The sequence below is a fragment of the Cottoperca gobio genome, chromosome 23 (assembly GCF_900634415.1).
Source record: "Cottoperca gobio chromosome 23, fCotGob3.1, whole genome shotgun sequence".
Lineage (NCBI taxonomy): Eukaryota > Metazoa > Chordata > Actinopteri > Perciformes > Bovichtidae > Cottoperca > Cottoperca gobio.
The window spans coordinates 13,483,031-13,627,209 of NC_041377.1; the positions used below are offsets into that span (position 1 = coordinate 13,483,031).

Sequence of the window (144,179 nt, forward strand, 5' to 3'; positions counted from 1 at the left end):
GCAAAAACTTTTACCTTTGGATAAATTGACCGATAAAAGCAAAATGCAACAAAGCACCACGGAAACAGATTCACGGTATAAATGATGACGTACATGAAGATCTGCTCCGAATTCCAAATTGAGCACCTTTAATCACGTCATCTTGTTGCGCCCTCTTCTTCTGCAACGGTATAATGGTTTTCCGAAGAGGAAAAATAAAGAGGAAGATTGTTCAGATGTTTCGGTATTTCTAAAATCCTAGCTTCACTATGTTTACATTTTTTTAATTATTTAAATCAAGTATCTTGGGATCAATAGCATTCTCTGTTATCATGTAACAGAGTAAGGTAAGGTTTCAGGTGTCCCTTGGGGATTCATTGCCAGGAGACATGACTGCACGCTGTAGTCCTTGTCTTTTGAAACACTTCCCTGCCTTGCAGTGTTTCAGTATTGACCTTTTATTTCACTTCTCCTTCTTTCTCCCTCTCTCCTTCCCAAGTCTCCCTAGACAGTGTGAATCTATCTTTGTGGTAGATAATCATGAGTTTCCTCAATTACATCCTTTACTCCGTGTTCCTTCGTTAGGAGACCTCGTTAGTCCTGTGTGATGCTATCAATGATTGATCACAACCATCAACCTCATATCCCGTCTCACATCCTCCTGCCGGAACATCCCGAGCGCTGAGCCTGATAAACATCACTGATAAACTCTGAATGCATTTGATTACAGCGACGTGGAGCCCTGCCAAGAAGCCTAACCATTAGTCACGCTGCATTTTACTCATTGACATAATTTAGGAGCCACAAAGCAGTCAGTGGAAGAACGTAAGTGACAGCAAATCATCTTCATGTGACACTGCTTTTACCTGTGTAAACAGATTGAGAAACAATGGAGCATTTACAGTCCTCCACTTAGTCGCGTCACTAAATCATGGCATTTATGTTTACATGTCTGTTTTGGTACATATGTAAACCCTAATGGCACACTCTAATTCGTCTATCACGTAACATAACGGTGAGGTAAAGGGCTTTAATTAACGGAGTTGATCCTTATCATCATGGGAACAGATGTGATAGGGTGTTACTGACGTATTTTGCCATCTTGAGAGGTTTGAGAATTATACGGTGTGAAACATTGCATGCACAGACACGCCATAAATATGTGGCAGACATTTAGCCTTGACTTAACACAACTTTAGAGCCTTACATGTGTGTCCAAGCTCATCAATAGGTGCTCAATATAAAATGGACCCAAGCTTAAATGAAGACACCAAGAAGCTGCCGGAACCAGGGTGTAATCTAGACCAATACACATCAGCTGCCTGATTAAACAAGTAGTTGGTAGTGCAATTTGTTGTACTATTTTCATATTTATGATGGAAAGCGAGCCTTTTTTTATGTGACGCGTAAACACCGCATAATATCATTTACTAGATTGGACTTCACAATTGAATACAGCTGCTGCAGCCTTTAAAAAAGCCAAAAACAAACTCAAAAACTTTCTTGGAACAGCTTTACATTACCTATCTGGAATACATAGATACGTTATTATAGGTTGTCAAAACAGTTAATACAAAGTATATTTTACTTGCACTCTATGCCATTGGCTAAGCGTAATAAAGATGATCTAATGTGTTATCATCCACATTTTACTTCCACTTGTTATAGCCTATAGGCTACTGCTTTAGAGGAAATTTTTTAAATCCATTCCTCGTATTCTTTTCTTGTTCACAGAAGCTGAAACTACATGGATCTAAAAGTGTGTTGAAAACAAAGGTAACACAGTGACACATTTCACACCAGATTTTTATTATCACCAACATAAAATCAGTAATTAATTGCTTGTTGTGAATGTTACTTGATAATTGGTAATGAGCCAATGAATAACAAAGTTAGTTAGCTTCAAAGCAAATCCAGGGAACATCAGCAAATAAATCATTTGCTATAGGACTAGACTGGATGATGTGTTACTGTTATATTATCATGATATATTATCATTATCGTGAAGCCTGTCAGTTAATTCATCTATATCAGCTATCTAGCTAGCTGAGATAGTGCAGGCCTCCTACCTGTGCTAGTTCAGGGAACAGCGCTAATAGCTGAGCTAACAGTGCTAAAGGCTACGGCCCACAGTAGCCTAGGGAACTAGAAATCACATTCTGACGTAAACTATTCATACTAATTATGATGTGAAATTAAGTATTCCTATGTGTGCGTTCCAATTGCATAGTATGTGCTAGCTCGGGCCAGTAACGTCCTGATCAATCAGTCATGTGATGCAGAGAAGACGTATTGCTTGAGTTTACTTCAGTGTTACCAGTCTGCTGGTAATGGCATTCTTAACCGTTAATTTAGTATGCAGCATTTTAAACAGCAAATCTGTCAGTGAAACCAGTAGCCTATCTGGTCCCACTGTCTTCTTTTTGGGGGACGATAGAAAATATTGTAAGTTAGCCTTTGGAGGTTTTCTTTTCACAAGTAGAACTGCAAGCAATGTTTTTTATGAAAGGTCGAGGTTGTAAGAGACATGACTCAAGTGTAATTACCAGCCTCGAACAATAACGCTGATATTGTTTTCAACTTGTGAGTTTGTGTGTGTGTTTTCAGATTTTGGTGAGCGGACCCAATGTAAACATAATAGGTGCGTGAGTGTATTGATCAGGCTGAATATATAATTATAAGCACATCCTCCCTATCTATGGAGCATATGCGTGTCTGAAATTTCACTGATCTGTCAGAAACATAGGTGCAGACAGTTATTGACAGTTAATATATTTAGCAGTCTCGGAAATTACACACACACGGAGTTAGTTTAGAGATCAGTCACATCCCACAATAATTATGATATTGCATACAATAATGTTGCAAGATAGAAATGTTAATGTTAAGATCCAATAACAACAATAATGCTAATAGCAAGGGCGTCAGTAGTAGGGGGGTAAAAATTACCCCCTTTTTGGCGTCGCAGTTGGTGTGATCCCATCGCAAAATGTTTGAATTGAGTTCATCTTTTTTTTTTTGATAGGGACAGTACATTTTTACATAGTTCCAATACAGAACTTGGAACTGATGTGAGAATTTATAGCTATTGCTAAATTTAGTTTAATTATGCGTGATGTTGATGTTTTTAATATTTCCATGACTTTTAACAATTTTGAGGGGCCCCCGCTCGGAGGATTCTGAAGTTACTCCTCAAATCTTTCTCTTTGCCACCCTACACTTACCTCTGCTCACGCTAAGATAAACCTCGCTTTGATTCGCTCCATAGTGGGGCTTAAAAAGTTAACAAAGTGTTTAACAACGAGGTAAAACACGGTGCTTGTAGACACCAGCGGAATCTGAGCTGCTCCACCCTCAAAGGAAATTCATGCTCTGCTCCCACTACACGTCGCTCGCATACCCTGAACGCAACACTGGCATTTAACATTTACAAAGTTAAGTTGATATTGTTTGGTGAACTAGAGCTCAAATAAAAGTAAACTTTCTAAATCTCCCTCGATCACTGTCATGGAATATGATTAATCCTGCGCACACATGCATTAGACCATGTAGCACCAAAATCAGTGTGCACACAAACACACCTGCTAAGGTGAATAAAGACCACAGTACACACACAGGCTGAGCAGACACATACAGACGCAGTCTGACACATGCACACTGTATATATGCACACAGGCAATAGCCTGAAACTCCCCTCCAGCCTGGCAGGTAATTGCTGTCTATGGGGGGACAGGTGCTTCTACAAAAGAGTGCCAGTGTCCAGGCAGCCTCTATTCACTGCCACTGTAATTACCTAATTGAAAAGCTCACAGGGGAAAAGAAGGGTGTGTGTGTGTGTGTGAGGGAAAGAGTCTGCGGAGGGGAACAAAAAACGAGAAAGGAAAGGAAATGATAAGCTCTGGGCTTTTTTGGAATACAATAAAGCTATAGACTTCACACCGCACACACACGACTCACATATTCACACACACAAAGATGCTTCCATATTTTAGCAGCCATGAACAAATATTCACACGACCACAAGTACGTGCTGAGGTATTTTCCGAATCAGTCCACTCTAGGGGTAAATATTGTTCAGCTGTGATTGAGGGATGTAGTGAAGCAGGGAGCAGTAATGGGAAAGCTATTGTTGTGCTATGAGGATGCGGCAAGGAGAAGAGGAGGAGGGTCAGGGTACGTTGGGATATAAAAGCGAAATGGTCACTCTCATTTCTGATGTCAGCCCCTCTATCTCAGCGCCCCCTCTGCTTCGGCTTTAGGTTTTATATGGAATCTATATAGAAGGGGGATTGTGTGTGAGTGTGATGTGTTTGTATGTATGTGTACTGTGCCCATGTGCATATAAATGTGAAGCTTCGTGTTCCCATACTGCCGACATTCTGTGTAAAAATAAATGTACTGGGAATATTTTGTATTAGAAATAAACCTCTTCCATTCTGCATTTCATGCAGCTTGTTACCTTGTTGTGAGCTTATATCACATCAGTGCAAAAGAGCCCAACCTTTAAGAAATAGTTTAACATGTTGGGAGATAAGCTTAGCGGTATTCACTTGCTTATGGAGAGTTAGATGAGAAGATCAATGCAACTCTCATGTTTCTCATGTATATAGTACTCAATGTTTTTTTGGTCATTTTGTTGTTGTTGTTGTTGAAATAAGGTGGTTCTGTGGTTAACACACGCTTAAGAGTTTTTCATTTATTTGTATGCGGAATAAAATATGAGGGTAAATACCCCACTTTTTTTTTAGAAGGCAGTTGCTAATTAGTGGCTACATCATCCGCCTCCCAGCCGCTCTGTCTCCGGCTCATTCACATGAACAGAGGAAGGTTACAAATGTCTATTTCCCAATGTAAGTCTATGGGGGAAAGTATTTTGGTACCCAATGGCATCACGTGACGGACCCAGAAGTTGTAATTCTGTGGTTTGGCCTCGAGGCTTGGAAGAAACCAGTGCAATGCTAATTTCTGGGTTGGCCGACAAAAATATGCCATCCCTGCAGCACTCTATATGCTGCTGGAGGCAGCAGCTGGTTAGCTTAGCCTAAAAAAACTGGAAGCAGGGGAAAACAGTTGGCTCTATCCGAAGGTAACAAACAATTCCAGGCAAACCTCTAAAGTTCACTAATTCACATGATAAAGCGTGTTTGCTTAAAACATAATAAAACTGCATAAAAGTAGAAAAGTTTAATAGACATATGTGAGAGCGGTATCTCAGCTAGCTAGAAACAGCTAGCCCGGTTTTGTCCAAAAGCTTTAAAGTCCTAAAGCTTCACTAATTAATTCATTTGTTTTATCTGTACAAAAACCAAAGTGTAAAAATGACAATAAGTGAAGTTAGCTGGCTGCTGGTAGTAGCTTTATACAACAAAAACCTACTAACTGTGAGCTGTGTGCTTTTGACACTGTTGCTAGTTTTTATGTGTAGCAAATCCAGATGTTAAAACCACTTCAAAACCCCTCCTGAACATCCCATTTTGTTGCAAGCAGTAACTCAACAACCTCACATGCTTGAAAAGACAATAATGTCTCGTTATTGTCCTTGGATGCATTTGTACTAGACCATAGGCACACATAAGAGCCAAAACAAGGCTGCTACAGTAAGACAAAGCGAAGGTGCTCATATCTCAAGGGCTAGCATTTCTAAGCAGGCACAGATTCACCGTGGTGTTCTTGAAATGTTTGCCGGTGAGAACGTCTGCAACACAATCTGTCTTTGAAAACATTCTGTTACCATTTCTTGAAAAGAAATATGAGCATGTTTGATGAGCACGTTGGGTATTTTTGTATTCGCAGTGTGGTTTGTCTTTGGAAGTTTGCGTGCCCTCTGATGGGTGCAGGAAAAAAAGAAATCAGGCATGAGAAACTAGGTCAGACACTGAGGTGGATTTCAAAAGTAGATTCTTGTAGAAACACTGTGAGAAAGATAGGAATTAAAGAATGCGAGAAGATAGGGAGGACGTGTACAGGGTAAAATAAAAAGGAGGAAAAGGGAAGAAGCAGTCAAAGTGATGATACAAATACAAGTATCACATTTGACAGAAAGCCTTAAAATAGTTAGACATTCATAAGTGCTGCCTCCCTTGAAAGCCCAGAGTTGGACAGAGACGTCCTTCGGCTTCGCCGCGTGGCATTTGCCGTGTCAAGTGCGACAAACACACACAGGAAGAAAAAAAAAGCTGTGAAGTAAACAAACTAATCTGCTGAAATCATCATCACTCACTCCCTCTCCGTGTGACGTACCTAGTGAATCACCGAAGCGGATTCAGTGTCGGTATGAGCCAAAATGTCATATTCCATCTCATTGGGCATCAAATGTACCCCGGAGCTGCACGCATGTAAATAAAAAGAAAGGCAGAACATGACATTCTGTTCGTGGGGAACGTTCAGGCTTGTGTGCCTCTCTCTCATCTTCCACCGCAGTGATATGTAGACCTTATTACAACATGTAAATGACCCCCTACTGTGCAACGTAGGACTACGATGTGACATACATGCTCAAATGTGCGTGTGTGTGATGCCTCTCAACCTCATACCTCTGGTCGCTGTGTTTGAACATGTGTGCATCATGAATCCATATACTGTATATGATTCCAGCTGTCAGAGTTAGACAGATGCTTTTTTTTTTGTCTTTCAAGTCACATGAATAAGAAGAATTTCTACTTTCGATTATAGCGATCATTATAAATGACACGTGTATATATACACACACAAGCATACAAAGCTCACAGAGCCCATATTGGAATAGTTTCTAATAGGGCATACTTATGAAGGGTTTTTTCCTTTTAGCTTGTGCTTTATTAATGGTTAATGAATAATGTATTAATGCTTTATAGACCAGAAATAAGAACCACAATTGGGCTCCAAATGTCACAGTGGTAATGTAGAAAGTATTGATGTATAAGCAGCAAAGGTTCCCCCTTAAAAGTATGATTAGGTAGATTTATCATGCTGTATCTACCTCTTAATGTTCATGAGGCGTTAATGGATTTCAGATTTTTTTTTTCTGTGGTTGTTTACCTTATTTGATCAATAAATACAGTTCATAACTAGAAAGGTGCTTTCAGTAGAGTCTAGGGCAGGGCTCCAAACTAACTCTTATCGTCCCAGAACACTCCCGATAACCGTCCTGAAGTAAATGTCAAATGTCAAAAAAATCCACTTTGTTATCATCTATAGTGTCTAGTTAAAGTGGCATGGCATATCATGTTAATAACACATATATTAATATTAATATTAATATCATGTAAATAATCCAGCGCCTCTTTATTGGTTCTCGCCACCTCCCTACACTTGTATTTTGAGTATAAATCATTTGCCAAAAAAGATAACGATAAACAAGGTGAAGATGAATTTGACTGATAGCATTAGTACAATTTTCTTCAAATTTCCTATAGATATTGCAATAATAAGGCTATCTTTTGCCCACAAAAATCGTGTAGTGTGAAAATCTGATATTGTGACAGCCCGCATACCTAGAATATGTTTGTTTCTCAAGAAATGTCTCTGTTTCTGTTTTCTTTCGATGACACCATTTATAGGTCCAGCTCTGTTTTCAGGAAAGCAATAACCAAAAGATGGAGCTCTGAAGCAACAAAGTGCCCTAATTGCTATATTGGGTATGACAGCCTAGTTCTTTTCTTTCATCACTAACGCACTCCATCAGCCTTTTTCTCTGTCCTCCCACTATGCACTCATCTCTGCTCTTCAACATGTTGTCCTGTGACAATAGAGAGAAATGGCCAACCATACCTGGATAAAAAAAAAAAAAATCAATGTTTCTTTTTTTTTTCTCCATCACAAACACACACACACACACACACGCACTTAATTACTCTGTGATGTGCCCATTTTCCCCTCATCTCCCGCTCTGACCCCGGCACTCTAAACGCTGGAGGTCACATATTTATTTTAAATAGTTTCGCTTCTAGCCATGATGGCACAAAAGAAATAAAATCTGTGTTATTTATTATGATATAAAACATGTATTTTCAGGAAAATGAAATCTTGGGAGGATGGACGATATTGAATTTTTCAACATGGTGCTCAATCCAAGCCATTGTCTCGCTCTCCCTAGGGACCTGGCCTGTTACATGTTGCATTTAAGCACACAGGTCAATAAATGTAATTGATAAGCTCTCATATGGATATATAGTGATGAATGAAGGATATTTGTGGTGTAATGAATCAAACTACTGCTGGAGCCATAAATAGGAGGTTGTATCCCCTATCTAATGGGAATAAGCATGAACTCATTCTCCATAGTCAATGACATACAGTGTCACAGACAGGCATCTATAGGGCTGCGTTATTGGTCCATCACTTACACTTTATGAGCACCTCAGAGCTGAAGCAGAGACGGTGCAGCACCATCGGTGGCCTGGTCATAGATTATTGGAAAGTCCAATGATCTGCCCAAGGTGGCGATAGAAACGTAGCATCAATCTTCTCCACGCTGCATCTTTATAGAATAAACTAACAAAGATGCCTTCTGTTGGTAAAAAGAGAATAACTTAATTTAATTTGCCTGATGTAACAGGGCATCCAAGTCTTGAACTTATATCAAGTGAAAAGGATAGCAACACTTTTACATTTCATTTCCAATTTTTTGCTTCTTATGTAACTTTCCCCTTGTAATTATTCATTTATAATAAATGAATAGTTCTCCTTCACAACACTACTGTTATCTTTTATCCTTCAGCACTAGTGGACATATACAAAAAATGCTACCCTCTGGTGGTTTAACAAGACACCCTGTCCAAATCCCACCAAATTCAAATAGTCTTTATTGTAAAAACAAAACAAAAATACAAAACAAAAACACATGACATACAAGTAAACATGTCACAAATGAACATGAATCAACATAAGCACTGATAATAACATTTTGATTTGAACCCTTAATGTTCAAAATACATTCAACGGTGCAAAACCCATAATCATAGTGATAAAAAGAAATGCTTTGGCATCAGGAGAAGAACTTGTAGCGTATTCACATGTTCAATAGCAACTGTATGCTGGCTGTACGGTGTATCATAATCTAATTTAACAGGATTTTTTGCATATCATCGTGTCTAGATTGACATAACATGTCATTTAAAAAAAGAAAAGATAGAAACATGCCTGTTCAAAGTAACATAAAATACACAACGCCGAGTCACATGACCTGTCGTCACGAAACATCAACATCATCAAAAGGACCTTTGACGATTTTGCTTGTTTTATTTGGGGTCAAGGTAACCCGTGTAACAGATAAAATAACATAGAATAGGACAAACACTCAGGAAGACAGTACTCTGATAGAGGTTCCGTGTGAAGAACTATTCCCGAAATTGATTACATAATCACATTACAAACTCAGAAATGATTCCATGTTGTCTGAAACGACTTCTCTTCCCTCTTGTTGGTACTGAAGTGGTTTCTGGGTGGTTGAAAAAGTGGTCCAGTGCATACATCTTTTAAAATGGGCCCTGCTGAAAGCCTTTTCCAGTTCTGACATTACTCTTTTGTCTCTTTTAATAAGAGGGTTTTACAAGGTTCAATAAATTCTCCAATATGGAAAGTCAAGAGCTACTCTTCCAAACTTTTATTTTGCACCGTGAGGATTCTTCACCTTTAGTCAGTAACCGAAGGCACTGAAAGGAGAACTTTATTACACGGAAGAGACGAGATGCTCGCTGGTTTTTAAAAAACAGATAGGAAAAACACCTGGAGGGGAAAAAAAAGTCCAGGTGTCCATTTGTAGTAAATATTTTTCTCTGATAAGTTAGATACTTTGCTACAAGGCCAACTGGTCTTCACAACACATACAGTAGATTTCAGGCATTTACATCACGCTCTTATCCAGAGCAACTTTTTGAATAACGAGCAGTTATTGGTCTCAGTTTGAGACAATCCCAACTGGTGTACGGAGCAGCTGTTTACCAAAATGATCTAAAAGCTCCGCTCATTCGTTGTCCACAAAGTAGTTTAAGCATCTTTGGACAACTCGGGTTCATTGTTGTTGAACAGTTTGCCAGGTAAAAACATGTTCGCGTCCAGTTTCTTGCTCAAGGACACGTAAGTACGTCCAAGTCACAATCAAGTCTTTCTGTCCAAGCTTGTGAAGGTTTGGGCAGTTTCCTCTTTTGGCCTCCGTCCCATCATTCAGCTTTGTCACCGTCCACGCGGGGCCTTCCTGTTGATGTTTGCCAGGCTGTGTGCCAGTCTCTGGGTGAGCAGCGCGTGGGATTTACCACAATAAGTGTGCGTCGTCTTCAACAGCTCCTCTTGTAGCGGATCCAACAAAGAAGTCGTTGGGTCTGCGCCGAAAGAGTACTGGAACGAAAAATTGATTCACTGGTTAGATTTGGTGTTATGTATTGTTCTTAGATTCACTCCAATGATCTAAAGATAATTGGGGGTGGGGGAGAAATGGATTCATGTAAGAATCGAGATTCTTATCTTCTAAGATCGGTTCACAAATTTCCCCTCAACAAGAGAACCTAGCTATTGCTACTGGTGGACAGATTTCCTACACACAAACTCAAAGTTGTGCGAAGAATTATTGAGCTATTAATTGTTGACAATTCACACAAAATACCAGTTTTACAATGTGATTTTGTGCACAATTTATTTATGTAATTGGAAAGTTTCTGAGTCTACCAATTGTATTTATGTAACAGGCAGCATTTTAATTTAATGAACTCGAACTTGTTATTCTTGAAGTCACTGAGAAATACTAAAATTGTATTTATGTGTTTATACGTGCACGTTTAGCATGAATACATCTTAGATTTTGCCTTTGTGTGTTCACATTATTGCAATCATTTGATATCATTTTTTGCAAAATATAAAAACTATTTAATCTTGACATAATTTGCAGTGTTATTAGAACACAGCGGACTGAGTATATCCTGAAATTAGCCCCTTGTGTACTGAATCGGGATCGTGAATCGGAATCGTTACCCCAGGAATCGAAGTCGAATCGTGAGCTATGGAAAGATTCACGCGCTTCATTTAAATCTATTGATCTTGAGAGATTCAGTAAACAAAAAGGCATCTTGATAAAAAGGAACTTTTAAAACAAGGAATTTTACTGAATATAAAAAGGCAGACTCATATGGTATGAAGGATCGTTGCCAATTAAGATGACTCATCCAAACTTCCCTAAGCACGGCTCTCAACTTCGTACTGTTCTAGAAGAATTGATCAGATGACTCAGTAAGTGAGCAAAGTGGTGCTTTGGGCAGGATTTGGGCTTTCCCTGGATAAATTAAAAACTAAATCCCAAGACATGTTGCACTCAGAAGAGACTCCAGCTCTCATCTGATCGGTCAGCAGGGCTGAACATAAAGCAGCCTACACACCGTCGGAGTCGGTTTTATGCTATAGGCTTACCGTCCAGTGATAACTGGGGATTACGGAAGAAATTTCATGTCTTCCCAATAATGAAGGAGCCTTTACAATGCTCCGAGGAAATCAAATGGGAATTACCATTTTTTATGCCAGCTCATTTGCTTGCAGTTGGGTCCCTGATATTGGGTCAAAAAAAGAATGGCGTTTTTATGAGCACATACTTTCAAACACACACCCCCACACACACACACACACACCCCCGCCGGTCATAAAGTTGTATTTACAGTTGGTGTATTGATTTTGTGTGGCTGATGGAACGCTGTTGGTGTGCAGACTCCAACTCTAAACGTACCATCAGCTGTAAACTTTAACTGCTGCTTCCTGGGCTCAGCTTTTTTTTTTGCAGTGGAGGGAGGGAGGAGATGCTTTATGATGAACAGCCCGCTGTGGACTGTTAGAGACACAGACAGGGAGGAGCATGGCGGTTTCTATTCCCATTTCTTTGTGTGAGGAAAAATAGAACGGACATTGATTTATGTACATTTGTCTTGAGGGTATTAAGAATAGAAGCTGCTATGAACAAAACAAACTACACTTTAAAAAAGGTAGAACTAATGACTTGTTGGGACATTAACAATAAATGGATATAGGGCTGAAACTGAACAACAAATAATTAAAATCTTTTATCAAGCTAAAATGTTAATCGTTCACTCATCCCAGCATCTCAAGAGTAAGCATGCTGCTTTTTCTGTAATCTAAAGATGTCTTGTAGGGCTTTGAGACATTTGAGGTATTTATTTTTTTTTTACGATTTTGGAAGAAAGGATTATTAAAAAATAAAATGATCATTTGTAGCCCGACATATATGACTTTTATCAGCTTTTGTCTTGCTGTGGGCATGAATATATCCTTACTTTGCTACTCAGCTAAGTTATGTCAACTTTAACAAACATAAAAAGGAGTGAAAACATCCGAAGAGATAAACTTGTGGGGTGAAAAAAAGCCCTCGTTAATGTTATTAGCAACACCTGTGCTCTCGCTGTGCTCATTGCAACCCCTCACCTGACGAGCCACCTGATTACACACCTGCTCCTCATTAGTAATCAGCACCAGTATATATATGTGCCCTCCAACCAGCCCTCGCCCTTTTGCCAGATTATCACAGCTGTCTCAACTGTCCAGAAGCTTCTCTCTTAAGCCTGCCTCCCTGTATGACCCCTTTAGATTGGCTTGCCTTTGTCAACCCCTTAGTTTTGTCTGCCTTCTGTGAAAGGTTGCCATGCTCACGCCAAATTCCACAAGCAGACAAGTCATAGTATATACAGGACTGTCTCAGAAAATTAGAATATTGTGATAAAGTTCTTTATTTTCTGTAATGCAATTAAAAAAACAAAATGTCATACATTCTGGATTCATTACAAATCAACTGAAATATTGCAAGCCTTTTATTATTTTAATATTGCTGATTATGGCATACAGCTTAAGAAAACTCAAATATCCTATCTCTAAATATTAGAATATCATGAAAAAGTATACTAGTAGGGTGTTCAACGAATCACTTGAATCGTCTAATTAACTCGAAACACCTGCAAGGGTTTCCTGAGCCTTGAAAAACACTCAGCTTGGTTCAGTAAACTAAATCACAAGTATGGGGAAGACTGCTGATCTGACTGCTGTCCAGAGGACCATCATTGACACCCTCCATCAGGAGGGTAAGACACAAAAAGAAATGTCTCAAAGAGCAAGCTGTTCACAGAGTGCAGTTTCAAAGCACATCCACAAAAAGTCTGTTGGAAGGGGGAAATGTGGCAGGAAACGCTGCACAACCAAGAGAGATGACCGCAGCCTTAACAGCATTGTGAAGAAGAGTCGCTTCCAGAATTTGGGGGAGCTTCAAAGACAGTGGACTGAAGCTGGAGTCCAGGTATCAAAAGCCACTGTTCACAGACGTGTCCGGGAAATGGGCTACAATAGCCGTATTCCCATGGTCAAGCCACTTCTGAACTCAAGACAACGGAAGAAGCGTCTGACTTGGGCTATGGAAAAGAAGCACTGGACAGTTGCAGAGTGGTCCAAAGTCCTCTTTTCAGACGAAAGCAAGTTTTGTATTTCATTTGGAAGTCAAGGCGCCAGAGTCTGGAGAAAGGCTGGAGAGGAGCAAAATCCAAGTTGCTTGAAATCCAGTGTGAAGTTCCCACAGTCAGCGATGGTTTGGGGAGCCATGTCAGCTGCTGGTGTTGGTCCACTGTGTTTCATCAAGCCCAGAGTAAATGCAGCTGTGTACCAAGAGATTTTAGAGCACTACATGCTTCCGTCTGCTGAAAAGCTCTATGGAGATGAGGAATTCATTTTCCAGCATGATCTGGCACCTGCCCACAGTGCCAAAACCACCAGTAACTGGTGTACTGACCATGGCATTACTGTCCTCGATTGGCCTGCCAATTCCCCTGACCTGAACCCCATAGAGAATATGTGGGGTATTGTGAAGAAGAAGCTGAAAGACACCAGACCCAACAATGCTAATGAGCTAAAGGCCGCTATTGAAGCATCCTGGGCATCCATAACACCTCAGCAATGCCACAGGCTGATTGCCTCCATGCCACGCCGCATTGATGCAGTAATCCGTGCAAAAGGATTCCCAACCAAGTACTGAGTGCATTAATGGACATTTTCAAATGTTTGATTTTGTTTTGCTGTTATAAATCTTTTTTTTTACTTGGTCTGAGGAACTATTCTAATTTTTTGAGATAGGATTTTTGAGTTTTCTTAAGCTGTAAGCCATAATCAGCAATATTAAAATAATAAAAGGCTTGCAATATTTCAGTTGATTTGTAATGAATCCAGAATGCATGACATTTTTGTTTTTTTAATTGCATTACAGAAAATAAAGAACTTTATCACAATATTCTAATTTTCTGAGACAGTCCTGTAAGCCAGGTTTGAATGGTAGATGGAAGGAGTGCACATTGGGCCATGTTTGATGTTTGATGTTACTGTGCCTTGTCCTCCTTCACAAATGAGGGAATTGTTTGAGAGCAAATAAATTCATCGATGACTTTAAACTTGGTGACGCTGTCATTTGACATTACTCCGTAACGATGCTATATTTCAAAGGTTTTCTCAACTCTCACACTTTTACTGAGCTGCCAGTGTAGTACCGTTTATCCACCCCATAATACTACACGGATAGCCTGGGGTTCTGCTGCAGATGAAGCAAGACATTGACGAAATGGTCTGTCCTGTGAGATTAAACATGCAGATGATTAATCAATAATCCTGGCAAAATGGATTTAATCGCATATCTATGAAAGTAGCAATGCCTACATGGGCTATGAGCCCTTGGGTGGGGGTTTATGCTCACTTGTAGCAGCACAGGTACATGTGTCTACTGCTGTAATTGATCCTGTCCTATAAAGCCACAGTTTTAACTCCAGGCTATGGATAAGGTATGGATCAGCCATCGCGCTGATCTACGTTCAATGCTTTGTTAATAGGAAAGCAATGAGACTTCCAACGTTAATGGCTTCATTAAGTAAATGCCACCGGTGTCGTCAATATCATTACACTGCTGGTAAACAACCCATAAACATCCCTATGAGGGAAATTAGATTTCACTCCAACCTTCTGAAAATGGTGGACATTTGTTTTCCAATGCAGACAATAAAAAGTCACCAACACTTACGGTCTTTAGGGTCAGCACCAATCCAAAACCTCATCTAGGAGGGTGAAGGAACAGGGCAGTGGAGCCGGTGTGTCACTGAGGTTATGAAAGGGCTGCTTTCATCAGATGTTGCACTAAATTACACCCATAACTCTGGAATGGCTCAACAGGACATGAACTTTAAAGTACCAAATAACTTTTGCTAAACTTTCCGCAATCAGTATGTGTGGATGGAAATAGAAATTGTACCTGTGATCGTAATGAGAGGGCAAGACTTCCGTCGTTGTTTTCTGTGACGTCAGGTGGAAGTGATGTAATAATGCCTCGGCCTTATGTAGAGTAAGCACTGCGCTGGACTCAGTTTAAAAATTTGCCTTGGGAGGCAATTTAGCCTGTGTGTGTGTGTGTGTGTGTGTTCTGATTAATTTTGCCATGCAGTTGCACAGCAGTCATAGTTTTAGTATGAGTGAAAACTCAACTCCTGGCATTTGCTTCTGGTGTTCTTCACCAATGTTTTCGGAAGGAGGAAATAAAAGGATGCATCTTCTTTTTCACTAAGTGCTGTGCGGTGGATATGATTTATGCTGATGTGAATAGTGGTTTATTTGGATTTGAAAAAGTAACTGAAAAAGCTTTTAAAGAAACTTTAAAGTGTGGTGGTAGGTGGTACAGCCCGCACTTGGCTCTTCTGCCGCCCTAAATATAGCAGTAAAGCCAATAAAACTTTAAAAGTTCAATGTTAATGCATCCCATTTTAATGTCTCTTTCTTGTTCATGCCCACCTTTCGTATTGCCTCGTAAACGGCCCTGAAGGCAGGTTGTTTGTGGTCGTGGTAAACTCCTCTGTTTCCGTGCAGTATGTAGATGCCATCTTCTTCAGCTGACGCACAGTTACTGCCATAGATGCAATGATCTGGACGATAATTCCACTGGCACGGAAACTCCAGCAAGCACTCTGAGGATGGAGGCGCACAAACGCAAAACAAACTTCAGTCAACAAATCAGTGCCAATCTCAGTTAAGTATAAAATAACATGTCTTTACAGCATTTTAAAACATCACTAAAAACCAAACTTTTCCATATGGACTGCCAATAAGCTGGGTCCAATTAATATTTATCTTTGTCATACTAGTCTAGATTCTTATTATGATTATTGTGCAGACACACAAACAAGTGCTACAAAGTACTTTGACGAGTATTAGAAGTGTATGTCTAACTTTTTTTAAATGTACATTTGGACTGTCATTAAGAAGCAATCCCTCTTCAATTTCTTAATGGGGCTAAAAAAGGATCATGTGTCAACATGTATGGTTGTGCATATGGAAATATACATGCTGTGTGTGCAGCCTTACCAGGGTTGTGGTGGAAAATGATATTGAGAAGGTCCTGGTCTCCCCAGGTTATGTTGAGTTTGTATTTCTGAAGTAGAGGCATCAGCAGCTCCTCCCAACGCAGACCCACAGACGTCATGTCATTCTGTCAACACAGACATGTATACGCACTCGTCAAAAAGATATCTTTACAGCGTCACAATATAGTCATGTGGTGTTGGGAGCTTCACATTGGATCCTTTCACTGACCATAGTGCGCAACAACTGCAGCTGCAGGGGGACATCTTGTGGCCAAGCTAAGTAGTACACTAATACAGTAAACAGAACAACTAAACAAATCTCTCCTGGAAAATGTGTCTTCAGCGTTCAGCCCTACCTTAAAGAACATGTTCCTCATCCTGGTCATGTTCATGAGCATAACCCCCGAGTTGATGCCCGTCCTGCCGTAGAAGGGATGGCGGGCGAAGCGGTTGTACCAGGCGATACGGGGCTCCTCATGCTCCGGGGCCATCGCAGCCAGCTGGGAGGAATTAAAGTGGGACAGGAACGCCCACAGGCGGTCTACAGGCTGCAGGAACAGGATGTCTGAGTCGACATACACGACCGAGTCAACGTCCTTCAGGATCAGCTGCAGAGATTGAAAAAGACACACAAAGATGGATGTCAATGAGGATATTCATACGGTGGATGCTCTCCGGTGTTTTTAGTGGAGCCTGTATGTTCTGAAGTGGCATTACAAAGGGGATTTTCCTCAGTGTAACAGACTACAATCACCCTCTATGTTGTATAAAGGTCATTTTAATGATTTGGAAACATTACATTTCACTACAGTGCTCCTGAATATACACAGGCTTAAGTTATTTAAATTTTGTGTAAATGTTATGGTATGAATTCAAACCAAAAATAAAATTGGTGACCTTTTTTAAAATTGGTATTTTATAGCTGCCAGTCCCAATTTTATTGGAGGATTCAAACATATTTTCTAATTCAGAGCTCCAAGTTTTCCAAACCTTGATTTGTATTTATTGTTTTGTTTAACATGGGTTATGTTTTAGCCTTAAAGGTAACTCTTAAAAACAAATGACTGAGAATGCCATAATAACGTCAGATATGCGTTTCCACTGTGAATCTCATGCTTAAGAGTCCCCTCTCTATGAGAAACTCACAGGTAAGAAGAGCCTCTGAGAAGCACAGGGTTTGAAGAGTTTCTTCCACTCGGCTGCGTTCTCACTGGGGAAGCTGATGGAGTAGACTGTGTAGTTGAAACTGAAGCGAATAAAACCAGGCCACGACTCCAACTGGAACACAGATGACACAATAAATGACTTCGGGGGGTCGGATAAACACAAACTCTTCACAGTCAACAACAAGCAATTTTGCAGTTTTCAGACTTAAAGTTTCCAAATATTTGCTACTCACAGCTTCTATGAAACTGGTGTGTAGCTGATCTTCAGCGAAGATGTGCAGGTGGAGGTGTTTGATGCTGAAAAGCACAGCTGACTTGATCATGGTGAGAGTCTCTTCCAGTCTCTCCCCACAGGCCACCACGGCCAGGTGCATGGGAGGTTCAGGCCTGCTCTTTACGCTGCCACCACCTGCCTCCACCTGACCCCGCTGACGCATGATGTACCTGAGTGACAGGATGGAGAGTCGGACAGATGTCATAAGTGAATTCCAGAGTCCTGGGTGTTTGTTTTTTTATAATAAAAAAAAAAGACATCAATGTCAAGCTACCAGAGAATGTTTTTAACAGCATCGTGCCATTTTAGAATATGCCAACCCCACATTAAACTGCACAAATCAAGTATGTGACAAATAATATATGAAGTCCATTTCTAAGCAAAAATACCAAACATCATCATCATCTGATACAAGCTTCTCAAATACACTTTGCTTTGTCTTATGTCATATTAAAATCTATGTTTATGTTTTGGACTTTAGGTTCAACAAGCAATTTAAAGATATAACTTATTGTATTGTATTTTCTGGCCTTTTCACAGACCAAACAATTGATGGAGAACCTAAATAACATGTTTATTAAGTAGTGGTTTATCCTACGGATTTCATCAGTCTTGTTTACTGTGACCTCTGTAAGGGATTAGGAAAGCATAAGACAAGTGTTGACACTTCCCTTTGAACTTTATTGGCTACTCCTCCCATGTATCCTAGCGTTACTCCTCCAACCTGAACATCTGGCTGACTGTCGTGTGTGAAAAAGCGTTTCCACAATCACTTTACATGTTGAAATGTGCATTTTTTCATAATGCTTTATTTTGTTTTTCCTTTCTTAAAATGAGGACAATTGCCTAAATGTAAGGCTAGTTTGGTCATACTGTAAACTATTCTGTGACAACGTTTTCTTCAACTTTCTTTAGTGACGTTTCAATTAATATCGGAACCATCAGGACTGCACGTGAGGTTGCACACCTGTGCAAGTGTCGCGTGACTGTCTTTAACCACAGAACGATGTAGCAAACTGAAGTTTAATTTTACTTTGTCTGCACTCAGTCAGTCACTGTCATATTCCTATACATCACAAGTGCGGTACAGAGTAGGTACATACATCTATACTCACGCGTATCGTATGGAATTAATCTTTTCCCCCAGTTTGGTCCCCGTAAAAGCATAAACTATTTAACATTCACTCTTACCTATTGTACCAGTGTGGGCTTTGGGGCCCAGTTTTGTCCACGGCCCCTCGCCTGCCTCCGGGGACTCTCGGTGGGATGAAAACCCTCGTCTTCGGTCCGTCTCCACCGAGCGACACGTCCGAGTAAAACAGTTTACTGTAAACATACAAGCCCGAAAACACGGCAAACACCGTGCACAACATTAGTGCACGAATGTAACGCCGCATTTTGGAGTTTGAAAACGCAACTCTGAGCTAAAGTCATGACACATAAACTAGCGTATAATAATAAGTGCGAAGCTCGTCGCAATGGGAACGCGCTTCCGGTCAACGTTTAAAAAATAAAACTTATCAGGCGTGGCAATTGTGCCCTCTGGTGGTCATGTTAAGGCTCTACAACTCTTCTACACATTTCTTACTTTTCAAGCTTTTGTTTAGACCCCGGATAAGCGGTACTGGTAATGTGCATTCTAATGCTTGAAAGCATAGGTGAGATCTTTAGCCCACCTCCTACAAATGCACTTTTGGCATTTGACAAGCGTACTCCTGAAAGCTGTGCAGCTTGGAAATACACCATAATACAAATCATATGCTTGTGATCTTAATCGTATGTTGTATAACTTCATTTAAACTTTCGTTACTTAAGAGTTGTCTTGATTTATTTCTGAGGTTCTGTACCTCTTTGCAGCCGCTGTCCTTTATCCCAATTTTTAGAAGTACAACGTTAGGTTAGGCCTTTATTTTGAAGGCCACATGATACTTCCGGGTTTCTCTTTTCTACCAGCTTCACTTTGATGCGCTTCATGCAACAGAAGCTGGAGGTCGGGACCCTAAATGGGGGAAGGGTGGGAGCGATAAGCAAAGTTGATTCCTCTCTCTCCTCCCCCCTCCCCCCCAGGCTGTGTCTACACTGCAGCAACTTTCAATTGATTTCACCTCTGAAAAGACCCATTCATGCCTTTAAGTGAAGGACTAGTAGTCTTTATTGATGTGGCTCTACTCGACAACAGACCTGAACATCAACTGCATTTTTATTTAGTGTGGGAAAATGAGGCTATTGACTGATAGTAGTTGATTTAATTAGAGTGTAAACCATACCTTATGCTCAAAACTACTGTAAGTCTATATAATTATGTCATGAAGATTTTTAACTCAAATATTACATGGATAAACAACATTTTCAATGTATGCAGAGTTGCATAATGGGCCTGATCTGTGTTGAGGATAAGTAGTAGTTATTAAATCCTTCACCAGATGGAGCTGAAAACACAACAAGCACTCCTCTGCTGAGAAAAAAGGCTGGATTAGCGAACCAGTGACAACACAAAAGTGTAAGCATGTATGCAACAGTATGAAAGTGACTAATGACAAAAGTAAAAATGATTTTTGTTTGAATTTTGTTATTTTCTTATTCAGACATGTAATAAACAAGTTCACACATTTTTTTTTTTTAAACAATAGAGCATGGCAAAGCAAAACAAAAAAAAACCAACAAGTGACAACCAACATTTTTTTTTAAGTGTCTTTCCATTTTTGCCACAACCAAATAACAAATGTCTGTGTGAACAGTTCTCAAGGGTACACACAGCTAGTCCCAGCTAGTGTGGTGAACCCATGAGATCTCAGACACATTAAACGATGCTAACAAACTAAGAGACATAGCCTGTCCCACAATATACCGAGACCATAATATTATCATGCCATGACAGTTCTCAGTATCTGTGCTAAAATGTTAAAGTAAAACTCTCGACAATAACACTGCTATGATGGATAATACAACCACATCAAAACATTGTAGTACAATATTTTTTAGAAATATCAATTTTTATCTGTGTAGTATTCTACAGGTTTCATAAGTTATTGTGTAGTTAGGTTGATCTATAGTTGTTCTGCTGGGGGGGGTTAGTATATTCTAAAGTTCCCCCACTTTGCTACATCAAAATGGAGGATTTTAAACGGTTTCTGAAGTCCATCCACACCGCAGGCCGTCACCTTTTTATTGTGCGTGTCCAGAAGTCAAAGCCCCTTTTTCTGTTGTAGAAGCACCCATGCTTTGTCCAAACTGGGTCCACAGAATGGGCCGAACAGCACGAGCACCCTCTGGTTTTCCACTGCGAAGCTGAGCAGGTGCAGCCCTGTTTGTGCAGCAGAGATTCAAAAGGAGAATACCGGGTGTTGTTTACAACTACACTCCCTTAACTACGTCTACATTTAGTTGACAATTCATTTAGCAATCAACTATTCTTTTTGACGTCTCTAAAAAAACTAACTTAACTGCGATAAACCTGGAAATGAGCTCTCGTCTGAGGAACATGATGACGTGTGAAGAACTGCTACCATAGTCGGTATATATATCATTCTGTAGGAGTCATGTGATTGACAGTAATCACAATTTTGTCTACATCAAGTACCAACAACGTGACGGATAAAGTGTGACCAAAGTTTAAAGCTGACTAATTAATTACAAATCTGCATTAAGTGATTTTTGTGATAGCGGGATGCTGCAAAATCAACTCAAAGAAACAAAGCCCTGAGAGACAGATCGTAGCTGTGATGGCCAATATGTTATGAATGTATTGACTACTTGCATATCTAGCAGACATATACCAACATAAACATCCCTTTAGACGAGTGTTTCAGGTCTTCTGATTAATATTAGCCCAAGAATCTGGCACTACGATTCGATGCAATCTAATTTTAGGCAAACTGTCATCGTATGAAGAACACACGGCTCTAAGCTCAAGTAAAAGAAAATATTAGAGCTACTTTCTTTTAATGCAATGACAAACAGTGGGATCTAGTTTTGTATTTATCCTCGTAGACCACCATCATGGGTAAATATATGGGAGCATACATTTACCCAGCTCTAGTTTGATCTGTACTTCGCTAGTTAGCTAGTAGCTGGTAAGACTTTCTTTTCCACAAACTTCCATCTTCTGGGATTTCATGTGGCTAAGTGTGACAGCTTGTCTGAGCTGGTTTGCTTGGACATGGATAGTCTATAGTTGGTCTATGTGAGGGTTGAGTTGCTTATTCTCTACATATATAAAAACATCACTTAATGCAGGTTTGTGGTCGTTGTTAATATACTGTACAAAATGAATGGCAGCAAAGATGGAGGAAGAAGAAGAAGAAAATCCTGATTGTATCTCCAACATGTCTGACTGTGTAGAGAGAAATGAGTGGTAGCGTAATTATTGGCACAAACTGGCAACAAACCGGTATTATCCTTTAAAATCATACTAGACCTTCACACACACCACTAAAAGAGGGCTTTTATCAAAACCTGCCCGATGCCCTTATACAGTCATAACAAGCATTACCTGAACTAAACAACCTGCTTCAAACATTACCCAAAAGCACCGTATGGTGCCAGGAGGAGTACAGCCGCTATGCTGTGTCAAAAAAGTCACTCCACAGCAGAGGCAGTCCACAAGTAAAAGCTTGGGGTAATGGCGAGCAGGAGCAAAGGATCGCTGTGAGGTTGAAGGTTCAGTGTCGGGACACTGAGTGCGTAATCGATGGTTGAGCTTTATAACGGATAAGGTTCCAGACAGAGGCTGAAGATTCCACACGGGGGAAGAATAGGTCACTCTGCCGGCCACTGAAGGTGATGTCAAGAGTGGGGATGCACATTTCGTTCAAGAAAAATATTTTTTCAAAAGAAGAAGCTCGACGGGCAGGTGCATCTTGAAGGAAAACCGCACAGGATCCTTTTTTAAAGCTTGTCCAAACATTTATTCAGACACGTCTCAGGTGAGTTCTGAGGAAGTTCCTTGTCAGAATAAAGCAGTCTTTGTAAATATTTCTCGTAATGACGTTTGGACGGCGTACGGGATCCTTTTGATTCCACCAAACGTCCAAGGGAAAAATGGAAACACTTTGACGGTGGAGCAAAAAGGTCTATCATATTGCTTTCTAAAATGCAGAATTCCAGTGCTGTGGAGAATCTTGATTTTTAAACTCGCCAAATCTGATGCTGTTTCGTCACACTTCCTATAGATCCAAAAGAAAGTAATGTGCAGCTCTTAAAGCAGAGGCAGGAAGCTCCACCAGTGTCCTGTGGGCTTGCAGATGAGTGGAGGCCGGGGGAAGGGAGTTGGGGGGGTGGTGAGGTGGGGGGTGACTCAGTGGGACTCTCCGTTGACCGAGCTCCCCTCTCCTCTGGGCGAGGAGGAGCGGGAAAGCCCCTTCTCTGTGTTCTCTGAGCTGGAGCCGTTCTGGCTGTGGTGGTCGGCGGTGGCCACGGTGCTGGACGGCGGGGCCGAGGTGGACGAGGGCTTGGCCTTCTCCTTAAAGTCCGTTATGATGACTGTCAGGTCCCCAACCGTCACCTCCAGGTGCTGGGCGCTGCTCCGGTCAATGTTTTTTAACCTCGGCCTGGTGAGGGAGAGGAAATGGTTTGGAGAGAGTGAGAACAGAAGCAAGCTGAGACAGTATTTTAAGTATAATTTCTTTCAATCCCTGCTTGAGGTTTCATATTAAATTGTAATAGACAACTAGCTGAATGGATTGTTTAGTTTTGAAGCTCAACGCCGCTTGTGACTTTTAATTACATTCTGAAAAACAGAAGCTGCAAGTGGAAACCCTCCTTTACCTCATAATAATAAGTTAATGCAAACAACTTGCCAATTTAAAATCAACGCTGGCAAAATACTGTCTTTGATTTACCCATGAGTGAAAGCACCTTGATCCTTTTGCTACAATGTCAGTGAAAACTCCAAAGAGCATCTCTCAGACACTTCTTTAAATTTGTTTCAGGTGTTTCTCACCCTCCTATCTTTTGACGCACTTTATGAAATATGACAACTCTTCAACCTCACTTCAGGTGGCAACGTAAACACCATCTATAGTTCCTCGTGTTTATTCATGCATCCCTGTGATATCGGATTCCCATTGATCCCCCCCCCCCCCTTCCCCCCACCAACCCTGTGTCAGATTGTTTACCTCATCTTCTTGTGACTGTTCTTCTTGAGTGCCGGCTCTCTGTCGCTCTTCTCCCGCTCTACTTTCTCCTTCTTTTCCTTCTTGGGCTGCGAGGGCAACACAAACTGCTGCGTTACCTGCTGCTGCGATACGAGCTGGGAGACGGGACGAGGCTTCCTGATCCGGGGAGAGGAACAAGGGGGGAGGGGGGGGAGGAAGAAGGAAGGAGGCATAAAGAGGGAGAGACAGAGTGTGGCAGATTAATGAGAGGGAAAATCACAGTGAGCACATGGCCTCAAGCAAGTGCACCGCCGTAACCAAGAGCCAATAATCACTGCCAGCGCTGGTTAGGAACGGTGTTGCTGAAGTGTTCTTAACACTGGCATCAAGTGGCACCACACACTGAGCGCATTCAGCCATCTGTGAGATATGGAGTATACCTGCACGGGCTTGTTTCATGGCTCAGAGGGATAAACATTGACAAGCTGAGAGCTGTTTTGGTGAACACAAAGATTCGATAGGAATTGTAAAGCCAAATACACTGGATTCATGCTTTTTTATAAAACTCAAAAAGACATTTCAGGAGACTAAGAGGGGTGTGGTGCTGCATGTGAAAGGAGAGAAGTGAGCTCAGCTTTGACTTCAACCACAGTACGTCACATTTTTATTAAAAAGGTCACACTTGAGATGTTTTCCCCCATTCTTCCTAAATGTGGAATGACCAATTCTCCTGCACTGCGTCTCTTATAACTACAGGCGAGGGCGTGAACGGCCATAAAGCGTGACACCTGCCTGTGCATACGGCTACAACCGGTAGTCGCTACATCAACATCACGGGCATGATCCCTCTCCGGCTTCCCACCTGTGATCATTGTCAGTTGTGTTGGTGTCTTCTGCCAAGAGTGTAATTAAATTTCCCATGATGAATTTCTAAGATTTTGATTATAGATTACGTAATAAACACGGCGTAATGTTTTCGCTGCCTTGCATCAAAAAGTCACGGCCCCTGGTTTGTCATTGACGTGAGAATCAGTGTGCTTGATAAGTGAGGATGATACATCTTCATACACAGAAGGCTGAAAGGCAAATCCAATAATAGAACTCAGTGGAACACCTAAATGTTCCTTCCTCACAGTCACATTTCCATCCTCCATGTGTGCCTGCTGTCTCAAAAAATGATACATTATGCAACTGATCTGGCAAGAGTTTGCATGCATGAAGGCTATGATCGTATTTCTGTGTGTGTGTGTGTGTGTTCTGGGGCTGGCAGGAGCCATAGGCGAGTGTGTTGAAAAGGCCATCTGTTGAGAGAGACTACACTATCTAGTGCCTGATTTTGCATGCGCGCACACAAACCCACTCACACATGGACACAGTTATATGTATGAATGTACCTATGTATATCACAGCATGCCCCAAAGAGCCATAGAAATGTATACAAATCAAAAAAGGGTGCACATGAAAACGTATGCATGCTTTATAAATGCAACACACGCATACGCTAAAGGCACATTAAAACACATTCACATGGCTGCACACACACAGCAGTGATCTGATGACGCATGATGAGCCCTGTTGAACAGTCGTTCTTTGAGCTATAATCAACACTGTGAAATGTAAAAAACACAAGGTATTTATGGAAGGATTGTATTGCAGCTGTTGTTGCTAACACTGTCCAGTACAACAGCTTCATTCAAGCATACTGACCTGCGTATGAACCCTTCGAAAAAGTATTGCAATTACAAAACATCGGCCCCCAGGTGCTTCCTGGAAAAAATGCCCTTTTGCACTTGCCTAATGTAATTATAAGGGTGACACATAGTACGAGTACAGAGTGTACAAATGCACTGGACTTGACAAAATCCATCCACAAAATGATTTTGAGCACCTGGCAAAGTGTTGCTGTGAAAAAAATGCACCAGATTTGACACAAAAAAAGAGCCACGGTGACCCATTTGGAAATATATAAGCTGCTGGTCTGCCGTCTTGTTCTAAGGGCAAATCTGTTGTTTAACAGTTCTGGGATGACCTAAATTGGGGCAGAGCTTCAAAGAGTCTCTCCCAGAGTCAGTTTTTTTTTCCTTCTTCTCTTTTCCCAGAGTTATCATCGCCTTCACAGAACATGCAGTGATGCTAGCAAGGCTGGAGCGAAATGCAAATGGGTCTCTTGGCCTACATAACCGTCTGATAGGGAGGAGATGTCGAGATCCTCTGTCTTGTCAGCAAGACGTTGCAGAACTGCTGACAACATTTTTTTTTTCAAAGTCCTCTGTAGCTCAAGTCATTTGTGGCACTCCTTGACATTTTTTATTTTTTAAAGCAACACAATTAAGAAAAAGTCTGTTTTTCTGAATTTATTGAAGCTCGCACACAAAACAGCAATTGTCTGGACCATCCTGCCCTCGGGCCAAATGTTACCAGCTTCCAAAACAAATAAAAACAAGACGACCGGCTGCCTCATTCATAACCTTGTCTTTGATTTATGATTTCTGTTCAGGATGTCATTATGCGCTTATATGGTTGCAGTGATTTACTGTATGACTTACAGATGAATTACTCCTGTCACTGTCTCTCATTAATGCAGCAAATGAGTGCTGTATGTTTTTGCTTGATGTGTGATCAAGAAGAACTGCCGCCTGAGGCTAATTATGCTCTTTTCTATTTAAAACTAAGACGGGCTGTGCCTGAGAGCCAACTGTATAAACATATTTTGCACATCCTATCTTCTTCACGTATAACAATGAAGTAGATTTTCACTAATAGAGCCAGCTCAATAACCTGGAGGTGAAAGAGGAGACAAGCTAATATCACTGTGAGGCAAAGCAGCAGGCCTAAACAGAGCTGCCTCTGTTAACCCAATCAAATGGTTATTATCGTAGCACTCAGGCTACTGAACTCCATCTGAAAGCTGAGTGTGTGTGTGTGTGTGTGTGTGTGTGTGTGTGTGTGTGTGTGTGTGTGTCTATTGATTCCAACAAGAATTTCTGTGCCTAATGCAACGGCCCAATTTTTCTGACATTAATACTGAGTGTTGGAACTGTTGTTCCAATCAATATTTGCTCCACTCGCGCTCTATTCCACGGCAGCTAATGGAGTCCTACACTGGGAAATTAGGACGTTACGAGGGCTTAAACACAAAGGGAATCACAATCTCTTTATTTTCAATCTCTTTTTATGTATTCAGGAAAATGTATAGTCTATCTCAGAGATTATGCAAGTACGTTTGTCGGTCCATGATAATATTTCACTCTCATGGGGCAAAATTAAAATTTCATGTCGATTATCCAGTTCCCAAATAATTGCGATTCACAAAATGATCCTGATAAACACGGGATCTGCATAAAACGTTTTTTAAAATGGCACTAAAAACGTACTGGAATCACTAAACCTTACATTTTGCTAAGAAACAAATATTTGTGTTGCATCACACACATGACATGTGAAAAACAAACCTCTCCACCAAGTCACTCATTTGAGGACTTTCACAAGTGTTTTTACCGCAAGCCGTGATGACAAGAAAGCCTATATTGTCCCGTCCCTAGGCATCAGTCCTTCCTTTTCACCCATTTTGTTCCTGGTACCTTCTTAGAATAAACAAACAAAATGATTTTGCTTTTTAACTGCGAGCTAAAGAACAAACTGGTGCTGCGCTGCAGACTGAAGGAGCTGGAAAGTACAAACGCTGCCACTGATCCTGCACACATTTCACTGACAGGGACACTCTGGCTGACCCCTTCGCAAACACACCGTCTACCGCTATCTCTCTCTCTCCCCCTGATGCACCCGCTGACCTCACACCCGACCAACAAAGCAGTCGAAGAACCAGCACTGCCTGAACATATCTCCTCGGGTCCTGATTTGCTCGCGCAACAAATTCAGTAGGTGGTCTTATTATGACTCGGGGTGGTTTGACCGTCAAACGGGTCATCAACACCCCGGCTCACAGAGACTCAGCAGTTACCACAGATGGTGTGGTAGTGTGCAGGAGCCAGAATCTGTTTATAGACCAATCATAATAACCTTTTGTAAAGAGACGATTTAGAAATACAGCGACTACAGAGGCTTTGTGACTAAGCTTTTTTCAGATGATATAATGGGTTTTTAAATGGGTAACTCAGCCAAAGACATGAACATTTTCTCAACCCACGAAGCAAACTTAATATGCTTTCAGTTTATCTAAATTGAAAATCATCATAGATGGATGGTTTTCACTAGATAGTGACGATTGATTTTGTGGCCTTTCGATAATAAAGTTATTCCACTTGCATCATCTTTTTCCAAAATATACGAACACGGTTACTCACAGTTCTTACAGATTTGATTGAGAGCTACTTTCCACCAAAACATGGCAACCAACTTTTTTTTTATCTCCACACTAAAAGGAAGAAACCACTACAGGTTTATTACCTACGACCATTATTCTAAGCATTTTCAAATGTTGCACTGGTAACACGTTCCATCCTTGGTATACGATTTTGGCTTCTAACGATTCTGAAAACAAGAAACTCGAGATCAAATGATTATTGTGCCACATTCAGTTTCGCAAAGCTTGCGTTTTTCTTTACAGCGATGCGCTTTCGCCCCACTTGGCAGGTCGGGGAAGGTCGCTCGGTGCGGAACGGCTCTAGATCTCCTTGGAATGGCCCGGGGGTGAAGGTGGCTTACGGCTCCGGCTGTACAGCACCCCTCCCCTGGACCTCGCCGCCTCCCGGGCCCTTGGACATAGTGTTCGCTTGGCCCCTTCTCTCCTGGCGCGACTTTTCTAAGTGCGGGGATGTCGGCAAAACACCAGACAAGGCTTGAAACACGGATCCTGTCTTGTTTATCATGCCTTTGTGGGTGTGACTTTTTTGGCTGTGTTATCACCATTCATATCTATACAACCAGTGTTTACGATTAAACTGTTTACGCCGCACATTATTGTTCACAAGAGCGCAAAAAACATCTCCATTGAACTAGCCTCTTAACTTCGTCGCAATCTCAATATAAATCGTGATTATGATCCCGGCCCTGTCCCACCCAAAATACGGCCCGGTGCAGGATCCTGCAGGTGTTTGAACTGCTTGCTAACATTTGTCGATAACGGCCCACAGGACAGCTGATGAACTACAAATAAGCACAGGAGAATGCTACTATAAACAAATCTCATCCCGCTGTTCTATGATGATGGTAAGGTTGTTGTGAAATAGCTTATTTTATGCACCGTTGAACACTATCAATCGAGGTGTAGGTGTGTGTCAGGTTTTTCTTTCAGCGGGTCGTAGGCTGCTCCTGGGAGCTCCTCCAACCCGATGATTAATGTCTCTCCTTGCCTGTACATGCTACCACCGTGTGTGTGTGTGTGTGTGTGTGTGTGTGTGTGTGTGTGTGGAAGAGAGAGAGACAGATGGCTCTCCACGTCCTGTGGTTTATGACACCTTCTGCAGCCCACGAGCCACACTATAGCACATTCTCCTCTCACACAGGCCCGGCTGCACACACACAACTCTCTCACTCTCTCTCTCTCTCACTGACATAGAGCAGTATGTCATGCATCAGTGTCACCGCAGTAATTACAGGCTTATCACGTAGCCATAATCTTGAGCCATAGTGACGTGATAACAGCCAGTTTCATTGTCCCTGGTGTACACTCGGTGTTTGTATGCTGCGTGTGTGTGAGCGCTAAAACCAGTAACCCACACTACTGAGCGGATTTAGATGGGATGATCAAACATTGATTAGTAATATACAGTCCGTTGTGTCAATTATTTTACTTAAACTTGCAGTAGTAATGTCAGTCATTCATTTACAATAATATATATGTTTTCACTCCAACTTGCAAATCCAGCTCATGAAACCCGTTTTGTCAGTTTTTGTTACCGCCTGTCACAATCTATTCCAAAACTGAAGACCGAACACAACCTGTGTCTGGAAACAGTTGCACAATAAATAGTTCCCCCCCCCATCGCCATGTCGACTAACCCCAACCCAAAAAGAGAAACAAAAACAAGATAAGAGTATCGGTAGTATCGGTAAAATCTAACTATCATTCTTTGCCTTTTGTGTTCAGTTCAATGCTTGTTGAATTAAAAAGGAATTATTTTTCAGCTTTAATGTATTTTAGCAGTATTCTGAAAGCAGCAGAACGGTAGAACAGAGTGCACTTAAACATCGGTTTTTTTATCGCAAGTAATATTATTATCACAATTCTTTACGTTATTGCATACTTTCCTCATATCGAGTCTAAAAAGACCACGTAATGTTTCTTTATTCCTTCCGTTTCCGCCAAAGGTCTTGCAAAACATCACAAAACAAACGCAGCCTTTTTGCTTATTGGTGCTCGAGGGGAATGAAAACACATGACTCTGAGGTGAGAGTCAAATGTGTGACTCTCTTGCACACTTTGTGTAATCAGATCGGGGGAAATTAACACTGAAATAAACATTAAAACAGCAGCCAAATGGCTCCAAATACATTTTGGTAAATTAGCTTTCCACTCCCACACATGTTGCCAGCCAAACAACCAGATTAGTTTCCGATTTAAAAGGATTTAGATTTTTGACCTTGTAAAAGGCTGTAAAAAGAAAAAGGTGCAGAGGAGGGAAGCTAATGATACGCGTAATAGAGATGTAAGGAAGGGGTAACTGATTTTATTGCCAAAAGGAAACTGCATTGTTCTAAGTACAGGCACAGGCAGTGGAACAATATGGAAATACAGCTAATTCACACTATGCATTTCAAACGGATAGACTGTTCTTCAGGCAGCATTTTAATGTATGTATATATTGTGTATTAGTATCCCATGGCAGTTGCATACAATGTTACCAATGCAGCTACGTTGAGAGAATAAACAGATAGAAAAGAGAGATAATTAATCCTTTCCTTTTTGCAGAATAAGTTTGTTGCATTATGACTCCCACATTTAGAACCCACCCTCCACTTTGAAGATAAACTTAATGTATGAAACTCACAGCTCAGTTTATGTTTCTCATAATCGGAAGGCTCCAGCAGTCTGATGAGTATCACTGGCTGGATTCGTTAAGTTTAAGTGAAATGGCTTCAATTTAATTACAAATATTTACATCAGAATTTCGTTATTATTGTTTTGTGTGCAATTTATTTCACTTCTTTTGGTAAAATGCCTAAGATTTGCTGGCTACAAGTTCTAGAAAATTAAGATTTGCAAGATTCTCTTTTATTATATGCTTGTAAACTGAATATCTTTGGGTTTCTGGCCTATCAATATGGCATCATGAACCTGGACATTATTTCCCTATTTTCTGAATTTATGTCTTGTGTTAGTCCAAAATCCAAAGATATTCAGTTTAATGTGATATAAAACAGAGAAAAGCAGCAAATCTCCATATTTGAGACACTGAAAATGGCATTATTGCATAAAAAGAAAAGAGATAAACACCTTTTTAGACAATTGCGCAATCACAGCCCAATTGTCAGGGCATGTGCACATGAACTGCGAGGGCGAGCTTGTGCGGAGGATGATACAAAACAACATCTAAAAGCAGCCAGATGCTGACAGATACCAGCCAGCAAGAATGGCTTGTGCTTGTTTAGGTGGAGCTGACAAAACGTGCACATCAGTCAGTCTGTCACCGAGAGACGCCCTGGGTTAAGTTCAACTCCTAGAGGGGGGAAGAGAGAGAGAGAGAGAGAGAGAGAGAGAGAGAGAGAGAAGAGAGAGAAGAGAGAGAGAGAGAGAGAGAGAGAGAGAGACCCCTATAAGAATAGCTGAGAGAAAGGAGCGGTAAAAAGGTACGGAGCCGAAAGGCAGAGGGCAGACTCATCAGAACACGATCAAGCTCACTGTCCTGACCTGCAGAAATATAACGCCGCTAAACAAGCTCCTGAACGCAGAGCATGCACACACTGAGTGTTTCCCTGGCGGGCCTGACTTGTCAGGGCTCAGCTCAGTGAACAGATGCAGGTGGTGTGGGCTAGACACAGGAGAAGGTCCCACACGCCGCTCTATTACACTCAGCTGTTAAACTCAAACCTAAACACGGTCCTAAGCCAAATACTACTGTCTGTCAGCAACACTTCACATGACATTTTCAGCTTATTCAGACAGGAGCATTAACTCTGAAACACGCCCCCGTCTTCCAAACATTAAGACGACACTCTAATCCAGGACAAGTCATATAATGGGTGCACTGGGCGGCCTTCTGGCTCAAGGACGCTGTGCCTGGAGTATTTCAGCTGATGTTGGAATCAAACCTGTGACCTTGCACTTATCAAAACAGCCTCTTTTTTTGTTTAAGCACCTCACCCCTCTACCGTGACTTTCATCTTTATCGTGCTGCTTTTCAAAAGGCTGGGACTGAGCCCAGACGAGTCGCAGGGAAAGATGAAATGTCTCTCCCACGTTTTATCAGCAAAGTCTAAAAAGGTAATGAGGCTGCATGATATGGTGTGATCCCAAAGCTCCTCTAAGATGGCTTTAATTAAATGCTGTAAGATAGCAACTTGCTATAGGAAAAACAAAAATGTTCCATATTAATCTGCTGCACAAATGCCTGCATTGAGTTAGCAGCCAGTGTGCATTTGCCTTTAAAAAGAAAAAAAAACTAAATGTAGAGAGAATATTTAAACACCCTTTTCTGTTTTTGCTATGCAAATGCAAGTCCCACTTCCCACAAATTTGACTCCCTAGTTGCACAAGTTTCCGAGCCGATGACAGAATTAGCCTAACGTCGGCCGGTTTCCCTTTTTTGGCAATCTCTCTTTCTCTCTATTTCACTCAACCTCTCCCGATAAGTGAGTCCAATCCTGATGATGTATCCCCGTCTTCGGTGCTTTGAATCAGCCGCCAGCTTCGAGTCCCTGCAGTAGATCATCTCTCCACATTAGAGGAATCTAGGCGGCAAGATCTGCTCAACCACACCTTCAGAAAACATTCATCTTTATCTCTTGACCGCTATCTACATGCAAACTGTCTAAAACATTCTCTGCCGTGTCTTAAAATGTTCTTGCTGATCCTGTCAGGAACTGTGATTTTTTTCGACCTATGACAAGTTGATTTAAGCCACTTCCACAGAGCCAACACTGGCTGTCAAATGTGTGACCTTCAGGCGATGGGCCACTCACCAGTGGACACTCCGTGCCCGTGTCGAGCATTAATTCATTACTCCGCAGTAATAGCTCAGTCATGCTTGTTTGGTAACCAGCGAGGGAATTTGTCGTGTCCTACATTTATATTCTGCATGTGGTATGCCCTTTACCACCTTTGGCTTGCTCTCGGAGAAATCCGCTTGTCTGTTGTGTTGGGGTCGTTAACAGCTGCGACCACCTGTGTTGCCATTTTGCTGCAAAATTAGCTTGCGTGTGGCGGTTTGCGTGTGGAGTTCTGGGGGAAACGAGAGCATGACAAACACAACAGTTCTGCAGCGATGCAGTTAGGAAGACAGTTAACATTAAATGGGACATTCTCCTGGACGTTTTTCTAAATTTGTCTGGGTCCTTGTGTCCTTGCCAACTTCCCCCAAAAATGCCCAGATGGGGAAGACAAAGAGTGTCGCAGCTTTTGGTGACGTGAGGATTCAGACAGGTTCTTGGCAAAGCTGCAGGCCGCTTGTTTTTACGGAAGCACAGAGAGTCCCTGGAGTGTCCTCTCAACAATCAACGCTCAGCTGCATTGAGCTGAACCCCTATGACAACAGTATGTCTTCCGCTCAATCGCTTTGTTTGCGTGAGCGGCAACCGTGCGATCATGGGTGCGCGATCATGGGTGCGCGTATGAAGAAATGTGCTCGTTTGTGTAGCAATATGCATGCAGTCATGTGTGAAATTTGCATGTTGAGTGCATCTGTACGTGAGTGTTTGTCTCTGATGACAGCGGGCTGATTAAGCTGTTGCATAGTAATGAGCTATGGCTGTCTGTCTGGCAGCTGCTCTCACAACCTCTTTTCACAACTTGCCCTCCCACACACATACACACAAGTGCACAAACACAGGCGTAGATGTGCATGCACCGACACGAGAAATACCACAATTCTGAAAAGGCATCAAAGCTGACAACTGCCCTGATGTGTTGTTGTTGTAGTTCAATGATTGGGAAAGTTGTGCTAATGCAGGAGAGGATGCATTGAAGAGGGAGATCATGTAACACACACACACTGTTTCCCAGAGCCACAGCTAACAGCTACACTTCCTCTCCTTCACCCTCTGTTGTTGTGTTTTCATCCTGATGAGCCACTCAGGGATAAGTCATTTCCTGCCTCAAATCACTGATGTCAGGACAAATAGCAGCTACAGCACACAGTGCTTGTACCTACGTGCTGTGTGTTTGTATGCTGAAGTACCTGTGTGTGTGTGCGTGTGTGTGTGCGCATCTAGCCCCCCCTTGTATGTTACAAATATCTCCGGGGCAACAAGATGGATGTGTGTGTGTGTATGTGTGTATGTGTGCAGCGAGCCATCCCTCTCCCTCATTTTGTGGAGGTCAGTGTGAACACCCGGGCAAGAACATGGAGACTAATGCACTGCTCAGAGCAGGGCTGCCCCCCTTTTTTATCGTTTTGGAAGATTTTAGTCATTTATTTCAGCTTTTTTCATGCTTCATGCCTTATTTCCAAGAATGTATAAGCACCTATATGGTGAACACAAGATTTAAAGTGGTGCTTATGCATGATTCTTTGTGCAGAAACTCTGTTTTATCGATTAGTCGACAAAATCGTACTAGTGTTAGTTAACTCAGAATTTCTTTAGTCGAGGACAGACCTAGAGCTGAGGAAATCTAAAAGAGAATTCTAACATCTTGAGTTTGAGGAAAACACGGATTAAGTAATTGTCATATCTTTATATTTTTGCACAAAAAACATACAGCATTTAATGCAATTACTGCCTGGAAAATAACTGGCCCACACCATGTTTGTTTATGTTTACTGTCTGAACTGTATTCAGAATAGTAACAGTGGGAAGGTTTAGATATCTATAAATATATAGTTATCTTTATCCACTGTCTCATGGTACAAACGCAGAAATTGCTTAGAGGGAGAGGGGTGGTAGTGAGATTAAACTGTTCCTCATTTTGTTTGGGGAGGGGTGACTCCCAGAGGACCCCCCCTCCCCTTGGGGACCCGCCATTGCAAAAGAGCCCAAAAGGTAATGTATATCAATCGCCTTACCTTGTTGACGTCCCCTTCCTGACATCACACATCATGCACTTAAAAGCCTCTGCCGTGTTCTTGTACGTGCACACGCTGCAGTCCCAAAACCCCTCGTCGGAGGAGGGCTTCGGTTGACGCTTCGGCCTTTAAAACAATAAATGTACAAACAAAAAAAGAAAAAAAAAGAAAATTAAAAAAAAAACGAAAAGAGGTGGTGGTGGTGGGAGACAAGAGAAAAGGGGGCGAGAGGAGACAAGAGTGAGTTCAGCTCGCATCCACGAAGGCTATCGATATAGCAAACATCTGGGTAAACCTATAGGATTTAGGAAATCATCTGCAAGCGCGATGTGATCCGACACTGTAATTGGCGATGAGGTTTTAACACCCGCGCGCACACACCCGCACGCGAACATAGACACATGCAGTGAGAGAGAGAAAAGAGAGAGAGACCGTGGAGAAAACCCATTTTTTTCCGTGCGGTTGTCGATGTCCGCTCCCCTCTCCTAGCTTGAATATCTAGCACGCACTAACTCGGTCGTTACCTTGTGGGACTCCTCTTGTCGCCCATACCAGACCAGGGTTTCTCTGGAGGTGCTGAGACGAGTTCAAGTCTGGTTATTTCCTATAATTTTAGCAAAGAAGCGATGCGCCCGTGCCGCTCGGCTTCCAGCTGTCGTGGAAACTCCGCTTGGGAGAGGGTCACATGACTCGCTGTGGACCAATCAGAGGCTGGGTTTCTTCCCGAGGCTGACATTCCTCTTGATGAATCTATGCCGCCTTCCGGTACCCATCGTACGATCGTACTTCTGTGTACTCGGGGTGTTAAATATCCATATTAAGTGGTTATTGTGACACGTTAACACGCCGTTCTGAAAACTGACTCTAATATACAGCCATATTTAAGCACACCTTTTATCGGGGGAAAAATACCCTCTCGTACTGTGTTTGATTTAAATGCCCTTGGCACCTACTTTCATTTAGGATAGATAGCAGCTAATGCACAACATTTTTCAAAAACAAAAAATATAAATTAGGAAATAGGAACATAAACGTGCAGTAAAAAAACAGCCTACGGTAATTAGTTACATTACATATATGATTAAATATGTAGTGCACGTGCAACCATATGTATTTAATGCCTACTTATACTACTGGTCGTCGCATCTAAGAGAAATATCTCTTTATTTGCAGCAGTTATCTCTTTATCTACTCTCCTTGTTATGAGCCATGTAGCTATTTAATTTCCGGCAGCACTTAAATGCAACAAAAGCCACAGTCGCAAATGCTGCTGCTACAGCAATGTGTTAACCGCTGATATCAGTTCACTGTACTGGGAATCCTCTTATCCTTTCATATTCGCATTTGACTCGCCGACTGCAGAAATGCAGCAGTACTTTAGATCACAAGCGCATTAAACATCGGGGAATCCCTCGCCTAATTTACGTGCTGACGCAAGAGAGCATCAAAAACACATTTCCAAGCGAACCACTGTACCGTGACTCATCTATCATGTAGGTTTTCAAATGATGGGGCTGATTCCTAGACCAAGGCCGGGGGTTCCTTTTACCTTTTACATGTGAACTGGATCTCCATTATGTTCCAACGATGAGATTTTACGGCACGGAAACCGTAACTGCATTTTAGCTGCGTTATTTAGGATTTACACAAGCCGTCTACATCAAGAAGTTCAGAATGGTTCATTCCACTTTTGACAATAGCTTAATCCTACTGGGTAGTATATCAAGTGGAACACAGGCCATACAAAATACACAACCTTTTGTTAAACTGACACATCACCCCTTTTGTCATTATATGGACACATTGTCATATATAAAAAATAATCCAACCACTAAATTGATCAAAGATGAATAAAAATGGACATGTCCAGCATCACTTGTGGGGTTTTTTCCCGTTTTATTTTCTATTTGGTTCATTGACCTAATCTAAGTAGAAAGTAACCTTTTTTTCTTCGGCAATCTCTTTCATTCTGCATTTACCACAAATAATTTAGTTTGTCATTAAGAAACAAGGTTTTATTGACTGACAGAAAAACACCACTCACATTCAATCAACCAAGAACAAGTGTACAGTATTTCTAGAAACAGAAAAAAGTCTTAGTTCTATGTACAAGAATAAAAAAAATCTAAATGTATTAGTTCAAATGAAAGCATCCCCAATATAACTTACAAAAATATAGCGATATTTGACAAACAGCTTATGTCTATTGTTTTCATTAGTCACTAAGCTCCTCCTCATCACTGAAGTATGCACTCTTTTTGATCCTTGGTTTCTTGGAGTCTGAGGAAGTTGAAGCCTGAGCACTGTCCTCTTGAGACACACGTTCCTGCTTAATCTGCGTCTCCTCCTCTTCCTCGATACAGGCTTGCTGGAGGGACAGAAAAGATAGAAATATAAAACTGCTAAAAGATATACGTTTTGAATCCAGAATTGTTTTTCCAGTTCCTCAATCTAGCTCTTCTCTTTCTTGGGGTGAGTATGTTGCATTTCAGTCTAGACGTCTATTTGGATTTCTATACGTGCACTCTTACCTGAAAAGCTATGGCTTGGCTCAAACTATCTAAGGTTGGGTCCTCTCCCTCTTCTTCACTTTCTTCTTCTTCTTCTTCTTCACTGTAAAAGAAAAAGATGTTAGAATTACAAAAACAACACAATATCTCAAAATATCAGCTATAAAATACTTACACATGCTCAGGTTGTTCGGCCTTTTTCTTCTTTTTCTTTTCCTTCTTCTTCGGTGGTTCCCTCTCTCCCAGAATGTTTTTGGGGCATGCGTAGCTCAGATGTCCTGTATCCTGTGATGTTTCATTTAAAAGAACACACACAATCACACAACATTCTCCGGGATCATTTTCTACACGTTCAGAAAAAAAGTATACAAGCAATTATAATTCAATGATCTCACAATATGCACTGACCCCACATTCGTAACATTTAGTCTTGTCTGTGTAGTTCCGTCTTTTTATAAACTCAGTTGCTCGCCCATTGTCTATGGCAATGCTCGCCTTCACTGTTCTGCCAAACAACTGGGAGACAAACACATTTGTAACTCTGACAAGTGAATATCCAATAGCCATTAAAGAAACATCAATGACGAGGAGACTGCAGCTTGTGCTCAGTGACATACAGCATGTGAGCTCTTATGGTCTTAATGTGACACACTCACCTGTTTGTTGTTCACTGCTCTTGCACAGTTATGAGCAGATTCTCTGTCTAGGAAAAGAACAAACGCCACCCCTTTACTCTGGCGAGTGTCTTTATCCTTAACGATTGTAACCCTGAAATAAGCATGACAGTTATTAATACCTAACGTGTAATAGTAATAATAATGGATTTATTTATATAGCACCTTTAAAAACAGAGTTTATTAAGTGCTTTGATGGAAAAAGCAAATTTAAGCAAGACAAAAAAAACAGAGAAGACAAATGATGAAAGTTACTATAATTTTTTTTAGAAAAAAGAATACAAGCAATACAAAGACACCATGCACGTTTTATAAAAATATATTTTTTAAAGAAGTGATTTAAAAGAAGCCACTGATTCTGAAAGGCTTATTTCCACATGTTGTTCCAAAGCAGAGGGGCTCTAATGGATAAAGCATGTTCACCTCAAGGCCTCAAGCCTTGACCTTGGAGATGGCCAGAATCTAAGGCAGCAAACTGGCCTATGGGGTCAACATTTCTGCTTTGTAGCTTGGGGCCAAACCCAGACGTGCTTTAAAAGTAATCAGTAAAATCTTTAAAACAATTCTACATCGAAGAGGAAGCCATTGGAGAGAAGCCAGGATTGAGGTGATGCAGTGTTGTCCTTTAAAAGCAGTAAGAAGCCTAGCTGCTGCAGGCTGAACTGCTGCTGCATTATCTCCTTGTTGTTATAACAATTACAAGTAGTCAGAGCCTTGAACTAATTGTTGTGAGTTATTCCTTCACTACTTTGTTTGATGTACACATTGCTGGAAGATATCAAAATAATACTAAATAAATTAGGACAGAGCCATTACTTACTTTACAACCTTTCCATATTTGGTGAATAGCTGAAAGACAAAGTGATCTGTTTCAGTGAGGAAGTTGCTTGGATTCAAAGACCACAGTGGCATTGTACTATTATTTGTGTTTCTGCCAGACAAAACCATCATTAACAATAAACTAACCTTGTGTATGTCATTGTTGGTAAGAGAGAACGGCAGGTTTGACACATACACAGTGCTTCTACTTGGTGCCAACCCCCCGCTCATACTGGATGCATATGACACACTGCAAAACAAAAACATAATACTTTAAAAAAAATGCACAACCAGCTACTTAGCTAATGTTAGTTTGTCAGATCCACCATTCATGTCGCGTTACGCATTTTTACTTAACTGTAAGCAGCGGAGTTCATTAACCAAATAACTTACCAACACAGCCTCCACCGTTAGAGTAATATATAGTGTGTTTGAAATAGCAGAATTGTGTGTATTTGTATGCAGCTAACGTTTAGCAAACAGAAACAAACGCCATCACTAAACGTCGCAACTTGATGACGTTTGCGCATTCCTCGTCCAATAAAACAGCCGTACTCCATGTAGCTACCAGAAAAGGCTAGGCTAACTAAACGATAGAGAGGAAGGTGAGATGGTTTTGCCTATTTGCCTGGGATAAATGTCCTTTTACTATAGTTTATTTAACATGTGTTCATCTCGAAAATACAATATTTCGCGTTAAATAAATCTATGTTATTTTTGTGTGTCGGTGTCGATTAGTTAAGTTGTTCTCAGCACGCTACTTTAGCAATGCTAGCTGTCTGTTCTACGTGAAACTACAGTAGTAAGTAGTACAAAACCATTAACCTGTTACTGTGTAGGTGAATTTACCCGAAAATGCCTAACAACGACATACCCAAAGTAAATTAAAAGCTGCTCTTCAACCATTTGCACCTGAACTAAAAGCTTCTGATTGGTGCAGATTTCTGTGTTTAACATATTGAATCCTGATTATTGGTGTTTACAGAAAACTTGTAATTAGTCTGATAGTTGGTTTCTGTCTTTTTCTCTGACCATTTGTTGGTCTCATTCAAAATATAACACAGAATCACTCCAAGTGCTTCTGGCACTGAGTAATAGTGGTCTGCATTTGAAGAACATGCTGTAGTGATTTTTCTAATTTATCGGCTAGGTGCTATCAAGCTAGTGCTATGTTTATATGGGGTTGTTGGTCTAATTGATATTCATAATGGACTCTATTCTGCAGAAAGGAACTTCAGCCTGCTCACTAATTGATCAGCTCATTGTCAAACAGTGCTACCTATCTTATTTCTAAAACGTGTGCAAAATAGAACGGTCTTTATTTTCTACATAACTTTATTTGACTTCGTAGGCTTAATTTCCTAAACAAATGAATGCAGAAGTATTCCAAGTGTATCGTCTAACACTGTTTGAAATAATGTTTTTACAGATTGTGTTGCAGATCATATTTTCTGTACATCACCCTGATTCGCAGAGGTCCTTCAATTCAAAAGTAAGTTAGTCTAACACTTTACAGTACGTGCATAACATTTTTACAGCAAGAGAAATGTCACTATGGCCTAAATGGAGCTAACATTTGAGAAACGGGATCATATTTCACATGCATGGGACAATATTCAGAGCATTTCATTTATTTTTAAGTGTTTTGCAAGAGCTGTCTTGGTGTTGCAGTCATGTGAGGAAACTTCTTATCCAGTTCCATGGATTTCATCAAAATATCGACTATCATTCTATGTTCTTGTATATCTAGTGATAATGAGTTTTACTGGAATATTACTTCCTGACAAACGCACCACTAACAACTACAGAACCTCATTAGCATTATTTATTTTGTGGAGCAACCCTTGCACGACTGCATTTATGTACATACAGTATCTGTCACTGTTCGCCTTTTGCAGTGACGTACAGGAGAGACAGGAATTTACGAGAGGTGTATGATGAACGCTTTTTAACAGAGAGGCCGGTGAGTGTGTAGAAAGTGACTTCACAGTCCATTTTATTCTCTTTTTATCACTTTTAACCTTATATGACATTCAAAAGTATGCATATACAAACCCAAGTAGGAAGACTTATTTGTCTTCCGAGCAGCGGCCAGTATACATAATTTGGTAAAGAAGAAGAACAATTTAAAATGTACCCATTCTGCTAGGGTCCGTACCCACGCGCAGCTGGGGCAGTGGAAAGGAGGGGCCCCTTTGGCAGGCCAGAGGAAGACTACGGACGCGGCGGGTACGAGTACGAAGGAGGTCCACGCTTCTTCCCGAATGGAGGAGGCCCGCGCAATTATCATGAAGATCAGAGGGCCTACCATGGTGACAACATTCACTTCCCTGGTGAACGCAGAGCTGTTCCACCTACAAGGAGGGTGAGAAAATTGAACGTCGTACATTTTTTAACATTGTTTTAAACACAAATGGAGTAAAGATTTGTGCAGTGGAGATAAAAACAAACATATTAGGAACTTCCAAAGACTGCTTCAACTCTGAAGAAAAGTATTGTTCAACAATCGAAATAAGAATTGAGATGAAGGATATAGAAGCACACAGAGTTGCTAACAAGATGTTCAATCGCAGCCAAAATTCTTTCAGAATTGAATATGCTTCAAAAAGTTGGTTTTGAGAGTCAGAAATATTAGCAGCTTCTACTTCACAAAGTAATTGTTGTAACATTGATAAACAACCCTAATCTACCACACAGATGCAAGTATTTATTTAGATTTTAGATGTTTGAAAGTTAAACAAATATTTTTAAAAATCTAAACTTGTTACATTATTCAGACTTATTATTTATAACTGTAAAAAAAAATGTCTGTATTTTCGCACATAATCACATTATTTAAAGTAAAGGTGTCTGCAAAGGTCACTTTCATGGATCTTTTTTTACATTTTCTTTTATTGTACAGGAGGACTATCCTTACAGAGTACCCAGGGAAGAGCCACACACAGGACGGCCTTTGGAGTTTGGGTAAACTGCTTGTTTTTCTTTAAGGAGCTAATTTCATTAGAATTGGATGTTCTCATTACGGACAGCAGGGGACGCGTTGTCTGTTTCTATGCACTTGTGCTGTTTAACGGTGCCAGAATATATTTGAGTTAATATTTGACGACGGTCGGTTGAAGTTCACTGGATGAAACAAAAGAAATGAATAAAAATAAAAACAACCTCGTGTGACACTCAATGCTCTGCAGTCTTTGTTGTAATCCAGTGTCATGTGATAAATTTAATGATTTCAGTTTAAATCCCTTCAACAGTATGAACACTGAAATATGTTAAGGGTCCAATTTAAAAAATGCACTGTTGCATACAGTTGCAAATTGAGCTGCTGCTAATGATTTTTTTTTTTTTTAAATCTGCAGATTAATTGTAGGATTAAATGTTTAGTCTATGAAACGTCAAAAAAAGAGACGATTGTGCCGTATTCAAATAGCTAGTTTTGTTTGACTAAAAGTCAAAAAGATTAACTTTGCTATGACAAAGAAAAGCAGCAAATCCTCTCATTTGAGAGGCTGGAATCAGAGAATATTTGGAATTTTGAAATAATGATAGAAATCATCATATAAAAATAGCTGAGGGTTATTTTTAGGAAGAAGGGCGACGAGATAACGGGTGTCAGGAGTTACAGGGGATTAAGGGAGTGATAAAAGGTCTGTTTCGCACAATGCATGTACATGTTTATAGAAGGTTTTGTTATTGGGAACCATAAACTCAATCTGTGTATCACACACTTGGTATTTTCATATTAACCTGTGACCATCAGCACTCATAAAACATATATACACCCTATAATTTAACACCACGAGCTTGTCGTGTATATTTCCACCCTCTCGAAGATTCAGTGCTCTGTTTGCAATCTCAGTGACTCATACAGTGACATGAAGCGTCACCTTTTTTTATATAACAAATGTATTCATGCATTAGCATTAATGATATTCTAGAAAACAAGAGCTTCTCTATATCTGAGCCAGACTGATGGTGACCGTTCAGCCGGATAGATGTTAGAAGTCAGGTTAGGATCCTGACGGAGAACTGAAGCGTTTTATTTTGCATTTTTAAACGTGTACAGTCGTAACCATACTTGGCTAGAGCGGTATAATGCTATGACACGTGCATATATGGATATGATCTGTTATCTGCTGGATAATAAAATAAAATAAAATAAAATAAAAGAACATAAAATAATTAAATAAAAATAAAAAGACACGGTTTAATTAAATAAGAAAGAAAAAAACCGGGCAGAGAGAACCGTACTAATGTCTAATTCTGACTTTTCTTTATTTTACTTTTTTTTTACTTTTGAGCGAACATCAGGTGATTGGAAAGGGATTCCATACTTTATTCAAACACCCTTAAAATACAGAGATGATTTTAAATTAAGTTAAATACAAATTGACCAAATGATACTGATGTTGCCATGTTGTACAGTATGCATCTGCAGCTGACCACATATTTGTGTGCATTTATCCCCTCAGCGCCCGCCCACCACAGCCCCATAACGCGCGAAATCAGGGCATCTACCCAGCGCCCAGATCACTGCCAGAGAGCGGGGAGGACACACTAGTGCAAGCCATCCTCAACCTGGACAGAGGGTACGAGTGAATGCACACGTTAATCCCTTTATAGGGTGTTCACGTGGAATCATTGCCCAAGTGTATGCAGTGTGTAATTGATGAAAACACCTCGTGTACATGTTCAGAATTAAAACCTGCATATGTTTAGGCCTCGATGCTAGATGGCAGTGTTGTGCTGTGTTGGCACACAAAAAAGGTTAGAAATACTTGTGTGTTCTTAGATTCTCTGAAACAGTTGTTGCCAGTGGTTGAAGAAGTATTCATATTATTTGTACTTAACTAATACTACTCTGTAAAAATACTCTGTTACAAGGAAAAGTCCTGCTTTGAAAATGTTGCTGAAGTAGAAGTATGCAAGTATAATCTGGAAAATATGTATTAAAAGTACACGATGCAGAAAATTCCTCACATTTGAGAAGCTGTAAACGTTGATGAAAAACATTAATAATAATTGATTTAATTGGCTCATCAATTCTAGTACTTCTAGGCCTGTGTATTTTTGGGTAGTTTAATTTATAATCATCAAATTGTATTGCATTTAAATGTTTGAATTTTTATAAAGAAATGTAATGAAGTAGAAAGTGGCATGAAAAGAAAACACTCGAGTAAAGCACAAGTTCCTCCAAAGTACAGTACTTGAGTAAATGTACTTGGTTGTATTCCACCACTGGTGCAGATATTGGTTTGAAAGATGGAACTATTTTGTCCTTCAGACAAACGCTTTGCACGTTCAGACTATTCACAGCCCGCTTGTCCCCTCTGCCTTTCCCAGGGAGGACAGAGACCACTTCCGAAGAAAGGCAGCCCCCTTCCCTCCTCTCAGAGAGCGCTCCCCTGTGCGCCGCGAGGTGGCCCGCTCCCCCCACAGTCGCTCCGGCTCCAGCGTCAGCAGCAGAGGCTACTCACCGGACAGAGCCAAGAGCCTGCCGTTTCCCTCACAGCAAGGCAAGAGTATGTCGAACCCTTAGAGTTTCCCCCTCCCCTGATGCCCTGTTGAGCTCTCTTAAAACCTCTTTGTGTCCATCCAGGCACAAGAGGAAATGCAACTGACAGCAGCCTCCTGTTGCAACTTAAGTCACCACTAATTTATTGACCGAGGCCATATGGAAAAGCTCAGTTAGGCCTTGCTTTTACAGAGAGTTCAAGACAAATACCCCCCCCAAAAAAATGTACATTCATTGTCATAATTTTCCTCCTGTCATTTCACTGTCGTATCCATAACTGGTAATCTGGTTGACCGGCTTTTCAGGTGTGGACGGTCCAGAGGCTCATGCAGGTCTTTCTGAGCACCTTCAGGGGGAGCTCTTTCCTCAACAGAGTGGACATGAACCTTTGGGTCTGTACATTAAAGCCTTGTGAAACGAGCTTTGACCTGGGTGGCAATAAACAGATTAGTGGCTCCTCGCACGCCTCCTCGCATCCTTGTCACGTCAGAACGACGTCAGGAGGACCCGTTGTGGCTTCCTACACTCAATGTCTGCCATTAAGTGTTGAGAAGGATGCAAGGACGGAGGACATGCGGAATTAATGGCCTGCATATGCTTAAAACTAAAAGTTTAAACCTAATAGAATTAACCTCAGTCAACAATCAATTCTAAGCACAATACACTCCGGTGTCCTATTTGACACTGAAATTCTTTCACCCAGGTCTGAAGAAAGTTGCGTTATAAATTCTGTTTCTTGATTAGTACCTAGTGGGGACTTTGCTGTAATGAATTATTTTTTCTACAACCTGTTGTGGTAGCACTTTCCACGGTTCCTGCTCTGATCTGTACATGTATGACATTTGATTTTCAAGGCCTGGAGATATCGCTTAAGTTTTTTTTTTTTTTTTTTTTAAGTAATTGTCCAGACCAAAAGCTGTCCCACATGAGTCCGTGTGGATCACGCTGTCTGCTCTGGGAATAATACATATGATAAGGGTAGCGTGTGTAGGCTTAACAGTCTATATCCAAGCTGTATGACACTACTTTATATGCAGGTACTGGGACGTACAGCTTACTAAGAAGGTTTCTTTTTTTTGATGCCTGTTTGCATCTCAGATTTTTATTCCATTATTTAAGTTACTGACCCTGGACATGTACTGCATGTCAAGTTTACAGAACTAATTTCCCAGCATGTCGGCAATAAACCTTAGGTTAACTGGACTTTTAAAGCGCTACCCTCTTTTTGTTTATCTGCATGTTTTAAACTTCCCGAGCCCCCGGTATCCACAAGTGTTATTTAGCTCCGTAAAATGATGTTGCTCCACGTTGTGTTAAAACGTTTGGAATGCATGATCGTAACACCTTTTTCGGATGATGATCTGCTCTGCAATCATATTTCCAGTGAAGTGATCATTTGCCTACATTTCCAGAGCTTAAATCTGAACATTGGATAACGCCATGTTCAACATTCTTGTTTAATTTTGTTGAAATCTAAAAGTCAAATTTATCTCTATGTAATGCTCCATAATAACAGCCACAAATAAATACATTTTTGCCATGTGTTTGGAATAAAATGTTCTATAAATCAGCTATGAATGATACGTTAACAAACTTTATTTAATGGTATGTGTTGTAAAGTGAGGCTGCAGGGGAATATAGTAACAAAACGAAGCGTCTTCAGTTAATTACTTTCATTAAGACGATTCTATTTTGTGTTGCAAGTTTTCTGAAATGTTACATTTTAAATATGCAAATGAGGATCGATTGCTAACTTTATTAAATTTAGGAGAAATAGAAAGACCCAAATAGACCAAGTGTAGTAAAAAGAACACCTAAACGTGTACGTAGACATGTAATGGAAGCAAAAATAACTCAAACTTTGCATAACATGCTTGTGCCAGCGGTGTCTCACCAGGAAACCACTGCCAATCGACAATGTAACTCGTGCATCGTACTGCACATGCTACAGCCTCTGTACCAGTTCTTTCAATTGATTTTTTTTCTTTTTTTTTTGACCATACAAATGAGAATAAGAGCGAGATAAAATTACATGCAGTGGATTGGTTTCAGAACTATACAAAGGTTACAATCGTTAAACTCCAACCTATTCCCGCTCCGGGTAACCTGAGAGAGACAGAGTGTTTTGTAATGTGTCCAGCAGCCGGCCCTCCTCCCCGCTCCGTCTGCCACTTTGTCAGGCCTCATAAAGATGCCACCAGGTTGTGTGTGTGTGTGTGTGTGTGTGTGTGTGGACCAAGAAGGAATGGTATAAGATGTCTGATGGATATTCCTGAAGCCAACGCTTCCACATCGGGGGTGTTTTCTTTTTGTTGTTTGTTGGTAGATTTAATTGCACAAAGCCTTGGCTGGTGTCGGGGTGACCGCGGGAGAAAAGTTGTCAGAAAAACAAATGGAAAGTGAGGGTGGAGGTGGTGTCCGGTTTGATGAGTGGGCATTTGTAAAAGAGAGAAACGTAGGTGCCGGTCTGTTTCTTGATTGTTCCAGATGTTCTAGCCTTGGTACCTGGAAGCAAACATCAACAAATACTTTCCAGACATACTAATTGTTTTTTCTTTTTCCGCCTTCCACTGGGTTTTTTTTCTCCTTTCTCTAGTTTTATCATTTTCTCCATTCTAAATCAAACTTTTGTTTTGTCCCTCTTTTATTTCTCCAGACAAAATTCCTGGCCTGTCAAGAGAAGGCTCCCCACACAGCGCAACCTCAAACAAGGTACCAAACTGCAATACTGGTGTTTCTTTTATATATGTATGTATATATATGTGTGTGTGTATGTATGTATATATATATATATATGTATGTGTGTATATATGTGTATATATATATACATACATATATATACACACATATATATATATATGTGTGTGTGTGTATATGTATGTATATGTGTGTGTGTATATGGGTATTGTGTATATATATATCATATATATATATATATAATATATATATATATATATCTATATATATATATATATATATATATATATATATATATATATATAATATATATATATATATATATATATAACATATATATATACACATATATATATATGTATATATATATGTATATATATATGTATATATATAATATATATATATTACACATAATATATATATATATATATATATGTGTTACATATTATTATGTAATATTATCTGTATGTGTTATGTATATATGTGTGTATGTGTATATATATATAACATATATGTGTGTGTATATATGTATGTATATATGTATGTGTGTATAAAGAACAATCATTCCTGAAGCTTTGAGAGGAAAAAAAATATTTATTACAAGCGTCTTTACATCACAAAGCATTTAGCTGGTTATGTCAGAGCAAGGGTAGTGAACAGTTCAGCTGAATATGGAAAATGCAAGTGTTACTGCCATTTGTTTCATATTTTGTACACCAATAGTGAGCATTGTGGAATATATGTTGTAATAGACATTGTTACAGAGTAACATGGCACTTTACTGTGAAGAGCACAGTTAATGAAGTGGCACCTTCTTTGTTGTTTCTCATAAAATATTAACGAGGTCTGTTTGTTACAACTGCAATTTTCTATATCATACACTTCAACAGAAAACAATTCTTTAAACCATGGATATAAAAATACCAGTATTAAAATCTTAACTTAGTATATACATTATCATTTTGTACTATTATGCATTAAATAATTATTTGGTTCGTTTCTATTTTCTACTTTATCAACCTCTGTGTACAATGTGTTGCTATTTTAATGCACACAAAGATATTTCTGCAAAATGTAAAACTGAACATAAAACATTAATTAAAAAAAGTTAATGGCAAATGCTGAAATGAAAGAGAAAGTTTAATGTTGCCACTCTGCATAATTCTGGTCTTCACTGTCTAAAGAAAGGCTTCCAAATGTACCAGTCCATGCATCATGTTAGTGCTAAAATGCAATAAAACCCATTATAAAGGCCAAATTTGATCATACACAAAACATTTTTTTGAAAAGATTTTCTGAATATATGTTACACAGATCTGTCTCAGCTGTTTAGATTGATTACTTCTTTCACTAGATGTGGGCCTAAAATATGATATGACATTTGGCCATGCATCTTCTGTAAGGGCATAATATAGTCTGTGCACATGGGTTGCTTAAAAATGCGTTTTTAAACCCAGATTTTATCTGCAAAAACCATCATATGATCCAAAAATCTGACTATTGCTTAGTATAGTGCAGGTTATAAAGTAAATGCACTCTGAGCTGTTAGGAGATGATACAGTTTTTGGAGCGGTGGCTCTTTCTGCGACCAGTCTGTGAGCCATGGCTCATGGAAGAGAGGGCTGTAACCCTTGTAGGGTAGTCCTCAGCGTAGTAGCGCCCAGCCACACGAGGCTGAGGGATTGGCTGTCCCAGGAAATAGCCCTCCTCCTCAGAGTCCGAAGATGAGGAAGAACAAGTAGAGCAACAGTCATCCTCATCTCTGTAGAGACCCATGAAATGCTCAACCTGCGGGTCTCCTTGAGCTGATCCCTGGAGCATATAGTCAGATCTTGTTTGGGAGTAGGCCAAGGGCAGCCTGTGTGCAGGATGCTGTAGGAGCATGGCACCACTAGGAGCGTTTAGCAGACCATGCTGCTGGGGATCATAATGCCTCTGTGCTTGCTGCTGGGGCTCATATGGCCTCTGTGCTTTCTCCAAAGGCATCATGTGAAGGTTGTTGTCCGAGCGGGTCTTGCGGCTCCTATGGTGCCGGCCTTGCCGGTGGTGTTGGTGCTGCCTGCTGTGCCCATGGTGGCTTGTTGGGCGGCTTCTTTCTTGGCCCATCTCATCTGGGCAGTACGCCCTCCGCTGTGGCTTCTCACTCATGGGATGCCTTCTAATATTGACATCAAACCCGTCATTATATCCATTGTCCACAGTGTCTTCTGAAAACTTGACCATTTGAGGAGGCCTGGACTGGGACTTGCTCCTCCTCAGAGCTGGGGCATGGACAAAGGAGGAAGGGAGGCCTTCCGAATGTGGGGTCAATGCGAGAAGTCCTCCTGGTGTGCCTCCCCTTATTGCCAATGCTACCTCCTCCTCGTCTCCTTTCTCCATGTTAAGGTTGAGAGAGATGGCACTGTGGTGAAGATGAGATGAATTAAAGGTCCCCATGTTGCTCATCTTCTCGCAGTCATCTACCACCGAGGGATCCTGTATGGCAAGAGTGTAGACTATGGGTCTATCCCTGCCATCTCCATCCACTGATGCACCTAAAAAAAAAGCAAGTAGGAGAGATATGTTTTTGAACAGCTGTTTGATATGAAAAAAAAGCACATCTTGTCATTGAACACATGCAGCAAGATCCTTACCAGTGATATTTGAGAGCGCCAGGGAGTCCATGGAGTCTCCAGCCCCCTGCTCAGCTTTCCTCAGCTCATCAGCAATACACTCAAGGGAGTTTTCATACCACTCCCTTGTGTCTGGCCAGAAGGCCCGTCTTCCTGTCGCAGATTGGTCCTGATCCTGGTCCAACTCCAGCTCTTGGATCTTTCTGGCACTAGCAGGACCTGGATGACTCCCATAGGCTGAGTCTCCCAACCCATCCTGGGACTGAGCCCAGTACATTTCAGGCAGGTTCTTCTTGCTTATCAGTCCAGGACTAAAGCTGTTGGCTCGGGATTGATTGGAAGTCTGGCTCTGGGTGGGACTGGCAGGGGTAGGAGAGGAGGCTGTAACCCCCAAAGATGCAGTATCAGGCTTTAGCCACGGGTCACTCATTAGCCTGTTTCTGTCACTACTAGGGCTGGGAGATTTTAGGGATGGCTGCTGAAGTTGGTGTAACATCCCGCGATCACCAAACTTGAGAAGAAGCTGAGTCATATAGTCCTCATGCTGGGCCCACTCCTCTGGATCCTCCTCTCCACCAGCATCCTGCTCCTCCCGCTCCCTCCAGAACCTCTCCTCCTCCAGGCCTAGACGGGCCAGTTTACGCCCTACGATACCAATGTCGCAATCAGCGTCTCCATCTCCAAACTTATACTCAAATGGGGGGGCGGGGATGGTGGCGGGGGGGTTAAACAGCTGTGACTGTCTCCACTGTTCGGCAGGCCTGCTGCTCTTCCCCATGCGCACACTACGCCGTGATTCACGTGAACGCGCAGACTGGAAGGCAGAATCAGACGAGTCGGAGGCAAGAATATCTTCCCCCTGGCTGCAGGCCTTTGAGCAGTAGATGCGACCCTGCTTTGGCAGGAAGGGACAGCCAAGCAAGGATGTCTTGCACTGGGCACAGCAGAAGCACTGGTCTGCTGCATGCCAGTGTACACCTTCATAGGTCATCTGGGCATGGTCAACACCTAAAGGATCGAGGGATCAAAAGAAAAGGACCATAAGATTAGATATAGTACTTCTACACAAGTAACAAAATAAATACATAAGCAGGATCTTGTGTTCCACCTTGAGTATTCAAAGTGTTTTATTCTAATCCTAAAAGAAACAAATACGCTAGCACCTCATAAATATAACTCACCAATATTTTCACCACAGGCCTCACAGTACTCTGCATACAGTGACTCAAAACAGCCAGTACAGTAGGGCCGGCCATCTTTCATGATGTAGCGCTGCCCCCCTAGCATTGTTTCGCATTCAAAACAGGCAAAGTGCTTCATGTGCCAGTGACGACCCTCTGCTTCAGTGCACTCATCCGAAAAGATGATCTGAAGGGAAAGACACATACCGCTGTTAGTTCTGTGGAACTCTTTGGACTTGGTACTGACATGGCAATGGTTCATTGTGAAACATTAAGTGGGTAGTGCTATTACTGTGTCTTACCTCGTCACAAGAAGAGCATCGTGGTTTGAGAAGCTCAGCGTGGTGTCGTCCGCAAAGGGTCTTGCCATTTTGGTGGAAATATATCAGATCCACCAGCAGCTCTTCACACGTGGCACACACAAAGCACGCCGGGTGCCAGCAGGGGCCTGGCCCTGCTCTGGAGGCAAAAATGGCCATCTCTCCTCCATTGATGCCTCCGCCACACTGAAAAACACAAACAGATGATCTATGAGATTTATATTTCAGGCATCTTGTTGTTTACAATGCATAGGGGTTCATCATTGAGCCTATGATAAAATCTGGTGATAGATATGCTAGCATGAGAATCATATAACATACAGCAATAACATTTCAAAATAGATTCGATGCAATCGATGCCTGTGATGCGTGAAGAATGCAACGTAAACAAAAGAGAGATTATGGAGATAACTATTCAAAATATATCACTGGTGTTTCATTTGCGGTGAGGCTAAAGCAAAGAAGGCCAAACAACAGGTGATCATACTGCAAGTGCCAAAGGAATATGATCCATTCAAAACACATCCGTGAATCCTACAGTGATGACAATCATAGGACAGATACAGCAACAGTTGATAACATTGACAGTGCAATTTAATCTCTAATGACTGCACCCCCCCAGTGTCTTCCGGAGTAGAACTCTTTGTATTAACATGGGTGCAAAACAAATTGTAGGACAAACTCAATTGACTAATGTCTCTGTGTTTCAATTTGGGGCTCTTTCACTTTGTGATAAATTCATCAATTATGCATTGGGTGTTGCTGAGGAATTGGACAGCATTTTTGTCACATGATCTTAAACAGAACACACTGGCTTTGGTCCTGAGTCGAAAGATCGTATGACTCCACAGAGATTGTAAGAGCGAGTTTGAACCTGCAATCAAAAGTCTTTATATAACCCAGCAGAGCTATGAGACACCCATATGCAGCTATGGGATAGTATGCCCAGCTGTTAACCATTATTGCCAGGGTGGAGAGGCAGGGGCCTTGGATACGGGGGTGTTGTGTGTCCCCACCAGGAAACTGGAGCCTGACAAAGTGTGTGTGAATGTATGTGTACACCCACATCTTTATGATATTTCATTTAGAATGCATGAGCATGTGTAGTGTACGAATGGTTGCATGACTGTAATAATGTCCACATGTGTGTTGGATAAGTCAGAGGTTGTGTTTGCAGAGCATATATGAATACATATGCATGCTCAGTATGTCCAAGAATGTGTGTGTCAGTTGGTTGGCCTATGTATCATTTTAGTGTGTGGGTGTGTGACCTTGCATCCCTGTGGTAGCATCTGTGTTTGAGTGATGATGGACTTGATCTGCCTGTCTGGGGGAATTACCATGGAGAGGATGTGGTTTAACTCACTAGTCAGGGCTTAATTTTCCGGAAGACACATAACACTAATATTTATATTTGTTGCATTGAAAGGACATTTTTCAGGAATACGCTTCAGGACAGCTTGAATGGCAGTGAATGTTATGTTTAAATCACTAAATCAAAAGTGGGAAACTAAGGTCAGCCTTTAGGATTGTTTCCAGTGTTGTTTTAGTTTGTTCAGAGCTCACGTCAACTTCAACCAACACGTCTAGAGCAAGAAACATAGCTTGCATTTCCAAAAACGTTGGACCTTCCACACAAAGATTAAAAAAGCTACTTCCCTTTGACAGAACAATCTTAGATAATACTGTTTATGTACTTAATGGACCAGCTGCATGTGATTACGCCAGTAGATGTGGAATAATGTGCCACATGCTGTGAAAGTAGGATTTTTAAGACTTTATGCAAGAATTGCTCGTTAACCTGCACATTTCTTTTTTAGCAGTCTGTCATGCTGAGATATAGATGGGCAGCAGGAAATGTGCCAAATTCCTCTCGAGGATCTGGCTTCTCCGCTCAACTTGAGCGTGAGCCTCCCAATTTCCCAGCTTCCCCTCTCGCTCTAATGAGGAGGTTTATGTCCCTGATTAAAACCATTAGCCAATCAGGATTGTGCCTCGGGCTTCTATGCGTTGGGATGGTGGGTGTTAGCTGCTCGAGATATAAATAACTTAATACCAACAGGTCGGTTTCCTTGTAACTGCTAGCTTACCTTATAGCACTAAATGACGCAATGTTTGCACATGCATGTATGTGTGTGTGTGTGTGCTCATGGGTATCTAGTATGGCACCTACACTTTCACAGCGGGTGTGGTGCAGAGCTCTGGGCAGGATCTTGGGTGTTCCTCTCCCCAGTGCCTCTCTCTTCCTCTGGGCACTGAACATGTGGATCTCCCTCTTTTCCTCCTCCGTCAGAGAGTGGCAGTAACGCACCTGGTAAACAAAGAAAAGAAACAGAGAGATGAGTGGAGTTGACAAAGCAAAACGTACTTTCTCTGTGTTTGGAGATCGTGATGAAGGCCCAGATAAAAGACCAAGACTGTCCTAACAACCAGCTTGGTTGTTCTCTAAACAACAGTAAACGATGCTGGTGTGTGAGCTCACAAACACACACACACACCCACACTCACTGTCTCTCCCTTTCACACACACACACACACACACACACACACACACACACACACTTATGTGCTTATCCCTACGAACCACAGTTACGCAAGGAATCCTCCGGTCTGCTGACAAATATCATAAAATCGCAGTCAAATACTGCGTGTGTGTGTGTTTAAAGAGACCACCTTCGCAGACAGTAGACCCCCCCCCCCCTCCCTGGTGATAACCCCTCCACCATATCTCCTAATGTAAACTCTATTAACACAGATGTGAAAGGAGTGCTGGTTTATACACCATAAAGTTGTTCTACAGAAGAGGCTGGCATGTGTTTTACTGTCACAGGACGTTTTGGGAATGTGTTCATTGTTTTAGTTTTACAAGAAAAGGCTTGCAAGATTGTTAAGGCTTTACTCAGCTGCTGGCTTTAGACATGTTCATTTTACTTCTTAAATGTTGTTTAAAGAACAACAATGGGCCATTGTAGGTAAGAAAATAAATGACATTGTTGAGGGAGGTGGTAATATTACCAGGTAATTTACTAGAGGTGCAACAGTATGGAACATTAAGGAGATATCCTTAAATCTGTCCGTTGCATTGTAGTTCCTGACGTTGTTCCTTACGTTGTTCTCTTCTGAACAGGCTCAATTCAATGTGTCGTCAAAGTCCGGATGCTTAACTTAATCTTAACTAAAACAATTCAAGTAGGCTACAATCTTGACGTTTCTGGGCGAAGATCACAAGTATTTCCTTATTGATAAAACCGATGAGTATAATATGATTAGGTCATCCGCTGCAGACATAATACACAGCAAGAGGTGGCTGCTGTGGTGTGATGAGGTTGATCCAACTTTGTAAAGTGAAGCAATGTGGTTCTTTGACAATGACAAAAAACATTTTTTTTAGCCCAGAATCACAATATTATCATAAGATTGAAGATTGAAGAGTTTTTTCTCCAAACATTACCCTCCTCTCCAGCTCTGCATTTATTTTTCTAACCTATTATCCCTCATACGCTGTCATTACTAGAAAATTATAAATACATTTTCTGAGTTAAAATGGCTTTTTTTTTTGCATGTAAGATGTTTGGGTGTTTCAATTCACAACAGCTTTCGGTGTTTACACGTCTACTGACGCCTTAACTGACATTTCCAGCTTCATTCATTCACCTCCTTTCGGTGCTCGAATTTAAACTGGATCTTCAACTTCCTTCAGCACCTTTGTTTGAACTGAAACCTCTTTCACCGTTCTGCATTTTCAGTATTTCAAACTTTAGTTTCAGTTGCGGTGCCAGAGACGGTTGAAGTGAGTGCTACAGGCACATTTCAGAATCATACAAAAAAAAGTATCCAGCTCTTAAGTTGAGCTTGCTCCTGGTTCACGAAATAAACTTCCCTCAGCTACAATATCTCTGACAGATATTGACAACATTTGAAAGACGAAATACAAGCTTTAATCTCCGTCTGTCGAATTGGAGCTTTAATACGTCAAAACAAGGCGGCATGTCTGTTTGATCGCCGTCTCTCTCTCATTATCTCTACCTCGTTGTCATGAGGTGGCAGCTGGTAGAGGAGCTGTCGGATCCTGTGCTTCTCCCCGGGGCTGTTGACATAAGGCACCTTTTCCTCTGGCAGACAGGAGAAATACATCTGGACCTGCGGATGAAGACGGATAAATGAACTTTAGAAGACAGGAAGAATTCACATCTTGTCAGTCCGTCGGTAGCTTGGTTCTGTACACTTGGAGCGCGAGAATTTCATCAACATTTTAAAGTTAAAAAAAGAGCCTATATTGTCATTTTCTTTCTTTCTGTCAGCAGGATATCAATGCACAATGGTTGCTGCTATGTGTGCTCTTATTCTGTGACAAACATGTCAATCTCAATCCAGTCGAAAGCGTCCGACTGGGACAGCAAGGGACTGGAGATGTTAATATTTGCCTTGGCTAATTCCCGCTGATAAGGGAGAAGGAAACATTTACAAAATGTTGTTTGTCAGTGTGCATTTCCAGGAAATAAATATTGGAGACGGACTGAGAAGTACTGAACATCTTCTTGAATACACACTAATATTTGTGAAAACATCCATAGCCAGATGTTGGGCATGCAGCGATACTAATCCGATAGTATGGCATAAAGAACAGAATGTCTTCACGCATAAACTCATTTGAACTAAAAACCTATGTGGTTAGCATACAGGTTTATACTCTCATCCGCTGAAGGAAAATTACACCTTTGCATACAAATAATTTTGTGCTGGGATTGGTGGTGTACCGGACAGCACTGTGGTAGCGACCTGTCAATCCCGAGGTAGCCACGCCCTGAAGCATACCCTGGTTTATCGCCTATTTTACTCAAAATGGAGCCATAATTGACTAAATGAACATCACGCTGTATTGAAGAAGGCTTGAATCTAGCGATTGAGACCATAAACTAATTAGGAAAATGTTTACTGAGGTAATAAATTAAGTGAGAACTCGGATAATTTTCTCATAGCTTTCTATACAATCAGACTTATTTTTGCAACCAGTGGAGTCGCTCCCTACTGGCTATTAGAAAGAACGCAGGTTTAAGACAATGTAACATGGTCCTACCTGCTCAGGTCTGAGTCCCGGTGGAACCCACGCATACTCCTCCAACGCACATCCAGAGTCATCATCTGAGGTGGAGCTCCTCTGGAAACCCACGGATATCTTCCCCATCTTTCCCCCGGTACGAGGCTCCATGTCCGGGCCTCGGGGAGAAGGGCGCTCACCTCTTTCACTGCGCTCCAGGTTCATCACACACGGGCGCTGCGGATAAAAGGGAGGATTTATAGAACTTACTTTCATCTTGTCTATCCCTCCTCTGTTTAATTACAGCCAAAGCTCTGGCTTTTACTTTGTCAATTCTTGTCACTGACTGGCTGGGATACTGCTGATCTAGGACTTCTTTCCCCACTTATTGTGAATACCTCTGCATTTTGTATATGCCTGCAATCAGTCAATTCCATTTAATCTCTATGTTTCTCAACAAGATAATTGTTTTCCCAGCAGTGTTTTAAGAGTTTAACATAATAGAAACAGAAACAACTGGAAAACAGAGAAGAAAGGACAAAGTTCCTCCGTAACGTATCGTCTTTCACGATTTGACGTCAATGTGTTATTTTCCATTCCATTACTGTTGTATGTCATACTTCCTTTGTTTATCCATTACAAAATAATACTTGATAAAGTGACCAAAATCCTACTTGACCTCCTTTAAAGGGAACTTAAGATAAACTTAGGATGATATATAATGGAAGAAAATCATTGCAGGCTTTTTCCAGTATGGTGAACTTTTTCAATAACTAACCATACAGCCTTTCTTTACTTATCAAACATTGCATGAAAAACATGTGAACATAAAACAGCTACATTGTTATGTACAGAATATATTTCCATTTAAATATTATTATCTATACTGGGGTACAAATCTGTGCATTTATTTGCTGTGCGTCAATGAACAAAAGCAAATGAAAACATGTAAAACTAGGGTTGTAATTGTGATGCAACAGACATTTCCAGCTACCACTAAACATCTGTTCCTCTTATCCACTGTGCTACAAAGTACTGAAGGTTGTGAAACGTGCAGCCTTCCATGTTGAGCAGGGGCGGTGAATAATGTGCAGGAAATCCTGATTGCTTAAATTGACATCTATGATCAAATAAATGCAAAAAAAAACAACCAAGTGGTGACTAATCTGATCCAAAAGATCCACTTTCAGCAGCTTTTTCCCCCCTTCCTCTTTACAAGCTGATAGCCGTTGGACTGAAACATGAATAGGGATTAATCAGTCTCGTCGTTGTGTGTCTCCCGCCTTCAGCGGTAGCCCTCTTATCTCAGCAGCCATGTTCTTCAGAGCCCTCTCAGCCTGATAACAGCACTTTGGTCTTAAGTTGTTGAAAAAGCCACTTGTGATTTACTGCTCTGCCTCTTTATCATGCAAATATGTACCAGAATAGAAGTTGTTTGGGTGGAAACAGTCGGAAACTTCACGCAGGCCCTCAAAACGTCATGTAGGTTTGATCTTTCACACCACAGCACCTCGATGAGGGGCATTAGGGTCTTGATGGCTTCTATCAACCAAACATTATGCCTGTTGACTCTCAGTTAAATTAATTTAGACCAAATACCAGGTGAGACTTAGGGACTGTACTAAAGTTATTGGGGTGGGGATGTGGGCTGAACTTTATGTTTGCTTGTTTTTTTAAAGCAATACCTTGTTTTTTATTCTTAACTCAACCCTGATTTCAAGTTACTGGAGCAATAACTTTCACATTCAAAGTGGAATTATGAATTGCCAAAATTATAATAAACATAAAGAATGGTGAGCCCTGTTTACAGAGCATTTCAGCTGTCATGTAACGGTTTCTATGTAACTGTTTAATTTAAATCTTGCAAGAAAAGGGTGAAGTAAAATATAAATCTGTGACAAGAGAAAAATTAAAGACCCTCCAAAAAAAAATCAGAATACCTCCTCCTTAGCAAAATGTAATACTTTCTCCCCTCCCTCATAATAGTTTGTGTACAGTCCCTTATAAGATACAAAATAAATATAAAAGTACTTTGACGCCTCTTTAAATTATACAATGTTTTCACAGTTCACTGTACTCTGTGCTCACCATTCCTTCTGTTCCTTAAAAGAAAGAAAGAATGAAAACGTATTGATCCCCTTAAGAATGATTATCTTGCTTATGTCTCCTCAAAAAGGTCACAGGCCAGCTGCAACTGAACTCACAATCCAGTTGTGCGGCCACAACTTCATAGAAATGTCACCTGTGTCCTTTCAGCTCACCCTCAAGGCCTCACACACCTCCCTGTGTTGTCAAAAGTAACAAGACTAGGGAAATGTTAGCAGTCCCCCAATTAGCATACAGTTGAATGAAGCCCAGTGCCCCAAAAACACTGAATTTACAGATTAGAAATGCTGTTAAAAGTCAAACCAAAGCCCTTATCACAGAACAAAAGGGTATTTGACTGTTGCTTTGTTCTTCAGTGACTAATCTATCAGGTTTTATGGTAGGATAGATAATGTTATCACCCAGAAGCTTTTCTTGACCTGTTCTGCTTTATCTCGCATAACCTGGTTCAGACCAGAAAGTTTGAACAAGATGAAGTACCTTTCGGGAGCCATTATCTCCGTGGCACAATGTTTGTTTGTGTAGCTTGGAGTTTAAGAACAAGGGGCCATTAATGCTTCTGTGTTTTTTCAGTGACAACATGGGTGCAGGTTTGGTTTAAAGCTAAAAATGTAGAGATGACATTTGTTAATGCACAGGTGACATATTCCAATGTCTTGTTTTGTCCATCCAGAAGTCCAAAATTAAGCTTTTGAGAAGCTAAAACCAGAGAATGTTTGGTATGTTTTACTTGAAAAATGATAAATGTCAACTAATTGATTTATCATTTAAACTGTAGATTGTTATCACCACGCTAAGATTTTCCGTCTGCCCTTCAGGCTCTCCTGCCTCCTGCCACAAGTGACAGAGAAAAAGGTGACTTCGGATTCCTGAGCCAACATACACAGCAACTCACATTACACCATGTCACCCTTTGGCCATAACACAATGGTTGTCTTTGTCGAAAACAAAAACAAAATGTCCAACCGTTCCTCCCCTAAACCCCAGCCACGGTGGAGACGTGACAGGAGGAGGTTAAGGGGGTTAAAAAGGGAAACCGTTTTGAAAAAGGCATTTAAAGAGTCACAACACTGGGTCTGTGTAAACATGGGCCAGATGTAGCCAGCTAACGGTTAATCGCGTGCGCCTCCCCCGCCTAACTGATACCTTTTTTAAAGGGACTCTCCTTCTTCGAGGAATTAGTTAGTCAAACACGTGCCATTTTCAAATTAACAGAACCCACGGGCAAACTAAAGGAATACATCCTAAATTACCAAGACTTTTACAGATGTGCCAAAGTGTATCGTGTTCTCTCAGTGAGTTTATTAAAATACCAAGCTACTAGAATAGTCACAGCTTTAGTTACATGCGGGACAGTTTCGGACATGTTGAGCACTTGCTGGAACCAAAACAGTAAAAAAATTATTTTAAAAAAAGTCTATTTTTCTAGACGTCATTGGATTTACTTTAGGAAAACCATTAAATTGTGGAGTTCAAAGGCCGAGGTCATCGCTCTTTGAATGGCAAAGAGTGTTATTTTAAGGCCAAATGGGTGTCAGAGGGTGCACAGGAGACTTAACACAGCTGGAGTGAGACCACCTGCACAGACACATAAGGACTGTCTATACACTACATGTCACAAATAGAGCGATACACACATGCACTTCAATCTTAAGCTAAGCTTTCAACACTTCCAAGCATTGCTTTAAACCAAGGAAATCTCCCACAACCCATTGCATGTGTCCTCGTCAACAGACCTAACCATTGGCAGAGTTGCTAAAGTGCTTTTCATTCAACAAAATCATTCTACATTTGCAATTTTCATCTATTTTCCTCTTACTTCCAGGAAAAGCATCTCTCTTTCCATCTTCGCATAAAGCTCTCATTCACTTCCAACAATCCCCCTGGTCACACAGTTGCTCCAGCTCTGCCTACATGTCTGCAGCATCAAGCTCAGCGGATCCACGCTCTAATCGGATCCAGATCCCACTCAGCCAGGAAGTATTCCTCCAAAAGCTCGGGATTTTTGAAAGTCAACGTCAGCTGTGAGGGGAAGTCTGAAAAGACGCAACTCCCTCTGTGTCTGGGGCAGCAGCTCATTCAGCGATGCAAAATTTGAAAGGTCCAAAGAGCAAAGGAGGAGGGCAGAGAAGTGGCGTCTCTATCAGAAGTGTCTGTGATGCCTGTGAGTGTGTGTGTGAGTGAGTGGATGTGTGCTCTTGGGCAGCCGAACCTCGTCAGCCCCTCCCTCATTCCTCCCCTCCAGAGCAAATCGCCTGCCACTGCACTTCAATCACTCACTCACACACTCACACACACACACACACACACACACACACACACACACACACACACACACACACACACACACACACACACACTTCATAGTCAACACTCCACCTATCTCCACACCCCCTTCCTCCACCAGAGTGACATCAAGCCCTCCACCCAGCCCCCCACCTCGGCTGCAGGATTCCTGAGAGCCAGATGACATGTCCACAAAACTCTCACACTCTTTGTCTTTCTTGCAGGCTTGTCTTATTCTTTCTAAAAAAAAACATGTTTTGTTCTACAAGCCAGACAACCCTTCACTGCCTTACAAGAAAGCAGTGAAGGGTAAATAATCCCAAAGTCAATTTCAAACTTGCAGGAAAAAAAGGGGTTGTCTTTCTTTTTTGGGGGGCAAGCATAAAAGTGTAAAAGTTCTAAAAATCCTCCAAATGGAACTGATTTTTATTTTTGAAATGTTTGCATCACAATCACTAATAATATCACTGCTCTTTGCTTCCCTCCATGTCAACATTTCTCTTTATAATGCAAGGGACTGCACATTCCCGCTCTCTTCATTGAATGGCTCCTGGGTCATAAAGACTCATGCATATCATGTCATTTGCTCTAATAATATCACAATTATTTCTCCTCAGCTACTGATTATGTCACTTGGTGGTTAATGAATGGTTAATGCTGCTTTAATGTCAACTAAATTAATAAGCTAAGTATGTAAAGGGTTGGATCATGAATGCTATTTGATGAAAACTAAGCTTTGTTTTAGAAAATGACTAAAAGCACAAAGCTGAGGAAAATTATGGTATTTTTAAAAGTATATTAGTTTAACTTAACTTAAACATGCGATGTCTGATTTGTATTTATATTTTTAGTTATATGGTAAACGTTTTTTTGTATGTCTGCTGTTTAGTGTTGGGCAGGTGTACAGTGGGTTTAAAAATAAAAATAAAATATTTGCGGGCCAGAAAACCAAAACAATGAGCTGAAAAACACTATAAAGCTCCATATAGAAGATAATTATATGTTAGTTCATAACTGTGACCAACATCATGACACAATGATTTAGAGTATTGAATCATTTAAAAAGAAGCAAATGACTTATATTTTCAAAATTAAACTCCCCGAGCTCTCTTGAAGTTGTCCTGGTTAAATATTGACTGTACTTCCTCCCAAGTCAGCCTCATCCATCTCAGGAAATTCTCACGCAGGGGATCTGTCTGCTCTCCCTGTCACTGGTACCACCACCCCCTTCCTATTCCCTATTCTGGAGATCTTATTGAATGAGAGGAGAAGGCTCCCCTGTCCTCGTCTCTCACTTCAGCCAATCACAATTAAATTATAGTCACAGAGAACTTTACATCAGGAAACGCCTGACAATCAGGCAGAACTAGAAGTGAAGAGTTTTGTTCCAAAATGAGATATCCAGCAGGGGAAAAAGGTGTATCATTAATTTTTGATGAATAAGTTGCACAAAACCTGTGCAGAAACAAAATATGCACACACAACAGAGGAGAAAATACAAACAATTCACTTAATATGCCTGGGGAAGTTTGTTGTAATTTATTTGGACAAGCTTTGCACCATCCGTCATTGTGAAAGGCTAAAAAGCAGCTACGGCTTCATTTAAAGAGCCTAAAATGACAAATGAGTTTACTCACTTGTCCAGCAGACAAAGACACCCTCTCTCTTGACAACCCCACAAAGTGAGCAACAGAGCTGTTTGTCACAAAATACCTGTTACAAATGAGAAATGGCTCCGTCAGCTAACTGGCTTAGACGAGCGAGGTTGAACGAGAGATGTGCACAGAGATGGGGTTTGTCGTGCTTCGCCAACACGGCCATCTTTCCTGGCATGCCAACACGTATTTGAAATAGAGTGAGGAGAGAGAGAGGAACTTGGCAGTCCAGTCAGAGGGTAAACCTTTCATAAAAAGCTGTCAAGTTTTCCAGGGGTCTTGGCGCCGCTCTGTATAAGCCACTTTGTGTTTAACCCTCCCGAAAGATGTGCATCGAGTTCTCTGAGATATTCATCTGGGTATGCATTGCGAAAAGCCCTCGAAATCACAGGGTTGAGCGGAAAAAAGCTCTATTTTTGTGACAGACAAGTACTTAATTCAGATAACGAAAAGAGACAATGAGTGGGTGAGAAATGCTCGGCGTGAATAGAGCACAGGTCAGAGGATGAGTGGCTTTATCCCACACAATAGGCAGATATCAGCCCCTTCAGACTGTGCCAGGGCTTGTGGCCAAAGACCCATGGTCCTTTAGAAAAGACAAGAGGACAGTTGACCTTGCTGTCTCCTCTGCTTCCTCTCTGAGGAGAGTGCACCAGTGCAGAAAGTAAGTTCAGTTTAAAATGGAGTCAAGGTGTCATTTTGTTTGTCTTTTACAGCCAACGAAATAATGGAAAGAGGTCTTTGACGTTATTCTTTATTTTTGGATTCATTGGCTTTTTAAACTCGTAGGATCGGAATTTAATTGCCGACCTCAATCCTCTGTTCCGCAATATAAACTGAGGTTTTTAATGGGTATTAGTCATTATCCGGCCAAGGCGTCATGTATCTGCACTCTGCAAAGCCAGTGGACATGTGCTGAATGGATGGTACGCTCGTCTCATTCACATGTCAGAGGCTGATGAGCAGGAACTTACAAATGGAGGGTTTATGCAGTGACTTTTGACCCCAGCGCTTACAAATACAAACATATGATGCAGACAATGTGAACGTGCACTAATGAACAGTTTCACCAATAGCTACGACTGCTCTAAATGTGACCTTTTTTAATGTTGTAAAATGGCAAGTCCGTGTGATTTCAAAAAGAGCAGCTTCACATTTCACAAGAGGCTTTTTACGACCGATAGATCCACCCACAAGGATTCTAGGACAGGGGGAAAATACTGACAGTAAATGGAGGAACCTTTGGCTGATATCCAGTATTATTTAAAAGGCCATTATCGCCCAAAATGTCGGTCTAACCTTAAGCCCAGTTAAGTCAGAAGTAATTTAGGAAGAAACGTTTTGATCAAGGACGTTCTGAGCAGAGTTTTCTCTCTTTGGCAAAAGCTTTGGACTGTGGTTCAGACAAGATCTAGTGGCTTTTTCTATACTTGAAATCCAAGACCTAGTCTGGACAACACGCTCTTACACACATACACGGCGAGTTTACTCACTCCTTCTACCTATTGGAACACAATTCAGATGGTAATTTGGCCTTTTCTTAACCTTTATTGTGCTAAACAGCTCTTTTCTTCAGTTTAATGTATAACAGTCATTCACACTTGGACTCTACTACCACATTTCATCCCCAGGTGTAAAGAAGCAGTTTAACGGATCCCTTAGAATGCAAATATCAGTGGGTGACATCCCTCTGGCTGCTCGAAACAGAAATCAACAAGGACAGTGACATGTTTCAACTTGTTGCGGGACAGTTTGCCATAAAACTTTAAAGGGAGCATGGAGACCATTCCTGATGTTAAAGTAGCATAAAGTGCAAATACATGATGAAGTATACAAGATTGTGCACATAGCTCTCCTACATGGGATTAAAACCAACATAGGCTTTGAATGTCTTCCAAAACAAGACAGTTATCATGTTCAATGGCAACTTTCGGTGCTACGCCATGTTCATATCATTTTGTTAAATGTAAGGGTGTGGAGGTCATGGTGGAGATATAAATGATCAGCAATTAAATATAATTAGTAGTAAAAAGCCTGTCATTGTACCTGTTTTACCAGCTTGAAAAGGGTAGTGTCTGCTCGAAAGGAACTAGGATGAAAAGTCGTCCGACTAAAAAGGCAAAAATGTTTATAGCTCTTCTCAACGGCCACACTTAAAAGAGGGAAGAGACACAATGAACTGTACAGATAGGTTAACGGTGCACACCTTTTCTCATATACTCGTTGTGTTTGATGCAAGAAGAATCTTGAGAAAGTTCCTAACACAACAACTGATACTGCTGAACCAAAGCTGACATGCCCAAACAAAAAAGAAAAAAATCACAATTGGGGCATTTCAAAGTCTGAAAGTGGAACTTCTTTCTAATGAAGACTGTCCCGCAAACAATCTAAGAATATTTATAGTCCTTTGTCATATTGACTAAGTTGTTGTTAATATATCTACACCAACACGCACAAGACAAATCTTTCTTCAAGTAGCTTTACAAGAATCCCGTATCTATTTGTGTCTATTTTAATCAGCAATGACCCACTTACAATGGTCATATGCAAACCCGCTCACACACACACATCGGCATCACAAAAGAAGCTCCAAACGTCGTCTCAATTCACATCCATTATGACGGCCCATTCAGCCCCATTCAGGTCGACAAACACCTCTCTGCAGCCTTTCACACCAGGAAACTGATCTTTAGCCCTCGCTAACAAGCCCCACCGGCTCAACTCCCCGCTGCATATCAGGTCTGTGGAAGTGCCGCTCGGTGGTCTTGCCAGTTCGGTGTTAATATTCCCTGACACTCCCGAGGCCGAGTGTGATTTAGGTTTCTAGTCGTAAAACCCCGTGCTGAGATTTGTTAAACGCTGCAGGGTGTTACCGGCACACCTCTAGGACAATAGGAGCAGCACTAAAAGTGCTGTAAAATGCAGGACATTGTCAAGTAACTGTGATGGGAGCTTAGGTAGGGATTGGGTAGGGAAGCTTCCGTTATGATTCAACTTGTTCAGTACTCTGCATTTTTCTTGTAAAGGGTTTAGGCAGTTATTTGCAGCTATTTTCTATTTTTCGGGGCTGTTGGTAAGTGGGTCGATTCACTATTTTGGCCAAATATCTGCACAGACATGTATTGTGCCCAGAAGATGAATCTTAATGACTTTGGTGATCTTTTAACTTTCAAACTTTGCACTTTCACTATTTTTTATTTGTCCTATACTTTGGCTTTTGACCAAATACCTGTATAACTTCCCATCGATCTAAATAATGTATTTGTTATGCATTTAGTTTAAAGCACCACTAGCATGTCTTTAGACCTTTATTGAGACATCAGAGATGGAGTAAGGCCTGTACTTTTGACACACTTAGCTGTAGCTACTACCGTACACAACACATTTTCATCTTCTACCTTTAATCGACAAGTGTACTCCTTGACTAGACTGCAAACACTTGCACATGAAGCGTTTGTGATTCCTCACAAGATCATTTAAGCTTTTTGCTTGAAACTAGAGCTGACTTGTCACCAGTGTACCATGCTATTACTTGCTCCATTCATTCTCTTTCAAAATACTATCGCAATTTGGATAAATCGTTGCAAAATGAAACTAACTGCCGCTTCAATGCAGCTACTGTTCAGCCTTACATGTGTACCATTTGTATTGTGATTTTGGCTCTGCATGCCCTCCATATGTCGCCAATTATTCTGACGTTCAAGTGGATTTTCTATAAATCCCTTCGCTGCTCACTGGCTGATTAGAATATGTTAAGGAAAATATTTCAGGGCTAAATAGGGTTGTCAAAAACAGTACGGAGGCTTCTACCATTCATGCCTGGACGTAACTTATTCATTATTACCATTTGTGATTTGGCAGGGTCGCTTAATACGAGTCATTACCTGAATCTGACTGCATGCAAGTCCTCGATGGACCCTGTAGGCTACAATATCTTGCCAATCCAATGTATCCTCTTACATTCAAACTGTTTCATCAGGCAACTAGGGTAATATATCCACTGTGGAAAAACAACTGATAATAGATGATGAAAAATCTGCATTTCAAAAATAATGGTAACCCCAGGGTCTTATGCACACATATTCCATTGTGCAATAGTTACCACTCTACAACTGCACCGTATACACACTTGGCACACCTGGGCAGCGGTATACAGTGTCCCACAGTGTTCTTCCTTAGTTTATATTTTGGTCCAGAACATTTGAGGATTTGAGACACAGGCAAACATTTTACCTGCCAAATCTTATCTTATTTTTTTGGGGGGGGGATTTTGCAAACACAGGAACCAATTGTAGTGCACTGTGTGTTTGTTTGTGTGTGTGTGTGTGTGTGTGTGTGTGTGTGTGTGTGTGTGTGTGTGTGTGTGTTTGTGTGTGTGTGTGTGTGTGTGTGTGTGTGTGTGTGTGTGTGTGTGTGTTTCTGAACGAAGGGTAAGACTTGTGTCATGTCTCATGCGTCCCATCAAACACTAATTTGATATTGTTAAATGATGCATTCCTTCCACAGTAGAGTGAGTGTGTGTGTGTGTGTGTGTGTGAGTGTGTGTGTGTGTGTGTGTGTGTGTGTGTGTGTGTGTGTGTGTGTGTGTATATTTGTGTTTGAAGTGTATTAATAAAAGCACAGGCTGCTGCGATCAGATACAAAGTACAGAAGAGAAAGAAAAGGCAGATATTTATAACTGGAACAGAGAGAGAGAGAGAGAGATGGACTGATGATAGAAATGAAAAATGTCAAGAACCAGATTGTATTGTTCTTGTTGACAGGGAAAATGTACATATCACTGCAGCTTTACTTCACTTGGATAAAGCACAGAGTTCATGATTGGAAAACCAATGTACGGCCCACAAACTGTAATAAATTAAGTTACAGTGATATAGTCCAGCTGCTCTTTAAAGAAAGTCACAAATAGGCTGTTATTATGCCACAGAAACCAGTTTCTCTTGTTCTTGTTAACAGGAAAATAAAAGTGAAACAGTCCAGCTGCACAATGAACATGTTTATTTATTTTATTTTTATTTGGCCTCCATGATACCTTGACTGACTTAAGAACGATGCAGCATTGTTATCGGCGTTACGTGCAGTCCCTCTATCAATCTAGGTAACCTTCTGACTGATTTACAGTGTGTCATCTTTAAGCCAAGAGAAACAGATAAGTCCTGGCTCTTAATGAGTTGTGTCACTCAAAGCAGATGCAAGCCTCGCATACGAAACACAGCTACATCTGATGACATATCATGCAAGACAAGCGGCAGCATTGCATCAGTATGGGAAATATGTTTGTGTGTAATGTGTGTGTGTGCGTGAATCCCACACACATTTTGCATAAGAGATAGATGTAGGCCAGGGATTGGGGTTGTGTACACAGAGGCTTAATGACAGGACCCTGAAGGGATGGCACATCAGTCATGCGGAACAGACAAACACACACACACACACACACACACACACACACACACACACACACACACACACACACACACACACACACACACAAACCATATGTGTATTACACAACCCTCACTTTCCCACAACTTAGCATTGGAAACACGACGAGAGCTGGGAAATGGCGGGTTGGACCAAGTTCGCAGCCCCAGGCACTTTGTCACACTCGGGCTGGCACTGTTCTCAAGGCAGAATAGTGTCGGAGAAGAGTGTGTGTGTGTGTGTGAAACCATATAGCCCATAGTTCCAATAGCGGATTCCCAAGGCGCTTTTTGTCTAGCTTTATATGGGTTATTGAGCCAGCGATAGAAAAGAGACTGATAACAAAACAGCAGTGATATCAGCCGAGCTCAGCACGGTCACATTTTGGTGGCGGGTTTGGATGCCACGAGGGCGACAGATATCGAGGCTATGTGTTATATGAAAGCCGCTTTGAGCTTCGTGCTTCGTGCTTAAATAAACTCACTATCACAGGGAAAGCGGCGTGACTGGCCGATTTGCGGGGTGTTTGCCTTCCCTCTCTCCCAGTGACTGTGGTTGAATTTGGCCTGGCAGCCGCTGTTGGCATTCCACACTGACCCTCGAGTAGCGGGCCCGAGGTTCATGGGTAAACAGTTTGGTGGACTCACTGTTTAATTTTGGAGCCTGTCGCTCTCTCCCTCTACTCTAAACCCCCCCCCCCTTGTCTTTTCCTCTCAGCCAGCCATATCCTCAGTTGGCCTCTCTGTTAATTCAGACCTACCTGACAGTTCTGACTAAAACCTTCTGGGTTTACTATCTGTCCCGCTCGGCGATGGGCTCAGCTCTCTAAACACACACTGAAGACTAATCTGCAACAGATGGGAGACAGACCCGGGAGGAAGTAGTATAAACGGATATACAGCATATTTGTACCCCTCTAAACCAAACGATAGGATTTCAGCGAACTTCCAAGCAAAGCCGAAGGAGGGCTGTAATGATGTGCACAGCGGCAGCTCCCAGGGGCTTAACTGGACATATAACTTGGGAGATATAAGCTGTCCATCTGCAACCAGATGTCTGAAATGCCCTCAGGAGGATTCTTGAGAGCTTTCTCTGGAAGGCACACAAACTCATTCGCACACTCTTAACAGATATGTGTAAAGACTTAACAAAAAATAAAATGGAAACAATTAAAGCACAGATACATACATGTGCACACACAAAAACAAGCCCTCACATGTTGGATTTCACGGGTGGTTGGTTAGAGATAATGAGCGCCTTCAGCCCCCAGTTTACCGTCTGGTTTTTGAGGTCATTAGTGTAAACACAAAATACATTTATTTACTACCTCATTAATGCAAGTGGCAATTTAAGCTCCCTTTTCTCAGGCAGGAAAAAAAAGATGGATCTCACAACCCAGACAACTGTCAAATCACTGTTTGTATTGGTTTTGCGACGAGCACTTGGAAAGCCCCGAGCTTTCATCAGCTAACCGCTGCGGGTGAATATCTGTTACATTCTCTCTCTCTTGGAGATGAAATTGTCCTAGCTGAAGGATACACTGCTGTTTGATTTCTTGCCACAGAGTAAAAAGACAGTTTGGGGGCTTGATATATAAGAAGACAGTGTTCCTCTTATAAGGAAGTACAGGCTTACCTTTGAGGAGTATGCACCATCTAGAAATGCCTGGTATGGTTTGTACATAAACTGCAGCGATTGACAAATCAACTAAAAAGTAGTAAAAATAGTCTCCAACTATGTTGATAATCGATCAATTAAATAATTATAATAATTTCTTTTCCCTCAAATTGTTGTTTTATATCATATAAAACTGAATATCTTTTAGCTTTTTTCACTAAAAACAAAAGTTGCGAGCCAAAAAAACTAAAGTGGTTGAAAGGTGCTATAACTTCATTACACATAATCATTTGATAAAGTGGTATTACGTCCGAGAAGGCAATTATGTTTTCGGATCTGAATCACAGGGCGGATACACTCGGTGGACTCAGACTCCCCTTTGAGTTACAAATAATATTCATTCAGCTTATCGACTATATCGTACTGAAAGCAGGACTTGTGTGAATGCTGAAGCAAAAGCAAATGTGCAGCTTTTGGGTGAATCTGGTTAGAATCCTGTAATTTCCCCCCACCCTCACTTACACAGTATTTATCAAAAAAGGCCATTTCCTGCCTCGGAGTGGCATCAGATTGGATGAAGCCATTTCCCCTTTGGGCTGATTTAAGATGCTGGTATTCCTTTGGGATGGTGCGAGGCAAGATGGGGATAAAGTGACAGATAGGGCATGTCCCGTGAGACTCCTGCAGAGACCGACGACCACCCAACAGCCGAAGGTTTAAGTAAATGTTAACCAATGTCTCCCTGAAAATTGTACGACTTATACACTTAAAAATTCTCCTCTGCCTCATCTGCTTCTGTTTATTGAAGCAGACTGACAATGATTAGTCAGTTGGAAAAAAGAAGAAGAAGAACATCCTGTGTCATCTGAAGCTTTATGCAAATTGGAAGAGAGGTGAAGTGGTAGAGGGAGGAAGAAACGAGCAGACTGTCCCTGATTAGACCTGATATGAGACATTCAGCTCGGGAGCTCGTCTTAGAACGCACTGTCAAACACATGAGACCAATTTAAAGAGCGAAGGCAGGAGCTACATCTTTTTTTTTTCTTGACGCACACACCCAAACTTTGATCCTGGAATCAGGTAAATAAGTTCACTGTACATCCATTTTGGGAACAATTATAATTATTCTGTTTTTGACTTGGTTCTATCATTTCAGTACAGCTATTTTTAGCCAACAAATGGCTCAACAATGGCCTTCTGCATCTGTGATTCATAATATACTTACTTTTTATGACACGCTGTCACTTTCGTTTTAGGGACATTTTTATAAATATACTCCTTGCATGATGCAAACGGTTGCAAGTTAAAGCATTTTGATGGAACAAGATCATAACCATTCGGCTCACAACACCACTGTTTACACGTAAACCATTTATCTCTAACAGCGGGATTGCTTTTTCTTAGTTCCGTGGAGATGCATTTTGTACATCATCCAATGGATTTTGAACTTGTGGCCCTTCATCCGAGCAGAAAACATGAACATCAAACTGTGAAACGTGATCATCAAAATTAGGAACTCACATCACAACAGCAATATTGTGTGAGTAATGTAGCACCCAACAATCCAGAATCTGTTATGGAGACCTTTTATGTTTTTTTTTCCCTCCAATCAAAAACAAAACTGGAAGCTATCATTTGTGTTCTGCCTCAGGGTGGTCATTTGACGAGGAATAATTACGTGGTTGTTGCGCGTGAGTTCCTATATGAGACTGTGCTTCTATCTATACTGTTTTCCTTTGCTTGAGCTTTAAAGCCTTTTAATTATTATCATCTAATAATCATCACCTTTAATGTTTCCCTAACCACTGTGACTGGCGACTGCCAGTGTCTGGGCAGGTGTGTGTATCCGTGTGTGTGAGTGGCTTTAATCATCAAATAGAGCTGTGTGTATAGGTAATTAAGGTGGTGCCAAATCGACTCTCACTCGCAGGCACGAGTCAGGAACTCTCAACAACACCTCAGTGTTACATCGCTTAGCAAGTGCTGCGGGCAACTTTATTTCAGCTCTGCTGCAAGTTTTAACACAGTGCAATCCATTACTCAGAGTCTGATATTCTTCTAAGTCCTGGATTACTTTTCCTCCCCACAAGCTGACCATAATACCAGGCTAGTGGAGCCAATGCGGCCTGCAGGGTTTGGTCTGCAACCACTCAATGAGCACAAGGATCCCGATTAGTGTTCGTGGATCAAGCACTGCCGTCCCAACCCCACACACACACTTACACACCGCACCCTTCACCTCCTTCAGCATAGCCATGTTTTATGGCTACTGTAGGCCAATATACATACACACTATTAGCTTCTCTTTCACCGTTTATAGTGCAATATTTCCTTCTGCCGTGAACCATCTGACAGAAACTGAAAAGACATTTCCATCACATGTGAAAAGGCATGTTGGACTGATCTCTTGATTAATTGTTTAGTCTATAAAATGTGGAAAAAAAGTGGGTAAAAAACCCTGCTGTGACCAGGAAATATTTGGCATTTTTTGCTCGGTCAAGGTTTTTCCCAGCACTACTAGCATGCAATAGTCCACTGCAACAGTTATACCGCTGTTGATAACTGTGTCGTTCCCATGTAAAATTCAGAATATCACTTTGAGACTTGTTTATTCTCTGTTCTTCCGAGAAATGTCTGTTTTTTTACACTGTTCACTGTTCTGTTTTTCCCATTCAGTGATTGGTCCTTCCCTGTTTGGCACTTCAACTGCTTGGCAAGCGTGTGCGTGTGTGTGTGCGTGTGTGTGTGCGTGAGTGTGTGCATGTGTGTGCGTGTGTGCGCGTTTTCTGAGGTTTGGAATGATTTACACAACCCCACACTCGATTAATTCCAGTATGGCAGCACAAACTTGCCTGTGTGTACACACGTTGGTCTGAGGTATTAGGCTGACAGAGGCTCACAGACAGAACAGTGTTGACTTACTAATAGATGGAGGTCTCTTTATTTTTTTTACAGACACACACACACATGCAAAAACACACAAACACTTCACATTCATGCTTATGTTTCTCATTGGTTTCATCTATTTAATCCAATGCCAATCTGTGCTCAAACTTAAACTGGAACACAAGAAATATGTGAATGCTGAACGAGCCCATCCTAAATGTATACACTAATAGTGGCGTGTTTATAATATTATGCACTGTAAATGTGAGAAACTGCTCTAAAAAACTATATATGCAATATTGTGGGGGAACAAAAAGCATTACGTTAAGGTAACGAAAGATCTAAGTTACTATCCATTAAGAAATAAGACTGTATCAGAATGTATCTCCATGTTGTTTTTTAACGGCAACAATCTCCTTTTGCATCAGCTTCACACAACAAAAGGAGAAACATGGCACATCATGAGCTCTTTAAACAGCTTCACTGCTGTGATCAGATGAGGTGTTTCAGCCAAGGAGCCAATGGCTAAATCCAGAACACCCTCTGTCGCTGAGCAAAAAGGTTTTCCAGGACACTGTCCAACAATATCAAAACAATCTCCAGGCTGGATTTCCTCTCTGGCACTCAAACCCCACTGGAGAATGAGAATCTGGGTTGCATATGAGAAAATTAAGAACTGTAGGATGAAGACTCTAATCGAGAGACGCTGCTCTGAAAAATGAGTCTGTCAATTTTGAAAATTGTCCATAAACAAAAAGTCATCAGGGGCTTCAAAGAAAACAGAGCAACCAAAAAGTCAAGGATGCATTCACAATTTGTCTACTTCTCCGGCCAACGCTGGGCTCATGATTGTATGACGGTACATGTCCAGTCATTCTCTGGCTTTTTGTTAAAACCTCAAAGGTCATCTCTTCAAAAACTGCTTCACATCCTGCTCTGAATCACATCCTTGTTAGCCAAACTATTTTCCTCTTCTCCTCGCTCTGACTCTTCAAACTAAATCAACCTTTTCAACCCTGGCTCTCATTTGTGAAGCTTGCTGAAATCACGGATCAAACTTCACCATGAAGGACAAAAATGCCTCTCATTGTATTGACTTGTGGGAAGTATTCTTCTTTGATGAGAATTAGTCGAAAACATTGATACCACTGTCATGTCTGCCCGTGAAATATGAAGCTACAGCCAACAGCTAGCTTAGCTTAACTAGCTTAGCTAGCATCTGTCTAAAGGTAACAACATCTTACCAGCACCTCTAAAGCTCAGTTACTAACAGGTTATATCTAAAAAAAAATGTTTGTAATTAAGTCGAAGTATAAAAAAAAAAAAGATAATTTGTGGTTTTATGGATGATTATGTGTCAGACTATTTTTTAGCTGGTAGATAGCGACTTCCTTAACTCTCTGCTGGTTACCTCACAAAGGTGATAGCCATGGTGACGACAAGACGCCAGAGTTGTAGAAATGAATGAACAAGATATAAGATATAAGTTAATTAGTGAGCGTTGTAAGCGTTGAACAAAGCCAGGCTAGCTGTTTCCCCCTGTTTCCAGTATTCAAGCAAAGCCAACTATTTCGTTAAACTACTTCTACTGCTGCATACAATTTACTGTGGATGGAAGCATAGGCTACATGAGCTAAACCGCAAAAAAAGTTGTGTAGCCTACTGGGTAAAAAAGACATTTATTTGAATTCACAGGTACGGTCACCGGTATTAATGAAGTAAATGCATGCGGGCAGCGGTTGAGAACAAATTAGATGTTTTTTCTGGAGAAAACAGAAATTAAAATGATTTTTAAACATCTAAATTAGCTAATTTTATCAAACATAATCAGCCACCAGGATGTTTTGTATTGTGCAAGCCTGACACTGATTGCATGGAATGTGCTGACCATCCAGGGATCTAGCGCAGCCAGTGAAAGAGACTTTTCCTCAGCTGGATTTGAGATTCAAAAATGGAGATTGAGAGCCCATCTTAAACCAGGGTAAAGATAAAGCACTTTAAAGTGAGTGACTATGTCGCTGTGTGTTTAATCACGGGTCGGGTCACAGGACTTATATTAATGGGTCCGGTCCGTATTTGATTTGTAGATAATTGTGGGTAACAGATTGGTTCCGGTACTGAGCTTCAAAGGAGCAGGTTTGCAACCCGTGCAGGACCCTGCCAGCATAGGTCTAAATGGAACATAGCAACAGAAGACCCTGTTCAGCATCCATTAAAAGCCTAGAATCAATTTTATGTTCGATATCAGGCAGTAGTCGAGCCAAGCATGCTGATAATCTCAGCTACTGCCTGACTGGACTCTCCCATGTGCTTTAAATGGCTGACCAATTACCAGCAGTTTAACTCCTGGGTCCAAACACCCATCTATCTGTCTCTCACACACACATGCATGCAAATAAGGGACACACATGCAAAGAAAAACACACATGCATGCATGCACACAAGCCTACAACGTAATAGATCCACAAGCACTAGCACCCAGTACCACACACAGACAAAGGACACACACAGATACATACTCATTAACAAAGGCTTAGCATTACAGAGTGTATACCCCCAGCAAAGTGTTGCATAGTCTGGCTGACTGGCCTCCCACAGAGGGGGAATACACCTCCGTCACCTGATCCTCGGCAGCGCTCTCATCCTGGATCAGCTATTCACACAGCTTGTCATTCAATTACAGCGACCAAAGCCTGCATGGCATGAAAACTCTACAAGTCTGAGAGCACTGCCTACTTTAAAATATAAAAAATATAAATATCTTAAAACAAGGTACGGATTAACTGTATGTAATGTTACAAAACAAGCTTCTTTTTATTTTAAGCCTCAGAAGATTCAACTGCCTACAGCTTTCACTGCAGCATCTTTACAAACCTCTCCCACCACTAGGTGCCACCACTGGCTTCAAAACAGATCACACGGCTATGAAAAGTCCATTTTAACACATCAAATAGAACTCTGTGTTTAAACGTTTTGTATGCTGTTTTAATCATGTTCTATTCAATTCGAGACAAAAGTCAGTATCTCACACCAAGGCAGACTACTGAAATGAAATGGAGAGAATCACAACAGCAACAACAATTGTACGGAAAGAGACTATGGTTATCGCTCCAAAGTGTTCACACCTGTTTTACAAAGTAGATTTAAGTTTGAGAAAAATGCCTTCCTGTATCAATTGTTCTGTTTGGCTGTAGTGATGTGGCTTTACTTTGTGATGTTTCTGTGGATTTTGGGATGAGGTCTGTCAACACTGATGTGACTCTGCAGATCTGCATGAAAAAGACTCCGCGTGAGCTCGTGAAGACAGGAAAAAGAGTAGACAGACAGACCGAGAGAGACCACCTGAGTGACAAGCAACAGCTGAGTCCACACATCTGGAAACCAAAATGCAACCCTCCATTAAGTGCGTCTTTACGCACACACACTTTCCCAAGATAAAATCCAAAATCCCCCCCACCCCAGACTCGGCCACAGTTTCACTTTTTTCTCTCCTCCTTCAGGGAAAATGTGTCACCGAGCCACAACTAACTGACCATGAAGTAATGGAGAGGCAAACCATTTCCATCCCTTAATCTCGCTGGTACATGATGATTTCCATCACAAATATATTGAAAACTCCACCACATTCACACTAAAGTAAGTGCATTTAAACAGCATGGTTGCAGCATTTAGAAAACAAGTTATTGTAAAAACGAATCGTTCTGTGCCAAAAAAACAAAACTTGACACTCACCTCAGAAGCAACAACTTGGTCCAGGGTCGGGTTTGAATATTCCGTTTATCAGAATAAAATCACGACTCTGGAGGCATCCGGGCTGACTGCAACCAACAAACACAACTCAGTGCCGTTTTGGAGTACCGAATCAACTCAATGGATGTAGTCTTTCAGTGCATGATCGTGGAAAGAGAGGGAGAGAGAAGGACGCTCAGCAAGGGTTGAGCGCTGTGCAGCTCTGGCACCAAGTGAAAGCGTCGAGAAATGACATTAGCGCTGCTCTGCGCCTATTGGCTTAAACATGAAGCCCCCCTCTACCCACCTCTCTCCCTCCTCCACACACACACACGCCTCCCTCTCACTTACAGGCATACATCCACACAATGACTTTATGTATATGTTTTGGAACCATAACCAGGTTCCAATTAGAATTTAGGTGTTAAAAATATATATTTAAAGCATGATAAAGTCATTGTAAACTCATTAGCAATAACGTAATAATATGTCCTCTGGGTTCACCTTTTTCTTTAAAATATTTACAAGCAATATTTGATTGGATGAACTGCATCCATGTGTCACAAAAACATTAAAAACATACTATTACATCAAGTTTATCTATAGCATGTATGTCATATGCTTACATGCTCCCTGCATGCACCACACCTCCTGAAACTCAAAACGTTGTAATGACACTGGAGGTCTTAGTACAGTACAGTATGTTATACCGAAGCCCTGCCCGATATATGAAACCATGTATGTGCAGTATTTCAAAAATCCAGAAGTGGCTTCTTTTAGGGTTCAAAATGTGTCCCAAATCTTTATTTTATTTTTATTTTTTTAACAGTGTGAACAACACAAATCATGTTTAAATGCTGACTTCAGTGGCCTCCATGTTTACTTCTGTACCATGTGACATATGTGTTATTTTGCACATGTGGGTCAGTTCAGGACCGTGACCCGTTAACACTGTAATCTGATATTGGTCACATTCTACAATCAATGTTAACAGCCAAATCTGATCTGAGCAATAAATCAGAATTGAGCACTAACGCTTGCAGTGTGAACGTAGCCTGCTGCTTTCTTGAAAATGGAGTGTGAAACGTTTTTTTATTTGTTTTATCTCCATCAGTGTTTAGTCCTTGAGGATGCTAAACCACCTCTAGTGGGAGTGTGTAGCTGTCTGGGTAGATAAGGTTAAAACATAAATAAGTAGCAATGTAACAGGAAAGTTTTATGTCTAAAAAGTACGGAGGCTCGCACAAAGTTGAACTTACTACGCAGTAGAGGTACTGTATGCTTTGGGCCTGTCTGCGATGGCTGGGTGCCTTACTGCCTGTATCTCTTTAAGGAGATATGCATGTTATGTGCATAAGTCCACACTGGAACATGCACAGAACACTGCCCCATATTCTAATGCTGGGTCTCTCTACATTACTGCAACAGCCTTGATGGTAATAATGACTGATTTCCTCACATATACTTTAAAATGTTCTACTACCTAAGGCTTCTAGACCACTGTCTTTCTCCCTTCCTACATCTTACATCCACCCTTACCACCTTACTTTAATGTTTGTTTTAAATAAAAATATTGTCTCCTTGTCACATTCCCTGATCCAGTTGACCTCAATTTTTTTAGGACAAGCCTGGAGCTACATACTAACATGTAATAAATGGTGGTATCATGAGACGAACCAACCAGAAGCAAACACATGACCTATTGTGAGGCCAGTGTCATGGTTTAATGAAAAAAAGTGACTCCTGCCAGCACAGAATGAGCAAGTCATGACACTATATAAGGTCATGGTTGTCAAAAAGGCAACTCTTTCCGTCACAGAGATGGATACAAATCAAGTAATAAAAAAGGCAGCAGACTCTTAATTTGTGGAGCGTTGCGTTTGGATTGAATTTTCACTCCCGGGAGTGAAGAGAGCCGTTTAAATGTCCGTGAGCCTGGCAGCGGGACAGACTGAGCAGGTCAAACAGTATGGCTTATTGTCCCTGCCAGCCAGCCAGCCCACACAGCGAGGGACCCGCGGACGCCCTCGTTCACCCTGTTGGCTGCTGCTCTGACAGCATCTGACAGCTTGATTTACAACTTTCAATTTACATTTCAGTCTTTTAGCTACTTATCCAGAGGGACTTACAAAGAGTGCAGCAGTAGAATACGCTTCAATTCCTCGATCGCCAAAGACTGAAAACCTGGGGGTGTAAGGATGCTGGCAACAGATGTAAACAAATATTTCATTGGTGCCTATAAAAAAAAAACAAGTTGAAGAAAAGAAACAAAAAACTGCTCTTTTTTTGTCTCTTTGACTGAACAGCTTTTCTCATTTCACCTGTTGTGCACCACCTCACACACACATATACAGCGACGCATTTAAAACACACACAATGCTGTCAAAGTTTTTTAATGAAAAATCTGATTATCTTCTGTGTCCCGATTGCTCTTTTTCCACCTGTTCTCCTTGGCCTCGACACGGAATAGAGCCGCTCTCTGTGCTTCGCCTCGGCTCTTTGTGCTCGCACACAGACATCTGTAACATTAAGCCTATTTACAGCAGACACAGAGAGAGGGAGAGAGAGGGGTATAAAAGGTAAGCCTATAGGCCTGCACATGCAGCCAGAGAGGAAGCGAGGATCAGCGCAGCGTGGAGAGCACAAAAGGGGCCTCTGGGTCAGTAAATCCTGCTCCTGTCACCTTCTGCTGCGTGGAAACACAGCACGGCTGATGAAAGTGTCAGAGGCAGGCGCAGCACGTTGTACATCTCTGATCCTGTCCTTTATCAGCCCCCCTTTCACTTTTCTTAATGGAACACTGCTTTGAAAACAATCCAGATTGATGTGGGACTGCGTGCTTTGTGACGCCAGCTACGATGTCATGAGGTTATCGTCCTATCAGTGTAGTATCTGTAAATGGCATCTCATCTGAACTGAACCAGGCTCATCTTTAGTTGATTGGCCTGGTTAGTTATCCCAGATATCATGGCAGATATTACATTTTTGCTTATCTGCTAATGTTTGGTCTTGAATTTAGAAGTTAGGTCCAGTGTATCCGGCAGCAGGGAAAGTAAAACAAAATAATGTGGCAGATGATTTCAGCACTGGTCTGAAAGGGGATATTCGGTCATTAAAAAGCCCGGATAACCACACACCGTGTCCTTAACGTGACTAATGCATTTCTGCATAAAAGCGATATTTAGCCCTCTCAGACAGATAATGACCAGCTAGGAAAACTACAAATACCCACAAGTGCTGTGAATGCTGCTACTTGGCAGAAGAAGCTTTGTACCTCGCTGGGGGAAAATAGTTTGGGATCATCGAGCAATATTCACACAAAAAAAAAAATCTGTTTCCTTTCCTGGTCGTGACCCATCGGGCCCCTTCTTTCTGTGACCCTGTATAACCCAGCTCTGAAATCTCCAGCCCCCTTTGTGAGAATGAGGTAAGTGGTTCCAGATTTGGCCCTTAAGGAAAACTGTCAATCAAGCTGTGGGAATCTGTAATGGTCCGGTCGTCCCCAAATAACATCATCTGGAGGAGACAGTGAAGAGGAATGTCGTCTGAATCATCCTCTGCCTGTTTTAACTCAAAATAAACTCCTTTCTCCTTGAGGTAAAAGCAAAAAAATAAAGTCCAACTTTGTCTGTGTATTTCTAACCAGGACGTCCGCTCAGTCGCTGTCACTCATCGCATTTATCTACCTGTAATATGTTGTCTTTCTCCCCTGTCATTAGTCTATCTGCCCGTGTCATCACTGTCGGGGGGGGGGGGGGGGCGCTGTTATCACTGAGCTGTCATCAGATGCATCAATTCACTCAAGTCAGGGAAGGTTCAGTTACACTTACTGGAAGGATCTAGAGGATGCATGACTCTGTCGTCCATTTTCTAATTTTGTCGGGGCCATTTCGTCTCTACATGTATACAGGGGCTGTTTTTGTTGGGAAGAAACTTTTAGTTTTCTTTTGGATGCTATATTTATTCCTATTTAGGGTGAAGTGAAATGAGACTTTTGAATTATTATTATTAATTTGATCCTGACTCTGCATTCACTCTGTAAAACCTGTTTTTACACTTGTTGTATGTATTTAAAAAAGAAGAAAGATAAGGAAGATCTGAGTTGTGTTGCTTTTCTTAGATTTAGATTTAATTAAAAAATGTATATGGTATATTCAAATTTCTTTATACACTTTTGTTTCCTTTATGTTTCCTTTATGCTTCCTTTCTCTTTTACTTACTTTTGATACTTTCTCAAAAAATTATCCTGCATCTTTAATATCATCCGTTTTCATATTCTTGAATGCATATGAATGTGGTTTTGTGATTATTTTATGTAAATGTAATTGAGCGGTGTGCTGAATGTATAATCTTTGGCTCATAAAAAATATTTAAGACAAAACAAACAAGATATGAGTTGATTTAAAACATTTTAAGGTCTATAGCCTCTCCTATACTCCCAAGTGGACGCGCACACAGACAGCTAAATGTACTGTATGAACATGACTCATCTAACTCTTGGACAAAAGAAAAGGGTAAAAAGCATATTTCACTGAATGTCAAATTTTTTAATAAATTAACAGCTAACTAACAAAACGTGTCCTGTCCACGTGTACTGTCTGCACCTCACCCCTACCTGCATGCCTAACCCTAACATAAATCATTTTAAAGAGGAATCCATAACTCAGAATGACAAGTGAACCTTCAAGGGTGAGATGGGGTATGACACAAGAGAGGCTTAGTCAACTAATGCAACTAATTCAGATATTTTTATGAGAGGAAAGGCTGTTGAACACAATCTTTCCTCATTTCTGGAATTCCTGCCACCTCTGAGTGGTAATTGTTGAATGAAGTAAATCAACAGTCTGTGCACCCCCCCGACAGGGACACTCTAACACACACACACACACACACACACACACACACACACACACACACACACACACACACACACACACAACACACACACAGCTTCCTGACTCACTGCTGTGGTGTTTTTTTAGACAGGTGTGTGACAGCGAGTGAGTGCACTGGTTAAATGTTAATCCTATTAGGTGGATGTGTTGTTCGTTGCTCAAGGCACATTTAGTCCCTGCGTGTGCGCACACACACACGCACACACACACACACACACACACACACACACACACACACACACACACACACACACACACACACACACACACACACACACAAAACATCTCCTATGGTGATACCTCTCAAACTGCCTTAATTAGGCTAAGGACATCACATCCGGCGTGCTACCTCAAACCTGTGCAGGACCTCCAGCAGTTAAGCCACCATAGCTGGCATACCTGAGCACTTTGTCAGGCACTTGAACCCCTGAGAGCCTGGCGGTTTAACTCTTGAGTCTTTGACCATATTAGGTTGGGTGGTTGTTAAGCTCAACTCGAGTGGATGGAAGTCGCCACATCGCTGCCTACGGCTTCCTGCTGGGTACCCTCTCCTGAAGACAATTACTGCACATGTCAGTCACTGCCTGCTCTAAGAGACTCAGGGACCCACACTTGACTTTGCATAAAGGATTCAATGGCAGTACTTAAGAAAGTTTGTGAATGTGTCAAAGTGTGCGACATTTTAAAGTCAATAACCGATCACTGTTTGATACATTTTTTGAGCTTTTGAGTTTGCTATTAAATATCTGGTTTCGGATTGCTCTGTCATGGGAAAATCATGTAGTTCAAAATAAATCAAATTTACTCTTGATGCACCAAAATCCGAAAATAGCTGATGAGTGATTTGAGTAAAACGTTAGCTACATCAGAACATATTCGACAAAGCCGTTTCCATTTCCCGTTTAGCATCAACTGTCATCAACTCTTAACTGATGTGTCAAACTTTTTTGCGCAATTGAGGACATTTTATCGAACTTTTCCGTGACCATACAGTGCAAGTTTCTAATGCAATGCTTCAAAATGTGCATACAAATACATTTATGGAAAAACGGTTACTTAAACTAAAATTTGGCATACAGAGAAACATCATCCACATCTGCATCTGTAACACCCGACAGTCTCTGGAGTGGAGTTTCCCCCTTTAGGGCTGTACCGTAAGACAGTGAAATCCCAAATTGGTCGTCCTGTGACTCGAAGATTTAGGGTTTGAACCCTTGTGGTGGGTCGTGGGAGCACTAATTTCCAATTGCTGTTAACGACATTTAGCTTCATCAGCAGTGTTGGAAAACTCTGTGGGTGATACACTAAGATATAGCATCCATGACATGTCATACGTTGTAATTATTGTCATCATTTGGAAACAATGTCCAAATCCTAAGGGTGAATAAATTAACTCAACTATAAATTAAAGAAAGTATATTTATTATCAGATATGTAGTAATCACACAAGGAATCCACATTAGCCTATCCAATATCAAGAGCATAAACTAGATTTCATCATGTGTAAAACTCTTTATGTATGTTATAAATAAGTCTTGACACTTGCACTAATAATTCACTAGTGTGTGTTGTTGCCTGGATCAGATCTTTGACCATATATGGGAGCACCTCGTCCACTCGTGTGCTTCCGTCTATAGATCTTAAAGTGATGACCTCACTGAGTTAATGCTAAACCTCTCCTATATGACATTGTCTAATCTTTAAGCCTCCGCAGACCACCATATATGATCAACTCTTCTAAGCAGTAAAAACAAAGCAGCGCATTTTAAACAAGAGTAAACGTTGGGTCTATTTTAAAGGTGCAATCCATAACTTTAATGATGACAGATTAATCTTGTGTTGTTACCATTTAACAACCAGGTAGTGGGAAGGTGATTATATTATTCACCAACCCCGTCTCCTAAAGATTACGTTCCCATACAACTAAACCCGAATCTCCCTACAAGCACTTCCACAGACTTTGATTAGAAACGTAGTTGTCAAAAACAAATGTAATCTGGTAGAAAAATCAGTTTTTGACAATTACATCGTTAGAAGACCAGGCTGTATTTACTGAGGGGATGACGTTAGATTACAGTAGCAACTGGTCCAGTTGAATATAGTACAATCTATTAGATATATTTCCCTCGGGATCAATAAAGTATCTATCTATCTAGAGGTTTTGGCAAAACTTGAAGAATATCTAGTCCAGTGCAGGAATATGAGCTTTGAGGAGTGCTGTGATTAAAATGCAAAAGGACTTCTCTGACAGTTATGTCATTTGTTTCAACACAAAAAGGAGCTCCTACAAGTAAACACTAGACTCTGTTTGTGTGTCTGTGAGCGCATGGGGGGGTTAAACAAATGCGCCTTCTGGCTCGCTGCTTACTGAGGCGAGCTAAAAAGCAAACATCAGGCATTTAGGCAAGTTGAAAACACACATACATGCACACCTAGCAGATAGAATGACAGGGGGGGGGGCCTCACTGGTGTGTGTCAGTCTAATAAAGGAAGTAACCTGTCAACTGTGCACGATACAGCATCACACATCTTCTACTCTTGCTCAAAGGCTCCTGTTTAATTCTATTTCTGTCTTATGTTGTATATATGAGGTTTACCCTATATGTGCACATTTTTCAAAGGTATTGAGCCAACCTCCTCACTCTTCCTCCTTTCCCCTCCCTCCTCAAGGCTCTGGCCTCAGGGAGGAAGTGTGTGACAGCACGTAGCTCCTGGACCATACTGAGGAATGTCTCACACAGAAACCAACACTCATGTACAAACACACACACAAAATCTAGGGGATATGTCAACCAAGGGCAAGACTGCAGATCGGAAGGAGGGTGAAAGAGAGTCAGGATGGAGGGACCAGGGAGAGGAAAGGAAAAGAGAGGAGAAGAGAGACCTTGGATTGCTCTCTCGCCTTGGGAGGCCAGGGAGAACAAATGTCTTTGACAGTCTAGAAATGAATTTTCCTGTCGTTGTTACAACTACAGCCAAATATGTCAAACTCTCCCTACAGTCCCCAGACCTCAGCACGTCAAAGACAGATAAAATATTAGGAAAATACTTGATTTGAAAACTCTTTGAAGGTTCCCTAACGGAGGTATCCCAGGGGACTCTGTCTTTCTCTTGCAGATGAAGTGTTCAGTACCAAACTGCTGTTTAAAGCAAACTTGGAAATAGTAATTATAATTTTGTACATCAAAATCAACTCTGCTTTGATTTTGTCTGACCTTTTGGAGAGTTGGCTTATCATCAGCCTCACAGAGAGATTGATGAGAGGATCAATACATCAGCACAAATACAGGAAACAGTGGGGAGATAGCTAGTCAGGCTCTAAGCCCTATATAACCACATGTTGTTTTTACGCTGTGGTTTTAGATAGGATTAAACAAACAAGACATAACAAGTTAAGTAAGCTTTAGCAGTGCTGTTAGTTTCGGACCAAGGGGAAACCTCTGACAAGTGAAGCCAATGTTCAAGCACTTTATAACTGCTTTCTTTCTAATCGCCAGCAGGGGGCAACTCCACTGGTTAAAACAAAAATAGTTCTGATTGTATAGAAGTCTATGAGAAAATGATCCTACTTCTCGTTTGATTTATTATCTCAGTAAACATTTTTTTAATGAGTTGATGGTCTCAATCGCTAGTTTCAAGTCTTTTTCAATACAGCATCATGTTTATATGTGTAAATGATGGTCCTATTTAGAGTAAAATAGACGATAACAGGGTATGCTTTCGGGTGTGACTACCTTGTGATTTTCAAATCGCAACCATGGCCTCGCAACCACAGCGTTGTTCAGCGTTCGGTTGTACTTAAAGACACATTACATTTTGTGTTAATCCTAAAGCAATTAATATCACAATTAACATGAATTATGGATGCACCTTGCTAAACAAACAGCTAGCTCGCACTTGCTATACTGGCGCTCATCCAAATATGGTCAATTCTGGATACAAAAAAAATGAAATGGCGACGACCAAATTGCCTAACTTGAGGCTTCAAAACAGTAGTTCGCTAACCAATGGGTGACAACGCGGTGGTTACGTCTTCTTCTTTTATACAGTCTATGCTTTGGACAGAGCCAGGCAAGCTTTTTCTCCATTTCCAGCATTTGTCCAAATGTAACCTGCCGCTAGCAGTAGCTTACAAATATGAGATAAGTATCAATTATCTCGTCTAACTCTTGACAAGAAAGCTAATAAAAAAGTGTATTTTCCCAAAATGTTGAGCTCTTCCTTTAAGTCAATTCAGTCATATATGTGGTTAAAAACATTACAGTTCTCTTTGCATCTGTAACATTAGAACAATCTATTTTTCAAACCTGTCTCATATCTCCCTTTGCACATAAACCCAGAGGCTTTAGAGGTGAGAACCTGGCTCAGATAGGCAAATGAAACTCAGTGACACCCAATGAGAAACACATGTTACACACATGGAGAGTCTCTCTGATGTACGAACGAGACCTCTTACCCACACACATTTGCAGAAACTCATAGCTCTTTTATGTTTCAGATGATGCATGGACAGAATGTATATACACAGGGCATAATCAGCAATCCGGCCCTCATAACAGATAGGTTGTGATGCAATGCTGTGTTTTAAACCTTACTATCAAACTATATCCTGTTAAATGTGTACTGTATTGCCTTAACTTATGCTCAGAATACCAGGCTCCCACAGGCCTAAGAGAGAAAACAAGTGCAGATTTTGGCCAGATAATGTGGTCATTATTTTCCTTGAGAAGAAACAAAACACTTTCTGGCAACAATAAAGGTGTCTGGCAATATCACAGAGCCCTGCACCAAATCATATTGATGTAATATATAGCATAATATATAGTTTGGAGTTCAATGAGTTAGTTTGATCTTTTTTCTGTATTATGTCTGTTTCTCGCCAGTTTGAATTACTCCAGAAATTGTAATCGGTTCCAAATCTTTTAGAAAGATATTTGCATATTGAATATCCGTTGCTTGATGACAGCAAACGTATTTAAAGTCCAGGGCTTTCAAGTGGCTGAATGAGCTCAATGGTTTGAATATCTAATGCTCAGAGTTGGTCTGTGTCCACTGCCAGCAAAGGCACCGTCGCAAGACATAATCCAGGGAAAGCAAAAAAAAATACTCAAAGAGTACTATTTCTCTCATCTGCACAATCATACTAACACAAGAGGACACCCACTCCCGAAGTTCCATTAATCATTAAAAAAGAAAAGAAGATAGAAAAGAGCTCAAAAACAGATGTAGTCCTACAAAGATTAGCTCGCTTAATCGAGGCTGCTTCAAACTTGATGTTCAAAGCTACTTTGCCTTTGTCCACACTCTGCAGAAAAATCTATCGTGGATGGAGCTTTGAATCCTAAGAAGCAGATCTCAGATATGCCTTTTTCCACACTGTATGTAATGTTTTGTGAATCTAAATGAATTCCTACATCAGCCTTTTAGTTACATGCTTCTATTTCTTATCCAAACAGATTCTGCATTCATATGCAATAAGTAGGCAACGGTAAAAGAGTTTGGTATCGGAAGTGCTTTGGTTTCAGTTTGTAGTCTAATTAGTATTAAATCATGTTTGAGTGAGCTTTGGTAGTCCGTGATGAAAAAGAGGCAGAACGCACTGGCCCATATGCAAACTCGGAACCAGTTGGCTATCATCTGACGATGATTTAGCTCGTAAACCGGCTACTTGTGAAACAAACCGGTCGTAGACGTCATCTCTCAACTCCAACTCCATTGTTGTGTCTCAAGTTGCTAATCGGACCGTAAACAATGAGGGGTGCACGGGAGACTTATGGTTGTCAGATCGATATCCGATGGGTTCCGAGATTGTCCAATACCAAACTCTTATTTTTATTTAGAGAGTTTCAACTAGATCTATAGACCATGATGCTTTATTTAGTTATCAGAGAACTGGGTTACATTGTAACCAAAGATATATATGGAAATAAGAGCATGACAACCCTTCTTGCATTTCATCAAGGCCTGTAAATTAAAGGAATAGTTTGATATTTTGCTTGTTTTTCTTTGTTGGTGAGAGTTGGATGAAAGGATTGATACCACTCTCATGACTGTACACTAAATAGGCCTGTACACCAGCCAGTTAGCTTAGCATAGCATACATATTGGAAGCAGGGGGAAACAGTTAACCTGGCTCTGTCTAAAGGTAACAAAATCCTCCTCAAGCTCATGTAAAGCACACCAATTAGCTTAGCTTAGCTACATTATTTCCTATGTAGAAAAGACAAATTGTGGTTTTATTGTGTCCTCCTGCTTCCAGTGTTTATGCTAAGCTAAGCTACTTTACTGCACAAACCATTCATTGAACATGAATTGGTCTCAATGACATTGCTTAACATTTACAAACCATAAGCAAACTTACATATTGCTGTACATGGCAAGGGAACAATGGCACATCATAGCTAGGCAGTAAGAAATCTTGCACTTTAAGACATGTGGACTGGCTGCAGACTTCCCTGCATGTTCCATCACCATCTCCTGAGCCCAGGTGGGTATGGTACAATTGAATTAATCCATTCAACATGTGTTCTGTGTGTATGGGTGTACATGTGTGTTAGTTGTGTGTCTAGAGACTCTGGAGGTTCATCTGCGCAACATGTGCCAGGGAAGTTCTGTCATCACCTCTGCGAAGAGTGGAGGAGAGAGAGAGAGAGAGAGAGAGAGAATAGCGGCGAGAAGGAAGGGAAGAGCGGAGACAGATGGAGGAATATCAAGGGAGGGGAGAGCTATAAAAAGAGAAGGAGAGAGGTGGAATATGAGGGATAGGGGAAAATACGTACAGAGTCGAGGGGAGGGGCTGAATATCTCTATGGGAGGATGTGAGAAAGCTCTCCCTGTTGGGTTTAGACCCTCCGACTGAAATCTTGGCTTTTATCCACTGAACATGCCTTCTCTGTGCCTGGTCCATTTATCATTCTGTCTCTCACACTTTCTCCCCCTGTGTTGCTTCGTCTCTCATCCATCTCTCATCCATCTCTCGGAAATATTGAAAGCAGCAACTTCCATAATCAGACCCCGAATCACATTATTTGCCAACGGCAATAAATGGACAAGGATTTGTTTTGGTTTGGAGACTGTCGGAGACACACGTCAACAAATAGGGAATTAAAACAAGTAAACACTGGAACACTTGGCAGAGGGGCATCAGGTTGGTGCAAAATGTATAACAGACAGTGCGCTATATATATTTTTACTATAAATAAACATTCAACATTTTAAACACTGTTTTCATTTAGTCAGTAGTTATGCAGCTGCAGAGGGGACGGTGTCCAAAAGAGACGTATAGTGAAGAAGACAAAATATGATGACATTTAACCATATTATCATTTCCAGTGTAGGTTTGGAACACAAGGGGACATTTTGATACTGACTACTGACTATTTCTGTCAGGATGGAAATGCCTGCAAAACAGTATTTAGACATGTAACTTACATATCATATTACCAAACAGTTATATGATTCAATCATGTGCAAAAACAAAAATAATAGAGGTCAGCATGTGGCAAGTTCATACCACAGTTTAATATAAGTTTGGTGTGTATTATAGTGATATTTGATAGTATATGGATAGTGGGTTTAGTATTACTGCTTACAATAATGCAACATTTAAATGGTAATTTGAACAATTTAACATTCTAATGGGCAGATTGTTCAAATCATTGTAGTGTATTTTTTCTAGCTGATGCTATAGTGTGTATGTTAAATATTCATTTGCAGTACAGTAACTACAACTGCCAGATAAATGTACTGTAATATAGAATAAAGAACAATATTTACATCTGAAAGTTAGTGGAGTACAAGTATAAAGTAGCATAAAATGCAAATACCTCAAAATGTACTTAAGTTCAGTACTTGAGTAAATGTACTTAGTTACTTTCCACCACTATATGTTTCTACCACACTTTTCTGCAATGGGTACTTTTTTTCATCTATCTCTTACCACATTTAAGAGTAGGCTAAAGACTTTCCTTTTTGATAAAGCTTATAGTTAGGGCTGGCTCAGGTTTGCCCTGGATCAGCCCCTAGTTATGCTGCTATAGGCTTAGACTGCCGGGGGACACCTCCCTGCTCTCTTCCTTCTCTTCCTCTCTCCTCCCCTCCCTCTCTCTTCTTCTCCCTCTCTATCTGTATGAATTTATGTAAATGTATGTTACTAACTCATCATCCGGGGTATCATCCCCGGAGTGTCTGTCTCTCATGTGGCAGGTTGCCACTGATAAAGTTTACGTCAGGATCATGAATCGTGGCTGCGCCTGCTGCCCTGGTCCTGCTGGACACCGGGAAGCCTTATTGACATTTTCCTGGATTCATCCATACTTTCACTTTTTTTTTCCAAAACAACATAATTTCTGTCAAATGTTGTATTTGTACTATGTTGTTTATCCTGTACACACGACATCTATTGCACGTCTGTCCGTCCTGGGAGAGGGATCCCTCCTCAGTTGCTCTCCCTGAGGTTTCTTCCATTTTTCCCCCTTTCATTTTGGGGTTTCTTTTAGGAAGTTTTTCCTTGTGCGATGCGAGAGTCTAAGGACAGAGGGTGTCGTAACCTGTACAGTCTGTAAAGCACACTGAGACAAATGTATAATTTGTGATATTGGGCTATACAAATAAATTTGATTTGATTTGATATTGCAGCTAAAAATTTGATGGTTTATTCAGACGTGCAACTTTAATACCGACTCATTTTCCATTTGCCTGCACAGACAACATAACATATCATCCGTACCACGGCTTCACAGGTCAATACCGCACACAGCTCATCTTTCAGTGATGTAACTCAGGAGAGTAAGAGTAGAACTTCCCAACAAGTGATTAGCGAGTATAGAAGCACCAGTTTACGCTAATGAGATGTAGCTAATGGTAAAGTGTGTCACTGATGTTCCGCCCCACATGTTCGAGCTCTCCTGGGGCTGCTGCTTCGTGTCCAATAACACCCACAGGTCGCCTCAGGTGTGTGTGCGGAGAAGAAAAAGAGTGACAGAGGACAGATAGGAATGCTGTTTTATCCACCCACAAGACAAAATACTTGTTATAATAACTCCCCATCTTGGATAATTTCAACCCCACTCTATTTGCATTTGTACTGTGGACGCTTTGCAAACACTCTCGTTACAGTGATCTGTGAACAGCTCGAACCGGGAGTGAATACTTGGCTCGTAAAGGCAACAAATGGGAAGCTATATAGAGTGAACTTGTGACCTGTATGTTACAGGAGAGTGTGTGTGTGAGCATTTGTCAACCCTGTCTGCTTGTTACTGTACATACCTTGTGATTTACCATTTGTTACTTGAGGTCAGCCCAGTTAAAAAATGTTCCTTCGTGATTACAGCATCTGAAAAGGGTATTTACTGATATCGGGGTAATTTGGACTTCCACCCAGTAATTAGACCAGGCCTCATAATTTTCCAATGACGACTATCTGACTTTCTGAAGATCTTCATTTGCGATAAGTCTCCCTCTCCCCGATCTGTGCTGTGTTGCTGCTCACCACACTACATTAGAGTCCAATGAGGCGTAGAGCCACCAGAGCGGTGCCATGAAGTGTTGCGCTACCCAGCTGTGCTCGCCTCAGCTGATATTTACAGGTCAGCCAATGGGGAGGAGGGGAAAAGTTATCGATGTGTTTTTACGCCTCCAGATCATTAATAGGGGCTTTTAATGTAAACACAATCTACAAACGCTCAAGTGTGCATGCAGGCACCCAGGCGTGAATACACATTCATGCATGTGGCATGCACCACTATAGATTTCTGCAACCAAGCAGGGCATCACCGTCTCCTCAAGTATGTAAACAAAGTGATACCCAGGCCCTGATCAGACAGAGCGCTTTTTGCAGGTTGGAAACGTGACACGCACTGCATTGCCTTTTTTTCCGTTGAACACACCAGGATCAGACCACAGAATGAGTGCTAATGTTAGTTTAATACAATCCCTGAACTGTATGCTTTCCATTAATTAATAGTACAGTTTATAATTAATCAAAACAACGTTGTTTTCTGTTCTGATCATGTTAACTACGGTTGGTTAAGTCGTATATTTCCAGGGAACCAGCGACAGCCACCAAAAACTGAGGACCCCCCAGATCGAGGCCCTCAGCAACGAGCACTCTCATTGAAAGAAATTACAAAAAGCCGCTCAGGCTGCTAAAACACACTCTTTCTAATGTCTAAAGATGTCCTCTGCTGAGGATATTTGTTTAGTTAATTGTTCTAGTCAAGTCCTAGTTTTTGAGTGGGTTGGAAATCCTGTAACTTTGAAGTGATCACAGATGAAGAAGAAATAAACACACACACAGAGGAATGAGAGAAATAAACAAATCGACAGAGTGATGGAGATGGAGAACTCATCAGTTCAACATACTGATTCTCACTTGAATCAAAGAAAGGACTGGTTTCTACTTTGTCTGGATCACTGTATCGTTTGTGTGTGTGCTTGTGTGTGAGTGTGTTGTAATGACTAGGTGCCATGGCTCCTTGCTGTGTTCTTGCTAGTTATGACTCACCGTCACTGCCGCACCAGGCTGCTGCCTTGGCATCACACACACCCTGGCAGCCAACTCCCACAGAGTCTATGTGTGTGTGTACAGTATGTAAGTGTGTGTGTTGAGAGCAAAAGAGAAAAAGAGATAATAATTTAAATCAAGAGAAAGGACAAGAACTGACTGCTAAAGCACTCTCTCTCTCTCCTAAAGGTACTTTTTAAGGAACCTCTTAAGCTGTTTGAAGGAACATAACCATCTGCGTGCAGCAGCAGGGAAGACAGAAAGTGAGATAAAACCTGCTGCTGAGATCAATGAGTCTCCAAGGACCAAAGCCATCAGAAGATGCCCCTGTGGATAAGCTCTTAATTGTATCCCAAATGCAACTCCATCTCCCGGAGCCTTTAGTTTATGTCTAATTTTGGTTCATTTCCCGGAGAGGTGTTTAAATGTTGTTTGACTCCCAGTGAGTGCAGATGCACTAAAAGCTTGTATTTTGTTTTATTTTTTAAACAATCAACAGAAAGGAGGAATGACAGTGCAATGTAAAATAATATATTTTTAGCATTATATAAAAGAACAGCTTGACACACAGCTTGAAAATACATAGAGGCCAGAGATGCTTCAGTGCAGCAGCAGGACTTAATGATTAATTTACCAACAGATGACAAGCCTACAGGATATACACAGATTACATAAGGTTAGAGATCCCTCTGTCTATACACAAACACACACACTGAGAGACTCACAGTGTTAATGATGAACTGGTGTGGTCTGCAGTTAATTGGCTGCTTTGCACTGTGTGTGTGTGTGTGTGTGTGTGTGTGTGTGTGTGTGTGTGTGTGTGTGTGTGTGTGTGTGTGTGTGTGTGTGTGTGTGTGTGTGTGTGTGTGTGTGTGAGAGAGTGTGTGTGACACACGGAGAGTGTTTGCCGAGTTTTGTCATGTAAATGCAGACTCACTGTAGTTTCATCCACTGGCAGCAAAGCAGCAACACATGTGGGCAGGAAGCATTACTCATATTAACACTTCACTGTGATTGTGCTGCATAAATTCACATTTTACAGAAGAGGTTTTGTAAAGAGGTCATTGGATTTCTATTCATGAGGCAGGTGGCCCATAAAAATATGAGAAGTGAACAGGAGATGGTGTTTGAACAAGGTAACACCTACTTTTCTCACACAAGTAAATATAGGTTATATATGAGTTTGTTGCCTATGAAAAAGCATTTCATGGTACTTGTCAAAAGTTCCCATCAAGAGGTCACATGATCACATGATCACAGCTGAGGCCAGGAGGACAGCACAAGCGCTCCTGCCTGAGCAGGACACGCCCCCCTCAGGTGCAATCACTTCTTCCTAACGAGAGGCTATATGTACATCAGCCTTGTGCTCTTTATTTGACCTCTGACATGCTGTGTTTAAACCACGAAACTGTAGACTCCTGTTTAATCTATGGGTCTCTCGAACGCACTCAGCCTACCAACAACATGTAAAAGTGTTGATTGGTTAGTCCAATCTAGTAGTATTATACTAGTTTCAGCCTCCTAAAAAATAACATTCCATACAAGAAATCTGCATCGTCAATTAAGTTTCGAGGGTAACGTATTTTCTCCCGAATTACGTTTGTTTTTGACGTTTCGCAAATGCAAGTCTGCAAAAGTCTGTGTACAGAGGTGAGTGGATGGATGGGTCAAACAAACACAAGACTTCCTCTCAGGAGTCTGCTGTTCGTGTCACGTGTAAACCCAAAAGTCAACGTTGAGTTATTTTAATTTACGTCTGTAATTTAAATCGCATAACAAACAAATCAATTTAGTTTTGTTTCAACTTTTAAACCTGCAACCGTAATCTAGAAGACAATATGTTTGCTAGTTTAAATTAATCTCACTGTTAACAACAACATACATTCAAATAAAAACAAGATAAAAAGTCTATGGCCACAAACCAAAGGGAAAAAAAAAATTTGAGGAGAAAAAGTTAGGGTATCACCAAAGTCAGTAGGATTCATCCTCTGGGGACCATAAATGTCTGTACAAAAATAATCTAGTAGCAATACATCCAATTGTAGTCAAATATGGTATATTGACAGACAGAAAGACCTTACGTGAGAAGATGGCTTAAAAATGTCAATGAGCCAGTATGAGACCAAAGTAATCTTTTAAATAGTCTTTGTAATTAATAGGAAGATCAAGACAGCAGCTGCACAGAAAGGTACAGACAGACATAACTATACTAAATAATAATCCAATATAACAAAAACCCAAATTATTTGGTTGTTTTCTTTTAACTCTACTCAAGTATTTCCCGCAATCTAAATCAGTTTAGTTGAAACATACAGATGATAGCCACACCTGAGAGCACCTAGGGCAAAAAAACATCATCTGTAAAATAATCTAACCACATACAGATCCACCATGTAAAACACTATTGCTTCACATCAGTGCACAGTAGCAAATTGTACTTTCCCAGGCTTGTAAAACCTGGTAAAATCATCAACCTGCTGTATGGTATGTACACTCAGAAACCTGTATTCTTGAATCGGTGGGCTATAGCTTGAGTACATGAAAAATGTTACTACTGGAACATGAGGTAAAGAAATGGTGAATAAATAAAATGGAAACCTAGAGGCGGAGACAGATATTTGTGGGTGGGGGACATGTAATGTGAGGAAAAAAGGCAAACATGGACAATGAGGTCAGCACTTATTCGGAGGTTTGGGGATGTGTAACAAAGGGATAAGGGAAAGAGAAGAGTCTGTGTAGGTACTACACTTGTTGCTTGTTGCCAAATACAGTAACCCTGATGAGAAAGGGAGCTAAATAAAGGCACACGTACACAAGCATGCATACTCTCATGCATATCATGCTGCCACAAGACACACACAGACATGCTTACTCGCCTTGTACAACCAATCCTCCCAGATTCCTAATGAAAGCTTTCATTATATGTAAGTATATGGCCACTACTTAGAGCGTCTCGCAGACTAATGATACCTATTTCCACCACTCTAAACTCTGACACCAAAGACTCCCACCGTAAATCACGCGCTAGTCATTGCACTAATTAATAAAGCCGTGCCAGACTTTGTGACTCTGCGGGAAATTAAATAATGTTCACAGAAAAACCTTCAAAGTCAAACTTGACTATCTAGACAGCCAGGGAGTGTTTTTGCTGATTCAGCAGAGGAGCGCAGGAGCTCGTAGGTATTTTGAATGTGTTTATGCTTGTGAAAGTGTGCATCTGTTTGTCTGAGTGTGTATGTCTGCGGCCTTGGGGTCTCAGGCCTTCAACCCTCTCAGTAGGAATGCACCCTTGTAACTGCCGAGGTCTGGGTGGGTGACCCCTTGGCTACCAGGGGGGTCAAAGGTCATCCGTCCCCAGGAGAACCAGTGGCGACACCCTGGACCTACAGGCTTGACTCAACAGTCTGAACACTACATCGAACTTGACAGCCCAAACTTTACCCAGGAAATTCATTAATTGCATAAATTGCATTGTGTTGGACCACTTCTGATGAATAATCAGCTTCGAGACCTTTCAGACGGACTCTTGCCCTCTTTGCAACTCGCCAGGCTCATTTAACCCACTATTAGCCTGAGGCCACAACACAGAGTGACCTCAGTTCACCACAACCAAAACAAAGACATTCACAAGGTCGCGTGTGTTACATTAATCGGTTCTGAAATGTTTTGGTGTCAACTGCAGAAAATACTGAAGCAGCAGTTTCCAGTTTTTTTGCCAAGAGATCTAAGAAAAAGAAGATATTTAGACATTTCTTTCCCCAACTTTTATAACCACCCTGTAAAATGTTGGCATACTCATTCCTGTATATCTTAAATCAGGGGTGTCAAACATGCGGCCCGCGGGCCAAAAGCAGCCCCCAGAGGGTCCAATCCGGCCCGCGGGATGACTTTTAAAGTGTAAAAATTAGTAATTTTGATCATAAAGTAAAATACTGTTCCTAAATTTCCCTCGGGATCCATCTATCTAGATACCTGTGACGAAATGTTTTGTGCCTCTGTAGATACACTGTGATCTGTAAGTTGTAATGCAAATGTGTAAATGATAAACTGAGGCTTAATATTGTTGAAATTGCACCTTTTTTCTTAAGAAATTTCAGGTTGTTCATAATGTTTTGTAAAAAGATAGTTCATTAAATTTGAACATTTACCGAATGTACTAAAATTTGGAATTGTGGTTATTATAGGTTATGCTATGATTTTACTGGTCCGGCCCACTTGAGATCAAATTGGCCTTTATGTGGCCCCTGAACTAAAATGAGTTTGACACCCCTGTCTTAAGTACAGAAAATATGGCTAATTACACTTTTCGTCCAGATTAAAATATCTCAACAGCTATTGGAAGGATTGGAATGAAATTGTGTACATTCATTCATGGTCACCAAAAGAGGAATTTCACTCACTTTGGTGATCCCCTGACTTTTCCTCTAGTATCACTATGATATTGTCTTTTTTGTGTTTTGTGTTTTGTTTAATGGATTGTCATCAAAATTTGGTACTGACATTCATAGTCCCCAGAGGATTCATTGTAATCACTTATAATCCTATGGTTGGTATATAATAATAATAATACATTTTATTTATAGAGCGCTTTAAAAGGTACTCAAAGCCACTTTACATGTACATATAACATTAAAAATTACATTACGAAAAACATTAAAAATACATAGAAGTAATTACACATTAAAACCAGATATATGACCCAACACCTGAAAAACTAATGATATTCTCATCTGCCTGAGCTGTACATTGTGTGCTAATTAGCAAATATTAGCATGCTAACATGCTAATTTAATATGGTTAACATGGTAAGCAGTACACCTGATAAAAATGTATGTTAGTATTGTCACGGTGAGCATTTTAGCATGCTGATTAGCATTTAGCACCACAGTACTAAAGCTGGAGACATAGTACTTGCTTTTAGCTACGCGTTTGCATGCGCTGGGTCACATATCCTGCTTCCGTTTGAAACGTTGGTTATGCATGTCCTCAGATATTAACGTTGCGCAGGGCGAACGTGTGGTTAAAATACAAGTATATCTCTGGCCTAACAGAGCGGCTAACATGGCTGCAGATTCTTAGCCTTGTCAAGGCTTTACATTCAAACCACCATTACTTTTGTATGTATCACTTTAACAAGTAGTGAGTTGATGTTGGGAAACCTATCTACCATTGACTTTTATTTAGAACGACCTTCAACTGCCAAACTGCACAAAACACAAAACAAGGCTACTTAATAGGATTCGCATGCAAATTTGGTTTGGAAACGCCCTTTTGCAAAACTCAATCAAATTAAGCACAATTTAAAGTGTTCAGTCAGAGACTAAATGGGTTGGCAGTTGGTTTGATGGATGTGCATTTCCTGCCAACCAGCTCCCAGTCAAACACAAAACCATACATCATGTTTGATTATGTCCCTCTTAGTGCGCCCTACAACTCTGACACCTCCACTAGTTAAACTGATTGCTACCGAGAAGCGCCACAATCATAAGTCTAAAGCTTTTGAAGTCACATTTATGTGCCGACCAATAGTCTGGTAATCACATCACAGCCTTCTAATGCTGTTATGGGCCCCTCCAAATCCAGTTTTCAAGACAACCTGAAACAACTTTCCTGTTTTATGCATAGCTGATCTTGTCATTTTGAATAAAAAGACAAGGTTTCAGTCAGTTATTCAGTCCTGCTCCAGTCTGCATTTGAACCAAGACCACCTAGGTGATATTTTCGAGTAGATCCTTGCTGCAGCCATCCATGTGGAATAAAGACACTATTCATTGACTTACTGGCCCGATTACTGTTGACTTAGGCAGAGGGGGAAGAAAACACGAAAACATATGCTGATTCAGACTGCTTCAGAACCTCCGGCTCTGCCTGAATGAATTTAAATGTGAATCCTGAGTAAGCCGTCTAGCTCTAAATAACACAATTTGAGAACACTATCCATTTCAAATTAATAAGAATAAAGCACTAATGGGTTCTGGCTCACTCAAGATAATCCGTCCTTCTGTGACCTCTCTACTGTATTGGATGATCTTTAAGTGTGTGTAAACCTCTCCAGTCCTGCATAGTTTGTCCCTCACACCCTATGATGCTTTGTTTACTGCAGATCATCCCTTAATGCCCAACTGTGTCCTATAGCAAGCCCATGCTTGTTATTCACACCCCATTGACTCACAATGAAACCCAACGTTGGGCCAAGCATTTAGTCCATATAGCAGCACAGCCACTCTCTCCGGGCCCAGATGGGGGGGGGTTAGTTATGGAAAGGAGGGAGGAGGATGACCATTGTGGATAACATAAGGTACGGCATGTATCCTTTTGCCCCCCTCTCGCTCCACGCTAGTTCTGTCAGCTGGTTTTGCTTGGAAGTAGGATGGCATCTTGGTAAGATTATTGCCAGAGAGAGTGCTAAAGGTCACAGAAAAGGACCCATAATCTAAATTTAAAAGCAGTTTAATGCTCCAGTGATGTGATGTGGCAACACTAACTGACCCTGGAATATTCAAATTATTTTTCACATGAATCACATAATCTCATGAACATCCCATTGTCGGTCTGAAATAATGTCCAACTAAAGCCACTAATTGACCGTTTGCTAAACCCCCTCCAACCATAACTAGGCATGGCAGGTCTGTCAAGCTTTGGATTTCTCTACACATTAAAGCAGAAATGAACCTCTGTCTTGCATGTCCGAGTATGTAAGCGAAGCAATAATGTTTTGTTATAATATAGTTGTCCTAATCATAATTGTCTAATAGCCTACCATAACATCATCCTTAAACTGAGGAAGAGATCTCCATGATTAGTAGTCGTTTTGCTCCCCCTGGGCTTGAACAACCATTACATAACCATAACACTTGTAAAAATGATTTTCATTTGAAAGTTTCAGGGTAGCAATGAGTCATCTGATGCTTGATATAAGTTGGGGGATGTAGCACAACAATGCTAAACACAGCAAAATAACTTCGACCTAACAAAAGTAATGTATTTCAGAATAGTTAAGGTGAATCTAGGCCATATCATAGTATTGAGATTCTGTGACAAACTGAAATGAGCCATTCATGAAAGATATTCCTAAAATATGAGTATAAGTAGTTTTGTACAGGGAAATAGTCTGAAGTTCCTTCTGGCTAATCACATGCGGGAAACATATTGTACTATAAAATAAGGATTAACTAGTTTCTAAAAACCAAGGGTTTACTTTCCTTTTCCAACCTGACTTTGGACATTCAAGCAAATAGAGCAATAACTACACTAAAACATGCATTATGTACCTTTTCAGGGAGATGTCGCTTGTCCATTAATGTGATTTATATGTATATCAGACCCTATTTTATGACTAAATTATGAAATAAATGCTGGGAAATCCTGGGGTTTCACTTCTTGGCACTGTACGTAGCTATCCAGTGCACATAAAACAATTCCTATACAGGGTTCTTGTTTCAACCGGAGACTGCGTTTTAAACCAACTCATGAAGCCAATGCTTACTTAATTAGCCAGGTGGCTACAGGTGAATCTGCTAGCGTCACTTGCAATTTAGACAAAATTGACGGTCACTGGGTATAAATGAGAAACCTCCTTTTGTCTTACCTCTGTCTAAAATGAAGGACCCATTGTTTAAAAGAATTACTAGGAATTTCGATTGATTAGTCTTCTTCCGTTATCACTTTAAACTGTACGAAGGGAAACAGTCAATTTACCTTCATGTGTAAAATAAATAAGAAAAGTACGAGGATCAGTTAAATGTATATACAAAGTGTTAGAGATGGAATTAACCCGGCAGCACCGCAGACTGTGAAGAAGGGGGCACTCAGAACAATTACTGCGGCTGAAGGGGGGGCTGAATCCTCCTAGCTTGATTAACCTCGTTTGCTTGAGTGACCACGAGTGTGTGCGCGCATATATACGTGCATGTGTTTTCTCTCAGCGCGTAGCCTATGTATGCTGTCTTTTGTTGTGCATACGTGTGTGTTTTTATGTTTGTGTGGGTAACTGCCTGCTGTTGTGCAATGGCATTCATTAAAGCCGCGCCAGAGGCGCGGCCCCCTGGAGCTAAAAGCTTACTGTAAATATAAGGGCCAGGCACCAACAGGGCCCGTTTACACCCGGAGCCTAAAGCTCTTCAGAAGTAAGCTACAATGCATGAAGCTAACCGCACATCCATCACATCAAGCGGAGTAACATTTATTTATAAAGCATTTTTTTTTTTAAATAAACAGGTTAATTACAAGGTGGTGTGCAGAGCAATAGACGACATCAGTCCAAAGCCTGAAGGACTATGCAGGCCCACATCAACCACATTAAGAGAGGCATTTTAAGTGATGTGGCTAAAGTTTGGCACAGATGTGTTGTGAGAAAGTAGTAAAAGTGTTGCACAGTAGACTCATTAATACAAAGACCCACAAACATTAACAAGTGATGCTCCAAATTCTGCAGAGACATGGGATTAGCCCTTTGTTTTATAATTTGTGCACTCAGGATTAAGTGTTCGGCACGTTCATTATGTGGATTTACTGTACAATGAGTGATTATTTGGAGAGCGAGAAGACGCAAAGACTTTATTACGATGTTGTTATTCCTATTACAAACCGAAGTGTTGGCAGTTTTCCCACCAGCAATATAGGTCACTGACAGTACTGCAGTCTCTTTTATTGAAATGTCTTTATTGTAATGAAATGATATGACCAGTTTCTTTACAAAATAAGATATCCTGTCCTTTCTCATTACATTAACATGCATTTACGTAACTATTTTTATTGTATTTCTAAGGTAACCAGATTGCTTAAATGAGAAACATGGTAAATAAGGAGAAGGGATTAAGAGAATGTGTTTATCCGGGTTTCTGAAGTGGGTTTTACCTTTTTGTACGTGAGCATCATAATATTCAATATTAATTGTCTTTCAGAAACAAAGGTGGACGTAGCGTGACATTATCGTGCTGCAAAATTTCCCATGATCTTTCTTTAACCTTAAGCAAGAAGTTTATATGCCTAAAACTGCAGTCACGTTGGGTGTGTTGACATTTCTTTATTTCCTGTACTAACTGTTTGTCTGTACAGGGGAGGGAAACTAAATCAAGAGATATATCGTATGATTGATTACATTTCAAACTCGGAGAGCGCACACCTCTCACAGTTTGCAAACAAACCAAAAAAAACAAACCGAAAACATAACCTCATTTGCGGAGGTAAGCATGGTAAATGACAGTCACGTGTTTTACATAATTGACTCCATTCCACAGAGCTTGCCTCTAACCTTTTGTCATTTTGATGACCTTAATGGCAGTTAAAGGCCAAACTCCACCAAATTTCAATGCCATGCTCTACCCAGTGGGTTTAAACCTTGTTCCCTTTCAGCGATGCCCTTTCTGGATGACTCTACTGGGATTTTCACATTATGCAGAAATATGCTTCACATCGATCATCTGCCAGACGGGCAAACAGACGGACACATAGACAGGCAGCTGTGTCTGAACTCTGAGTGACTTTTCATCAGTCCTCGAGCGAAAGCCCATCAGTCTCAGCTTGTAACTGTCAAACTGCAGCTTTCCTCAACCGATCAGACCCTGAAACACATGTGCACCTGTGACAATGTACTTCAACCTGTGGCACAATTTCAACCCACTAACTCCAGGCCATTTCACATCTTAAATTATAGTTATGCTTTATAGATACAATTCTTTAAATAGACCTCCTGCATTAGGATAATGCATGGATCATGTGACCACAGTAGCCTTAATACAAATCATTTGTGTCAGGTTCACCACTCTCAGCTGCATCGACTACTCATCTTATTACCATGTCCCATTAAGTAACTCTCTAAATATGTGGAATTTGTCATTTGTTTTTACTGAATCTCAATTATTGGAAATGATAAATGTTACCTGAACCATGTCAAATTAAAACCAAATCACCTGTAAAAAGATTTTTGATTGGTTTTGATCACACAATTATGACTTAATCAAATAAGAAACCTGTGAATCCAATCAAGATCACCAGGGCGATGACAGGTTCCACCTCATCATGGAGATCGATTATTTACATATTTAACAGCATGGGTTGGCATGCTACTGACACTGCGGCAGCATGACACAGGAGGAGGAAGAGGCCTTCGGCAGCGATCAGGGATGCAAAAGCAATTATAGGTTTATGTAAACCACATTTACACAAGCCCAGCCCACACTCAAGCCTAATGTTCACACAACTCAGAGTTTAAAATACACAGATACAGACATGTGAAAAGACCGAAAAGAACCTGCACACAGATACATGTATGTTGGAAAATCATTCTACCTACCTATGCCGATTATAAGCCCTTTTTTGCATAGGCTGACATTTTGCATACTCATTGTCTTTAAATCATTTCCAGTCCCGTGCCTGTCTGTATTTCCTGAACTTAATACCCATTTCCTTTTTACATGCAAGAAGAAGATTCCTTAAGAGTCCCTTGGGTTTTGCCGTCAGACCCGACTGAAGTACCGGTGGGTCAAAAGCCCCTCCACAGGCCTGTGTCTGCTGCTGGGCCCCACAAGTTTTTATCTTATAATGAGATATCCACCATGGACAAAAATGTAAAAGCTGCCATTACAAAATGACACACATTTTCACGGGGTTCAAGGTTTTTAAACTACAGAAATATGTCGAGAGCATGAACGAGCCCTCGAGTCTATATGTTTTAATGAGCCACAAACAAGTGACTCAGTTCATTCATTCATTTCCAGCAATGGAGGTGAATGAATTAAATAGTGCTGCTCTGTGCCCTATATACTGCAGCCTTGTCCTCCTCATTATGGCAGATTACACAAAAGACAATACACAGACAGTCAGCAAATAACCGCCCCAACCCTTCCTTCCACTGACGTGACCCTTATACTGTACTGCGCTTGTGACTCCAGAACTGTACGTTCCCCCCCCTACAAGACCTTATGCGTGTGATGCTGGGTTATATCTATTCCTCTATATGTTATATATGTAGACATTTTCCTGAGTGGCCGATTACAAATTTTGCTCAGCGACACTTCTACTTGATATACATTAAGACAGTCTATCTAATCACTAGACACCCCCTCCCCATCCCGCCATCATTATCTGCATCCATCCTAATAATATACAGACTGAGCCTTAGCCTTAATTTGACCCCAGTCGCATCCCAACCCCCACGTCCGTCTGTATGTACGGATGATGCGGGACAGCTTGAGAGAAAATTTAAAAGTTTTCAAAGCCCTGTCTGACCCCCGTCTCTTTGTTTACATCCTCAAGTGAAACATGTGACGGATCGTATCTCGTCATTAACATTTAGTATTTAGATTTCAGAGCAGATGCTTGTGAGGATATGGTGATTCTGGGATAAGATCACAAGTATTTCCTTATTGCTAAATCCGATTGCAAAGATTAATTTGATGAGGTCATCCACTGGCACAGGCAAACTGATGGGATGTAGTTCCTTGACGAAAGAAAAAAAAAAAGTTTTTTGCACGGACATTTGTGATTTTATTATATTAAATATTTTTCTTTTGGCCCTAATACGCAGTCTAACATAGCATCTACAAATTAACTTTTCATGTCCTACCAAGTCTGAGTGATTGCTCTATCTTACACATATAGTATGGATGACTTTGGTACCTGTGTTTTCATCACTTAACATGTACGCTTTAACACAGACATGCATCTCTCCTCTCTCTGAGGACTGGAGATTAATGAGGAGAGAGCCTGAGTTTGAGAGGTTTTGGAGACGGGGCTCTCTATCTGTCTCTTTTCTTGACCCCCTGGAGTCTCACAAAACTCAAATGGGCCCCAGTTGGAAGCACACACTATCTTTCCCTCAGTCAGACACACACTCCTCTTGAGGCAAGTATATAAAATGTTTAATTGCAAGCTGTTCTACGCAGGGGATAATCCTTGAGTATATCTGCCCAGCGAGGACATATTTTGTGGACAGCTGGAGGATGAATCACAGAGAAAGGGAAATAATACGACATGACAAAGAGGAAAAAAGAGAGAACAAGCAGGACAGAGTCCATTTACGATTAGCAGAGGGTAGACAGTGAGCAATAGTTTTGCGAATGGATAAAGAAGAGCTGCATGTGTTCCTTATGTCACTTGTTATTTGAGCAAAGGCGGAGCACAGGAAAGACATACAGGACTAATTTCAATTGGACTTGAGGCCACTTTGCTCGGGCCAGTGTCCATGCTTTGCCGAGCAGAAATCAATGACACTGTGTGGAACATTTGTACCCTAATCCCCCAATGATCCACTTTACAAATTTGGAATATGGTTCAATTGATCCCAGGACAGATTATCAAAGACAGGCAAGGAGATCATTTATGTGGCTCTATTCCAAGTTAATATTGTTGTTTGCCTTTTGTTTTATATATTTGCTTCGCTAGTAATGTCAGTCAGTCAGTCCACCACTTTGGTCCATATTGAAATAACTGTTCTCTACATTCTCTACAGACATTCATGTTCCCCAGAGGATGAATCCTGATGACTTTGCTTATCCAAACACCTTTAAAATAACATTCCCTTTAGCCTCAGCTGTACTTTGTGTTTAGCGCTAATTAATTAGCAAATGATACCATGCTAGCACGCTGAAGTAAGATTACAAAACAATTACCAACGGCAACATAAAGGAAATCTATATCTACTATATCAGCTAAGAAGACTTTCTCTACCTTGTTTTCTTGTGTAGTCGTGGCATATTATTAATTATAAAACGGCTAGCTCAAGTAAAGCAATCTGATTTGTTTATGCACGTGATACGCTAAATACTCTAAATCCGTTGCACAATTCAGTATCAATCAACATCTAAGAAAAAAACGTTAGACTAACGACCTGGTTTCTTAGCAACGGGGTCACAGGGGATCACGGCAGCAAGCAATAGGTCACAGATAAAAAGTAACAAAGTTCATTAGCTAAAACTCGTTACGAAATATAAACATTTAAGTTTAATTTCGACCTCCCGGGTGGCCTTACTATGGAGGAGTGGATAGAGCTGACCAAATTTCCAGAAAACAATCCACCTGCTAATTGACATGCAGAGCTACGAGAAAGTTGACAACCTGGGGGGGAAATATGAAATAAACAAAACACTGTGTAGCTAACACAATTGGCAGTGGAATGCTTTGAAGACTGCTGTGTGGATAAATGTGTGGTTATAGACTTTCAGACAGCGCCAAATTATTATTATTATGCTATCTGCTACTGTACGTTCCATAGCAACAGCCAGCCCGGAAGGGCCTATTTTATTGTGAAAATTATCATTTATTATTGTAAAACTGTTTAAATTGGAATGTGTCTTAATTTCATATAATCATACCTGATAACTGTGATATAATCACAACATAACACAACCTTTTGCTTAAATATATGTTTGTATATGTATATCCACATGTATACTTATTTAAACAATAGAAGCAGTAGAACATTTAATGTAGCAGCAGAATCACTAACAGCACTGAATATGCGATGCACAAGCATATGAATGTGTTTGCATTTCCATTAGCAGGTATATACAGTCCGTATGAATGAGTTTGTTCCTTTGCATGTATGTGTGCTTTAAGTAACTCGGATACAGAGAGAGGCTGTTCTCCGGACCCCGTTCCTCCCCATTCCTCTACAAGTCCACATGTGTTTTATTAGCAGGCAGGCCGACCGGACTGTAAATTCCAACGGCGGGCTGGCCTGGGGATTTGCACAGCCCGAGGTTGAGAAAGAAAGATCACAGATAAAAAAAAAACAGGCATGGGAAGAATCACCTCTGTCTTGTCCTCTCTCCATTCTTCTTGTTTTTCATTTGCATGTTTCCCTACATAACTGCATGTACATTCTCTCTCTCTCTGCTTTTTCTGTATCCGTCTCTCATTGTCTATATTTCTCTTTGATATTTTATTTCCGACTCTGGTTTGCAAGCAAATTCTTTCTGGCTCTTTGTTTTTCTGTGTCTCATTACGTCTTTTCTTCATGTCGTACTCTTGTCTCTGCAGCTCTTCCGCTCCCTCTCTTGCCCTCTTTTTCCCTCCATCTGCTCTCTTTCCTCCTCACTTTGTTACTGTTTCTGTTAGTGTAACACTGCCTTCTTGTTCTGTGATGCCAAAACCGCAGCATTCCCACAACAGCAAACACTTATGAGACAAGAGCTGTGGCTTAAACAATGGTTTCCGTTTGCCTCGGGACAAAATAACTCACTCTCCACCTCGCCTACACACACACACACACAAACTCTCTCTCTCTCTCTGTCTCCCTCTGTCACTTACACACACGCACATAAACACACACTCCCACGTAAACTCTCAGACACACATCTCCACGGCCCAGTACCTATCATTCAAATTTATGTTAGCTTGCTAATTTTCCAGTCTCTTTCCTCTCCATCAACATGACAATCACAATTAGAGCGTGACATGGCAGGTCGTGACCTGAACCCCTCTGATGCCCCCTGAACCCTGACACCCTCCTCAGGGTGATTGGCTTACACGTACGTACACGCACGCACACACACACACACACACACACACACACACACACACACACACACACACACACACACACACACACACACACAGCCTTGTGGTGCGTAGGTGTCCCCTCACTTCGACTGTACCACTTTGAGTGGGAGAAAAGTGCATGTGATAAGATTTAACACAACCATGTTTATCATTTAACGGGAAAGTTTGGTTTGGTGCCGGATGATGTTTTGTGTCTCACTGTTAGCAGTTTAAAGATATGTTGGGAAGTATTTTTTGCCCAATTAGTGGATTTCTATTGAAATAAGTACAACTTCCACAAAGAGGTAGCAAGATACGCCTTGATATCTTTCAAGATGGCTGAGATTAACTGCCACTGCAATATGTATATTTACAATACAATATAACTTTATTGTCCATTTCAAAATGTGTCTTTTTTCCACACCTTGGCAGTATGACATAAACAATCACTTAAACTAATATAGACATTAAAGCTGCATTAATGAACAGAGGGTGTCGTATGCTGGACAGATGCTAAAACTCCCTGAGGCAAATTTGTATTTATGATATTGCGCTGTATAAATAAAATGTGATTGATTGATTGATTCATGTTTAGGCCAAGTATGTGCCAGTGAATTAATCCAAGACCAAAGTCCACTCGTCTTCCAGCGTGGTTTTGATAGTCACCAACTCCTGAAAGAAATGTATGGTTTGCTCGAAGCTAAATGTTCCACTATGTTGACCAGCTAGTTGCTAACTTTGTCTGTCTGCTGGTGTTTACGGCTGCCTGCCACGGCTTTATGCTGTAAAACCAAAACAATGAGCTGAAAGTTGCTAAAACACTCCATGGAGCTGAAGAGAATTGAGTTGGGTGAAAAATTATGTTGGTTTGGCACTTGGGTCGACTCTTTTCACATTACACAAAGTCACTTGATCCTACGTTATTATCAAAATATTGCGTCGCGCAGCTTTAAGTCTATCATCTCAAACGGTAAACATTATTGACATAACATGTACAGTCATTTGTAGTATTCCATTGCTGCAGAAGCTGTAATTCTTCTCTTCTGAGCATAGCTGCCACTGGAATTGCGACATAACTCTACTGGGCATCCAATAATTGGGCTCAACTTGGCTTATCTCAACCTTAAACAGTCTGCTTCCACAAGTAAATTGCAAGCAGAGACATAGAAATCATCATCCATTAGTTTGTCTTGCTTCAGGTAAATTGAAAAATCAGTATTTTGAAGTCCTACGTTGGCAGACCTTTCAAAACTTACAACAGACCTTACAAAATGCTGTTTGTTTTTCATGGAATAGTCAATTCTTCAGGGCTTGGTGTAAAAGTTTAAGTTATGTATGCTATAATTTGCATAATGATTTAGACATGAATAACTGATTTAAACCAGGAAATGTAAATGAATACAACAGCAAACGTGGAGTACTCCTTCCTATTTCAGTCTACCTCTGAAAATGAATAATCATCATGGGATTTAGTGGGCATTGGGATTATGTTTCCATACTACAGTTGATGATATTAAGCTGAATTATGTCACCAAGTTCGATGCAATCACTTTTTACAGATCTTGCTAACACGGGAGTCGATAGGAAAAGAAGGAAGAGCTAGGAGGTAAAAACTTCTCTTGAAGAGTTTACGAGTGGTGACGCCATTGTGCTGTGCAGTTTAATTACCTCTCAACCACCAGGCCTGGTTCCCATTATGTCTGCTAACAGCCAGCTCTCCTCTGTGCTGCTCTCCTCCCCTCTGCCTTGTCCTCAGTTGGCATCTCTTTCAACAACAAAAATACTAATCTCAACATGTTCCTCACTCCAACATTCAGCCTTACAGTCCTGTTTTGTGAGAATGTTTGCCAGCAGAGTTATAAAGTTTCCCTTCTTTAAATTAAATACCTTTTGGTTTGAAGGATTTTCGAATGCTACACGTGGTATACTTGTGTAGAATGTCAATCACAGTGGGATACCTGCATCGTGCTGTGCTATAAACAGCAATAATCTGTGTTTTTTCTTCTTCTTCCCATATAACAAACTTGGCACTGGAACAGGCGTTGCATGTACTAGATGTGTTTGAGGTTTAAAGTTTGTCAGTTCACTGGCAGTCACCCAAAATCTGTTAAGATGGACAGTGTGTGACTCCAATGTACATGCATGTGAACTGAACAGCGCATTCATGCCGTATTTTCCATTTTCTTCTTTTTTCACTCGCAGCTTCGAAGAAAGGATGTGGACACAGTGTTATACCACTAAGCTAAAGACAAACAGCAATGAGGAGTGAAATCAAACGGAGGGAATTTAGCACCAGCCTTCACTGAGGAGAGAATGTGGTCTCAACATCCCCTGTCTGAAACAAAATATATATCTGAATGAATTGATGTTTGACACACTCTGGACGAGGATGTTTTTTTTCAGAGTTTTGAGACATTTAACATTTGTCTTACGTTTCAATACATAGACCTATGTTGTCTCAGTATGAGTTAGTGTCATGTAGTGTGTTGAGAATGTGCACAACATTGTCCGTCGATTGTTCCCCCAATTTGGTCCAGACTGAAATACCTCAACAAATATTGGATGCCATGGAGCTTATACAGACATTCATGGGCCCAAGATGATAAATCATATTGACTTTGGTGATGGCCTGACTTTTTCCTCTTAAGGCACCATGAGGTTGACATTTTTGTTTTTTGATCAAATATCCTGACAGTCATACGAAACATTGCCATGAAAAGTTGTGCAGACAATTATGGCTTCGCAGAGGATGAACCCTAATGAATTTGTTGATCTCCTGGCTTTCCATTTAGTACCACAAGCAAGTCAAAGTTTTCATTTAACCAGTGTAATATCTCTACTTCTACTTGATGGATTGCCATATAATTTGGTGAAGCCATTCTTGTCCCTCTCAGGAGGAACTGTAACAACTTTGATCAACAATTCCCTTAACTATATATGTAACACCAGCATCAGCATCAGCATCAACAATATTTTTAATTTGTCCAATACTTAAGTTTAAAAACTAATGACATTCCTAGAACAGCCTAAACTAATATAGTGAACATGGCAAAAATATACCTGCTACTCATAAGCCTGTTAGCATTTTCATTATGAACATGTTAGCATGCTGACATTAGCAGTTAGCTCAGTGCAGTCTCATAGAGCCAACTGCTAGCATAGCTGACCCAGAGTCAGAAAAAGAGGTTATGTAATCGTAATTGTTCCAATGTGTGTTGGGTATTTGAGGCACTGAAAGATAGAATTTATATTGATCATATCATCTGAGTTTTATGGCAAAAACAACACACAAATTCTGTTTTCCTAAGGTCTGTTTACCCATGGTGCTGCAAACTGCCACTTAAGCCAATCAGTTGCAAACTGAGGCCACTCACTTTCACATGACACTAACCGGATGCTCAGTGCCTTTCTAATCATGTGCTTGCAGGCACATCACAGTTGGTGGCTGCCCAAACGCCTACTCAAATTGAAATTGGTGTTGTCATTGGCGGCAACGCCTTGTTTGTCTGTGTGCATGCTTGAATGCAAATCTGATTCAAATGACGTCCATTTAGCATCTTGTTTCTGTGGCTGAACACATATGTGAGTACAGAGGTGGGGATGTGCAGCTGAAGCTAATTTGATGACAGGTCATGATGCTCCATTTAAAATAATATGCATAACTCTGTTTCTCATTACATACTCTCAGCCGTGGGGATTCACATGAAGCAAACAGTAAAATTGTGCAATTCAAAAACCTTTCCCACAGGTTAATAAACAAATTAATGAAGTGGAAGAGAGCCACGATTTAATAGACTGCAATACATTGGAAGATAATTCCTCCTGCACAGCCGGACGTTCTTTAGTAGGAAGGGATGTTTGGCAATGATTCTCACTTGCCCATGTCATCTCCTGCTGCCCCTTTAAGAGCTACCCCCCCTGTCTCATTACCTGCAGGGCTTTAGGGTGAAGAGGATGTGGTCCGCTTAGCCAGGATTTTCTAATGTTTTCCCCCAACACAATGTGTAGACTCCAGCTGTGGGCACACACACGCAAGTTTCTGTACTTTCACATCTATAGACTCACATAATTAGCCCAAGACGACCGATTAGCCACTGCATGCTAATGTGGAAGATGAACAACACAAACAAGTATAAAAAAAATAAGATAAGTACTAAAGATAAACTTGGAGAGGAAGTGGGTAGTAGACCTGCCACCATGTTCTGGCACATAAAGTCTTATTGCAAGCAATCTCACACAACGTTATTGTTCAACTGTGAATGTGTGTTTATCAGTATGAGTGGGTGTGTATGTACGGGCAGACATTAGTTGCTGTACCTTTGCATATGGTCATGGTGGTGTCAGCCAGCAGTGTGTGGGCAGACACAGGGATACAACTCATACACCCAGTTGCAGTGTGAACAGTTAGATTTACACAGTGAGTGTCACAGGGCATTTCCTGGCTCTTTTTCAGAGAGTGGGAGAAAGACACATGAAAGAGGTAAAAAAAAAAAAAGGGTAAATGTGGAGGGAGAGAGCAAGAGAAAGGAGACTGAAGCAGGAGTGTTGGATGTGAAAAATGGGATAGAGAAATGAGGAGAATGATGTGGGAAAGAAAGAGGGAAAAAAGATATGATTAGTGCTTAGCCTTAGCTCTCTTTGCAACTTGTCCAGGCCGTCTCCTTATCTGGGTCGGTGCCACATTCCAGCCAAATGCAGCACTATGTCTCCTCGCTCTGTCTCTGAGATGCTGCTAATGTAGCCATTATCTCTGTGATTTGGTGATAGGCGATGTCCAGCAACACGTTTTCCAGTTGATAGCAGGCTAGCTTGCCTTACCCAGGTCAGTGTAACTGCTGTCTTGTCAAAATGGTGCATCTGTTTGCCACAAATGTCCAAATTTGTGTTCAGTTCAAGTATGAAAAAGCAATTCACAATCATTGCAGTGTTTACATGACAGCAACTAATTGCTATAAACTCCCTAAATATGAATTATATCAGCAATTTGTATGAGTCACCGGAAATGTTGGCAAATTTTGTAAAAGGTCAGAAATCCTCCAATCGAGAAGTGGAAGCTAAGCGGGAAATGTGGCCTCCGTGCAGGTTTGTGATTATATTTGAGAGCTCATCACTCTTTCCCAGGGGGTGAAATGTAGCTGTGGGCAGAGGGACCAGCTTGACCCTGCAGTCGTCTGAATAATTGCCCGAGTGAGACATGTCTGGTTAGATAACTTGTGATGGAGGAAGAAGGAAACAAAGTGAGAAATGGGGTTGAACAAATTATCTATTGTGTAACAATGTTGATTAATGTGAAGAGAAACTGTGAGAAAGAAAGAATGAGGGATGGAGATATAATGGACTAATGGACTGGGATGGGCTCTAATAAGTCTGCAGGTAGGGCTGATACTATCTCTCTGGAAGGCATTTTCCTCACTACAGTAAATCACTCACACTGACTCAGATATGCTTGAGGAGGTTGGCTTTCCGCAAATGCTAAATCTTTAACTTTACACTATGTATACAGTACAGAACATGCACAGTTTGAGACCTTAGCGAACTCATCTAAGCGAACAATCGCTAACTGTGAGCAGCTGTTTTGTAATAAATATAGTATAGCCTAATAAGAAATACAAAGTAGAAGTTTGGCATTTTGGGAAATATGTTTATTTGCTTATCTTGCTGAGAGATAGATGATTAGATTAATACCAGACATGTCTGCTTTCCAAGTATAGCCTATAGCTGGAGCCAGGAGGCAATTAGCTTAACCTAGCATACCGACTCAAAACAGGAAAACAGCTAGCCTGTATCTCTCCAAAGTAAAAAAAAAAGGTATGCGTGGAAGGAACCTTTAAAGCTCAATAACTAAACATAAAGTTGTGGTTTTACGCCATGCTATAGCAATTAATTGCCTGCTTTCTCTGGCTCCATAGTTAATAAGCCAATGCTTATGCTAATGCCACCAAAATGAAAAGTTGTTTTGACACCGTGTGAGCCGTACTGGTCAAAAATGTAATACTTTTTTACATTGGTAGTCAACCCTAGAAATATTACTTATACATCTGTTTTGTTCTACTTTTTTGTTGACACTGACTGCTTACTGTATATAGGCCTACTATACACAAATGTCAGTTTTGTCTAGCTCCATGCTATTGTATATGGCACTTAGCTTTTTAGATTCCAATTTCAAACAGTAGGGAAAAGTTGACTTGGAAAAGTCAATACTGTACTACTGTAGTAAACACAAAAATAATATTCACATTTGTATGCCGTATACATTAAATGTATGTGTGTAGCAATGTGTTACAGTACAAACAGAAAATCCACCTCTATATCTTTGATTCCTAGTCACTGCTGTCCCCTAGCCGTTGATTGGCCAATTTAAAGACTTCACAAACATTCCGTGTTCTAGTTATTTATGGAACATACATGTACGTATTCTGTCAGAATTTGATAATTTAATGGAAAAGTTTGCATGTGATGGCTCAAACGATGAACGAATGTTTAGAAGTTGTGAAAAGTAGCCTCAGACAATTTCACAGAGAATCAACTGTACTTACCCTTTGCATACAAAACACATGCAATTTGCTTGAATTAATGAGAAATTCAGATTCGAACTTATCTAAAAAAAAAACGAATTCTCATTCAAGAATTGAATCAAAGCAAATGAGAAACGCTGTAATAAAGATTTAATCTAAGGTATATTGTCAGGGAAAATATGAGAGAACTAAACCCCTCAAATGACTGAACCTATAATCAGTTTTTCACCTAATAAACTGATCAAAAAGCAAACTCTGCAAAAATCAGATTGGTTGTTCAGAAGTTCAGTTTGTTCATCTTTTTCTTCAACTAACAACTGAGTTTCCCTGCTCACTCATCAGAAGGAACTGAATGGACTTCCGCTGACTTGCTGATGGTGTTGCTTGCAGTGTGAACATGGAGCTTTTTTTGCTTGCTTGTGGGAAGTGTAAATCATCATATCATACATAACTTAATCTTGTATGTGCTCTTTGAAAGTGATTGGACTGTCCAGAACAACTAAGAGTTCTTCCTTTTCTTTTGAGAAAAGGGGGAAACACTATAGCGCTGTATAGAGGTTTCCCATGGTAATCTCATATGGGTTCATCCCACCACAGGATTCTGGATCCAAACCACTTCTCATTGTAACACATACGTGAATAAGGACACAGTTGGGTGACCAACAATGTTTTTTTCAAGAGTCATGGCTTGCAGGGAAAAAGTCGTGAAAATGCTTCTCACATTGGCCCGGACCTCCCGCTGGTTTTCTGAGTAAGTGTGGAAAGGCTCATTGCAGAACACTTAGGCGGGCAGTATTTCTTCCTTTCAGTTGGTTGTGAACGCTAAACTTCTGCCCAGAAACTTTTAGCTTGTGTGCAGAATTAATTTTAAAAAAGGACGGAGAGAATAACGGGGAAGGAGGTGGATAACGACAAGATAATTTAGAGTGAGAGATGAGAGTGGAAAAACTAATGTGAGAGAAAGAAAAGCGGAAAATGTAAGAAACAAGACAGTGAATTTTTTATTGCTTTGATTTAAGAGGCAGTTATCCATCCAATGGGAGGAGGATGTGGTTTTTATAAGACAGAGCAGTAAAAGTGAGCTAGGTACCTGAGAGCACTTTAAATCAATAAAGAGATGTTTGCATGGAGGAGTGAGGATGACACTGCTGTTGTATGATGAAGGTGGAGCTGACACGTGACACTTTGCTATCTCTCATGATTCAGTAAACTAAGCTTTTACGGATTATTTGGTTTGCTTCCCAACTACAACTCATCAAATGTCTCAACGAAGGCCAAGATACACAGGAAATCTTTTCAAATGGGAATAAATGAGCTGGAAAAAAGAAACGTTACATAAACAGTACAGAATGATTGTGGTACAAGAGAAAAACACCATCTAATTCATGTAACATGGCAGTAGGCATGTAGCAGGGCTGGGTAAGACATACAACGTCAGCTGCGCCTTCCCTGTGTGTTGTTTTATAGCTTCACCATTCATCTTCCCATTCACACAACTATGCACTACCATTTGTCTGTGTGATGTTGGAGGATGTCATAAATCTGAGTATGTGTGTGTGCACTTATGTGTGTGTTTGCATCTCTGGTTTAACTTACAAAACAGGAATGATATGACTGAATGTGTTCCCTCTGATCCTCCAGTCACATTATCCCTATCAATGGGTTACCTAGAAACACCTCTTCTAATAAACAGTATTATGCTCATTTGTCCATTCGAACACAGTTTTGTTTTAATGACGCCGAGGCCCATAATTGTTTTAAGATGGCCTTGTGCTTTCATGGCCATCTTGAGAGGCTTAACAACGAATATCCTGCGAGCTTTAAGGAGCACAGAGGGATCTGGGAAATGAGAATGGAGGAATTTTGTTGAAGATTAGAGCAACCAAATGAACCACTCACGAACAGATTTACCAGTGGCTTCAAATGGAGAAATATGCTTCATTAAAATGATGGCAACACCTGAAAAAAACTACCTTAAATCCTTAGCTGGCAAACACTTTGACAGAGTATATTATGTAAAGCAGCTGTAATCAATATTTTGTTATGAACTAGAAGGGCACTGAGAGAGTGCAGTCCTCCAACAAGGCCGTCTCCATAAGTAAAAAATAATGCCTGTGTCTACCCTGTGACGTGGATTGGCTCCAAACCTTAATGGGTTCTTCCTTGTCCCATGCTTCATCCTTCCACCAAGTTTCATGAAAATCGGGAGAGTAGGTTTTCTGTAATCCTGCTGACAAACAGACACAAAAGCCAACAAACAAATAAAACAGAACTGAAAGCATCACCTCCTTGGCGGAGATAACAGTAGATGACATAACTACTTGTCTGTTAAACGGTCACCAATGGTGATGTACCTGTAGGAAATTACAGAGAGCCGCACACACAGCTGTTGTGTTCACTGTTGCTGCTTGACATGTACACCAACGTGAAGCAGGAGGAGTTCAATGATTGCTACAAATTAAGTGCATTGTGCAGTCAGTCTGCTGCCCCCTCCCTCTGGAACTCACTCCCCAAACACATCCGTGACTGTACCGATCTCACCATGTTAAAATGTCAAATCAAAACCCACATCTTCAGATCTGCTTTTAATGTGTAATTACTTCTATGTATTTTAAATGTTGATGTCCTGTTTTTCTTAATGTAATTTCTAATGTTATATGTACATGTAAAGTGTCTTTGAGTACCTTTTTAAAAGCGCTTGATAAATAAAATGTATTACTATTATTATATGAACTCCCAGGTATTTTAATCTGGATGGACATAAACAAGTTGACGATGCTTAATGTCCAAAGTTAACACGCGTTTTACACATTACCTTTGTTTTGAAATGTACCCAGTTTAGTGAGGTCTGGTCTCCATTTGTAACTCATTCACCTCTTTGGATCTCTCTCTCTCTGGATTTGATATCAACACCTATTTACCACATGTTTCCTTTTCACACTTGAATATTTTAACACTCATGTTGCATGCAACATTGGCTTCTGCAGAGATCACACTGGTGACTTACATTAGAGAATGGGCTGATCTCTCTCTCTCTCTCTCTCTCTCTCTCTCTCTCTCTCTCTCTCTCTCTCTCTCTCATTTTTTCTCCCATTACCTCCGTCTCCTAGTCTGCGTGATCGTCTGGTATGGCAGGAATGTCACACATCACACACACAGACGCAGCAGCCGTCACGGCGACCACACACTCTTCAGTTTACGGTCAGTTGACAAGTGGATTATCAGACCTTGAGGTACAGGGACACCAGGCACGCACACACAGACAGACACACTGTACTGTGAACCTATGTGCAATTCCTTTTTACTACTTTATTTATTGTGCCTTATTTGTGCAATATTTCATATGTGTAATACCTTATACCTCTTTATTTATTTTTATATTGTATATTGTGTATATCTCTTGCTTTTAGTTCTAATTTTAAATGTTTGCTGTTGTAAGTTTTTAATTGTACAGTATAACTGTCTGTTATCTGTGCATATGACAATAAATATCTTGAATGTTGAATCTTGAACGGACACACACTCACTCACTCACTCACTCACACACTCACACACACACTATCTATCTCGAATATTAGGGCTACACATGAGTTCTGAGTTTAAAGTCTGAATTAATTTTATACATTTAAATATTTCCATATTATATACAATATTCAAATAAATATTTTGAATGAAGTCAGAACTCTAATGAATGTTTCACATGTGGCCCTAATCCTCTTCCCTAGTCTAAAATGTAGAAGACTTAGGAAAGAAGTACTAAAACAGGGAAGAAACAGTAGTTGTGTCCAGTTTTCCCAGGAGGGTTTGCCACCCATCACCTACACATAAAAATGCACCAGTAAATCTCTCCTCTAGACACTTCAAATGATAACTATCTCACTCCCAGCGTGCTTGTTGGCTCACTATTACACCCCAAACCCACAACCTTTTGAGCAGGTCAGCAAACAGGGGTCAAAGGTCAGTCTGTGTACCTAATGAGAGACGGAGACTGATGGAGTTACAACACCAGAGTGAGCTGTTCTGGTACTGGTATGAAATACAAGAAAAATGTCTGAAACATGGACTCAAAAGTTATTTCATGTAAGTTAGTTGTTTTTTGTTCTGTTTATTTATTTAATTTAGTTTTATTATGAACCACAATCAGCTTTAATCTACCTCTAAATATTTTTTAATACTATACTATTTATTTCCTTAATTTGATTGCGATTTATATGATTGTTTTATTTGATTTTAAACTTATTAGTATAATTACTATTTTGTCTGTTTTATTTTATCCCTACTTTTTTTACTCACTTAAAAGAAACTGCTTTTGTTTAATACAAAATACGCTATGGTATGTTTTTTTATTCATACCGTATGAAAAATATGATTTGGGTTTGTAGTAGTACATGTATGGACAAAATTAGTCAATAAATAAAACGTTTTTAAAAAGAAAGAAAGGTATTTCAGATGTTTCTTTCTCATGGTGAAAAAGGCCACCCAATTGGAAGACTGATGTACCCTGAACTAAGAGAAGACATGATGGAGCTCATCATCCGATGTGTTGATCTTGGATTCATCCATCGGAAATGTCATAATGCTTACTTAAAAGTTCAGCTCCTATCCGATGAGGAGCATAAAGCCCTCATGCATTTGGTTAATGTGATTTCAAGAACCACTTTAATAATATGGGACTTGACAGAAAGGTCATGTCTGCTGCATATAACTAGAGAAGGGAGGAGAGCAAAAGATACAAGAAGATAAAACAAAAGACAAAAGTGTATGTAAAGAGCTGAATTATAAGGCTAAATAAGGAAGAAACCATAAGGGATGAGAGAAGACAAAAGACAAAGGAAGTGGAAAAAGAATTATGTGACCAAAAATGAAGTCAGAGGGGAACTCACAAACTACAGTAGAATGACAAACTGCAGCTGAAGCCACAATGACATTTAGATGTGACCAAGAAAATGGTTTACTCATTTAATACTGCCTTTATGGCTTTGTCTGATATTGCATATTTCCTCTCTCATCTCTTTTTCCACTTCAGAAAAAATGATTTAATGTTTTTCACATCAGAGACATTCCTTTAAGTCGTTCATGCTGCACTGTTTCCATTGTTGCTCTATCGATTCAAAGGAAAGGCCCTGCAGTTGGATGAGACAACGCACAGAGCTGCATCCAGGGCTGTCGTCATGACCGACTTAACATTAAATCCAAGTCAAGTCCAAGACTCAGGTCCGGTCCAGTCTGAATCAAGACCAAGTCCAAAGGCAGTCGGGACCAGAGTCCAGAGCAAATCGAGTCCTGTTCAAGACCGTGACAGGTAATCCGATGCTCTCCCGCGTAACACCAACTACACCTTGGACAACAGCTCATTTTAGTTAAAGCAGGCAAAATACATCGTAGATAAAAAAGTAGTTGTGACAAAGGTATGAATAGCAACAGTAGATTACTGGCCAATAAAACGTACTACTTTGCGCTACACGTTACTACTCACCCCTGGTGTTAATATGCAATGGCCGACACATTGGCAAAGGTGCGTATGACATTCGTGGTCCCAAAAGGATGAATCCTAATGTCCCCTGACTTTTAGGTTCTCATGTGTTGCTTTGAGATAAATATCTCCACAACTATTGGATGTATTGACATTAAACTTGGAACATCTAGTAATACAAATACACTACACATGCACACCAAGTAAAAGGTGCGATTATTTCCTGATTCATTGCTGAGAAGAACATTTCCATGTTGCTGAGAAAGTAAAACATTTTCATTCAACATCAACGATTGTATCATCCTTTTATTGAACGTTATTAAATTAGAGTCATTTTGCTAAAAAGTTATTGTGAAATAATATTCAGTGTCGGACTTCATGGCGGATTTATGACGGTGGAAATAAATAGTTTTCTGGTTCACAAGATCATATACACTCACACAAATATATACACACTTGGGCCTCTTTTAGGGAGATCCCTCATGTCTGAGTTTAGATTGATGAAAGAGGAAGAGAAAGACGCATTAAAAGGCTTGTCATTATATCACTACGGGAGTCACAGAACAAGAGAAAAGAAGAGACAAGGAGTGGGGGAAATGGTGAAAAGCCTGGCGAGGGCCAGACTGAAATAGCCTCGGGGCATTCCTCAAACATATATCAAGGCAGCGACATATGATTCACGGCATCGCCAAGAGACTCTCCCACTTTAAACACCCCCAGCAGCTGCAGGAAAGACTCTGACAGCCTCTGTCTGATGCGTGCAAGATTTCTACAGACAGGCTCACAGACAGGGGAAAAAAACAATAAGGTGTCAGCGGTTAATGGTACTGACAAAAGATGACTGACAGGGAGAGAGGTCAGACAAATAGGGAGCGTCACGCAGAGGTTTACAGAGAGAATGACGAGAGATGAGGTGACAGAAAGACAGATGGAGAAGGTGCAAAAGGTGACAAACTTCACTCTTTATAATATCTATATAATGTCAAGCATGCAAAATACTATTACATTATACTTTGACCACTAGGGGTAGAAATCTACGAGATTATTGTATTATTTAAAATATTCTGATAGCAAAATCTTTTTAAGAAAAAATCTGGTTTCAGCCCATTTACCCAAGATTTATTTTGATACTACCACTATAGGGAGTTTCAAATTTCCATTGAGTATTTCTCATCCAAATATTTTGCGTGTCTAACAAATCGTGTAAAATTCATAATCCGATGTTCTTATTATTATTTTTTACGTTTTATCGCGGATTACAGTTGCCGTTTTGAGTCATGAGTTAACTACGTTACGTACGTGAAGTAAGTTCACTACGATACGTAAGTTAAAATAAGTCTATGTTGACTTTTCGTTACACATGGTACTTTTAAACTAACTTGTATCTGTGTGTCGACTTTGTGTGCAAACGTGCCACCAGTGAAACTCCCTTGCATTCTGTCTGCACAAAACTTGAGAAAAAAAAGTATTTTGAACTCCTGCCAGTTTTTTCATTAGGCCCTACGTCTCATGCGGTGCATTGTAACTTTGTATTCTTTGTATAAACATTTACATCTTAGGCGTCTCCCTAATGCTCTTATCCAAAGTTAGAGCAACAATTGAGTGAGCTTCATTTATCAGATGACCAACTTAGAAGCCAGCCAAAGAGCTTAAAGTACATCAAATAAATATTCCTTTTTCCACGGAATAACCAGGCAAGTAATAGAACAAATGAAAAAGAAACAATCTCAATCTACAGTACATCTATTTTTCCATAATTAATGAGCACTAAAAATGGGAGAAAAGTTAATAAAAGGACAGTGAAAGTGATGCAGAACAAAAGCAAAAGGAACAGAAGAGGAAGAAAAGAAGAGAGTTAAGACGGGCAAAGCCACAGTCAACACAACCATGTTGAAATGATCAGATAGACCTCACAGCAGACATCTTATCAATCAGGGACGGCAGACCACAGTGTGTGTGTATGTGTGTGTATGTGTGTGTGTGTGTGTGTGTGTGTGTGTGTGTGTGTGTTGAATAGAGAGGGAGAGCATGTGATCCAATCTGCCAGGAGATGTTTGTTTTAAGGCTGAGCACAAAGAAATGCTAACAAATGCTGTGGCAGAGGTCCGAGTTCAGTGTACACAGACTGAGGATCAACACACACACACACACACACACACATACACACACACACACATACAACGACTATGAGGAGAAACATACACATGCATGTGCGATCACACTGAGAAATTGCTCTCTGTAGGTCTGCAAATTCGATAGAGATCTTGCAGATTCAGGGCACTTAGCCTTGGCAGCTGAACAGACAGAGTGATTGCATCTGTGTGTGTCCGTATGTGTGTGTGGATGAGAAAAAAAGATGGATGCTCACAGTGATCTCACAGCTGGAAAAATGCACGAAGCCAAGGATAGGACTTCTCCGGAAAAACAACTCCGCTTTCTTTTTCACGGCCTCCTTTCACGCCTCGTGAAAGTTTCTTTAACTTCTGCCACTAAAATGCATCATCTGCTCTTGCATCTCAAAAAAAAAAAAAAAGCTAACAAGCATTACATGGAGGTGAGCACACAGAAAGAGTTTGTCATCCTCCACACTCTGCCAAATGCTCTCTACCACTTTGGGAATCAATCACTGACGCAGCAAAAAGAGAGATATTTAATCCTGGGATTTGGGTTTTAACTCAAAATCCATGGCATCAATTTATCGCAGTGTGTGGAGCCACACTTGGTCGGCCTTTCAACAAGGAGTCCATTCTTCACGGAGGGGAATATTTTAAGACTGAACGTCTGAAATGCATTGGATGAAAGTCTTTCACCTGAATATCATCATTCAAATAAAGATCTAACTGATTAAAGAGGTAGTATGCAGCCCAAAATTACAATATTAATCATCCGGAAAAAGTACTTAATTTTGTGCTGGCATACCTTTGATCCACTTTCAACCATTGATAATGATAATAATGTCTTTCAGAAACAGAGTTTACACTTAAGTGTTCATTATTGTGTGTGGTGTGAGGAAAGGTCTAATGAATGGTCAAAATAAATAATTTAAATTGCTTAAACAGTCCAAAACACTAAGCTATTAAACTATCATATAATATTTTTAATTAATATTATTTTAATTAAAGTGTCTGCATGTTTGTATTGTCTTTGCAAGACTTTGCATGTTCGTGAATGCTAAAAATAATCATATCCAAAAGTGACATATTAACGAATTAAAAAGTTAAAACGATTCAGCCATAAGATATGTCATGACTTTTTTTTTTTTTTGTGCAAAAACATGTGTATATTGTGCAGAAATGTACCTAGATATATATAGGTATAGGTGTATATTTGTATATTTATATACGTATAGGACGTTTTCACAGACATTTTAGCTTGATGCATTGCTTTTGAGGAGCCTCTCCTAATCCTTTGAAGTTGCTCAGACTAGATTTTTTCTATATGAACTCACCTTAACATGCAAGTAGGGTTGGACTGTGCAAAGCTTAAGAGGAATTTTTAGCATTTCACTCACGTCTGTACAAGTTAATGAGCATTTTATAATTTGCATAATCTCAGATAGTGTGCCGGTATTGCCCAGTCAGCAAAAACAAATCACATTGTCTATTAACTTCACCTTGAGATGATTTGTTTGCATTTTACATGTCAAGCTAATTAAATAAAAAATATTTCTCTGCATGTCAGACCATGTCTTTCCTGCTGCTGCTGTGGTGCAGATTGATTTTCGCTACATAGTGTGTCATCATGGCATCCATACTAAGTAGATGGACTTAATGGATTCACAGATGGCCTCTAGTATGTGGGTTATTATGGAGAAGAAGCTGTCAAGGAGGGGTGGAAGAATATTGTGAGAGCAAGGCCAAGACAAATGTCGAATAATTACGCTGAAAGAAAATAGCGCCGTGTTTGTGCCGAGTTACAAATGTGTGGAGAATCCTGGACTTCTGCAGCCAGGATGCCACAGTTTATTGAGGCCCGAGCTGTTGACACGATACAGAACTGCGAATCGACCATCTGCAGATCAGACTGTCTTTATTTCCCAGCGCTCACGTGGACCCTGCGATTCTCCACACAGCTAAATGCACCCTCATGTTCCCCTCGAAACAGAACCCCCTGCGCCATATTGTCTCTCTTCCTCTCTGTGTCGCTCGTTCCCCTGTACTCCCAAAATTGCAGCCATATGTTCTGTGTGGTTCAAACACACACCTTGAGAAACAACACTATTATCTACAATTGACTTTAAACTTCAAGTGTATAAAGAGAGGGAGGGCGAGAGGAAAGGTGGAAGGAGAGATTAAAAAAAAGAGAGACAGACAAGGTTAAGAGGGGTGATCTCTCAATGTGTGCATGTGTGTGCGTGCATTTGCCCCCTGTAGTCAGTCTAAATCCCGGGGAAGATTGATTGCCTTCCAAGGATAATCTGTCCCAGACACTTTAAAGCATTCCCCTCGTCCCTCCTCCTCCTTCTCCTCTCCGCCTCCCATCCACTTCATATCCCTCTCCTCTCTGTCTCCCCTTTCTCACCCTTGTCTACCTTCCCTGCCCTTTGCTCTCCCAGTTGCCGTAACCTCCCCATCCTGTCTGAGCACCCTGAAACCTCCCGCCCTCCCTTTAGCACTTTTCCTACCTCTACCTCTCTTTATGATTTGTTTTCTTCCTTTGGACACACACCTTCACGGAAGAAGAGGAGGAAGTGTGAAAAGCAAACCAGATCTTACATTTTACAAGATTTATGTGACCATTCACAATGCATCAAACTCTGTCTTTTTAAACTTTCTCTCTGCTGCCTGAGAAGAAAAACATCACACTGTTTCCATGAGTGTCTTAAATATCCCTTGATTTCCTTTCCTCCAAGCTTAACCCAAACCTATGTCTCAAGAATTTATATGACTGACTGCGTAACGAACCTTTTCCATCTGGCTTTAAGATACAAAATGAATAAAACATCTGACAGACAGAGAGACACTTTCACTCCACCCATAAATAAATACATAACACGAGAGCATCTTTGGGTGCTATATCAAGTTAAGGTATCAATCCTCCAGGTCTGGTTGCTTTGAAGAAAATGACCTTACTTCTCACTTTATTTATTTATGAGTTTATGGGCAATGCAAAAAGTTAATGTCTTTAATCTGATGGCTATTTCATGGTGAAATAATAATAGATCTAGGTTAAGAACCTACGTGTAGTGGCACAAACGCCATTCTTCAGGGTGGCATCATGTTATTTTTGGTCCCATTTAGAATAAAAAAGACTTAAAGCAGAGTATGCGTGAGTACGAGACTAATTGTAATTGCCGCTACCACGTAGTCTATGCTACCACGGAGTTATTCAGCTTTCAGTTGTACTAAAAGATATTATAAGGAATTGGCTGCTAATTGTTTGATGCAACTTGCTAACCTAGCTACCTAGCTAGCACTAGCGTTAGCAGCTCCACCCTCTCCTCCAAATATTGCCACTGCTGATTCTAAAAAAACCAAGATGCGATTTGAAATGATGACCCATAAATCAATGGATGACGTCAAGGTGCCTAAGTCCACTTCTTTTATACAGTCTATGATAGCAACTGAATCTTTTGGATAAACAACAAGAGGCTACAGCCAAACTAGTGACTCTGTGCTGTACTTATGCACAACATGGTAACATGCTAATGGCCAGTGGCATTCAATCTTAACAGTTGTTAAGATAGTTGTTAAATCTGAATCAAAGTAATGGACCGACTATCCGACAGATCGATATTTCCATCTGTTAGACACTAGCAGCGTGTCTATAAAATATTTACCTCATTTATATGCTCCATATAATAAAAAATGCTAGAAACTCTAAACACATACATACATGCAAGCACATCTACCACCTGAAGCACAGTTCTGTCCAACACAAAGAAACTAGAAAGAAATTAGACAACAGGATAAATCAGGTCAAACCAGCTCTGATTCATTCATAATAGAGCTCATAAACACTGAGTTCAAAACCAAAAGCCTCAATCATGGCACAGAGCCTCAGTACTTACAGCAAGGCTAATTGTGAAAATGATGCCTTGCTTCCCTTGAACTCCTCCTGAACCTGCTCACAGCGTCCAAACGATGCCCCAGTGTTTGTGTTTGACCCTTGCGTGAAAACAACCTCCCCAGTTATCCTTGGAAAATTGCAGGGTATGAGCGGAGCTAGCCGGGAGCGCACATGGCTATCGGCTGCTGGGGCATCTGCGGGGAGTGGAAAAAACACGTTGTTGCCATTAGCGTGCGACTCTGCCTTTTAACAAACGGCTGATCTGTTGTGACATGCTCTTCCTTTCCCCGATGGATCTGTGACAGGGTTGTTGTAGAGATAGGCTGCTGTCGGCATCGGCTCAGCAAGCCACAAACTGTTGTCGATGAGATTTGTTGAGGGGGGAATTTAAGCTTGGTTGATTATCCGTAAGCTTTAGGTTTTATTTGGTTTTATTGTTGTTTAACCACTTAGTGAGAGTTTGTTTTCCCCTTTGCACTTTCTTTTCTCACCTTTACTGTCTGTAGAGCATACATTATGTTTAAATGCCCTGTGACGTCAGTGTGTGTTGCGGTTAAAAATTAGTTTATCAGAGAGTGACACTTTGCTCTTGGTTCATTAAACTCCACCTACCAGGTATGTGGGATGAGCCACGATGAATGCATGTACTGTTGATTTAGCTCCAAAATGAAAATAAATCAATAATTTGTAAAAACAGAAGTGACAGCTGCTCTTACAAAATGATTCACACTGAAGCACAACATGAAAGCACACTGTGGTTACTTAAGTAGACAAACCAGCCAGAGTTTTTAGGCTAATGATAAACCGCTTGACAAATATTTCCCTTAACAGGCATGTTTAGGTACACGTGTTTTCAATCTTACAGGACATTTACTTGAAATAAAACAAAAAATGCTGGTTCATCCTTATCACATGCGTCAAGTGTCTCCAACTACACTAGTAGCTAATTCTATTGCAGCGAGTACTTTAAAGCCACAAAGTATTTTCAAGTGTTGGTATCACTCTTGTCAGATAGAAGATACCTCATGTTGGCATGGACCTGCATTAGGTCTGAAGCAGACAGACTCAGAAGCTTTGAGGAGTCTGATCGCAAGATAAAGCTTTGTTTTGGCCTCAGTAGGGAAAGTCTGCAGTCAGGATACACTGTAAAAAATTATTTAAAAAAGGTGTTGGTTCTTATAAGTTTTCCAGTTAAAATGTGGAAGTTTTATTTTGTTTGTTTTGAAATGGGGGAAATTAACACTAAAAACTAAGCTTAATTTTGTTGCAGTGGTTTGAAAGAAATCAGCCGGAACGTTGGCTGTCAACCCACTGCTAGCCTGCTAGCTAGTATGGCTTTCCCGAATAATGTTTTCGGATTTTTGAACAGCTCCAAAAGTTAATGGGTTCTTCCTTGGCCCATGCTACACCCTTCCACCGAGGTTCAGGAAAATCGGGCCGTGACCTTTTCCATAATCATGCTGACAAACAAACCGAACAGAAAACAGGTAGGTGGAGGTAATAAATGTTTTTTTACAGTGTAAGCCAAAAATACAGCATCACACGTTTGCCCATCCCAAGTCAATAACACATGACAGAGCTTGGCAGTGAATTCCCCTATTACGCAACAATAACATCCATTAGTAAACTATTAACCTGATCCAGTTTGTATTGGCTGGCTGCAGTTTTCACATGGCCAAGGAGGGAAAAAATAGCAAAAAAAATCAAATAAGTCAGAGGCATTAAAGCACTATCACACGCTAATTTAGACGCATTTCACTAAATCCTGTCCTATGGACTTTAGTCTGAGACATTGCTCAGGCTCTTTTATGGAGATTTAATCCAGGCTGAAGGTGATGGCCTGTGACACTAATAACCAGCCACACAGTGACACGGACCACCACTTTGACAAAATGTCCTTCCACATTTTTTTTTATTCACACTGAATATCCAGTGAATGAGATAATTTCATTTGTTTTCCAATTCAATTTGATTGAAGAGGCTAGTGACGACCAAAGACCACCAATTGCTCTGAATCGGATTCATGGGTGGAGGCGTGCAATCAGGGTCGTGCTCCCTTTTGGGTTAAAAAGGATCGGATGGCTAACAGTATGGAAACTATTGTTTTTCATCATATCCCTTAAATCCTATGTAATAATGTATATTTTTTTTATAAGATGGTGGAGTAAGATGGACGCCTCAGGACTCTACAATACAATCAGTGACATATCAGTAACATACAGTCGAACCAGCTCCCTTACTCAAAAGATTCAAGGCCTTTTGTGCTATTTTAACGTGCGACTGACTTTTCTTTCGTATGTCCATTCTTTTGTTACAAGAAGATCTGTCCTTAATCAGCACTGTGCTCTGAGCGGTCGTTCAACAGTACTTTTCATGATGAAACTGTACGCTGAACCTAAAACCTCAAGCCAGAGACGATAAACATCACAAACACATGTTTGTTTACTCGCCAGCCGGCACTGAACATGTGGATGTGGTGTCGTAAACTGGTAATACAGAGATGTAGAGAGGCTGATGCCTGTGGGAAATGGATTAGTTACAGATTTAGTGTAAGTGCCTCTCACTCACACACACACACACACACACACACACACACACACACACACACACACACACACACACACACACACACAGTGACATAAGTAGCCACTAAAATCTTCCCTAAGGAATGTGTGAATCCATTCACGTGACTTTGCTGAACTTTGACGCCAGTTTCTCACCCTTTACTCTGTCTACCTGAGGAATATGAGTACCACGAGTGTTTTATAAAAGCACAGGGACGGTCACAATGGGAGCACGGACATCACAGACACATCTCTTTACCTCACATCAGTGTGATCTGACATCCATCACAGAAACGTCAGGGTGAAAAAGTGAAGGGCTGACTGTCTAAATGTCAGAGGGGTTATTTCTTTTTAAAGGAACGTTCTTATTCGCATTCTTGCCAAGATGATTTCTGTTTCCAGTCGGTATGCTAAGCTAAGCTAACCGGCCGCTGGCGATAGGTTCATACTTACTGTGAGGGGGTTTCTAATCTTCTCGTCTAACTATCGCAAAAAAAGCGAACGAGGATACCTCCATAAATGATTCCTTTTTATTGTCTGTTTTTCTCCCCATATCTGTAACTCTGTCAAGAAATGTGTTTGGCATTTTTCTCACAAGGATCTGATAATCATCTTAATCCGGTCGACAGACTCGGCTTGCCTCTTCTCTTATCTCAGTGTACACGGTTGCGTGCATTTTTCATGCTGTGTACTCTTACAGTTTCCGTGCACAAGGACATCTCGAGGTGGATCATCTGCGTAGGTGTCTGCATCCCTGTCTGCGTGGACCAGTTCTGACAGAAGCAGCAAGGCACGTGTGAAACCAGATCGTGCCCACCCACCCACCCACCCCGCTCTCCCATGGCTGACTGGGAGTGTGGGAATGTGTCATCCGATATCATACCTCCAGCAGGACCTGTGAGGACAGGGGAGACAATCCGGGAGAGCGGCGCATCCTGATATAATCAACACAGCAATGCAAATGGGAAGCTAAAGGATTCATATTTTACAGTGCACCCACTATGCTGTGTTACTATGCAGATGTAGGAACTCTGACTATGTGTCAATTTAAATTCTTTAAAAAGAGGTAACAGCTGCTCAGGTGCTGCAACCTGCCTTTTCAGCTGCAATGGAAACACCCTCTTGGCTGTCCCAGACCTCAACCCAAATGAACACCAGCGGGATCATTTAAATCAGTGTCACACAGTTTATATTGAATCAACGCCAATACTAAAGCTGTTTTGGCAGTTTGTAATTTCCCAGCACTCTATTAAGACACACATGTAGGTGTTTTCTTTAATTTAGTGATTTCCTTTTCGTCCAAATCAGCAGGTCACACCATTATAGTTTTTTCCAATATGTAAGTGTTGTACACTTTACTCAGAGTCTTAATGTATAGTATGTTTGAACAGGATGGTTGACACTCTCGAATGACAAAGTGTAAGCGAGAAACACAAAACTTTTCCGCTGCTACGTTGAGAAATGACGGTCTTTGACGGCTTTTTCACAGAAAACAGTCATCCTTCTTTGGATGAAAACAACACTGACGACAACGTAAGAGTCAAATCAAAACAGTAAAGTTGTGGTCGTAAAACCAAAAAATGCTGAAAATTTCAATTATCTGGAGTTTCATCACCATGAGCGACACCTACTGTATCACATTAAACATTGTGCTATTCCATCCATTGCTTAAATTTTATAAAAACATCGATGAGCACTATCAAATTTGGATAAATGTGTATCCAAGCAAAGCAGATGGATAATGCTTGAGGTACAACCATTGAAAAGCTCCTTTCCAAATGTTGTTTCACAGAATTTAATGCCAGATCACGTCATCCTCAATACATACATTCAAACAAATCCATCCGTTGAAGTTTGATCATTTGACAGCTCATTTATGGAATCATAATAAAGTAAAAAATGTTGACTAAGAGCGGTAATATTATCCACTTTGTAGTTTGTAGTTTGTACTTCAAACTCAGCCTGTCTGACATGCTCTCCAAACCATAAAGGTCTGGCTTTCTTAAAAACCCATTCAAAGTCCATTAAGTATTTCACTAAGCAGAGGGGAGAGGAAAAAAAGAGGGCGGGGAATAGAAAATGCACAGAAAGACAAAGAACAGAGACAGCAAACATTTAAAGAGAGACAAAAACAGAAACAAAGAGAATCAGTGACAGCCACAGGGAGTTTGGTGGGAACAAGCTGTATCCATCTATTTCTTGATTCCTTGGTCTCTATGAGGCCGTCAGCACGGCTAATCCCAACTGAGCTGTTCACAGGAGAACACACCAACAGATTTAAAGAGACCAGTTACGTAATTGCTCATAAGCACACTGTTTTCTTTTTCTAACCCTTATCAGCCATATCGTTTAGATAATGTTTCCTTTACCATCAAGTCTAAATATACTCAAGGAGGGTAATTTCCCTTTCACTCCTCTGTCTTTGCTCCCTGTGGAGAAACACGTTAAAAAAAAAGTTGATGCGACAATCCAGATCCTTGTATTACAATTACTCTAGCAGATGTTCGTATGTATTCATGTCAAAATCCGCCTTGAAAGTTTCTCGAATGCAGAATATTGCCACACGAGAATGTTTCTTTTATCAACTCGGACTTATTTTCATGAAGTTCCTTCGATGTAGGAGGTTCACACGCAGCATCTCAGCCCCTTATCTGGATAAATCACAAAGACTTCACAACAAAACTGAGCGTCAGAGTCATTCCTGAAAATCCTGGCTATGGCTGACACAATATGAGCAGCTTTTTCCACTGCCATACACATGACTGTACAAAGCAAGTAGCATTGGACAGTGCTTTTGAAAAAGGCTGATGAATTTCACACCCTGATCTGTTGCCAGATTCAAATATTGGATGCTTGTTTGGAGTGAAAGGAAGGACAGCTAACAGTGATTTGCACCAGAAGCCTTTATTGCCACTCAGATGCTCTGTGCCACAAATGAGCTAATTCCATTGCTAACAATTCTACATTATACTCTATTTAGTAAGAGTTCATTTAAAAAATGACAGCCAACCATTGCTGAAAGAAAAAATCATTAGCCTACTTCAGCTAACAGTGTAGTGCAGGGGTGTCCAAACTACGGCCCTAAAACTATAATGGAATATGGCCCAGATAGAAACTTGCGCTTGAATGTATTGTACTTCTTAGTTCTAACACAGAAACCCAGTTTTGACTTGTCAGCTAACTTAAAATATAAAGTGTCAGATAAAGCTTGTGCTTTAATTTTTACTCGATTGCATTTGATGAGAGCACAGATGCGACAGACACCGCACAGCTGTTCATTTTCTTTGCAGGGAGTTGACGATAACTTTTGCGTTACGGAAGAGCTGCTTGGTCTTACAAGTCTAAAGGGCACAGCATAATTCGAGCATGAGGACTTTACTACAGAGAATTTAAAGCTTTCCTGTCTGATGTCGATGCTGAATACGGGGACATATTCCCTGAGATTAGAAATCGATTTGTTTTTGAAAGAGAAGAACCGAACTCTTCATGAACTGAGTGACCCTCCATGTTTGGCAGACCTGGCATTTTTAGTTGATCTGACTGGTCATCTCAAGACTGAACAAGAGCCTACTGCACACATGAAAGCATTCTGTGTAAAGCTCCGTCTCTTTGAGACACAACTACGCAACTTAAATGTTGCGCACTTCCGCACGCTTTCTGAAATCAAATGTGCTTTTCCAAAGGCCAACCTTAACAAGGGGAAATCTGTGTCTGTGATCACATCTCTCATGACAGAATTCAGTCAGCACTTCCAAGATTTTTCTATCATTGAGAAAAAAATCGCGCTGTTCTCAACTCCCTTCCTGATGAATGCATAAGAAGTTTAAGAGAGTCTGCAACTAGAACTTATATATAATAATTATATACGATAATTCCCTGAAGAATCAACATCAGCTTCTCTCCCTCCCCGACTTCTACCAGAGCTTGGAAAAGTTTCCTCTGATGAGACGCCATGCACAAAGAATGATGAGTCTGTTCGGCTCAATATATGTGAGCAAACATTTTCTGTTAACTCTGAACAAGGCTCGCAGGAGGCGGGGCAGGGGGCCGACGAAGAGGCCGATCTGGAGACCGGCGAAGTGGGCTGGGCCGACGAAGCAGGCCGGACCACTCTGGAGGGCGGCGAAGCGGCCGGGCAGAATGCTGGTGTAGCCGCTCAGGAGGGCGGCGGGGAGGGATTGGAGGTAGCACTAGGGTCTCGGGAAGAGAGGGGAGCGAAGGGGTCTCGGGAAGAGAGTGGAGCAAAGGGGTTTCGGGAAGAGATGGGAGCACAGGGGTCTCGGGAAGAGATGGGAGCACAGGGGTCTCGGGAGGAGATGGGAGCACAGGGGCCCCGAGGGACAGAGGGATCACAGTGAGCTTTATTGAAATAAAGCCAAAGCTAACAAAATACAAACACAAATCAGGTGATGAGCAGAACACCAGCAGAACACCAGCAGAACACGACGTAACATGAATGACAATCCGACAAAACACACTGGGGCAGACAGGGATAAATACACAGACACCAAACGAGGGAACAAGACACAGCTGGGGGAGAAAGGAAAAAACACAAGGGCAGAGTAAATGGACACAGGAGGAACACAAAAACAGGAGAGGAGGGTAAAGACACAGACAGGAAGTACAACTAGACATATAACAAGGGCACCAAAGAACAAGCAGATCGTTACAGGTGTAAGGTTCGCTGGAACCGACAGACCTGAACCCAAAAGCATGACACAGAGTCAGGCCGAATACAGATTACTCAGTAATCCAGGGAGGGTCAAAACCGGTAAATCAGTCTAAAAGGCAAACAAATCCATTAAGGACCAGGCAGAATAATCGGTGTCCAGAAACAGGCAGGCAGGGTCAAAACGGGCAGGTCAGGCAAACAGGTAAACTAGAAGATCGCTGGAGAGCTTGGCAGGAAAACACAAGACAATCTGGAAGGGAACAAGTGGGAGATAACTGGTATCCTCTGAGAGACTAATGAGGGAATGTGAGGAGATGGGCTGTGGAAACCAGGTGAGGAGAATAAATTGATTGCAGGCAGTGAGGATGAACCAGGATCTGACATGATAAGAGAATTACTGACAAGGTAAAACCAAATGCAAACAAATTAATAGTGGGTGGAACACGTGACAGAAGGCGGAGCCATGACATCCTGCGACTGCTCTCTGGCGGAGAGATTGTTGCATTGACCATTCATGGATCCGCAGGATGTGCTTTCAACAGAGCTCCCAACAACATGGCATCTCTCTCACAGCAGAGTTTAAAAGGTGAACAGCCGACTAGATGCTGTACTGTTAAAGCTGAAAGAACGAGTTTCTAAACGTAGAGAAAACTTTTATACACGTCGACTGACAAACTAACAACAAGTCAAACAGAGTCCAACTAAATTGACTAAAGTCTCTTCAGTTTGTGTTAACCCTGGCAACACTTCTAGTACTCTCTCTCAACCAAAGTGAGAAAAGCTGAGCACCAATCCAGACCACAAGACATCTTTGATTTTATGTTTTTAATCGGGCTTGAGAAGAAAAAACTGTGGATTTCTTGCATCTCCTTCAAATGAAACGACCAGTGAAGAGAGTTCCCTATACCTGCCTCCCAATGAGACTTCTTTCAACAGGTTGATTACATTGACGTGGGAGATGAATACATTAAACTGGCTGTGACAGATGTTATCCCGTCTCTATCTGAGCTTCCATAGGTGAGAGGACATGGTGGTCCATTGAGCTTGTGTGTTTACGCAAATCATAGCAAGTAGCTGATAAGAGGAAAAATTGTGTTTTGAATCAATCATGGCATGATTGTGTATTATGTAGCTATGTTGTAGTTATGCTTTATCATTTCAAACATCTACAAAAAAACATACCTCGTACCTGTTTCTCCCTGTGTGGCCTTCAGTGCATCATCCCATCTGTTGTGCCCAGTTGTTTCTACTCAACAGAATTCAATCTTTTCATGTTCGTATATGATAAATGATTTCTTTGTTTTAGTTATTTCTCCTCCTGCACCAGAATCCATTTCCTCTGCAGAACAACGTTTTTTTTTTTTTTTTTAAAGAACCACACGCGCAGATGCATGTCATCTTGTTCCAGTTGCCCAGAAACAATGGCTTCATTCTTGGCAAATTTCCCCCTCATACTAAATTTAATTAGACATTGAACTGTTGCATAAGCCGTACTTTCTGTTCTTGCTTCTCAACCCCTTTTGTTTTTCGTCTTCTCTGTCTCTGTCTCTGCCCTATTCATCAGCAGTTAGTGTCATTCGGGCTCAAAGACTGATGCTCAGTTTCTCTGGAGTGAGCACACGTTTAGCTGTAAGACACAGGCTTTGTGAATTTTACAAAAATGTATGGAGGGGGCTGCCAATGAAGAAAAGTATAGAGGCTTGGATGGAGTTTTATACACTGTGGTTTGAGTCTGGTGGAGCATCTCTGTACTGAGTTACTTTATATGTCACATCACATTCACAAGTCTGGATAGGAGTGTGTCAGTGTCCATTTTACTAACTGTTGAAGGTGGTGGTGTTGCATGTTACATTACATTTAGCTGACGCTTTTGTCCAAAGCGACGTACAAAAAGTGCATTCCAAACAGCAACTCCGAACAGCAAGAATCTTGTAAGTACAATAGCTTCAAATAGGTTTAAGTGAACACTGTCTTCAAATAAGCCAGTTTGAAGTGCAACATACAGAAACAATAGAATACAAATTTAACTATTACCTATAAATAAGCCAAACCAATATAAGTGCAGCATACAAAGAACAGTTTAGTTTTCTTCATTCGCCGAGGTGCAGTCGAAACAGGTGAGTTTTCAGTCTGCTACGGAAGGTGTGAAGACTTTCTGCTGACCTGATATCAATGGGGAGGTCGTTCCACCATTTGAGCCAGGATAGCAAACAGGCGGGTTTTGTTTGGGGGAAATCTGGGTCCCACTCGTAGTGAGGGAGTGGCGAGCTGATTGGTCGATGCAGAGCAAAGTGAACGCGCTGGGGTGTATGGTTCGACCATGGCCTGGATGTAGGAAGGGGCTGATCCATTCACAGCACAGTAGGCCAGCACCAGAGTCTTGAAGCAGATTTGGGCCGCCACTGGTAGTCAGTGAAGGGAGCAGAGAAGCGGTGTAGTGAGAGAGAACTTGGGTAGATTGAAGACCAGTCGGGCTGCTGCATTCTGGATCAGCTGTAGAGGTCGAATGGCACATGCAGGCAGTCCAGCGAGGAGGGAGTTGCAGTAGTCAAGGCGTGAGATGACTAGAGCCTGAACAAGAACCTGAGTCGCCTTCTGAGTCAGTAAGGGACGTATCCTCCTGATGTTGTACAGAGTGTATCTGCAGGAGCGGAAAAGGAGCTCAGTCTTGTCAAGGTTGAAATTCAAGTCATGTGCGGCCATCCACCGAGAGATATCAGCCAAACAAGCCGAGATCCGTGCCTCCACCGGCATAATGTCACGGTGTTGTAGGAGAGGACACAAAAGCAGTTCAGCAGACGATATAACAAAAAGTGAGTTTTAATAAAACTGAAACACTTATACAAAGTAGCAAAATAATAGTGAACAGACAAACCGGGTAGACACGAGCAGAACACGAACAGGCCGAGCTGAACACGAACAGGCCGAGCTGAACACGAACAGGCCGAGCTGAACACGAACAGGCCGAGCAGAACACGAACAGGCCGAGCTGAACACGAACAGGCCGAGCAGAACACGAACAGGCCGAGCTGAACACGAACAGGCCGAGCTGAACACGAACAGGCCGAGCAGAACACGAACAGGCCGAGCTGAACACGAACAGGCCGAGCTGAACACGAACAGGCCGAGCTGAACACGAACAGGCCGAGCTGAACACGAACAGGCCGAGCTGAACAGAACACGAACAGGCCGAGCAGAACACGAGGGGGCAGATAACAGACACATAACATGAACCCACAAAGAACACTGAGACAAACAGGGATATATACACAGACACTAAACGAGGGAACGAGACACACCTGGGGAGAAAGGCAAAAACACAAGGGCAGGAAGTAGAAACAACAGAGAACAGGTAATTAACAAGATAAAAACAGGCAGTACAAACACAACACAAAACATCTAACGAACAGGCAGATTGTTACAGAACCCCCCTCTCAAGGGACGGATCCCAGCCGCTCAGGAGGCCGGCGGGGAGGCCGGGCTGGAGGAAGCACTAGGGTCTCGGGAAGAGATGGGAGCACAGGGATCTCGGAAAGAGAGGGGAGCACAGGGGCTGCGGTATTGAGAACTGGAGACTGTCGCGGCCCGGCAGCGGAAACAGGAGGCTGTCGCGGCCCAGCAGCAGAAACTGAACAGACAAACCCGGTAGACACCGGGTAGACACGGGGTAGGCACGAGCGGGCTGAGCAGAACACGAGCGGGCAGATAACAGACACGTAACATGAACAACAAACCCACAAAGAACACTGAGATAGACAGATACACAGAAAATAAACGAGGGAACGAGAGAAAGGCAAACACACAGGAGGAAACTAATGAATGTAACGAGACACACCTGGGGGAGAAAGGCAAAAACACAAGGGCAGGAAGTAGAAACAACAGAGAACAGGTAATTAACAAAATAAAACAGGAAGTACAAACACAACACAAAACATCTAATGAACAGGCAGATTGTTACACAAAAGGTTTACATGCGTTGTGGTTTATAAGTAAAAAATAAATCATGGTACTTATGGTAAGGTACATTCAAATGTTGCTTTTCTTTGAAACAATTGAAGAGGACGATAGAGTTCCAATGTAATTTCAAAGTGAGAGACGGTCTAACACTAAACACACACACTGCCCATATTTCAAGAGACTGACTATGAGTTTAAATGCTAAAATAAAAAATTAGTTGTTAGTTAAAGGAATAATTAAACTTAGTTGCTTAATGGTGAGAGTTAACCATTTCTTTAAGCTTTTGCTAAGTGTTGAAAATATCTGAAGTAGGGTAAGAAACACAGTGAAAGAAGGAGAACGGAGATTAAAACTCGAGTAAAAAGCGAGGGAGTGGACCAACACAGAATAAAAGCATTAAGTATGTGCCATATCCAGGCTTACGTATGTGATAAATAGTGCTTTTTACTTCCTCAACACATTATCTAATGGTGTAAGCATGGCTGGATGTGAGATACTGTGCAGATAAGTTGGTGCACGGAGATATCAGCCGGCCATATGTAAACAATTTCTCTCATTCCTTCGTAAAACAAGAGGGAGACATGGGGCTTCGTGGGGAGGAAGGGTGAAGGACTGAGGAAAGTGAAAAAGATGAAGAGGGGGGTAGGGTGGATTGGACGGGGATATTTAAGAGCATCAGGAAATAACGATGGTCCCTCAGAGCTCCTAAATAACCTCTACCAGGACAAGAAGCTGCTCCATCAATCACCATGAGGACAGCTCTCTCTCTCCTCCTCGGGCACTGAAACCAACACGCACCGGTGCAGCTGCTCCAAAAGTGGCCTGCCTCCCATTTTCATTCCTATCCGTCTATGAACACACACACACACACACACATATTAAAAATGCACACACACAGCTGGGATTTAGTCAACAAGGTAATTACAGGACTACAGTCGGCTACACCACCGAGACACTGATTGATGTAAAGGAGAAAGGTTGATGGCAATGAAAGGATATAGGACGGCTAACTTCAGTATGTGTGTGTGTGTGTGTGTTTGTGTGCATGCATGCCTGTGACCTCTAAAACAAAATCCCTTAGACGTACAAGACACATTATTTCAGGAATAGTTTGACATTGTAAGATGCGCACTTAAGCTAAGCTAATCACTTCCTGGCTCCAGCTGCAGAGGCCTGTAGCGTAAACATGAGTCTCATCTGACTGTCGCTACGAAAGCAAATATGTGTACTTTCTAAATAGAAAGTTCTAAATAATATAGTTTGTTTAGCTTGTATAGCCTATAACATGTTCCCATGCGAGTTTCCATCATTTTCTGCAATACGTTTAATTCATTAAAAATAATTCTGCAAATTAGTTTGGAGAAGATTTATTTTGTCAGTTGAGAAAATGATGAGAGTGGAAAATCATTGCACGTCCATGCTTTGGTTAGGCAGTTTTCCATGCAAATGTATTGCACATTTTAACTGCATATAAAAACAGGTGGATGGAAACACACCTAGTGTTGCAGTGTAGAGTAGTGTAGTTCATCCCTCTCACTTTCTCCCTCTCAACCAGTGGAGGGATGCCATTAAAAATAATGAGCTTTCCTTCACCTCCCTGTACTTCGCAGCCAGTCAACAGATTCTTCCACTTCTGGCACAGAGTCCTTACTGTACTCGGGCAGAGGGTTAACACTTTTTTTCTTTCTTAACTTTTACAGTGTGAGAAAAATTCCCAGTTGTAGCGAGTAACCCATTAATGGCTCATGTGCAAGCAGTTTACCACGGTGTGTGTGACTGTGTGTGTGTGTGTGTGTGTGTGTGTGTGTGTGTGTGTGTGTGTGAGCGTGTGTGTGAGTGTGTGTGTGAGCGTGTGTGTGTGTGTTAAAAGTTGGGTTGTTCGTTGGGTCACTAACAGGGAAGGAAATTAAGTTTTTCCACTGAGTGGACACAGTGAGTGGTCCAGTCCAAAAGTCAACAGCCACTTTTAATTTTTTAGCAGCCATATAATTTATGGCTTTTTATTAATTTAATTAGATGTGTTGGATATGTGCTTCATTCGCTGCGACAGATCAAATGTACCTGCATTTGGTTTCCACTTATAACATTAATATTGTGCCACAGTTGCTGTTGGACATAAACTTATAAGTCCCTCATTAAAGACATAAAATGTTGGGTACGCTTGAAACGTTAATTGTACTCAAGCACATGACATGAACTTGTCATGCTTTTGGTTTCAAAATCTTGATCATGACCTTTCTAGAGAAGCTCCATAGAACCCCATGTTAAAATGCCCAACTTTACAGCAGAAATAAACACATTGAGTTCATTAAAGTACATTTTTGTAGCATTGCGTTAGCTTAAAAATGTCCTGTTGCCACTTCTTCTTCCAAAAAAACAAGATGGCGATGGCTAAAAACCGAAACATCGAACTCAAGCCTTCAAAACCGAAGTCCACAAACCAATGGGTGTCATGGAGTCTTTGTCTACTTACAGTATATTATATAACCCTTTTTTTTGGGTTACTGAATGGGTTGAATATAAATTAAATGTGTATCACTTGCCATCATGGGAATGTCTCATCCAACTTTTGCACACTCTCTTGTTTATCCTATGGATCCAACTGCTCTACATGTGGAGGATCAGCATTGCTTTCCCCATTAATCAATCTCATTTAACACAGTCATGTTTGTTTCCCCCTTTCCGCTTGTCAATAGCTCAGCTGCAGCTATCAGGTCAGTGTATTTTCCACATGCAGGCCTCCCACATGTGAGGCACTGCCTGGAGTACACTAAATGGGTGACAGAGCAGCCTCTGGGCAGCACAGAGGTCTCGTGGTTTCACTGTTGAATAACACCGCCCCGTAATGAATAGGTCGAGGGTCAAGTCTTGCACATCCAAGCAAATGTGTATTTTTCACATACATTTTATTTTAATGAAAGTAAGGTACAATGTGTCTTTTAAGAAAGACCGCTCTAATGTTACTGTGAATTTCATGTGGTAAAACCATTTACAAATAATTTCCACAGCTGGTTTTGACTTTTCATTTCCAACAATTGGACCCTTGTTAGCTTCAATTCTTGCAATCAAAGCACCAGAATCCAATCCAAGAGCCTTTGTGTACCAACTCCAAGAATGTCACTTAAATGCACACAGTAAAATAAATCACTTGAATAAATGCCCGCAATGTAAGTGTAGGAGCTCTAAAGAAAACACTGAAAATCCTAAAGATTAAACGGAGGATATTCACAGAAATGTGGCAGTTTACAAGTAAAAGAGGACATACTGTAAAAACAAATAAATTCACAACAGTGGGGGGGATTAGTTCTCTTTTACTGAGATTAGTCTAAATGCATTTTGACATTGCAACAACAGCATTGCCAATGCTTCCATCCAACCTCTCTTGACTGCGCTCGGCCACTTTTTGTACACAGGCTGTCACTTCTGTATAATACTCAGCAGCAACATGGCTTTCAGGGGCCCAGAAAAAAACTTTTGTTTTGCTTTCTCTTTCACAGGGACAGACAAGTTCAGAAACACACACGCGCATACATTTAGAAAATTCCCACATGCATTGTCCCGTAACAGTGTCTGCTCTAGTAAAAACATGAGGAACCACTTGTCAATCAACTTAGCGGAGGACAGAAAGCTCTGGCAGGTTAAAGGTCAGTCAAATGTTTATATGTCTCTTTATGAGCAAGGAACTCCGTCTGAGTGTGTGTGTGTGTGTGTGTGTGTGTGTGTGTGTGTGTGTGTGTGTGTGTGTGTGTGTGTGTGTGTGTGTGTGTGTGTGTGTGTGTGTGTGTGTGAACGTCTTACATCGGCTGATCAAACCAGAACATACGGCAGAAAAGTCAAACTGATTTACAGCAAGTCAGCAGAAACCTATGTTTCGATATTTTTCTTCTCCATCCTTTCTCCTCCTTAGTATAACAGGTGTTTCCGACACCGCTCCCACTGCTATTCTTTACACACTCCTCTTTTCCCTTCTCTCACACACTTCAAGCATCTAAAAACTTGGTTACAAATCTTAAATTTTCTTTATAACATTCAATATTCCACCCTGATGTTATCAGTGGTTATCAGCCTCATAGATATGGCTCATAAGGGGCCTGCTCCACCTACTTGAAGAGTCAAAAGGCCGGTTGTCTTCTTTTCTCATGGTTGGTCACCGATACCAATACAAGACGGCGCTGACCTCTAGTAGCTGTAGTAATTATGATGGGAGCAAAAGAGGAAGTCGGGTACCGTAGTATAGGCTTAAGGGCGACAAAGTCCGCGTAGCGACGCAAAGTACTTCATTTACATACGTAACTCATTTTAAGCCAAAACATGATCTTTTCCTAAACCTAACCAAGTTGTTTTGTTTTAGTTCATAATGTTAAGCACATGTTTAAAAACTACAACCGTTAAGTTTCACTTTCGCGACATGCGTTAAGTTATATAACCTTAATAAATTAAATATTTTTTGTCCAAGCGCTTAACGTACAAAAACTCCAGTCGCTGTCTGTGGGCATGGTTTGATCACCATTCTTATTGGTGCACAGACATGCTGTATGTCGCATCAGGTTTTTCCCCCTTCAAAGCAGTGAGAAGATCACAGAGACATACGCAATTCCAGAAATCTCCAAAACTGTTGTAACTTTGGCAGTAAACTGTGTGTTCATGTAGGATCTCATTGCTCACAGTTAGAGGCTGATTGAGAAAATATGTTTGAGGGCCTTTCATGGGACGCAAAAACTTGGCCATAGAAAGCCATACTGCTCTGTGTCTTTCATAACTCTTGGCCTCCCCCTCCTCCGTTTTTTTTAAAGAGTAATGTATCACTGAACGTCCATGGTAAATGTCTTTCATAACCTAAGCCTTTACTCTGCCTTTACTCTGCCTTTCAATGCAGCGAGACGAGAAGTAAAGTTGTCATGTTTGCTGCTGAAGTGGGTCAACATTTATCTACAGCCAGCTGGAACGGGATTAGCCCGAGGATGCGGGGAAGTCACTCGGCCTTTTCTGTCTGCGTAGAGGAATCCTAGCTGAGCAAGATTAAGTCCAGTTCTCACTATCTGTAATGTAGAATCAGACCAATTATACTTCTCAACTGCAACTGTACTGGGCCTTAGCCACACAAGCCCAGTGCCATATATTTTATTATATATATATATATATATATATATATATATATATATATATATATATATATATATATATATATATATATATAAAGTAAAGTAAAGTATATACTTGGTAATAGATCATACTCACATTTGGAGTGGCCGGGTGGCTGTGGCTCAGGAAGTGAAGTTATCTTCCACAATTTGAAAAGTCAGTGGTTTGATCCCAGGCCCCTGTGGTCAACATGTTGAAATGACCCTTATTCTGAAACTAATACAAAATACTGAACCACAAAAGTGTTTGATACTCTACAGTGTAGTTCCACTAGGAAACAGTATCTTAAAACAAGGCAGAATATTTGATAATTGACTACCTAACATGCAAATTATGTAATCAGAAGGCCACATTTTTCACTCATTTAATATAGTGTACAATTTTGGGACTTGATTCTTGACTCGATAATACTTAAGTTTAAGTTGTTCAATGCTGAGAAATATCCCCATATGTTTGGCTCAACACTGTGGAAGCAACATGAGATTTACATCCTTCAAATGTAACATTTATATGTGAAAATCAGAAGGAAAACGACAAAACAACTCGGACAAATGGGTAGTAAAGCTGTCACGGTAAAACCACAAAAAACTAAAGCTTTTTATAGCAATAGTTTTACATTTTGGGCAATACGCTTAATCGGTTTCATGCCAAGAGTTGGATGAGAAGATTGATACCACCCTCATCGTTGTGTGGTAAATATGAACAGCTTGTTAGCTTAGCTTAGCATGGGGGGGGGGGGGTAGCTGCCAAAATGTAACAGAATTCGCCTATCAGGGCCTCTAAAGTTTTTCCCCAACTATTCCTTTAATTGAGGAGCAAGTCTCCACTCTTATGGTTTTCTGGGCTCATTGGTTGACACATTCTCTAAATGACCTGTTTCAGTCAGACATCTGCAGGCGAGGTTAAAAGTGTAGAGGATTTAATGAGACTGCTGAGAGGTCAAGGAGTTTCACACTTAAAATATGCAGCTTTAAGCCACCTGGAGGGACATGCATTCACCCAGAACACGCACACAACCCCTATTAAATCTCACTTAATGTCGACGTGTGAGAACTATTTGAAAAACAAACAAACACTATATTATTCTGAATGCAAGAAACAGTATTTTGACGTTATCTGTCAAGATTAAGTTTGACTCCCAAGGCAAGAAACACGGCGTTCTGGTGGATATAGTATTTCGTATTGTAACAAAACTCCTAAAACAGTGAAGAAAGTCATTATTGCTAATACATTTCCTTGGCAGACAAGGTTTAGTTTACAGGCAGGCACTTTATCAAACAGCACTATGGGTTGATGACAGGCTGCATGTCAGAACACACCTCCAACTAAAACATCCATATAGTCACTTTTCACATTGCTTACAGTAACGGGTATTAAAAAAAAAAAACGATAGCCCAGAGGTAAATCCAATGTGAGTTATTCATGAGGGAAATTTTATATCCTGCTGTCTTTTAAACATTCTCATCAAATTGCATAAATTAGTTACAGGAGGCAAAGCTGGCTCGACTTTAATACAGATTGAATGCTGCCCTTCAGCACCGTAATTATATGGGTTTTATGCTTCATTATTTTTTATATTAGTTCCGATATGTCTCTCCCGCTGGTGTTCAGCTCTTCTTCTTTTTTTGCGTGAGAGTGGATCATGTTTCCTGGCACGATGGATTTAGTCCCAGATTAGGAGTTTGATATTCTCATTATCACCATTAGCAACATTAGTCATGTGGTGCAGGTTCTGTTTTCTCTCAGATAAGAAACTCAATAAACATTTACACTTTTACAAATAAACTCTCTTTTTACATTATTCTTAGTAGGAGCGCCTATGTCATGTGACTATCACTGTATGTTGTCTCCATCTAGAGGTAATTATTCGATAGTACAATAACCAAAAAAATAGAAGTGTCCCTATTCCATTATGGACACAAATTCTAATTGTTAGTATGCAGTTTTTTTCCATAATCAAGTACTGAAAGCACTCACTATGCACACTACAGCTACTACATTATAACCTTATAAAGGTATCAGGATCTATTGCAGGAATGTTGTATCACACTGCATTAGTTTTAACAATGTATATTATATCTAATAAACTGGAAACTGAATGTTTTTCATTTTTTTTCATATTTGTAAAACTTTCAATTGGGAGATTTATCCAAATACGGAGGGGATGCTGTTTTGTGTGGGAAAAAAATATATATTTTGTTTAAAGTGCAGAAAGTTTAAATAAAATCAAGGTGGAAAAAAGTCAATTTATTTCTAAAAGTTTTATTCATGGCACAAAACACAAATACGGTTTACACGGTTTTACATTAAGATTTGTTCATTTGTTTTATCAATTGCACATTATGCATTTTTTTTTTATATTTATAAACACAGTCTTATGCTCATTACCTCAACAACAAACAAAAAGGCTACTAATAATGTATCACAATGATGGGTTACAAAAACGGAAAACAAGAAAACTCCTTCTCTTCTGCAAAGTATGTAGAAACACAACAGGAACAATGTCCCTTGACCTCTAGGGGTCACACTTCATGAGCTCTCTGAGGCAGACGGTAGCATAGCAGGAGGAGTCCAGGTCGAAGTTCAAAGTGAGAGTGAATTTCCCTTCTGCTGTTGTGCCGTTCAGCTGCCGGTCACTATTTCTGCTACTGTTTCCTGTCACCTCTCCTCCTCCCTCCCCACAGCCTGCTCTCTGCAGCTGGTAGCTGAGGTTGCGTAGTGAGGCCAGCAGGGGGCGGTAGCAGCCGGGCAGGTTTAGTTTGAGATTGTTGACTCTGAAGCGACAGTCGTCTAGTCCGTCTCTGGCCAGCCTCTCCTGATACCAAGTCGCCATGGCGTTTTCTGGATACTTCACAGTGTTTCCCGGCATCGGTAGTAACACCTGACGGGATGATAAGTACACAGCAGCAACAGTGGTGAGAAAAAGTAGAACCTGTTGCATTTAAAGAAGTAGTATTGCCTGTAAACTACATACATGTCCCAGTGTGTACACTCCTTCTTGCTCCTCTTGGTCAGTCACCACGTGGATCTGAAAAATCAAAGAAGGAAAGGTCAGTACCGCCGACATGTTTTTGCGAAATCCTAACATTGTCCTGCAATCAAGATGAACAATCCCTAAAGAAAAGTGTGTCCTTTAATAACTCCGTTTACTGTTGAAATGTCCTTGAGGTATTTTATTGGGTAACAAGATGATAATGTAAGACCCTGTCCTTATGAAACCCACATAGTCCCCAGGACAGGTTTTTCCAAATTAATGAGCCTTCGGGCATGTTTGAACTTTGACTCTCGAGAATACAAATACAAAATTGGACATTTTGGACTTCAACATTTTCAATGTTTTCCATTTGTGATGTTGTTTCAATGTTATTTGAGCAACTACAAAGGTTGTAAGTACTCATTCACTCTGCTTAAAAAGGGAAACACCAGCTGAATTAAGAATTTCAGACTTTAAACTTGATGACATCACACATGGATTTGGGAGAACGCCCAAAACTCTGCATATGTATTCCTCTGGAGGGCACGTCCCGGGGTGAGGAGACTGAGCCACATTAGCACCTCGTTCAGACAACAGATCATCCTCTCTTACCTGAGCTGAGCTGCTCTCTCCAGTGTCATCCTGCATCCACACCAGGTCTCCTTGCCTGGCACTGTGGCCCAGAGTAGTCAGCCTGTGTGCCACTGCCTCGTTCCACACTCTTGACAAGCAGAAACAGATATAATCAGCAGTTATCACTATTCAAAACAATTAAAGCAGAGGGTGCTGGCTTCAATTTCCCAAAATGATCTTTATTTTCAGAATTATTCCCAGTCTCTTGTGGCCTACTGAAAAATATTCAGTGCACAATAAAAACAAATAAAATAAAATAAAAAGATTTTTAACCACCAAAATCAAAAATGTTATCAGTTATATTATTCTGTTAT

The 144,179-nt window shown here is 40.9% G+C and overlaps 6 protein-coding genes across 13 annotated transcripts in view; 1 reads left to right on the forward strand and 5 right to left on the reverse strand.

The window, feature by feature from the left end:
* Positions 1-8,751: 8,751 nt before the first annotated feature.
* LOC115028091 (glucoside xylosyltransferase 1-like) lies at positions 8,752-19,225 on the reverse strand. Of its 2 annotated transcripts, none has more exons than XM_029461494.1 (7): positions 18,957-19,225; positions 17,725-17,935; positions 17,472-17,603; positions 16,682-16,933; positions 16,327-16,450; positions 15,757-15,929; positions 8,752-10,293 (listed from the first exon to the last, which is right to left on the reverse strand). In XM_029461494.1, exons 1-7 carry the CDS (start codon positions 19,160-19,162, stop codon positions 10,132-10,134), a joined length of 1,260 nt encoding a protein of 419 aa, XP_029317354.1. In that variant the 5' UTR covers positions 19,163-19,225; the 3' UTR covers positions 8,752-10,131. The 2 variants fall into 2 exon arrangements, with proteins under 2 accessions (XP_029317354.1, XP_029317355.1); XM_029461495.1 differs by having other exon boundaries at positions 17,725-17,987.
* A 1,089-nt stretch (positions 19,226-20,314) lies between these two features.
* On the reverse strand, positions 20,315-35,695 carry LOC115028412 (YY1-associated factor 2-like). Of its 2 annotated transcripts, XM_029462193.1 has the most exons (4): positions 35,505-35,695; positions 34,981-35,106; positions 23,882-24,037; positions 20,315-23,314 (listed from the first exon to the last, which is right to left on the reverse strand). In XM_029462193.1, the coding sequence occupies exons 1-4, from the start codon at positions 35,528-35,530 to the stop codon at positions 23,062-23,064; spliced, it is 561 nt and encodes a 186-aa protein (XP_029318053.1). In that variant the 5' UTR covers positions 35,531-35,695; the 3' UTR covers positions 20,315-23,061. The 2 variants fall into 2 exon arrangements, with proteins under 2 accessions (XP_029318053.1, XP_029318054.1); XM_029462194.1 differs by lacking the exon at positions 34,981-35,106.
* A 1,273-nt stretch (positions 35,696-36,968) lies between these two features.
* zcrb1 (zinc finger CCHC-type and RNA binding motif 1) lies at positions 36,969-39,536 on the reverse strand. Of its 2 annotated transcripts, none has more exons than XM_029462558.1 (8): positions 39,377-39,536; positions 39,131-39,233; positions 38,985-39,013; positions 38,147-38,258; positions 37,899-38,006; positions 37,666-37,775; positions 37,512-37,593; positions 36,969-37,348 (listed from the first exon to the last, which is right to left on the reverse strand). In XM_029462558.1, exons 2-8 carry the CDS (start codon positions 39,212-39,214, stop codon positions 37,196-37,198), a joined length of 678 nt encoding a protein of 225 aa, XP_029318418.1. In that variant the 5' UTR covers positions 39,215-39,233; positions 39,377-39,536; the 3' UTR covers positions 36,969-37,195. The 2 variants fall into 2 exon arrangements, with proteins under 2 accessions (XP_029318418.1, XP_029318419.1); XM_029462559.1 differs by lacking the exon at positions 39,377-39,536 and adding an exon at positions 39,342-39,361.
* On the forward strand, positions 39,484-48,676 carry pphln1 (periphilin 1). The gene is made up of 10 exons (XM_029462537.1): positions 39,484-39,588; positions 40,413-40,475; positions 40,882-40,946; positions 41,133-41,348; positions 41,886-41,947; positions 43,453-43,569; positions 44,324-44,502; positions 44,801-44,887; positions 47,152-47,207; positions 48,650-48,676. Coding segments are annotated over exons 2-10 (810 nt in total). The 5' UTR covers positions 39,484-39,588; positions 40,413-40,474.
* On the reverse strand, positions 47,772-76,245 carry LOC115028657 (prickle-like protein 1). Of its 2 annotated transcripts, none has more exons than XM_029462549.1 (8): positions 76,050-76,245; positions 56,383-56,580; positions 55,332-55,445; positions 53,479-53,616; positions 51,288-51,491; positions 50,986-51,172; positions 49,826-50,812; positions 47,772-49,726 (listed from the first exon to the last, which is right to left on the reverse strand). In XM_029462549.1, exons 2-8 carry the CDS (start codon positions 56,566-56,568, stop codon positions 48,738-48,740), a joined length of 2,805 nt encoding a protein of 934 aa, XP_029318409.1. In that variant the 5' UTR covers positions 56,569-56,580; positions 76,050-76,245; the 3' UTR covers positions 47,772-48,737. The 2 variants fall into 2 exon arrangements, with proteins under 2 accessions (XP_029318409.1, XP_029318408.1); XM_029462548.1 differs by lacking the exon at positions 76,050-76,245 and adding an exon at positions 60,269-60,377.
* A 66,239-nt stretch (positions 76,246-142,484) lies between these two features.
* Positions 142,485-144,179, reverse strand: part of pus7l (pseudouridine synthase 7 like) — a 5,991-nt gene continuing 4,296 nt past the window's right edge. For 3 of the 4 annotated variants that reach the window (XM_029462515.1, XM_029462514.1, XM_029462516.1), the window contains 3 exons: positions 143,845-143,953; positions 143,233-143,286; positions 142,774-143,139 (listed from right to left, as the gene is read on the reverse strand). In XM_029462515.1, the coding sequence (XP_029318375.1) occupies positions 142,774-143,139; positions 143,233-143,286; positions 143,845-143,953 (529 nt within the window). Of the gene's footprint in view, positions 143,140-143,232; positions 143,287-143,844; positions 143,954-144,179 lie in introns of all 4 variants that reach the window. The other variant, XM_029462517.1, reaches the window with a different exon arrangement.

What these genes read in the sequence shown, in the direction of transcription:
- LOC115028412 (XM_029462193.1), bottom strand. Translation starts at nt 35,530, where the DNA reads ATGGGCGACAAGAGGAGTCCCACAAG. An exon ending in AGGAAGGGGACGTCAACAAG is followed by an intron (nt 24,038 to 34,980) that starts GTAAGGCGATTG and finishes TCCCCGGATCAG; the next exon opens with GAAGCCTCGTCCCGTCTCCC. An exon ending in AACAGTCACAAGAAGATGAG is followed by an intron (nt 23,315 to 23,881) that starts GTAAACAATCTG and finishes CTCCCTCACCAG; the next exon opens with GCCGAGGTTAAAAAACATTG.
- zcrb1 (XM_029462558.1), bottom strand. Translation starts at nt 39,214, where the DNA reads ATGAGCGGGGGGTTGGCACCAAGTAGAAGCACTGTGTATGTGTCAAAC. An exon ending in AAATATGGAAAGGTTGTAAA is followed by an intron (nt 38,259 to 38,984) that starts GTAAGTAATGGC and finishes TGCTTATTTCAG; the next exon opens with GGTTACAATCGTTAAGGATA. An exon ending in GAGCAGTGAACAACAAACAG is followed by an intron (nt 38,007 to 38,146) that starts GTGAGTGTGTCA and finishes TTTGTCTCCCAG; the next exon opens with TTGTTTGGCAGAACAGTGAA.
- LOC115028657 (XM_029462548.1), bottom strand. Translation starts at nt 60,295, where the DNA reads ATGGAAAGAGAGATGCTTTTCCTGGAA. An exon ending in GAGAGATGCTTTTCCTGGAA is followed by an intron (nt 56,581 to 60,268) that starts GTAAGAGGAAAA and finishes TTTTATCCGCAG; the next exon opens with CGCCCGTGTGTGATGAACCT. An exon ending in TGCCACCTCATGACAACGAG is followed by an intron (nt 53,617 to 55,331) that starts GTAGAGATAATG and finishes TTTGTTTACCAG; the next exon opens with GTGCGTTACTGCCACTCTCT.
- pphln1 (XM_029462537.1), top strand. An exon ending in ATCCTCAACCTGGACAGAGG is followed by an intron (nt 43,570 to 44,323) that starts GTACGAGTGAAT and finishes TGCCTTTCCCAG; the next exon opens with GGAGGACAGAGACCACTTCC. An exon ending in ACAGCGCAACCTCAAACAAG is followed by an intron (nt 47,208 to 48,649) that starts GTACCAAACTGC and finishes TTTTAAACCCAG; the next exon opens with ATTTTATCTGCAAAAACCAT.
- LOC115028091 (XM_029461494.1), bottom strand. Translation starts at nt 19,162, where the DNA reads ATGCGGCGTTACATTCGTGCACTAATGTTGTGCACGGTGTTTGCCGTG. An exon ending in CTCAGAGGCTCTTCTTACCT is followed by an intron (nt 16,934 to 17,471) that starts GTGAGTTTCTCA and finishes CAATCTCTGCAG; the next exon opens with CTGATCCTGAAGGACGTTGA. An exon ending in TGAGGAACATGTTCTTTAAG is followed by an intron (nt 16,451 to 16,681) that starts GTAGGGCTGAAC and finishes CTGTGTTGACAG; the next exon opens with AATGACATGACGTCTGTGGG.